General features: G+C 32.3%; 2 protein-coding genes and 3 long non-coding RNA genes across 5 annotated transcripts; 3 read left to right on the top strand and 2 right to left on the bottom strand.

Moving 5' to 3' along the window:
- The first annotated feature begins 19,798 nt into the window (after positions 1–19,798).
- LOC123655197 lies at positions 19,799–23,721 on the top strand. Its single transcript, XR_006743324.1, has 2 exons — positions 19,799–19,948; positions 23,517–23,721. It is a non-coding gene; the product is annotated as an uncharacterized LOC123655197 (long non-coding RNA).
- A 13,734-nt stretch (positions 23,722–37,455) lies between these two features.
- Positions 37,456–46,684, top strand: LOC123655166 (zinc finger MIZ domain-containing protein 1; the record flags this gene model as incomplete). Its single annotated transcript, XM_045591001.1, has 10 exons — positions 37,456–37,508; positions 41,900–42,029; positions 42,169–42,931; positions 43,104–43,236; positions 43,340–43,550; positions 43,638–43,978; positions 44,117–44,264; positions 44,487–44,825; positions 45,800–45,997; positions 46,505–46,684. Coding segments are annotated over 10 exons (2,478 nt in total), but the record flags the coding sequence as incomplete, so codon positions are not given.
- Positions 46,685–54,382: 7,698 nt separating this feature from the next.
- Positions 54,383–55,453, bottom strand: LOC123655341. Its single transcript, XR_006743383.1, has 2 exons — positions 55,217–55,453; positions 54,383–54,650 (listed from the first exon to the last, which is right to left on the bottom strand). It is a non-coding gene; the product is annotated as an uncharacterized LOC123655341 (long non-coding RNA).
- Positions 55,454–63,177: 7,724 nt separating this feature from the next.
- On the top strand, positions 63,178–141,633 carry LOC123655165. Its single transcript, XM_045591000.1, has 10 exons — positions 63,178–63,265; positions 84,053–84,535; positions 98,074–101,942; positions 104,003–104,231; positions 130,518–130,645; positions 134,628–134,822; positions 136,453–136,707; positions 138,885–139,054; positions 140,075–140,283; positions 141,024–141,633. Exons 1-10 carry the CDS (start codon positions 63,250–63,252, stop codon positions 141,155–141,157), a joined length of 5,688 nt encoding a protein of 1,895 aa, XP_045446956.1. The 5' UTR covers positions 63,178–63,249; the 3' UTR covers positions 141,158–141,633.
- Positions 130,926–134,081, bottom strand: LOC123655342. Its single transcript, XR_006743384.1, has 3 exons — positions 134,061–134,081; positions 132,490–132,543; positions 130,926–130,951 (listed from the first exon to the last, which is right to left on the bottom strand). It is a non-coding gene; the product is annotated as an uncharacterized LOC123655342 (long non-coding RNA).
- Positions 141,634–144,179: the final 2,546 nt, after the last annotated feature.

Here is a 144,179-nt window from a genome sequence, read left to right as displayed (position 1 = left end):
AGACAGACAGACAAAAATAGTAAAAAATGTTATTTTGGTATAGTGTATACCATATGCATTTAGTAAAAAGCAGTTATTTTAATATTACATATAGACATTCCAATTTTATTAATTTGTATAGATAGCAGTTTAGTAGGTAGGTACTAGGGTATACATATGTGTGCTATTACCCATTTTGTATGCAGCTCTAGGTTTCAGAGGCACTAACAATTTAGTTAATTTCTGTTGATCTAGTACTGTAATAAATATAACCCTAATGTTAAAATTAAATCTATAATGTTTTTATTAACCAAAAGCCGAAAATTTTTATACGAAGAAAAATATTTACAAAAATCGCACTTTGATTAAAATAACAAGTATTAAAAAATTTAATATAAAATATATCAAAATGTCATCACATGCCTATAATAAACGCGAGGAATGCAAATATTTTCTTAAATTTTATGGTGTCATAAAACTATAAGTATAAGCCTAATTGTAAATAAAAGGCTATAAATCTATTAAATATTTTATTAGGATGTTCAACAATTTTACCATCGATTGACCTTTTAAATTGATCAGGTGTCGATTTGCTTGTACGTATAAAATATAGGAATATGATGCAAATGATGCCTTGTAGCGTTTCTACACAGCGAAATCTAGGCGAGTCGACTGAACAGTCAACACGGCCACGGTTCGCGGCGGTAGTCCAGTTATTTGCAAAACCGCTATTTATAGCAATCCCATAAAAGAGCTAGTATTAGACAAACTTATATTACAAATGTATCATTTGAAATTTTATTTTACCTGAGTTATCATTACCATTATATCCATAATTTTTCAAGTTCGCATGCACGTCTTACATAAATAACGTTTGAATAAACGATTATTATTATACCGTTATTTTTACACCAACGTTCAAATACCTCGCATTTTTAGACTCATTATATAAATATTATTTACACTTTTGTTTAATACTAACTAAACGCATTAGTTAAGTACCATAAAACTATTTATAATTACGGTATATTAAACACCATTATATTACATTACATAATGTTCTCCAAAATAAATAGTTAATTAGATAAGTAACTATGTACCTAAATAGATCTGTATTTACACAGTTTCAATACGACACAGCATATTTCACATGAATCTATTAATAACGTTAATAGATTCGTACAATCATTTAAAACTGGATTTCTTGGAAATTCGATGTAAAAATAACGGAAAATTAGCCAAGTAGGTACGTGAGGGACTATATGAATAGTTCTGTATAACTTTTAAAAAATCGAGAAAATAACTAAAAGAAAAACAACGATGAGACGTTTACTACTAACACACTTGGTAAACACTTGAAATATCTACAATTAATATAATTATTACTGAGCAAAATATACCAGCCTAACCACTAACCTAACAACTAATACTTAGTTATATGTTAAATGGTTACCGTATTTCCTTTCGATACGAAACCCTAAAAACAGTGCTGACATTTAAAAATCGTACACAAATATCATGAAGACAAACGACGTTAATTTTTCAGTCTCATTATAAATATGACATGTGTTCTCTACACTTCCTTTAACATGTAATAAAAAACGACGAAGTTTAAAATATTTAAACATGCAAATTCAAAGATTTATCGTTGAATTATTTAAAACATAATACGTTTATGTATACACGTATATAATCCCAACTTTATAAAAAAAAGCTGCCAACAATTAAGTATAAGAAAATGCGCATCGCTTGTCTTATATCGTTTGTATCATAGAACGTTCCACTACATAGTCTTTAAAATATATTAAAAACTAAATAATATTTTTAAATTATATTATACCTTAATATCAAGTTTAATAATTCATTTCTTTAGCTTGCTTTAACTTTGTTTCACGAAATTACGAATCTATCACATAATAATTAAGTTTAAAAGTTTTTTTTGTTTCATAAGATGCTCGATTTCTAACTACATACATTCTTTTAAACGGAGGGTTTCTGTAAGTATTGACATACGTATTTGTAATTACCGAACAAAATACGCTTTGAACTTTACGAGAAAACTTGTCAATCCAAGGTCGTTGAATATCGACCAACCCGCGCAGGTGTTAATAGACGACGATGACATCTTGCTGTCAGGTGGAGAATTTTCGCCTGGACACGTTTTTATAACAAAACTACTTTTTACACTAATTACAGATATGCATTCTGTCGGCATTCGGCACGTGGTGTGGACATGAGACATAATATACAGGATTAATTTTACAAGTTTCTGTACTTTTATAAGAATATTGTACCATAAAAAAATCTTGCAATAATTGAAACAAAAAAACTTTTTACCGATTTCAGGAATAGGACAAAATATATAATATATTTATCTGTGTTAGGCACATCAACTTTTTACTAGCTGTACCGATTATGATGTTTTTTTTAATCGATAGCTGATGCTTGTCATGTAGTCCCTCTTATAATTGGTCGAAACCTGACGAGTGCTTTTTTAATTATATCTAATAATGTCTATTTAATTGAATATTTAATTGACTACCTAAAATTGAAGTCAATTTTTTATTGTTTGCCCACAAACAGTTATTTATAATCTAGATGGTTTCAACCGCGATGACTTTTACGAGTATACTTATCAGATTGGTCGATATTTATAGCTAAGGCTCCACTCTCGTGAGTCGAAGTGTGATGTTTTATAACTCATTGCCTTTTTGGGCAGGTATGCTCTCTTAGTAAAAATAATTTTCTTACTACCGCAATCACCCTCTTGTTTTTTTAAACACGCATCTGGACTGCTCACTTTCACAGGTTCTAAATATTTATCAGTTACTAAATAAATATGATAACTTATAATTTGTTGAGACAAGTCGATTGCATCTGTAAATGATATACATGCATTTTTATCTAAAAATATATGATGAAGTGATTTATAAAACCTTTAGATAACGCTGTAATATGCACTAATATTGTATGTGAATTCAGTAATATTTATTATGTTATGTTTCTACGTGTATTTTTGAGTGCAATAAAGTATATATACCTATATACTCTTTTATACATGTGTGTGGTGACTATAAAACTTAATAAGGAAAACATCCAATGCATACTGTTTCTTTAATTTGTTTGTTTGTTAGCAAACGAAAAAAACCGACTTCAATTACATCGACAAGTAATACGTAAGTAGACGAAAAAAAATAACTAAACGCACTAGTCGTCACTACGATTTTCGAGGATTCCTCACAATTTCTCTGGGATTCCATCATAAAATCCTAGTTTCCTTATCATGGTACTAACCCTTAGGATATCTCCTTGCCAACAAAAAAATAATTATCAAAATCGGTTTGTAAACGACGAAGTTATCCCCGAACATACATAAAATAAATATATATATATAAACGGTCGAATTGAGTATCCACCTCCTTTTGAAAGCAGTTAATAAAAGAAATAGTCTTTGTCTTTTGACAATTATAGACTGTAACAATATAGTATCTTAAAGCTCTTTTGTTAAAAACTTTAAGCAACTTTTATCTTGGATTATATTTACAATCGTGGGTGATCTTTTAATTTTTTTACTCTTTTTCTATTAATTATAAGATTGTAACGCTAAGTGATACAGATAACAGTATCCTCATCAACGCGTTATATCAAATAATGTTTAAATTAATACTTTATAACATACTTTAAACCTATAAATCAAACGCAGAATATAAGCATTATAATAAACATAATATCAGGCTTATTATAATGCAGTTAAAATGCATATAAAGTCGCATATACAGAATCTACGCGAAACCATTATTTATTCTTTTAATAAAACCGAATTTCATCGAACCTTTATTTAAGCTTTAAAACGCTTAACAAAATACCCCGCGCTTGGCGATCAATCAAAAAACCTTTAGTCCGGGTCAATAGTTAGACAAAGGCTTAGTAAGATTGTAGTAGTCTCCGGTCGGGTCGAGTCAAATACTTTACGGTGAGTTTATTAATTAAAGCAGCCGACCTTGCGAGCGGCACTTGCAAGGAGGTCGGGTGCGTGCGAGCGAGACGACACTCAATTGCGCAGCTCGCTCCTCCTTCTCCGAAGCGATAGAATTAGGACTCGTTACTGACGAAGGATACGTCGTGTTCGATATCCACCGAACACTATGCAAGAACGACATGATTTTTGAGCTATAGAAGAACGTCGATAGGTTACAAAATCTTTGTATTAATTTCAGTGTCACAAAATCATACCATCTGACACGGCGCGTCATCAAGCCGCCATACGATCGACTCTCCTCATTGACCTTCCGTTATCTGCAGATAATCGTTGTTATAAATACTTTTGTAATATTTCCTGAAAAGCTAAAAATTATTTTTCGAATCAATTAATTTCCAAATTTATAATATATTAGTTGTCAAACAAATCTATTTTTTATTAAATCAATTACATGTTACACGCAAGCTTGTTAATTAATGAATACCCTAAATACTTTCTTGCTTGGATACGTAAAATAGGTATATTTTCTGTAATGATATTTTAACTATTACTCATAAATTATAATGTGACCTAATATAAAAAGATACAAATATAAAATAATACATGCAAAACAATTAGTATAACAAGTGTTTTAAAACTATATAAATCAACGCGAAACTAATCAACAAAGAGCTTTAAAAGTAGCTCGGACGCCGAGCAATTATGGATGCTAAGAGGCGAATCTACAGTAAGCCGGTACACAATGACGTATCATACCAACACAAACACGCGTCGAGTAGCGGAGAGAACAATCACAGAAGAGCGCGAGCCGGCCGCCGGGAGATCACTCGAAACCGCACCTTAAGCTCATTGTCAAACCGATTACAATAAACAAACAGGGACAGACGCGGTTGGAATCCTGTCAAACAGGCGAGTTCGAGCGTTGACTTATTATCGGTAGAGCATTTCTGTCGCGCCTATCTTCATTCCAATAACGTCTTAAATCCCACCCAGAACGGTTCATTTTAGCATGTTATTCTATTCGTACAGGTAAGACACGGGCGCCGTCGCTTACTGCCCACGCACACAAACGTAACTCTGCGCTGCCATATATAAAAGATTCATACTGAAACAATTGTTGCGTGGAGGCGAGTTGAGACCTCAGTGAATGTACATAGTCGACTAATCGCTGTAAGTCGATCGCGAAAGTAGGTGACCGCCTGTGATTGACGTTCTTATGAAACCACGGCCGATGATATTTAAACTAGGATGACCAATATTTTCAACTTTAATCATCTATTTAATATATTCATCATGGTTTGTATACTTCATTCATATTAGCTGTCGCCAAAATAAATAGTAAAAACGATAGCAGCGTTTTTTATCTGCTGATAACGTTAGTGACTACGAGAAATCAATATCGGCAATAATAAAAAATAACACATTAGCCCAACAATTGGATGCATTTATGTTACGCGTTTAACAAATTAGTATACTTATCTGCACTGTGACTGCATCAAAGAACTCTTAACTCTTGTTTCATTAATCCGAACTCTACGGAAATCTCTATTCCGAGATAAAGCCGCTCTACTTAACCTCACCACACAGAGACGCGTAAACATGAAACAATACGGTACAATGCAACAACTTTATACTTTCACTGATTGTAGCCATGCATATGATATTGTAAACTTTATTGTGATAGAATTAAGGTTGTAGCGGATTTTATCGGCACTTCTCGTGATCTGGATGCCGTATGTACGGCTACGTATACTCATACAGTCGTAGGCGTGCTACGACGTACAAACACAGAGGAGGGAAGTACGTTCACGTAGGTACGCGCTGACGTTAATGTGTGGGAATCCTAGGGAAATTTATACGCGTTGTTCATTTCGTTCAACATCACACGCCCGACGTAATTCACACATTTGTAACACTTTACAAAACGTTCACTTCTGTGATATTAACATTAATTGTACTAACGTTACCGATGTTATCATACCGACTGTAATTACATTTATTTTATTTAAATATAACTTTATTGTTTTTGAACTGATAAGACATTAATAGAACTGTATATATACATATTGTTTAATTTATTCAATAAATTAGTCTTTGTTTTTAAATTAATTTGGATTTAATTTTAATTTAAGGATAAATATAGAATAAGAAAATAATGACAAGTGAAAAGTTTACTAGGTAAAAGGTTCGAATAACGGTAGTGTATTTTATTATTACCGTATACGCGTTTCAAAGCTCGCCCAGCTAGCAATCCACGCCTAATCGTATCGAATCTTTGAGACACTTTCGAAAGTTTTGGTAATGGACTCTAACTAACTAATTTAAATAAACATAATATTATAATGAGATGATTCGAACACACCGTTCTCGAACTAAACAAACATTATTTCAAACATATAGGTATCCAGCAGTTTATTTCGAATACAAACTGTAACTACACATTAATAAGTAACAAATGTAAATTAACTTTAAATACTTACCTATTTTATTTTATTTATATAAATTTACATTTTTAGATTTTGAAAAGTCAACTCGTACTTCTTATCTTTTGATTTAATTACCACATTACATTGTTATGAACGATAGCGGAAAATTATAATCTAAAATATCTTGAGAGTTAGCTACGGAATCCACTTCTCAAACTCGAGACTTATACTTGACCAGACTTGTATACACATTTGTACTTAGCGAAGCGCGCCCACTCTGATGAATACTCGACCAACCATAATCGTTTTCTAAACTGGATACGGTATATTCCAAAATGCATTTATTGCTTTTACAGATTTATAGACTATAAGCGTTTTGTAAACAAAAGTTGTAATCACTTAAATATAGGGTATTAAATGAAATACAATGTGAGCTAGATATTCCTCGTGGTTCCACCTGCTTTCAAAATCGTATAACTGATTAACATTTATAGTCACTGCTCCGCTCTAGTATTCTCAACGAAACAGTTATAGTTTTAAATATTATTGGAACGAAGTTTCTTACGGCAGGCATGACATTTGGCTGGGCGACCGAACTGAGAAAAATGTGAGACTAAAACCGTAAGAAAAATATATAACGAAAGTGACGTAATATATCAGTCCCACGCCTCTATAATATGACGTTTGTAAAACTAAAATATTACTAGTAAACTTTTTTTAAATTATTTATGTAATTTTATACTGTCGACAAAAATAAATAAAGACACATGTTTTTTTATTTCACTTAATAGTTTGAATTATTATTATTATTGTTATTTTGTTTCATTTATTTTATTTTACGGTATTTGTTATTTTCTAAAATACTAAATTTCCTAAATACTTTTATGTACTTAATGAAAACCAATCACAAAAATTAAAAAAATCAAGAACTAGAAAATATATATAAAATTAAAAATTTTTTTTTCAAATTGTGTTGCTTCTATACTATCCGAAGGAACTTCGTTACTACCTGGTGTCCCATGTTACTTAGTAAACGAGCCATCTAACGCAAAACGGATACTTCAATTCGGTCTAGTAACTTTTAAAGGTAGTAAAACAAAACGAACAAAGTATTACACTTTATTGTATTCGTATATATAATATACATATTATACCTACTCATGCATCGAGTATTTCAAGTGTACAGATAGCGCGTCATGTTTATGTAGTTTATATGCGAAGATAGTTTAAATTAACATCAGTACTAAACAGTCTGTAAATACTAATAAATAGGCGAAGTGATAGTGTAAATCTGTCTATTTGCTACATTTTACGTTTAACTTGCTAAACCAATTCTAGCCTTCTCTCTTATACACAAGAAACGGTATGAAGACAAAAAACGAGTCTGATTTTGACTACACGACTGAAGTAAAACTTTATATTTCACTTACTCATAACTCCCTCTCAACATCTGTTGGCCTCTCCCGATCACACTTTCCGTAACTCTCTCATCAGACATTCACCAGCTTACTCCCCAAGTCAAGCGAGCGTAAAGAAGTTTTACTTCAATAAATATAAAATCTTGTACCTATATGAAATGAAAATAATATGAAACTCTAAAATATTTTTGTAACTCTACGTCATTTCACTTGATGCAGCGCTAAGCGAGATGTTAATAGTAACGTCCAACGGGCGCCGTTTTTATTACAAAATGACACCCACGACTATCTCTATGATATTGTATCGGCGTACCGCAGTTATCGATTGTGGAAAGAAAATATTGTTGCTTTTTTGTCTTAATTTTGCTATTTTTCTTCCTAACTGATGAGACATTTAACGTGAAAACAATTAACAGTAATAACTAATAACCGATCAAGACTGTGAAGGATGTATAGGTAACATTTTTTCAGTTACTTATATGATTTTTGGAAGAAATCTCAAAAAGGTATAATAATATTCTGCGACCGGACACAGGTGTTTGATTTTTAAGAATAAACACTATATAAGCTTATTTACTGTATTTGAATTAAATGACATCGTTACATCATATCTAAGTTATAGAATCTACTATAAAGGGAATAAATGGGATGACTAGCCTATTGGCGCAGATTGTAGTGACCCTGCTTTATGCTCCGAGGGTTGTAGGTTCGATTCCCTACCCCCTGCCCGGGTGTAATATATATATTTATTTATATATGTATTATATATAGGTAGGTATGTTTATCAAAAAAAAATTTAGTTATGCTCTTACCTATAACACAAGCATTAAGTTGCTTACTAAAGTCGGAACAGACCACCGTGTGTATATCTTATAGACATCTACTTATTTATTATTTAAATTGTTTGGATATTTTTACTAAATACGTGTTCCACGAGCATCAATTCCATGTCTTGCTTTACTTTGCTTTCAGTATACATTAGTGATTTCCTTTTTTTTATGAACTTCATTAGTGACATTGTATTTTCTAATGATGCTTCGTTAATATTTAAAAGTGATACGAAAAATAAATATTAAGACGTTAACATGCATTATCATTAGTACAGAACTGGTTTATTCCTTAATAATGATGATTTTTATCGCAAAACGAAACGTTTGGAAACTCTTTTTAACCGACTTCAAAAATTTTGACAATATTTTTTTTTTTTTTGTTGGAAAGGAGATATCCCAAGGGTGGTAAGGAAACCAGGATCTGATGATGGAATGAATCCTAGAGAAATCGACAAGGAACCCTTGAAAACCGTAATGACACTAGTGCGTTTGTAAATTTTTTCGTCAAAATGTATTACTTGTCTAGTAATTGAAGTCGATTTTTTTTTCTTTTGCGAGCAAACGCAATAATTATATATTATATTATTAGTACATATTTATTATATTATAAGTACATTATTAAATTATAGAAGCATATTTTTACGCGACGCAAGCAATACCTGCATCGGGAAAACAATGCAAATATAATGCATTTATCTTAAAACATAACTTTTGTGTAACTAGAAGAAAAGTTTAGTTTCAAGTTTTAAAACAAATAAAATCCCCCACGGTCGCTTAGACCGAATATAAAATCATCATATCAAAAATTTCGATCTAGCGAGTACATCGTACCATAGCTTAATTGGCTAGAGTACCGACACGGTCAGTCGGAGGTGCAGGTTCGATCTCCGCTGGAACGGTCGATTTTTGATATGATATTAAAAAATGTTTAGAATTTCCTGTGTGGGTAACACAAAAATAAAAAATCGTACAAATTAAAAATAGCATGGTGTCGTCTCCTGTCAAAGACTTTCATTTTAATATGAAACTGAAGAGTTACGGGTTTCTGTAAAGAACCACTATAGACGGCGCCACGGTCGCTTAGATCGAATATAAAATCATAATATCAAAACTTTTGATCTAGCGAGTACGTCGTTCCATAGCTTAATTGGCTAGAGCACCGACACGGTAAGTCGGAGATGCAGGTTCGATCCCTGCTGGAACGGTCGATTTTTGATATGATATTAAAAAATGTTTAAATAAAATCTATAAAAGAACTGGAAACTAAGGGTAGCGATTCAAAGGAGAAGTAAATCCTGTTTTCTCGCCACCATTCTAAGTGAGCATGATTTATAAAAAAATATTCATATAACTTTAATATTCATATTGTTAATATATACATGAGAATGATTTATTTGATAACAATAAATTACGTTTCCTCCTAATTTTAAATAATGAAATATCGTGTTGTGATTACGATATTTTATTTATTTTCATAGTATTAGGTCTTATGTCTTTTAGGCAATGCCGTAGATATTACAGCAATAATTTTGTTGTATAATAGTATATTTATAACTCCAAAGATGTAGTCTTAGCATAATTGTGTTTGCTAGCAATCGAAAAAACTGAGTTTAATTACATCGACAAATAATACAACGTAAGTAGACGAAAAAAATTAACAAACGCACTAGTCGCCACTGCGATTTTCGAAGGTTTTCTCGATTTCTCTGGGATACCATAATCAGATCCTGGTTTCCTTGTCATGGTACCACCCTTGATATCTCCTTTCAAACAAAAAATATATCAAAATCGGTTCATAAACGACGAAGTTATCCGAGAACACACACAAAAAAAAATTAACCTCCTCCTTTTTTGAAGTCTGTTTAAAAGATTCTCTTCGAGATGAATTTATGACAGATCTTGTGAATGCGTCACACTATGCCTACTCATTTTGAAAATAGTTATTAAATAAAAGTTCATTACACTGTGTAAGATTATATTTAAGATAAATAGGAAGGCGTGGGAAAAATGTTATATCAATACATTATTTTTCAATACAATGAAAAACATTTCTTTATCCACAACAATTTCAAACCACTTAAATAACTACTAGTAAATGAAGATTCAGGAATATTTTGGTTAATAAGCTTTCATAATTTTAATTAGCAGTGCGTACCAACTCATTCAATTGATAAGCTCCACTTAATACAATCAATAAAAAATACGTGCATTTTACCTTGGTTGGTTACAAAAACTCGCTAGTAAGCACAAATTGCAATAAACTAGTGACAACTCTGTACATTCGTGTGTTTTAATCCAATCACCTTTGTTGATTACACGCTCAAAATTAGTCGAAAACAATTTAATCAATGGCAAACAGCACCAAATCAAAATATCTGTCGAAATCTTTATGTCAATGGGAATATACTCGTACATACCTACTACTACAGTAAGTGGTTGTTTGTTTTTTGTGTGCTCTTTTTTGAACGCCCTTATCTTTAGAACGATTGGTCCTATTTTTCATCTATGGCTCTGTTTATCAAATTCAAATCAAAGTACGAGTAAATGTTTAACTGAGGTAGGGCATAGCAGGAAATTTCCTGCTCAAAATATGGAGCAGCCCGATTGGGTCGACCTTACAGAAGATTACAGCTAAATAATACTGTTCAAGCAGTGTTGTGTTCCTGTTGGTGAATACGGTGACCAGAGCGCCTTGGGAAATTGGGGATAGGGTCGGCAGCGCGCTTGGTATGCTTCTGGCTTTGCAGACGTCTCTAAACTACGGTTATAGCTTGCCACCAGATGAACCGTACGCGTGTTTGGCGACCTAATTTATAATTAAAAAAATTTAAGGCTAACAATCATGTTTCGACGCATAGAAATGGAGTTGTAAAGATAAACGAGGATGAGTAACACAGAACCTTTTTATGCTTTTCTTAATTTTGGATTTTTTTTTTGCATCAAATAGCTTTTTAATGAGTAAATATAAATTTTAATTATCTATCAAGTATCAAATATTGAACCTCGAAGCAGGTAAAATTGTTGGACATCTATCAAATAATCGTAACATCGTCCATCGTTTCGGAGTTCTATACGCCTAAAACTGGATATAACTATAGCGTCCGTGACATAACAGTGACAAATTACTTTATTACTATTGTAAAAAATATAATTACCCGGTAAATTGTGTCGTAACTTAGTTATTTGCTTGCCTTTTACGTCATGTTTTAATGTTCGCATTGTGAAGTGACACGTGATATGTCATACGTTCGCAAATGATACCTACCGCAGTCGCTTAGAGTAACAATAATAATTGTGTTTGCTCGCAAACGAGAAAAAAACCGACTTCAATTACATAGACAAGTAATACAACGTAGATCGACGAAAAAATAGTCAAGCAACTACGCGTTATCAAAGATTACTCAAAAAGTAGTTATCAGATCTCGATAAAATTTATATGTGACCACATGATAAACATCAGCTTTCGATTAAATTAAAAATTGTCAAAATCGGTACACCCAGTAAAAAGTTATTACGGATTTTCGAGAGTTTTCCTCGATTTCTCTGGGATTCCATCATCAGATCCTGGTTTCCTTATCACGGTACCAAACTAGGGATATCTCCTTTCCAACAAAAAAAGAATTATCAAAATCGGTACATCCAATAGAAAGTTATGCGGTATAATACAACGTAGGTCGACGAAAAAAGCGTCAAGTAAAAACGCATTATTAGATATAACTCGAAAAGTAGTTGTTAGATCTCAAATAAATTTAAATGGGACCAATTGGCACACACCACCTTTCGATTAAAACAAAATTTGTCGAAATCGGTCTACCCGGTCAAAAGTTCTGATGTAACATACATAAAAAAAAAAAAAAAAAAAAAAAAAAAAAAAAAAAAAAAATACAGTCGAATTGAGAACCTCCTCCTTTTTTGGAAGTCGGTTAAAAATAGGAAATAGCGATTTTTTGCTATTAACAAATTTTGACTAGATAGTGAGAAGTGTAAACTCGATGAGATAATGTAAACGTGTAAATAGGTAAAATTGTGTTTAAATCTAATTAAATTGTATAAGTAAACTGAGTGTCGTACGATCCAGTGATTCCGGAACCTAATAAGAACTTCCGCCCATAACAAACGTTTTTAGACAGATCATTTAATTTAATGAAATAAATAACTTGTTTATTATTTTACACATTTTAAACACATTTGTTTAATAAATTGTATTACAAAATCTCCGAAAATAATAAGAATTTAAAAATAATCCATATGACACCATAAATTATTATAATTAGACAAATAATCTATAAATAAATTGCAATAACCTGCTGACAAAAACTTCAAATATGTTTTTCCTGTTAAGTAATTATTACTGCTTTTTAAGTTTTCAAGCAAAATTTTATAAGCTTTACAGAACTTACTGATTTTAAATTTTATTTTTTCGAGTATTTATAGAGACAAAAATACTGAAATCAAGTAATACAAAACAAGGACGCTGTGATTAATAGTTAGAATAATAATAAGAAGTAGTTTTGCTACCTCTACAAGGCCTCGCTTTTGTGACATCATACGTCCGCGTCCAAGATTACAATCTCGACGATTTACATTATTGTCATATTGATTAACAGCAGACAAGAATACGTATAACAAATCACACTTTTTACTTGTTAAAAATTAATTGGTCTATACGGAAGAGGATCATTTTACTAACGATTATAAAGGAAACATTGATATCTTATCAGAAGTAAAGTAATTAATAAAATAATGGATTAATCTGTAAATGATATAATTATTTATTCGCTCGTTAATTACAATTCATAAAAAGTAACTCTTTTTCCTGACGTTGATATTTGTCAAGTGTTAATATATATTAAATTATTATAAATATTAAAGAATAGCAATGGCAAATGTTTTTTTTTTCGTATTACTATGCCCAAAATACAAAATACAATAACAAATTCATTGATATATTTTAAAGGATATTTTTGTATTAGCTATTAATTAACCGATTTGTTGTTTTTTCAAAGTTTCTGTCGCCACTTTCTGTCGGCATCAACTCAGGTCGATGGTACTATCTATGACTTTGCTTTATTGCCGGAGTTACATAAGTATGCCAAATTTGAGTTCAATCTGACGACGAATATGAGTGAATGAAAGATAATTTGCAAATGAAACAACCAAGTTACATAATTATAAGAAATGAAAGATAAAATTTTGTTCGTTTGTAGACGCATGGGTACTATTGGACCGATTTATTATTTTGTTTTGGGTTGCTTATTTTTTTATTTATTACTTTGTTGCATACACATTGTAAAACATATTCACATAGTAAAAAAACATAACGGTACAAAAAAAAAACAATAAAAAGTAAAAGATACACTGCTACAGGTAAAGGCGGTCTTGTTGCTTTTAACAATCTCTTCCAGACAACCCCAGGTAAAAGGAGATTATTAATAACAAAGTACGGGATAGTATAAAAGTAGATAGTAGTATATGGATATAATTATAAATAATCTGTATATGTACACATAAGATAATCATACAATAGCGTGTGAATAAATAATTTTGCGTAAACCTTATATAATAATATTCACATATAAAATACAAATAACATACACCTACAGTCCTACATACATACATACATAAATACATATATACATACATATGCAACATAAGTACATATATATATATATACCACATAATAGTATAAGAAAAAGTTTAAAGCGATAGATAATGTTATTATTATTTAAAATCATTGGTTATAATAATATTTAAGGGTAAGAAAAAGAAACATTGGAAAATTCATTCAGATAATTTATCTCGAAATATGGAATATTCCTTTTTGGGAATTTGAAAATTTGCAATTTGACGTCACATTTTCAAGTTTTAGTTTCGAATACGCTTATATTTTTACTACTTATTAAACGTTTAGTTGAATTATCAAGCAGAAGAAAAAATATAATAAATAGATAAATAAAGGCTATCCTATAACAAATAGGAAACCGTTAAAATTTAATTTTAACATAAATTCGGGATAACGTTTGACAATATCGATTACATACAACGCCGGCTGAACAGTTAATCAGGTATGTCAACAATCGATTGTTTCTCGACACCAACACGTGGATATGTGATATGTGTTAACCATGTCTGCTTTTCGACTGCCGTATTGACATACCGCTAAAACTAACTATTGTCTGGCTTCTGTGCCATGTGGGAATATTTTTGTTTTTCATTCGGCTCCATAAAGATTATATCCTACTAACTATCAAAGATCTAACTAAAATAGGAGCAATTACCTGAAGTGTTTACATAGAGATAAGTATTTAACTTAATTTCACAACCAATCAAAACTTTATGCGAGTATAATCGCAAGTAACGTCTATTAACAATTATATTCGTTAAGAAAAAAATATAATCAAATTTGACGAAAATAAACAAAAACAAAAGAAAAACAGAAATGTTCGCGAGAACTTTAGTTACAATTCTTTTATACAATCTTACTGACCTACAAAGGGCACTTTATAAGAAGTCTGTCTATGATACCAGTTTACGCACTCTTTTGTCTACGATAAATAACAAATATTAATTGTACATTATAAAAAAAGTGCTCCTAATTCCTATTGAAATTTTACATTACACACATGTATAATTTGGTATTTCAATCAACATTCTATCCCTGTTATTGTAGAGCCCTTTTTTAATTACTTACATAAACTTAAGTTACTGCTTCAGTTCATTCGCTTACATTTTATTAAAGATATTATGTACCTGTAAAAGACATGTTAGCATTTTAAAAAAAACAATATCTAGTAAATTATAACCACCATTGAGAGCAATAACTGCCCCTAAACAATCAAATAAGTATTTCATATATGCAGCTAAAATGGTCAGTTTCAGGACATTAAACGGTCTCGGTGCAACATTGTTATTAATTACGGATAAGAATTGCAGAATAACGAACGATAAGTGAGCATCGTGGCGGAAAGAGACGGCAAACATACGACCTCGCGACTCATCTGCCATGCTTAATCGGGTCGAGCGTTCAATGTCACATACGTCATCGAGTTGTTAAAGGGAAGAGAGGACGCGGGTCGCGATAACAGTATACATACATCGTCAAAATAATATCAAGTCAAAAATAATAACTTTTATTACATTATGCAGATACAATCCACATAGTCTTTTAGCCAACTAAAACTCACTTAAAGCATTGCTTGTATCGATTTAATGTATGCATACAGTACAGTCGTACTTACTAAAATTACAGAGAGGAAAAATGTTTTGTTCCTTGCCTTCAATAGACATTCCACTAGAACGACATAAACACTTTGTACACAGGTAAATATTACAAAAAAAAAGTAAAAGGGTAATTACTATTTTAATATCTATAAAAACAATCGTTTTTTAATAATATGGTAAAAAAAATATGAGAATTTTTTTAGCTTAGCTTTGCTTCAGCCTGTAACATCCCACAGCTGGGCAACGGCTTCTTTCTCCAGGTAAGAGAAAGATCAGAGCTTAATCCACTACGCTGCTCTATTGGGGGTTAGCGAATATATTCCTTACTATGAGTAACGATCGCTATCAGGCGTATATGATAACAACCGGGACTTTACTTTGGGGAGACCCACATGGACAGACAACGAGACCGGAATTAAAATGTTGTAGAAATACAAATATTTACTCCGAGCGGGAATCGAACCCGTAACCGCTGGTGTGAAGGCACCAACATGGCACGCGCACCACTAGACCAGAACGTCGTCACACCAGAGCGGTACTAATTTTTTTTAAGGTATGTTTATACAAGACAATATAGGTAGGTACCCGACAGTAAAAAAGGTCAGGCTCAACCAGATCATGTATCTGGACCGGATCAGGATAGAATGAGGCATGCCAGATTCGGCAAGCTCTATCAGGTCTGGTCCAGATCAGGATAGCCTGATGTAAAATATAATCAAGTATGGTAAGGCATACTAGATCAGGACCCGGTTCGGTCCAGATCAGGATAGCCTGAAAGAAATTACGCGAACTGAGCCTGAATCGCGCCATTAAGGTTTTTAAGAGCACTTAGTATATATACAGTTACAGGCCAATACAAATGTTTGTCATGTGCGGGGGTCGAACCCACAACCGCCAGCGCAACAGCCATAAACCAGTGCTGTGACCGTTACGCCAACACGTCGTCGACGGGTACATAACAGTACAAAAATTAAAAATACTCGATAACATAAATATAGTTTTAAGAAACCATTCGTTATTAATATATTTATATTGGTCATTGACATGAACGGTCATCGTCGCCGCGTCGTACATAGATTTTAGTACCTCGATATATCGCCAGTCGATATGACATCTCTGCAGAGAGTCCAGGACAGCCCAAGTCTCGACGGAGTCGAAGGCTTTCTCGTAGTCCACAAATGCCATACACAGCGGTTGATTATATTCTTCCGTCTTTTGGATAATCTGCCGAACAGTATGGATGTGGTCCACGGTGCTGTAGCCATTTCGAAACCCAGCCTGCTCTGGTGGTTGGAATTCGTCGAGTTTTCTGGCGAGACGATTCGTAACAACCCTCGAAAACAGCTTATAGACGTGGCTCAGAAGTGAGATCGGTCTGTATTTCTTTAACAGAGACTTATCGCCTCTCTTAAAGAACAGCACCACAACACTCCTGGACCACGCCTCCGGCGTGGTACCTCGGTGGATGACGGCGTTAAATAGTATTGCCAAGGCTTTCAGGACAGGTCGCCCTGCGGCTTTAAGGAGTTCAGTGGTACTCCGTCATCCCCCGGGGCCCTTCCGTTTTTAAGCTGCCCGAGCGCTGCACCAATCTCATCCTCTTCGAAGTCCGGGATACACTCCGAATAATGGCGCAACAATGGTGCCCGTGGATCTTCGGTGTCCCAAGTCGCAGGCTTGCGTGCGCTCGACGAGTACAGCTGTCCATAAAAATTCTCAACCTCTTCTCGGACCTGAGGGCGAGAGCAGACGGTTCTGCCATCTGCTGTTTTAAGCTTCGCAAGAAGGCTTCTCCCCAATGGTCTTTGGAAAACTTTGGTGTAGGCTGGATGAGGATTGCGGAAGACCGGGATGTGTGGCGCGAACTTGGGGAGGCCTATGTCCAGCAGTGGACTGCGATAGGCTGAAGTGATGATGATGTGAGTGATATTTATATTTACAGATGTAGATAATATTATTATCTGCTGTAGGTCTGGTAAATTTGGTGACATTTTAAGTGATTACCTAACAAGTTCGCAGCGACGGTAATAGCATATTTAATTTATATTACCGATATATTTACAAAATCCTCATAACGTATCCGCTTCGAATTTAACCTTTAAGACTCTTTTAAATAATAAACGATAGCAATTACAAGAATATAAAGTGAAATAGCTCGATTTACTTAAGATGTTATCTATATTAATAAAAATAATTTGTCCCATATATAATATGACTATCAAATCAACAAATTCTTAAATGTCTCCAGAAGATAAGTTCCGCAATCAAATATTTTTATAGTTATACCTATTATTATTAAAAAAAACGTACTACAATACAATACTTTTTTATAAAATTGTTTCACTTTTTTTTTCAAAATAATTATATCAAATCACACCCGTCCGTACAAGGTCGGAGCCATTTAAAAATTGGCTTTTATTGTAATACAATAGTAGTTATACCTAAATATTATATAATTATTCTGTATTTGCTTATTTGTATAAGTATTATAATATAATTTTGCGAAATCGTCGAAGTACCTTACTATTCCGCCATTTATGCTTTCTGATTGTAATAATTATTTATTTATTTATTTATTTATTTATTTAAGGTGAATTTACAGTTATGATAATACACAATTATAGTTTATACATATTAGAAAATTAAAGAAACCAATTACAAATTCACACAGATAGACATAAAATAGTAATTAAGGCAGATGTTGAGCTTGCAATAGAAACAACTTATACACATTATATTAGTAAATATTTATGTAACTGTTTGTAAATATTTAAGTAAATATTTATGTACTTATAATAATACTAGGATGGTTTTATTCTAATTCAAAATAGATGTTGGAAAGCTTGCGTCTTGCAGAGATATGACTTACATTGGACAGATTAGATTTAAAAAAAATAACTAGCTTGTATAGCGTAAAATAAAACATCGAAATCTATTATACATTGGACTTAACACAATCAGTCGTTCGTGTTATATTCAAATTTGACACGACATAAATAAACATGACTATGTACTAATCTTAAGCTGAGTTTTGACATTATCAATCATCGTTAACAAATTAAAAGTTGTCTTCGAACCACAAGCACTACACTATGTTTTATAGACATAGATTAATTAATTACTTTGTTGTAACTCGGGAGTAATGAATTTAAATTTTCTAATATCCCGATTAATAAATGACGCGAACGATTTACCATAGGTGTTTTAATAGATGTAATTTTAAAAAGATTGCCATTACTTATTATACTACAGGTGACAGAATAAATAATAAATGTCCAAGGTAATAAAATTATAGAATATGTATTAATAATGGACTTATCTGGAAAACGGGGTTAGCAATGACGAGACACGCGCCAACTTACTTGTCGAATTAGGTATACTCGTATGTTGCACAAGTGTTGTGTCTTAACCGATATAGCATTCCACACATCGTTATATATTAACGCTTCTACACTTCTAGGTTGTATTAAAAACAACGTCGACATAGGAAAGGTAAATTCTTCAATGCTAGCTGTTATAAAGCGAACGCAGCGGAGAGGCCAGTCGATCCTAAGCTGCGACCCCGAAATAATACACGCTATTTGCCAATTCACAACAACAGTCACCGTGTGTAACCGAATATATTATGATCATCATATCAGCTGTTTGACATTTATATTAAATGGGAGTAATAGGACTCGTTTTATTGATTTCAATATAACAAAAAAAAAATACCTGTTACATAAACTAATATACAAATGGAAAATTATAAACATGGTACATTAAAAGCAAAATAAAATTAATTTTTCAGTTCATTTTTAAAACAAACGTATTAGAGTAATTAATGCTAATCTTTTTTTTGCAATAATTACAATATTTATGGCCATCACTACAAGTAGCAATAGCCGAGCGTTCATAAAGATGTTTCATATTTATGATTACTCGATATGATTCTAGAACGATTCAATAATTACCGAAGTGTGAATGTGATACTGCAGTTAGCGAGCGCATAATGTTTGTCCTCGGAAACACGTGACTCTTCGCGCTCGATTATAACAACAATAACAACCAAAGCCGCGTCAGCACTACGAGTACACACGTTAACGGAGCTAGCAGGTGAGATAAAAAAACTCTTATTATATATAACATAGAGACTATAACGTAAATGAAGTTATTATTATAATAGGTACTACTAATACTTATCTGGAAAATTTCAGATTTTCAACATGACTTATTCTATATTATTCCAATGATTGTAAAGTTTATTTTTGATTTCAACGAACAATAGCTGACGTTAATACGTAGCACGTAATTATAAAACTAGCGTTTTTTATCACTAAAACGTTTTGTATACACCTCAACCGGATTTATCAAATTAGTAAATTAAAATCAGACGGAATTTTATAAACCATTACGTATTATTTCGTTTGAAATATTTCATCGATATGAACGATGTTTAACATTTAGGCGGGGTAGACAAACTGGCATTATTGACTATGGCGATACAGGCATAAAAACGTTTCAAGGTAAGTAGTGCAATGGATGCGACGCGGCGGTGCGCGTTCGTATATGGCAAGGTCGGCGGGTGCGCCCGCGCACGCGACATCAGCGCAATCACTTTCACTACGCGTCTTACCAAATGCACGGATATAAACAAGCTGGAACAGGTATGCAAGTGTTGTAAAAACTACACAACTCGTCTTACAGCTCGTGCGAAAGTCGTGGTTATCATATTAGCTAATTACGGTTGAAATACATAAAACGTTATGGAAGTAAGCAACCAAAAAAAAATTCTAGTTTCAATTAAACTCGCGCACGTTAGGTAGGGAAAAATAAACATTAAATAATCTGTCATAGAAAGCAAAATAATAAACGAAATATTATCATTTAAATTAATGTGAACAGATAATAAGTTACGTTCAGAATTCAGTATATATAGATATTTTGTGTTTGTAAATTCATATCACGTCCAAGATATGAAAACTAGAGATAACATTGAATTTTATTTTCGTTTAACTCACATACCCCAGGATTACTACAATTAATTATAAAACTTTTAAGTAACTACATGTGTATGAAATTCTTTTGTACAGACTATAAAATACATGTGGATACAGCACCTAAATAATGACCTTTACTCGTATATTTTCATGAAATCGGCAAACGTGATCGGCATTTCTTTTAAATTTAAAATTGTAATAACTGTAAAGTTAACGATTGTTTAGACAGTATTAAGTAGTAAATATTCCGATAAGTATCCATACGAAAAGTCGTCCAATTTAAGCGCACATAGACTCAAGTTTGCAATTTTACTTCTAAGAAGATCCTTATATAGCGCCGAGTTTTCAGAACATTTCCCCGGAGGTCAATGAAATATTGGAATCCTTGAGATTAACAAAACGAGGTCCAATTCCGGTGTCAGTTGTAGACAAAATAATCCTGCTAAAAAATTTGATGTTCTAATCAGAGCGGAATAATATTTTTAAAATTTTGTTCCCTCTTCTCCCAATACTAACTCCAACAACTCGACTTCATCCAAGGCCAAATAATTCATACTTGTGATGACCTCAAACCCACAAACGGTTTGGTACCTTTAAATGCAACGAGTTATGAGGTTGGTTTGCCGAATAATTTTTTTTTTTGGATTAGAACTTCTTTACGCACGCTTGACTTGGGGAGTAGGCTGGTGAATGCGTGACGAAAGCGTTACGAAGTGTGATCGGGTGAGGCGAACGGAAATTGAGAGGGAAATATAAGTTAGTGATGATAGAAAAAGAGAGTTACGTTTCGTAAGTTTTTCTTCAATGGTGTGGCCTAAAGCACACACGTTTTTTATAGGTTTTTAGACAATGATATTTATTTTTTATATAAATCCTATGGTTTTCGTGAGATACAAACTGCTTGAAGATATTTTAGGAAGTATTACAAATTGTAATATTGTTTCATTGAATCTATACGAAATTGATAAAATAAAATCATTTTTACGCAATTTTATTTTTAATTTATTTAATTAGTGATGTCGCATCCAGTGAGATAATCACACGCAGTCATATCGCTCTTCGCTTCCTCTTCACAGTGCGCTAAATTCATTTCAGTGCGAACTGTATTGTACTTTCGTAACTTGACTAAGCTCACGTAATCACTGTTACAAAGCACAAACAACATAAGATACTCACACCCCGCTTTCTTAAATCTGAATTCAACTAACTATATTAGACATTCTCAACTGTGTATTATTTAACTTCGTTGTAATAATTCCCTATCTTGCGAGACGCTCTTGACTGTGAATATAAAGAAACAAGTATAAGATCACTATTAACGATGGTGTAGTTCATTCAGTCTTTAAGATTTAAAATTTCACATCCAATATATTAAGACTTTATTGACTTTTCTGTATTGTGTAAGTATAACACACAAGGTTAGCGTAAAAAAATCGTCGAGTGGCGTATACGCCGATAAAATAGACGTTACAACTAGCATTTAAAATCAAAAATAATCCAACTTTTAATTTTGGTTACTTCTATTTTTGGATATACATCTAAAAACATAAGTAGGCATTTTTATTTTGTTTAAAAAATATATTAAATAAAATTAAGATTATAGCGGTGCCTTAATTACTTTCCTCCTCCTTCCTTTACTACTTACTTGTATAATGTATTTAGTTTAATACGAAAAAAGTCCTATAACTTAAAAGTAAATACGTGTGATTATTCACACAACAAAATCTTTACAAAAATAATTTTCAAAGAAATCGATCATGTATCAAAAATTCTTCAACTATCTATAGTAGGTACGTCATTGAATTTCTCAAAACCGCTCTTAGTAACTAAAAAGTCAGTGTGTAAGTGTTAGTCAGTTTAAGAAACTACATTTCCTGTCTATACATAAACCATCGTGAGAACGCGTTACGTTGTCAAGGAACAAGAGATTTCAACATTTCAACTGATTCAACTGTTAAATCAGATAATCTCGGCAAATTAATAGTAAATAAATGTTTCAAGGTATGTAATTTGATCTCATTGTTATTAATCTGTGATTTTTTACAACTATATATAACGCAATTTCATAGAATTATCAGCTATCCTTTGACATTTACCGCACATTTACGTATGCAAAGGACACACAATGACTCATATGAACCCAAAAGATTCCAACTAAACAAATGACTTCATACAATCAGAACGAATCACACGCTGAGTTTGTTTTCGGGTATTTAGGAAATGCGCATTTACGAGAATTAGCTAATTATTATTTAATTGTGACATTACAATTTTAGTAGAACTATTAGTGTGAAAAGAATTATTGATTTTGTATTTATTAGTTTAGTTAGTAGTAATTAGTTTAAGGATATTAAATGATGCGTTAAACGTATTAAGACTGATTTACAAATCAAATACGGGTACAAAGAGTATCCCTAATTAATTTTAAGATGTACCTATTTTTCTATCCATTCTGTCTCGTTTTTATAGCTTAAAAAAAATTTTATTTGTTGGTAAATAGTATTACAGCTAACCCTGAATTAAACATGGTTATTGATATTTCATGTAAAGTAATAACTTACATTTTTGACCAAACAAAGTAGAAGGCCTCAAAAGCCAATGGCATTTAATTTTACTGACATAAATTCGATTAAGTTTTTTCGTTTTAATTATTCTGTTTCCGAATAATCTTTTTAACTCTACAGGGACACTCCATCACCTGCATATGTAAAATTAAAGTAACGAGGAAAAAAAACAAACAATGTGTCTAACATTCATAGCCATATAAATAAACTCGCTGCAAATTAGTCGTTAAAAATGCTAAAAACCTCGGATCTCTCAGGGGGTGGGTGAAATCGAATGTTTTCGGGAACGTGTTGTGAATAACAGAAATAAAAATCTCTACCTATTTAAAAGTTTTTCATTTTATCTTAAAATCGTAAAATAATGATTGCAATAACTTATACACTATAACACAAATTACGCTGTAGATTTTTTTCTAGTGAAAGAAGAGAGAGCTGTTAGTAAAATAATTAAATTATAAATATTTTAATAAAAAAAAAAAAATAATTTACATAATCTTTGTTTATTTAAACAGTTTTCTTTTAAATAAATCAAATATTGTCTTCTATAACTATAACACCCTATTTCATATATTCTATTACTATATATGACACTGATTTTTTTTGTGTGAGATGAGGTTACATAGTTTGTGCAGAGATTTCTGATCCGATTTAAGTGATTTTTTTTTTATTTTTTCGATGGGAGATACTTTTCGTTTGGTCCCATGAAAATTATATTTTTTGACCCTGTAGTTTTTATTTTATTACAAATTTTCTTTACTTGGACAATGTAATTTTCACGATTCTATTAATTCGTGTACAATCTTTTTAGAGGTTTTTATTTAAGTTAATTGCGTTTTTTTTTTTTTTTTTTTTATGTCATGTTGTTATGTATGTTATGTTTATGAACTGAGTACCGACACTTGGGTCTCATTTCTTGGATTTTAAGTGCAGTTTTTTTTTATCACCCGCATTCAGCTCCACATCCCTTTTTACAATTACAACACAGCATTTTGATTAAATTTTCTGAAGCAGGTAATTGGTTGGTAGGTTGGTAATAATTTTGGATTTGTATCAGATGTAAGAGGTAACATTTACATTTTTAAATATTGCTGCTGAGTTATGTATGCTGAAGCTGCCGTTCTCATACTACCCTACAAATGTACCGAATTGTTTCAAAGATGTTCGTCTTTATCTACTTAAGTAAACTTTAAAGTTTAAATGAAAATCTTAATGATTTTTAAACAAAATATTATGCTCCAATATTAATTTTCCATAGTTTTTGTTTAAGCAGCGAAAAAATGAATTGCACGACATAATATTGGTAAAAAGTTGCAATTTAAAGTATTAAAACAAAATCCCGTTGATTGTTTCTAAATTCATTTACCCCCGACATATCCTAGGTTAAAACCCTCAGGTGCTCCACTATAAGTACAGCATGTCATCGAGGCCGAGGCGAGGATGAATCAATGATTTGCACTTATAAGTATATGCGCCGGTGCAGTCATCATTCCCTACTCTACAATACTGTGAATACAAAGGACGGCAATAATTAATTAATTCGTCTAATTTATGAGGAATGTGCGATATGCGACGAAGTCGGTTCTCAATGTGACCAGCACAAGCATGATTTTAGTACAGTAAAGAATAAATAGGATATACATAGACAATTTTGTATAAATAGTAAGTAGTGATACACTTTTTATAAGTTCTAGAATGTGTCAACATTATCATCCGCTTTATTCGTTAAGTTATCATTCAGCTGATTTTATTTTTATTTTGTAACAATAAAAACAAACAATATTATATTAAAACAATATCATCGCAAGGTCAAACTCGACAAAAAAAACCGTTGCATCTTATTGTGAACTTATTTTGCTAATTAATAAAAACGTTTAAAATTTGAAAAGAACTGGTGATGTTACATAAAAGGATTGTTATAATATAAATAGGAAAACACGACGTCAATAACAAACTACATGTACGTTATTTAAGTAAGTCGCTGCTGTCCGATGACGGAAGGCAAAGCAAATAACATCATTATCCGGGTACAGTACACGTTACAAATGCCATTCATTCATAGCTATTGTTATAATCGCCTGTTTCGTTCAATGTCGCGCAAACTACTATTTTTAAGCGTTACGTTTGTTATTATTACATGTTTAAAACTTTAAACGTCGATAATGAAAACATTTTAAAATTATCAGAAGTGTGTATATTGGATAAGAATGCCTAATATCTATCGTTAAATTAAATAAATAAATAATTAGTAAGTAGAAAGCATACCTATGTCTAAACACTAATGTCTTTTCGAACGATATATTTTTTTTAATCGAAACATACATGTAAATTCTTTTACAGGGTAAAGTCTAAAGTCTAAACCACTACTATAACCAACCGATGCAAATTTAGACAATAAGCATACTAGCTATGTGATCAGGTTGCAACTCGTGGGAATAGATTCGTAATAATGCATTTATGGACACTAGTACTACGCAGATGACTACTTTAACACTAGACTTCACGATTCAGCCTGTAACATCCCACAGCATCCCACAGGCCTCTTTCTCTACGTAGGAGAAGTATTGGAGCAAAACACTTACAGACGAAAATTTCAACTCAGCAAATGTACTAGTAGTCAAAATTGAGTTAGACTACTTATTATTTTAATAATAATTGTGTTTGATCGCAAACGAAAAAAAACCGACTTCAATTTAATCGACAAGTAATACAACGTAAACAGACGAAAAAAATTAACAAACGCACTAGCCGTCACTACGATTTTCGAGAGTTTCCCTCGATTTCTCCGAGATGCCATCATCAGATCCCGGTTTCCTTATCATGGTACCACACTTGAAATATCTCCTTTCCAACAAAAAAGAATTATCAAAATCGGTTCATAAGCGACGAAGTTATCCCCGAACATACATACGTATACATATATACGGTCGAATTGAGTAACCTCCTCCTTTTTTGAAGTCGGTTAAAAAAAATTCTAATTCAAGCTATTGCCGACTTAATGTATCTACAATAGTAAGAATTATTTTCAAGTGTACATTAGTTACATTAAAAGTGCAGTAAGTAAAAGCAATAATAACTTAAAAATATTTTTGTTTGTATAATAAACTCAGGTTCAGTTGAAATACGTATAAAAAATTTAGTATAATATATATGGTGTATTGCGATACGTGACTGTCTGTTTTGATACAGGACAAAAACGCGCTAAATGTCGCACACTAGCGGCTGACATGCTTTTCAATTCGGACGGGTTGCAACAGAAATCGCGAGCACGGCGCATGCTCTACGCAGAATGGGGCTACCTCACCCACATTCCTGTCTTCCGGAATTTCATTTACATTGACAATCATAATTGTTACTACTAATACACCGATAATATACTTCAGTGTCTAAATCATTAAAAGTATCTTGTTATTTAGTTCGTTGAATATTGCTAAATTGAGCATGTATAAGAATTTGATTACAAAATCAAGTTTGTAGCACATGGCTCCTGTAGTTTAAAATATAACATTCACTTGAAGTATTTAGCAACTAGATTGCAGATAGCTCCGATACAATTTTTGCCGCTAAGGAATAATGCCCTTAAGTCGTATTACAAATAGGTCAGAATACTCCAAATATAATATGATGTCGTTATTGGCAGCTTCATTGGCGCCGCACGTGGGTGCGGTAGATGTGGATCTATGTGATATTTATGGTATGATTTAATTAGTAAGTATTGATTTTTACTATATGCACATTTATATTAAGTGGAAAATACTACGCGTATAGGTGTTCGATTTCCTGCTATTTAAATAATTATTATATTTACTATTAATCTTACCACTGATAAGAAGATCGATCGCAAAAGTCAATTTTAATTTGTAGATAAAAAAAAATTAAAATTAAAACCATAATTTAAAACCGTCTTTATCATTAGTCTTTGATTAAATTTATTCACATTGAAAATTTTATGACAATTACTTATTTTCTACATATACTTAAATAACTAAAAAATTAAAGCCAATATTGATATATAGTACTCTATTCAAGACAAAGACACAAAAATATATACATGTATTTACGCATACCTTAGTGAAGTTAAGAACAAAATAAATGACGGTAAATTAATTTAAAAATACGTAGTCAAATAAAATAGTGTTGATATTTAAGGTACATAGTTTGAGTTTTCGATGCTGGCTGGCGGACAGAGACAAAGAATTGCCAATTATTCCACCTGCCCCCGCCGCACCTGGACCGGCTGCTCTTTTTATTTATTTCAACGACGCTTATATTTTTATTGGAAACCTTCTGACGCTACTCAAATGAACTCTGAATACTACTATACTAATGCACCACAGAATAATTATATAGAGAATATAGGTTAAGATATTACTGTAGAGTATAGACGAATTCATCATAACGTACAATAACAAGCTTAATGGTTATTTTAAAATTGGCAAAGCTTTATCTACATTCGATATTATATTTAATGTATTTCCCTATCATATAATTGTCTCAATTTAACTAGAACAACGCATTTCAATCACCGCTTTCTTAAAATGATACGTTTTCATTATAATTTAATGTAAAAAGTAAACTTTTATAACTACGGCTAATGATCGATTTTATTTTGCTCTTCCAGAACGTCCAGACACAAACAAAAAAATACTATAACATTCAAGCTCGGTTGAGACGACCGACGTATCCTAACTGGTTACATATAAGAACCACGTAAGATTGAATAGTGACTTAGGACATAAGATGGGATTTGTACGAATTTTATGAAATTAAATTTAAGACCTTTTTACATACTTTTGTCATAAAAAGGTGCTTGAACAGATTCATTACTAACAGTAACTACGTAAGAACGGAATAATCTTTTTAAGACAACGAAGCGGAAGTTTTCTCAGTACTGTTTTGTAAGGTCTTGTCACAAAATGTCGCAATGAGTAGAGCACTTGCTCGGTCTTACATAACCATCGAACACAATCATTAATCTCAATTAGACTACAATAGACGTTAAACCGCTAGTTGTACCAAAAAATCCTACAAATATATAAAAAAAAAAATCGACGATCTACGTAAGATTGCCGGTGTAGACTGGATGAGGATTGCCGAAAACCGGGATGTCTGGCGCGAACTTGGGGAGGCCTATGTCCAGCAATGGAATGCAATAGGCTGAGCTGATATATATTTTTTTTTATGGAAGCTTTTGTTCATAAGGGAAGTTGTTTTAGGGAAGATGGTTTATTTTATTGGTGAAACTTAAAAAAAAAATACTTATATCGCTTCATTGTATCTCTCTTAAACCAGTTAGTAAACTGTAAAAAAATAAATGTAGTCATTTCATGGAGTAGCGCTTCACTGTCAGAAAGTGTCAGTATCAAAAATCACCATAATGATCCTAAAATGTAAAAAATAAAGCGAGAAGACGCGGACAAGATGCGTCGACATGGTTCATCGACCTCGTCGATATTTCTCGAAATTCGCTGCGGAATCCACGCTCTTTTCGCTTTTTAATTGTGAGTACTCAGCTCACCGTCAAGGTGATACATTTTCAACGAATAATTAATGCCATTACACACTGAAATCACTATATGAAGTAAAATAAGACTAAGAATGAAAATATAGAAACTATACATAAAGTTTTATAAATATGTAGAGCAGCGGTGAAATCGCACATTACGCTTTAATATTTTCCGGAGAAAAATAAAAAGTTGCGTTTTCCGATACGAAAGCTTAATTTGGAAGTGGTAACAACGAACTTATAAAACTTAACTCTTGTTCAAATATTCTTTACTCCGAATCACATTCTGCTTTTCATTCATATATTTCGGGTTATAAAAATACTATAAATAAATAAATAACGAATAAATTCCTATGGTAAGCAACTTAATGCGTATGCTATATGTAGCAGTTGAGTGATATAACTAAACTTTGGGTATTATTTTAATATACGTATGTGCCTATTTTGGTTCTGTATTTTTTATTTTGAGAATTATAATGATTGAACACTATGATAAATTAAATATTAAAACAATATATATATATATATATATATATATATATATATATATATATATATAAGTGTGTGTGTGTGTGTGTGTGTGTGTAATGTCATAATTATGAGTAGTTTACGTATTCATTTAACATTTTGAAAAGCAAGTTTAAATGAAAACGACTCATTTTTAGCGACTCGCTAGTAAACAGATAACATGACAATTGTTAACTGATGTTAAATATTAGAATTGTGGGTAGAAGACGAATAAATTCATATTTACGCAAAACGTAATCGCTATGGGGTTGTTCTCTCTTTTATGTAAAAATAATAATATTTTTACAACGACTACAGGGTATTTATTATATTATCATATTTAATCAATAGTAAAACACACCCGTAGTCAGTAGTAGGTCATATATGTCACTGTACGGTTGGCAACCCTATTTATATAGACTAAAGAGTGTTTAACTACCCAAGGTGTTGTAGTAGAACACCGTCGATATTTAACATGGATGTTCATCCATGCATCCGCGTCTTGCGGAAGTCCGTAGACGTCTACTCTTGTCATAAAATAGAATCGGTAAAGTACTTTGAAGAAAGAAAATTAACAAAAGAATACGATTTTAAAAATACATTTTAGAGGTGCGACCCTAACTTACAAACACTCGATGATGTTTAGTTGATTATAATTAGCCGCGCTCCCGCGTGATTGTGGTGTAAGTTACAAGATTTATCGATATTCGTTTAGAGTCATAAATTTAACAAAGTATTTACACACTAATTATTAAAAACAATAAAACTTATATAAAAAACTATAAACTATAAACTTTATACACACTACCAAAAGCCCATAACACAAAATAACGTAGACATTATGTCCAAAAAGATTTTTATTAAGTCAACTTCAGATTAAATTAAACTTATAGTAGTACATTTTTTTTTTTTGAAAAACAACATTTAAAGATGTGTGCAATAAGCGGTTCACTTAGACTTAGCTCTGCAGACGGCTGCATGTGAGCGCGTGCCAGAGCGGGCGCGGGTTGCGGCAGATGTGCGCATACGGCGTGTGTACGAGCTCGTACACACCTTTGCATAACACTCCTATTTACCTAGTAATACACTGAGATCACTGGAAAATAATTAATTGTAACTGGTTAATTTAGTAATTTTTTCTTAGTTAAGAATTAAAAAAAAGACAATAAATAAAAGGAACATACAGACGATTACTTTGTCAATTTTAGTAAATAAAATCCTGAATGTACTAGTTAACGCACACAGTTTCGCTCTGATAGACCAAGAGCCTGGGAGGGCCTGACTTTTGTCTTTTCATAAAAGCTGAAAATTTCTCAGCGCGTGCTACTAACACCGGTAGAAGCAATGGCCAATGAAGTTTAACTCATAGTTTGGCAGATACCTGGTACCAAAGGCGTACAAAATTGCTTCGCGCTCGCACCTACGACCAACTAAATGTTTGTCTAGCCCAGGGTTGGAACTATCGAAATTGTCCGGCTACTGAGGAAATATCCTCTACCAAGCTCTCAAGCTACCCAAATAACATATATGAAATTCACTTTTATACTACGATGTAAGTTAATTTACAAAAGGTTAGGGCAATCGTTGACCTGGTTCTAATATTACTTTAAACATCCATCGCTTCTACCTTTGTTGGGAACATGCGCTGAGAAACTTTCAGCTTTTATAAAATGACGAAGGTCTGGCTCTCGCGGGGTCTTGGACTATAATTAAATCTCATACTGGTTGACGATAACTACTCTGCTTCTAAATATATCTTTGTTAACATTAACAATCTATGACCTTCCTCAATAAATATTTTATGTAACGGAAAAAATAATTCCCGTCGATCTTATTTACATTATTTTCTACATAAGGATAAACATAATAAATATGACCTCGAATTGGTTATTACAAAATTATATGCTGATGCTGCTTGATGCATCAGCCTCACCACCCTGCTGTGCGTAGGCTTCTTTCACTTTGTATGTGGATCGTAAAGCTCCAATCCACATACAAAGTGAAATGGAACAGCGTGGTGGATTGCTTAATCCAGCACGCTGCTCCACTGCAGGCTGGCGTAACATTAACATTATATATTAAAGTACAATATCATACGACAAAACAACGTAGAATATATTTCTGACGGAATTTCTACGTAAAAACTATTTATTACACTTTTATAAATGGAGCTTCTGGCACTTTGACTCAGACGCGAGAAATAATAAGGATTTGAAGCTATATTTAGTACATTTGTGCCATGAATAGACGCGCCCACGATACACATACGAGAAGCTATGTAAATCAACGCCCGACTAATGTATTACAAACTCGAATTGGTGATGTCTCGAACGGAAACAGAATAAAAATTCATATATAGAGTACTAGCTGGTACCCGCGACTTCGTCTACGCAGGATTAGTAAGTACTTCGAGTAGCTTATTATTTTTTCAATATCTATCTTACCAAAACTCATCAAAATATATTAATTATCAATTTTTATTGTATTTATGGTTCACTGTTTTTGCGATAATGACTTACTTGACTACTTATGTTCGGGGATAACTCTGTCGTTTATGAACCGATTTTGATAAATTTTTTTTTTGTTGGAAAGGAGATATCTCTAGTTTGGTACCATGATAAGAAAACCAGGATCTGATGAGGGGATCCTAGAGAAATCGAGGGAAACTCTCGAAAATCCGCATCTCTTTTTACTGGGTGTACCGATTTTGATGATTTTTAATTTAATCGAAAGCTGGTGTTTATCATGTGGTCACATTTAAATTTCATCGATTACAAATTTTGGAGTAATCTTTGATAATGCGTATTTACTTGACTATTTTTTCGTCTATCTACGTTGTATTACTTGTCGATATAACTGAAGTCGGTTTTTCTTCGTTTGCCTGCAAACACAATTATCGACTATTCACACTCTATCTTTAAAAATTATAGCCTGTGTTTTTCTAATGTATAAGCTATATTATTGTAAACTTTCATTAAAATCCATTATATATATATTGGGTACCTACTATTTTTGTACTATTATATTAATTAACATTAAAAATAAAGCCTATTGGATTGTTTATATACAAATAATTGCTATCAAATTTAAATCTTAATTATTATTTAAATATGTTTATAATATCATATATAGAGATAAATATAAATGTGCCAGTAAAGGGCAGAAGCGATATGTCGACACATGCCGGCACACCGCAATGCGGCAATGTTACTCCTCCGTACATACATATTACGAGCTGCTCTCCACTCCCTAATACTGTTGCTTTATTTATAAATACAGAAAGTGTTGAAACGCTTGTAACTATTTTGTTATACTTAATGTAAAAATGATCCTATACACTAATTGTTAAAAACATATTTTAAAGATTTAATTAAAGGCTTGTTATTATCTGTTGCAACAATTAAAGCTTATAATGAAAAGGTAAAAAAAATGATTGCAAACAGGCGACATTATTGAAATTGACAATATGTACCAGTATGCTACTTCCTGCTTTTTCCGTAGCTTGTCTTTTTATTGTCAATGGATACGATGAGCGTGTTTCATTCAATGAGCTATAGCGACCGCAGATTATTACGTTCGGATTTGTTCTCGATGCGGTTTAGTTGAAACGTTCGCGAGCGATTGAGTTGAGGTGCTGGACGGATGCGTGCGATTATAATTAGGATTGTATTTCTGATTCCGACGAAGCTCGGTATGGCGGACACCACTGGATTCCATCTGAGTCATTGTGCTCGTTCTGTAGCCTTTATTTTCGTAAAACACTTAACCCTTTCACGCGCATCATTGTTTCACGTCATCTTTACGAGAGTTCGCGCCAATTAAGCTTTAATAATACAGGTTTAGTAATTATTTTCTAGGTTAGGTATTTATCAAAATCATCTTAAACGAGAAATATAATGTTTATTAATATGAACGTAATCATTTACGTATTACTTGAACTGTAAAATCGTATATACGAGTATATCTCCAATATAAACTTAATTCGAATACTTATTCGAATATTATTAACATATTTATGTCTTTTTATACGCTCGTTATTGTCAGGACAAGATATTTTTAAAGAAATTTTTTAAAAAACATGAAAAAATTTACCAATAAGAAGCTTGCCGGGTTGTCTAGTTATCTAAATCAAAATTTACATAAATTTGGTAACATTTAAATGTATTCAAAGAATATTATTTGGAATCAGCCTTTTCAAATTATTATGAGAATCTACCTAAGGTCTGCTGAAGACAATTGTTTTCTTTTGAAGTCTTCTAGTCCGGTGGTCGGAAACAATAAAGCATCATATTGAGCATTACAATACATTAGAAAGATTGTATTTTTTGCTCATAAAACAAACAAAAAAGGGACGTAGGGGGGTACGACGTACCTTTTTTGCTTTTCCTTCATATGATTTTTTATGATATGTACGAGACTTTAATGTTCCTATTTAGAATAGTTTATCCAATGCAACAAAAGCTAGGTATATTGTCGAAATTATTACCGGTTTAAAAATCATTTTCTAGTAATGGAAATTTTTTAATAGTCCAGTTATATCGGTTTACAGGACATCTATGGTTCAAACACGGGTAAGTACAATTAAGTTGCGGCCTCTCCGTATCAGTATTTATTTGCGTTAACTATTAAAAAAAGATCCCTCATTTTGAACAAAATTCTGTAACTCCTTTTTACAGTACAGCCCACGTACACAAGCAGAGCTATTGCGAAAAAATATAAATAATAAGCCGTAATGTGCTGTGATGGAAACGAGCCGGTTACCACGCGCGATTGGCGACATATTTTCCGAACGAAGCGCAGAACAGGTTTGTGCATAAGGGAGGTGCAAGTAACTGCTCGCTAGTGGCGATGCCGACATACCCGCTTGCCACATTACATTATGTGCTACTTACGAGTTACGAACACTCTAATATACTTTAATTACGATAAACTAATAATCCTCTCTTCTTAATCTACTCACAGGTCAAACCTAATTAAAATATATATATTATATTAGAATAGGCTTTAATTTTTAAGCCGTTTCAAACCGTCACTTTATAAAATGTATATTTATTTATTTTTACTTTATTACACAACATAACATGTTGAGCAAAATTATTATTTTATAATTAATCAATTAATTTATTTTAAGCAACCACTGATTCAGCATGTAGATCTACTGAAAATAACCGGAAATTTACTGTTCTTCATTAAGTTTTAAGCGATTTTTATTTTACCATCACGGCTATTTAACATTAAATAACCTGGGAAAATATTTAAAAATAAACAAATGAACGAAAAAAAGTTATTACATTCACGAGTACAAACAGTAATTAAATAAGCCTGCTTAAATTTCAATTGATATTAATCTACAAATAGTTTAGACATAATTATTTTAAAGTACGAGTATATAGGTACGAACATTTACACTTTTTACGACTCGTGCGCATCAGGGCGGGCGTCACAGCCACGTTGCAAAACCACCGCGTTGACGATTATAGCTCGATCGTAAAATAAACACAAGTAGGTATGATTTACACCCGTGCCCATGAGGAAAAAAAATACAATTTTTATATACCTCCTGAGCTCTGACAAATTTCAACAAGAAGAATGTTGTTACCTTTTTAACTTTTTTTAAACCTTTATTCTTTTAGTTAGTTCTTTTAATAAAATATCACACGAATAAAATTAATATTTTCATGGCCATTACGAATAACCATAACTAGAAATTTATTACGTGCCTTTTTATTTGGATAATTTACGACCAGACATAATTTGACGTCATAATATTATCTCTCCTGATAAGATTTCTCCATGAAGTCACTTAACACATTATAATCAATAATACGCTCAAATAAAATAGTTAAATAATGCTGATGTATCAAATGTATGATTTGTTGCTTAAGTTATAGCTACCAGCTATATAAATAGGTAAGTAAATATTTATTTAATTAGTTAATTCAAGATTTAGAATATATATGTATTTATATTATATAATAATGTAGAAAATTAGGAAATAAATCTATGCAGTATTTGTAATAATGTAAACTACAAATTAGTTTTGCTTACAATTCGGATTACGTGCGGGGAAGTGCATCGGAACGCGGACAAATGCGCCTGCGCCTCGCTTTCCTTACTTTCCAGTCAGACTACTGCTGCCGAAAATTAGACATCAATTATCGATTTCGATAAAACGATTCGTATATAGTCATAAATACAAAAGAATTGGAAATATGTAAATAACTAAATAATAAAAATAACAATTTGTACTTTTGTTTTCTTAATGATTATTTATTTACTTAAATGTTAACCTATGTACATGCATTTTGTGGAATTAAATTAATTGTATATAGATTGTCTTACTAATCAATTTATCTTATAATCTACATTAAATAATGTACAACTTTGATGTGCAAGGTCATATCAGGACAAATCACTTGTCCTCAATCGTCAGGCACGGCAGGTAGTGACCAGGGGACTACCTGTTCATTGTTTAGCGTAGCTAATTATTATACCATAATATAACCGCAGACAGGATTTTAACAAATACATACACACTTAAGTTGTTGCTGTGTACAGTTTTAGGAAAAATATAATTATAGTAATGATGTCAAATTATTTATAATTTCTGCAATTAATGTTAACTGCTATTATATTCTATAACTATATTTTATATTTTAACGTTTTGAAATTAACAATGAAATAATAATCATCATCGGCTCGGTAGAAATCTATAACAAATCATCATAACATTAGATGAAAGATCACTTCAACTATCATGCTCGCAGTATCGCGCTCGATTGAGGACCGTTACGTGAAATGAAACATCGAGTACGCGGGGTGGGGTAGGGAGTCGGCTTGATGACGATGGCGCCCGAGCTCGGCCGAGTACCAAATGCCGAGACTTCGACATACGGTGGGGGACGCGGGGGTGCGCCACTTTATCGCGACGAGCTGGCAACGTCGCGCGGGGTGGGAGCGCCCCGCAGCGCAACCTCTCACTCACCGTCGCCGGTTTGCCAGCCAGCAGCCAGTGTTACCTTTGACGGTCGAACGTGTGGTTGTTGGATGTCAGTGACGTTCGCGTCGGCACTCGTGCAACACGTCTATCATGTTTCGTTGAATTTTAAGTCGGGTCGTTGGTGAACGATAACAATTAATGTTAGTATCAAATGCTGGAACATAGTGACAAATACAAACCATATTGGATTTGGATGGCTCTATTGAACTGTGCAGTGACTATTTAATTTTTAAACATACCAAAACAGTGCAGTGGACTACCGAAAGGATTGCAGAGTTTTAAAACTTTGGATTTTTTTACGAAGATAACGGAAGTACTTATAGTGAACATTGGAAGTGCTAATGATTGTCTCAGGAAGTGTATTAAAAATTTTAAAGGTGTGTGATGAAGTTTCGAAAGTTAAAAACACATGTGTCTATAATTTTATTAACTCATTTTTGTACGTTAAAATAGAAAAAAAATATATTGTAGAATATTTTTAAAGCAACTATAAAGATATTTATGCTACGTTGAAAACAGTCGTAGACTTACGCTACGCTACATTAGCCTCAGCTGATCGAAAAAACCTAACGGTCGATTCGTTCATCGATACCATAAACTGCATTCAAAACGTTCGTTACACAAGAAAACAAGTGTAAATTTAGATTCCAAATTGTTTTTTGAACTTTGCAGCTAATAAATATAAAATGGTAATAATATTATAACAATATATAATATTATGGTACTTACGTTCATTAAATAATAAAAAGTCGGTTTGTCTTTTGATGAACCTTTTATCGTTAGATCTCACGACGAATTAGTCTGAAATCTCGTCTAACGTTAACATTAAAATTGAGAACGATCGAGCGCAAGTGACACGAATACACGGCAATAAAAGGAAACTTGTCAAATATTTTGCGCTGACAAGGCTATTGAGCATCACGTTATCTACAGTGAAGTGCGTCGTGTTTCAGGGGGTGCATTGAAGCGACAGGACGGCGAACTCTGGTAATACGGCAGGATACGCGAGAACAAATATAAGCTACTTGGGGGCACACGCTCCCGATACTGAAAAACATCATATTTTCCAAGATAACATAGGCTACAGAGTCAACGCGCCAAGGTGAGTACTGTACACAGAATTTGTAATTTCTCTTTACACTATTAAATTTTCGAGAAGGTACAGGAAACAAAAAACAATGTAACAAAAGTACCTATAATATGGAATAAAATAATATTAATGTGCCTTCAGCATGTCTTTATTTGAATAAAATTATTTATCAATTCTCTCATTTAAACATTTTCGTGTTAATTATTATTCAAATACACTGTATTTACAAGTATAAAAATTTTAAACTGAAACCACGTTCATACTGCATAGAATGTTTTTATCTTATCCGGAATAAGTTTGTTTACATTTGAACAAAACGCTGAAACGTGACTCGCTTAGCTTTGCTTACCTTATCGTAGTTACAAGCAATAAAATCAAAAATGATGTTAAGATAATAGTAGCTGTATGACATCGACTCAAAACTTTAATTAAATTTTTTAAAACATAGTTACCAATTAAACTGCAAATAAACATTTATTATCTGGGAGAACCCCTTTATCATCCGAAGTTTAGTTGTACACAGGAAAAATGTAATGATTTAAAATACGCGATGCACATTGCAGTAATTATGAAAGAAATGAAAATATGCTCTTCCATTCACACGCACAGACGCTTTCGGCATACAACACACACCAATAAACATAGACACACACACTACAATACCTTCACGCACACTAGCTCATACACTCACAGTTAAACGAGATGGAAATGCAAGCGGTGACTGCACTTTAGCTCTTACAATAAACACAAACAAACAACACATTAACACACTAAGCGCATCGAATAATTAAAGACTCATTAAAATATTTTTAATGTACTCATATATCAGAAATGAAACTAAATCTGCACAAATTTAAACCAACATGATGCATATGAGAATTATTTCATTGGATTTTAAAAATGCAAGATCGTTATTATTAGTCTACTTTCACATAATTATGTTAAGTAACTGTTTTCCAAACAACACTGCCAACACGTGTATTGATAGACATTTTTTTTTGTCAAAACATAAAATGTTTCTTTAACAAACTTAATTAATCGTATTGTGATATATGGTTTTAGACATATAAATTATATTTAAGAACAAATGAATATTCTTTACATTTCTCACCTTTTAATTCTTAAGAAAAAGAAGGGTGTTAAGCCAACCGTTTTGTTATGAATATTTTAGTACCTGTCAAACTTTCTATATTTTAGTGACGTAATTATCAAAATTCAAATATAACAAATACGGAAAAAATGAAAACACTAATAGCAGATTTAATTTATATCATATGTAAAAACAAACGTTATCGCAGTATCGTAATAAAGCCCCATATTGACGTGAGCGGGCCCACTTACCCTAAGCGAGCGACTCGGCCTAGCCGACCCTTCCCGCTCATTGTGTCGTATTCACCCTAGAGCGCTTGCCTCCATTTGTAACCCCCGGAATTTGCTCCTTGAAGCATGATTCATTTCGTTCCCAACCCGGGTGTCAATTGACGAGAATAAGATAAAAATCGATGCAATTATTCAAACAAAACAAAATACTTAGCTTAAATAACAATGAGCGATTCAAAAGTAACGGCTAAGTTAATTGATTTTGTTAAGCAAATACTTTCTTTCTTAGATTGTAATAGTGCTAGTATAGAATAAGAACTAAATAATTCTTATCATATTCTTAAACGATTTTAATTATATTTTAAATTTTTATTTTCAAATATACCTAAAATATAAATATACGTTACACTATTTGTTATAACTTGTAAACTTTAATACAATTTTACATGAACAGTGTACGCACAAGCCACAATTCTGAAGTGGCGTTTAAATGGGGGTGACCAACTGTCAGCTAACTTAGGGGCGAAACATGCCATGGCTTCACGCTACCTCGTTTACAATCTATACGAAACTTATTATGATTAATACCTCATTTAACACTGTTAATCATACAAAACAAAGCGTTAACATTATAAATTAAACTTGATAACATCACTTATATATTAAAGCTAAACAATAATTATACCAGTTTTTTCCTAGTTATATTCATTTAATATACGTTCAATACGTTCGTTTTATTTTATGTCGTAAATGTTAGCTACATTCTATTATATATAACAAACGAAGAAAAACCGACTTCAATTATATCGACAAGTAATACAACGTAGGTAGATGAAAAAATAGTTTAGTAAATATGCATTATCAAAGATTACTCCAAAAGTTTTAATCAGATCTCGATGAAATTTTAATGTGACATGATAAATGTCAGATTTCGATTAAATTAAAAAGTCGTCAAAATTGGTACACCCAGTAAAAAGTTATGCGGATTTTCGAGTTTCCGTCGATTTCTCTGGGATTCCATCATCAGATCCTGGTTTCCTTATTATGGTACCAAACTAGGGATATCTCCTTTCCAACAAAAAAAAAATAATTATCAAAATCGGTTCATAAACGACGGAGTTATCCCCGAACATACATAAAAAAAATACATACATACATACATACATACATACATATATATATATATATATATATATATATATATACCGTCTAATTGAGTAACCTCCTCATTTTTTGAAGTCGATTAAAAAATACAAGTTATCCAAACAAAATACTTTTTAGAAATCAAAATTGCACGTGATTATCACTACTGCCAATTAGCTAAGAATTCACCACGTCCGCGCAACAAACTAAAATTAACTGCAGTCTATGTATCAAAATACCTACACGTTACCCGCCCATCTCTCAATAGTATGCCAAACACCTTCCAGCTTCTGAAAATAGCTGCATAGTCATTCATAATGATTTATTTAGGCGTTCTACGGCAAGTGGAAAATAATACAATTGTGGGATTTTCAATCTCCTTTTCTGTAACGACAAATTAAGTTTAAAATATCAAGGTTCTAGACAAAGTGTCGACTTGTCATACCTTCAAAAAGGTATGTTCCGAGAATTGTCTCAATAGAAATACCGCAGTCAACCGCTCGCTTTCAAGACCCCAAATATTTTGAACAGAACGTAAGTGATTATTCGGATGTGGTACCTCTTTAAAAAAAACCAGGATGCAGAACACTCCTGATTTTTTGTCGGTCGCGCTCTGACTTCGGCAAAAAGAAAACGTCTCAGACAAATCTATAAAAAGAAGTTTAGGTCGGCCCGAGTTTACCTAAGAAAAGACCCTTGTAAATCATCTGCAGTGTCGATGTATTGTATAGCGACGCGACGAGTAAAGCGTTGTTGACTTGTGTTTATTGGCTGTCGGCGCTACTAAGTATCGGTTAAGTTATTTATTATTCAATATTCTTAAAGAAGCGTTTATTATGTAAACAAAATTGCTTGTTCAAAATATTAATATCAAATACTAATCTTTGTTTTGAGATATATATTTATTGATAATATATTTAAGAGTAAATTATAGTATCTACATAAGTTTCAAATCCTGCCTTTAAAAAATAAAAGATTTAAAAAATATCGACACACTGAGTCGGAGATGCAGATTCGATGCCCGTTGGAACGGTTGATTTTTGGTATGATATTAAAATGTTTAAAATATATCGTTCTCATATTGTTTATGTGTGAGTTTATATTCATTATAAAAATATCCCGTGACACAATAGTCCACATTGTTGCACTACTACAGAAGTGCAAGTAACAATGAGCCCGTGCGAGTGTTTGTCGGGCATTTGTCGAATGGGAATTTTTAGAAAGGGCTCCACGAAGGCTCGGGAATTCGCCCCAAAAGCAGTTCACATGAACCGTTCTCCCACTCCGGTACCATAGAAAAAATCAAACACATCCCGATTGAAACACAGGGGTAACAACACGTCACTCACTATGCGAACATATTGATTTTTTTCGTTCATTGTTCATTAAATAATAAAATCTCCGCTTGTTTAAAAAAACATCTTACGTCAATAAAATTTGGGTTGAATATTGGTATTGAGCGTATTAATATAATCGATGCGTTAACGCGTGGAATGTAAAATGTAATACTCTGCAAGGCCACTTGCAATGGAATAGAAACTATTCATATCGTAGGTGAAATAAAATTAACTACAATGATTTCACGTTTTAGTGTGCTCTGCGCTTGTAACAATACTACGAAGATTTACACTTTTAAATACTTATTATTAACGAAATAAATATATTTTCTATCGTTTTAATTTATATCTTATCGCTGCTAGTAATTTTATATTGTAAGTATTTTTATAATAATTGTTCGAAAGTTTGCATTGTTGACTACATACTTGTCTAATAGATACAATTATCCAAATTAACAGAAATTGTGAATGTTGATAAGAACGCGTTTTTCTAAGTAAATATGACGGTATAAAGATTTTTGACTTATTAGGATTTAGTTTCCTAAGGTTTTCGTTAATATGTATATATATATAAATTTATATTTATATATTTTTTGTGTACAGCGGCTATGGGTGCGCCGGCGGTCCGGGCGCGATGAGCGGCGGGGGCGAGAACGCGCAGTTTGGCGCCACCGCCGCGATGGTCGCCGCGGCCACGACGGCCGCGATGCAGGACTCGCAGCCCTTCTCGCAAGTACGTGAATGTGTGGATAAATGCCACAAATAAACGAAATATTTTTTAGATTGACATATTAGTCAAATCACTCTCAAGTGGCTCCACATTCTAGGCCAAAAAGGTTTTAAATTGTAAAATTTTCAAATTCTTGTTTCAGATGCAAAACAATATGACTATGGGAAATCCCCAATATAGTGCGATGAATGGCTACGGTCAGCAACGCAGTCACAATCCCGCTATGACGGGGATGGGAATGGGCGGTAATGGCGGCATGAACGGCATGACTGGCATGGGCCAGATGGGAAATGCTATGAATGGCATGAACCCCATGGCTCAAATGGCCAATATGGGAATGCATGCGAACATGATGTCTTCGCAAATGGGACCAGGGCAAATGGGTGGATCAGCCAAGATGGGTCCCGGCTACCAGAGACGACATGCTCCATATCCTTCAGGAACGATGCTCATGGGGTCGAGGAAAACGCAATACATGGGAGCCCAGCCTAGCTTTGGTCCTGGGCCTGGGCAATATCCCACTGGTTATGGTGGTAGGCCCGGTTTTCAGGGTCAATATCCTCCCCAACAGCCTCTCGGTCCAAGTGGAAATTTTAATACGGGAATGAGGAGTAACATGAGGCAGTCGACGCCGCCATATTCAAACCAGGGACAATACTTTAATAGTCCTGTTCCTAATCAATTTCCCCAGCATCAAGGCGGAAATGGACAATACGGTGGTCAATATGGAAGTCAATTTGCCCAAGAAGTGGCCATGAGATCTAATATGAGTTACCAGCACAGTCCAGTGCCTGGAAATCCTACACCTCCTCTTACGCCTGCTAGCAGTATACCACCCTATATCAGTCCAAATGCTGATGTAAAACCTCATTTCAATGAACTTAAACCACCGATCGGCATGCAAAGTAAGCAATGTTTAAATATTTCAGACCTATGAATAATATATAATAATTTGTTATAAAATTTTATTTAAATATAAATAATTTTTTGTTTTCAATTGGTTTGTTTTTTATTACTATAAGAACGGAATTTTGTGATTTATAATTTAAACATGTATTTATTTATTTTTAATTTCAGATGACGAACTCAGGTTAACATTCCCTGTAAGAGATGGTATTATATTACCACCTTTTAGATTAGAACATAACTTAGCTGTTAGCAATCATGTATTCCAATTGAAACCTACTGTTCACTCAACACTTATATGGAGGTAAATTTTCTCTAACATTTTAATATATCGTTATAATTTATTAAAATTATTAGTATGATTTTATTGAAATAATAAAAAAAAACTTCAAACATTTCTGTCTCAGATCTGATCTGGAGTTACAACTAAAATGCTTTCACCACGAAGATCGACAAATGAACACTAACTGGCCTGCAAGCGTGCAAGTTTCTGTGAATGCGACGCCATTAATAATAGATCGAGGCGAAAATAAAACGTCTCATAAGCCACTGTACCTGAAAGAAGTATGCCAACCTGGTCGGAATACGATTCAGATCACCGTATCTGCATGTTGTTGTGTAAGTTAATAACAATAGTACTTAAACAATTCTGTTACCAATACTTTTAAGTAATGCCATAAATACAATTTATTTATTTATTTTCAGTCCCACTTGTTCGTTTTACAATTAGTGCATCGACCTAGCGTACGAAGCGTTTTACAAGGATTACTAAGAAAGCGCTTGCTTACGGCAGACCACTGCATTGCTAAGATTAAAATGAACTTTAATCAAACACCAAATAACACTACGAACGCATCTAACACTACAAGTGACCGAGACAGTGTTGAACAAACAGCATTGAAAGTATCATTGAAATGCCCCATCACATTTAAGAAAATAACGTTACCTGCCCGGGGACACGAATGCAAACATATACAATGTTTTGATTTAGAATCGTACTTACAACTTAATTGCGAGAGAGGGTCATGGCGATGTCCAGTTTGCAAGTAAGTAAATTATAATTTTATTAATACAAATAATTTATTAAAATTAAGCTTTAACGAATCAACAGCTAAAATTTCAATAATCGTGGATCTAGTTTCATATTCAATAAAATTGAATGTAATTTTAAATTATAATTTCAGTAAACCAGCTCAGCTAGAAGGTTTGGAAGTGGATCAGTATATGTGGGGTATCCTAAATACTTTAAACACTTCTGATGTTGATGAAGTAACGATTGATAGTGGAGCAAATTGGAAAGCAACGAAAACAACAGCTAACGCTGGAATCAAGGTAAGCTACTTTTTTTTCACGTAATCTTAAACTAAATGCGATACTATATCATCGATTTTTATTAATAAGTTAGTTAACACAACAAACAAAAAAATAACTGACGAAAAACAGAAACTGGGTTAATAATAGTATAAATATTTTTTTAAATTATATGGACTAATTTCTATTTCTAAAATGTCAATCATATGAATATCAATCTCATATTATACTATTTATTTGCAGCAAGAAGACGATAGCAATGATACAAGTGGCAAGAGAGGTAAAGCAGTGTCTCCTGGCTCTATGAATATGCCAACAATGAACAACTGGGACATGAACCAAGCTCTATCGCCTTATTTACCTCCAGATATGAATACCATTGCAAGTGGTTCTATGATTTCCTCGTATAACCAAGGAGGACAAAATAGAAATTCTGGGTCGAGTAATCAAAACTATGACTTTGGAATGAGTAATGGTCCAGGGAGCAATGAATACGCTGGCAATGGACCTCTTTCTCACTTGAACGAAAGTGTCAATTCTTTGGATCCTCTAAACGCAATGGAGAAAAGTCTCAATGAACAGGTATGTATTGTAGTTTTATTACTTCTATCATATATTACTGAAATAATATTACATTGACACAATTTTTAACCTTTTTAGATGAAATATTGTTTGTATCATTCTTGATTTGTAAGGCAAATTTACAAATTCAAAACTTTTTTTAATTTCAACAAATGTTTATTTGAGGCTCTTGCTCGTGTACAACTTTAAGTTTTTAGATTATAAATGACCAGCTTGTTTTTCGGTAGGATAGTTCGTTTCAAAGGCACTTTAGGCTATTAAAGAATACGCAGTGCAAACGTGTTGCAGTAAACCATTATTTCATCGACTATTGAATCTAAGAAGTGAAGTCTTTTTTTAAATTCAAATGACCGAAATCCACAGTCCTTAAATTGTCTGTGCCTTTTATTGAAAAAGCTTTATTATGCGTATCAAACAGACGATTAGTAACATAAATGACTTCAGATAGATACTTCTGTTGCTAGTAAAGCTAGGAAAGGACATAAGTCGGACATGGTGTTCAACTGTTAAGTGATAATATTTAAAGCATCGCGTGGTAACAATGAGCGTATTTTTATTTATTTAACTAATGTTCCTAACAGGCTATACAATAAAAAAATATCCAATAATTAAAAAAATTCCAAACATTAAATAAATAAATAGACACTGCATGGATAGAACGACTAATAAAAACCTGCGTGCGCTAAACAAGCGTGTGTGTGTGTGTCAAATACATGGTAGTGTGTATTTTTATTGCTTTAATGTATTTTATGCATAATTTAAAAAGTATATTAGCATTCTGCACTCCTTCTCTATATAAACTATAAGTGTGTGAAATTTCATACTCCTCCGTCCGCGTAGTTTTCTTAAAAAGAGGTCAAAGTTTTACACAGTTACAGGTACAAAGGTTTACTTCACGTATTAATATAAACTCGTAGAAAACTATGGGTAAATTAAAATAACTGAATGTATAATTCTTTTACGTGTACCCGCAGATGCCGCACACGCCCCACACGCCGCACACGCCCGGCTCGGCGCACACGCCGGGCGGCGGCTCGCACACGCCCGGCTCCAGCCACACGCCCGGCCCGCCCTCCGTCGACCACCACCCGCTCACCGACGTCGACATACCTGCCGACCTCAACTTCGACCCCGCCGCCGTCATCGATGGTGAGGCCACGGACAATCTCAATGTGAGTATGAAGAATATGATAAACATTTTATTGCTTTTTTTAACCGACCTCCAAAAAAGAGAGGAGGTTCTCAATTCGATTGTATTATTATTATTTTTATTTTAATGTATGTTACCTCAAAACTTCTGACTGGGTGGACTGATTTCGATGATTTTTGTTTTAATCGAAAAGTGGTGCGTGATATGTAATCCTTCGAGTATGTGATCTTTCGAGTTCTATCTAATATTGCGTATTTACTTAACTATTTTTTCGGCTAATTACGTTGTATTACTTGTCGATGTAATTGAAATCGGTTTTTTTTTTCGTTTGCGAGGAAACAGTTATTTTTACTGACGTAGGGCACAGCAGGAAATATGTTCCTCAAAATCTAGAGCAGACCGCCTGGGGAAGAACCTCGACCTTACAGAAGATACACAGCTACATAATACTGCTTAAGTTAAAAATAAAATTTCCTCAAAACAGATCATTTTGTACTTCTTTTATTTATAGGTTATGTTGTCATTTCAGTTGCTTCCGGAAACGAGCGTGGACCCAATGGAACTGTTGTCTTACTTAGACGCACCAGCACTGGGTGAACTGTTAGCGACTCCACCTTCATCGTCATCGTCCGCCGGTTCCCATCCGCCTCGAGCGCCTTCGTCAGACGACCTCCTAGCTCTCTTCGAATAAACTTAATTTCAGATTAAACGCTCCCGTGGTGTTAAATATTGTGATTAACAATACTAGAAAATCTGAAGTAGCAGTACATACATACATATAATCACACCTCTTTCCCGTAGGGGTAGGCAGAGACCACTTCTTTCCACTTGCTACGATCCTTACATACTTCTTTCGCTTCGTCCACTTTCATTATTCCCTTCATACTTGCTCTTCGGTTTAGGGTACTCTTGACCTGGCCTTTTTTCAATACGTCCCTCCAGTCTTGGAACGTTCGCCTAGGTCTACCCCTTTCAATCCTTCCATTCACACTCGCCTTATACACTTTTTTTGTAAATCGTTCTTCACTCATTCTCTCAACATGACTAAACTATCTGAGCATACCTTTCTTAATTTTTGTCACTACATCTTCTTTCGGACCACAACGTTTCCTTATCTCACTATTTCTTATCCTCTCACTCAGTTTATCTCCTATCATACTTCTTGACGCTCTCATCTCAACTGTATTTGTTCTGCTTTCATGTGTCTTCTGTCATACCCAATTTTCACTTCCGTACATGAGTTTCGGAACCAACCACCCACTCATGCACAGCCAAACGAGCTCATAAAGAAGTAGCAGTACTGAAAATTAAAACAAAATTGATAAAATATCAATCGCCACATCAATGTCTTACTCTTCACTGTTCTGTAAAAATATTTGAGTGTTGAAGCATTAACCTTAAATCCGTGTTGACGATTATCAAAGTAAACTAAAATTTTCGAATGGAATCTTTAATCAGATAAGATCAATTGTCACATGCATTAATCATCTCGGGACCGTTTTACAAGAGGGCCACAATCCTCGAATGAAAGCAAATGAGGTGATGAAAGATCTCGTTTAGTCATTCAGCTTCCACGTGTTTGCTGTGACGGAAAAAATCTAGCTCTTTATACAAGTGGAGCCCGATATTGTGATACTAGGTTTTAGTTTCTTCTCCTCAAGTGAAGACGTTGAGTGTCGCAAAACTTTTCTAAATGAACTTTAAGTAGACGAGCGACATTCGACATAGTCACGCGTGTCTTGTTAAAACAACGGCGCAGGAGAAAAATTATTAGATATAATATTCTAGTTAATATTGTATTATGATGAGGCCATGCACTGCGGTGTTGTGCATGTATAGTTCCTCGCACTGCCGCTCGGTGGCGCACCTATTCTAAACTGTAGAATAAAATGTAACACAAATCTAAATTAATTATATTATATTAATTAAACTTCTGATTCGATTTGATAATATTATCGTCGATATTTTTTTTTAGTTGTGTTAATAATCTGTGAATAATTCGTCATGTGTAAATAAAAGAATATATTTTATTCATATTGTTATTTCGGTAACATACAGGACGTCGCACCGCCTGTACATATAAGTTAGAGCATCGCGACGGTCGCGGAGGCATCATGAATCTTATAGTTCCTATTTAATGCGAGCGAACTATAATGTTCAATTGCCGTTTATTGTAAGATATTCATTGACGTTTTCGCATATTCTGCATTTTTAAATGGTAAGGTATAGGATATGTGAGTAAAGTACTACTCGCTTTTTGGGTGATATATTCTAAATGAGTTGTTCCAATCAACTATGTAACAAATAAATTGTTACAAAACTATATTGTAAATGTGAGTGCAAAATTGAACTCTGTTAAATTATTTTGCGTTATGTGAATCGAAGAATGATAGAAATATATTTTCATTTCTATAAAGAGTAATGAACTGTATTATTTGTAAATAAGAAACTAGTTAAGAATATTATATTATCTAGTTATATCTAGAAGAAATGGCAGATACTTATATGATGGCCAGTTTTAGTGTATAGTATTACTAAATTAAAAATCTACACATGGTTTTACATGTACATACAAACTACAAATACCACATACACATATTTGCGTTCAGAGTGCAGATTACTATAAATAGCCTTAAAATATTTGGAAAACAAGAAAATAAAATAAAAAAGTAAAATTTATAACTCCATATTACAGAAGTTAAAAATCTTACTGCTTAATTTCATTTAAACAAAATATACATTAGATAAAGAAAATAACATATTTTAAATTCTTCTGTACTCTGAAACGCTTCTTATAGTTCTCAATCTAAGCTATTAGCAAACCCTCTCAATCTTTGCTCATCTTAATTCTACATTGTCAATATCAACTTTACATGCAACTATAAAAACAAAACTCGTTGAAAGCAATAATCAATAGAAATATATACATAATTATCGCTATGTTATTTAAAATATATATATTATATAGTTTTATTAACTGTTGAATTACTGATAAATCAGGAAATTGTGATGAGCATAGTATTGACAACAACTTGTTTCACATATTTTCAAATGTTTCATATGTGTTATTCTGATGTTCATTTACAAAATTTTAATATCGATAAATTATTTTCCAAACCTAAGTGGAATTAAGTTCCCATTAAAAAAAACACCTAAAAATAAATTATTGATTTCATAAAATCTATTGAACTGCCTAGTAACTATATCAAAACAAATCAAATTATACTTCTGTATCCAATTTGAATGATGCATTAGCAGACTAAATAAAATTATTAAACAGGTTTTATTAAAAATAGCATGAAATTATATATTTGACAAAAATGAGATAGCTGTTGTCATCAATAGAAATAAATGATTAATTTAGGCAGTTCTTTCACACTATTTTGTACAAATACAATCAAACAAAAGTATATAGAGTAACTTATCATTCGAGTATTGACAAATCTACAATAATAACTTACTGATAAAAGATTGTGAACAATTTTAAAATAATCTGTAACTTAGAATTGTATGTATTACTTCTCAATAACTTTTGTAAAAAAAATGGTGATTTGTGCATTTTTACTTCATTGCTATGAATATGGACGCCTCCTTAGAGTTAGTCAACTATTATGAAAAACAATAAAGTAAGTCTTGTATAAAGCCGTGGTCAATTATTCCTCCATCAAAGAAAACTTTCATTACATTAAAAGTCAATGGTACTAGTAAGTCTAGTTGATCACAGCTTTTAACTTTAAAATACATACTTTTAAGGGACCTTCAATTCCAGTTAGCTAGTTCTATTTATAGTAGTGAATATTGCTATTGGATGGATTATCACATAGAGTTTTGCGAGACCAAATCATACTTTTATACAATTTTACCTCTGTAGGGTAAAACATAATTTGTTTATATAAAATAAAAAATATCATAAAAATGTATAGCATATCACAGTACAGAAAGCAAAAATCAACTGTGTAATTCATCCAAAAGAGTTAATTATTACAATATATTTTGTTGAATATTGTAATGAACTGCTGTCAGATAGAGTAGATTTTGTGCTCATACAATTTTAAGAAGCAGCATTTGGAAATAAGTGAAGGAGCAATTCTAATACAAAATGTAACCATGACTTAAAGTTCATGAAAAGCCAAACTGTACTTTAGTAGTAAAACATTAAACTTAAAATGATTATTCTAAATCAGGTTGGTATCCACTGGACTTCATTTTAAAATGTGTAAAATGGGAAAACATAACATTTTTATGTTATTGAAAATAAAAGGAATCTAAAACATTAAGATAGATCTTTTCTTTTTATTACCTAACTTTTATTGAGTTTAATTGTGGAGTTTGTGACACTCTATAATAAAAAGTTTATTTTTTTACGTGTGTAATGTTAATTATTGGTCATTCGCCAATCAGAAAATTTGTATTAACTATTGGGAAGATGGTGTCTCCATCTTTACGCTTTTCCGGTTCTTTAACAAAGAATAATCACAGTAAGAAGGAACAATAAAGTTATTAGAAGCATAAATTTAAATGATAACAGTATTTATTGTGTAACTAGTGTAACTACCCAGCAAACCAGATCATAATAATTGTGTTTGCAGGCAAACGAAGAAAAACCGACTTCAATTATACCAACTAGGGGTACCAAACTAGGGATATCTTCTTTCTAACAAAAAAAGAATTATCAAAATCGGTACATAAAACGACGGAGTTATCCCCGAAATATATATATATATATATATATATATATATATATATATATATATATATATATATATATATATATATATATATATATATATATATACGGTCGAATTGAGTAACCTCCTCCTTTTTTTAAAGTCGGTTAAAAATAGCAACGGATTAATCGTAAATGAATTACCATTCGGAAGATGATGTCACCACTCTTGTACTGTTCCTGTATTAAACGATTAAACAATAAAAACAGTAATATCGAAAGAAAACCCAATATTTTAATAACTGTCATAGTAAAAAAATTAAATGCTAACATACTTTATTTTTTTTGTATACAGTATTACGATACAATATACAACAAACTAAAGAACATTATTTTGAGTCAGTTGATGCCTCATTTGCTTACAAGTAAATGAAGATAAGACGACATTAGAAATATCCTGCTCAAAATATGGAGCAGTCCGACTGGAGTAGTACCTCGAACTTACAGAAAATCACAACTGACAAGCTGACAGCTGGTGACCAGAGCTGGCGGGTAAGGTCGGCAACGCACTTGTGAAGCTTCTAGTGGTGCAGAAGTCTATAAGCTACGGTAATCGTTTACAATCAGGTGAGCCGTACGCTTGTTTGCCGACCAAGTTGTATATAAAAAAGTGTGTGTGTCAGCTCCGACACACGACTAGAATTTACTCCTTCATATCGACTGTTTAAGTGGGCACAAAAAAGGTTTTATTAGTTTAAGAAAAAGATTAATACCATATGAAATGGTAAATAAACGAATCAAATTACGTCATCGATAGATGGCATTATTAGAAAGTCGGGACGTCATATATGCCGGAACAATATTGAGTTCCGATAGATGGCGTTATGAGAAACGGAACGAGGTCATTCGTTCCGTAGATTTTACTCCTCATTTTTTTCATGCCTTATATGAAAATCGATTCTTAAGGAGTAAATTCCAAAAATAAAAAACATTCTACGGATACAGTAATTTTTACTGTCGCCAATAAATAACTGATAATCATAAAGAAATGTAACTATATCGGCACTATAACATTGTGAGCTAACAATGACAGGGAAGATAAAAATTTAATTAAATAAGAAGACAAATTACATTGTTAGATGTGTCAGTCAGTCATTCCAGCCTATTGTAGTCCATTGCTAGACATAGGCCTCCCCAAGTTCACGCCAGACATCCCGATTTTCCGGAATCCTCATGCAACCTACACCGGCAATCTTACGTAGCTCGTCGGTCCAGCGGGCCGGAGGACGTCCTACACTGCGTTTGCCAAGACGCGGTCTCCATTCCAGGACACGTCTGCTCCAACGGCCATCGATTCTGTGACACAGATGACCAGCCCACTGCCACTTCAACTTGCTAATTCTGTGGGCTATGTCGATTACTTTTGTTCTCTCGCCAATAGTCTCATTTCCAATTCTATCTTTGAGATAAACCCCGAGGATAGCCCGTTCCATTGCACATTGAGTGGCTTTAATCTTGTGGACCTGTACCTTCGTCAGTGACCAGGTTTGGGCTCCGTATGTTAACACAGGCAAGACCCATTACTCGAAGACTTTTGTCTTCAAGCATTGCGGAATCTTCGAAGTAATGATTGTTAGATGTGATGATGAGAGAAAGAAGAAAACTTATAAATATTACTTATATGCAAATATGCGCGTTCAATATTGTATGCAGGAAAATTATATTACAACGTAGGAACCTTACCAACTAAAATATGTCTTTGTTTAGCATTATTATATTATGAAATACGCAAGATTGTAAAAATGTTCTTCCGTAGTATGTAGGTAACGCAGCTTGCACGCAGGATTTTCATAGCTTTACACTCAAAGAAATTTGATGTGCTAAACTTTTGTGGCAATATAAATTAATATTTAAAAATGATGTATACTACAGATATTTTATTATACTCAAAATCTTATAGCTAAGTGCTTGACATTGGATTACTTAAAAAAACCCATTTATTATTTTTCCGACATATGACGACGATGTATGTTTATTAACCAATGTCACTTGGAAATGACGTTTAAATGTTGATTTTTAGGGCCGTTATATGTTTTATAGCCACAAAACTCGATGACTTCTAACTGTCTTCTGGCTGTCCTAAATGTCTCTGAAACTATTTACTCATCTTTTTAACCTTTTGTCTAGACGAGGCCATAATATTAATAGCTAATTCATCTGACACTTTTGTTTTGTCAATGATAACGTGATCTCTGTAGAGCATAATGTGGGACCTAGACCGAATACCGAATTATCTAAATGGAGCCCAACTGTTTGGCTGATGAAAATTATAAACCAGGCTTCGAAGACTGGCAGGATTGCTCGTACAACGCGTTTGTGCGCATAGCGCTCCTCATGGAGACGGATGTACCACATCGCGAGAGATCTTCGATGCTCCTGTCGTTTAATGTCTTCGAGCGCACCAACAAAACTTCTCCCGCTTTGTCGGAGGATAAGATTCCTATCCATTTCCTCCAAAATGTCCAACGGCGGAAAGCATGCCAGTAGGGTTGCAGCCTCAAATGTGATATCCCCGGACTATGCGGATAGCCACTCTCCGTTGCAAGTTTTGTAATTTAACTCTTACCAAATAGGTGCCCCATAGAGGACTATCGATCGTACGGCACCGGCGTAAAGGCAGTGAACCTCCTCACGTGGTCCCCCGAGATTGGGTAACAGTATATCAAAGACAAGATGGGGAATAAAAGTAACCACAATAGAACCAAAGTTAATGACATAGTCCGTATAATCAGCAAGTTGAAGTGGCAGAGGGCTGAATGTGCGTATTGTAGGACCAATGGTCGCTAGAGCATCCTATCCTATATATTCCTACTATGCGTCTTGGAATTGAGACCGCGTCTAAGTAAACGTAGTATGAAACGTCTTACGGGCAGTTAGACCGACGATCTGAATCAGACCGGCGGAGGATTAAGATCAAATAGAAAATTTGGTGTGAAATTGGGGAGGCCCATCTCCAACACTATAACTGCAATAGTGTACTGAGTGAAGTGGAGTGAATATACTACTCCAATGGTATTAGAGTAGACTGAGACAATTTTTCATCGGTTGCAGATATACATATGTATTTTTTCCATTGAACTCTATTTTGTTTGTCAGATATTCGCTGTCTGTAAATTCAAAAGTTATAGTATATTAGTTCAGGTGAAACAACGTCTGGGCTGTTTTACGTTCAGTTGATAAAGCCCACAGATTTATAAACAAAAGGCAGATGGAGCGTGTGTAACAAAAAGTATGAAGCCACTTTTTATTCATGTGTGCGTGGCGACTAGAAATGGCACTGTAGGAACACGTGCATCTATGTGTGTATAATGATACCATAAAAAGAAAAAAACTCCCTGTATTTTTTAAAATGTCCTTTTACGACGGTTCTAAAGTTTTATTTGGATACATGAATTTATAACTAAATAAATACTTTAATAATAATAATAATATTAATAAAGGTTTCGTTAAAAATAACGAAAGAAATAGGTAATATGTCAAGATTTATATAACTAGCGATCCGTCCACACTTTGCTTCGGGTATTAATTTTGTTTTTGTTTAATAAGGTTTAAATGGACTTTACAATGTTTACAACTCTAGATAATAAAACTTTAGTGTTTTTCAGTAGTATCATATTTATTTCATTAGACAAATTAAAAAAAACATACATAATTTAAAATATTTATTAATAATAATAATAATAATCATCATCATCATTTATTCACACACACACATACATCGATATACAGACAACTTAAAGACTAGACCAAAAGATTAGATAGTATTACAAATAATTACATTGGAATTTTTTTTATCAACCTACGACATTTTTCGGTAAAGCATAAGCCATCCTCTTTAAAATGTAATGAACACACAACGCAAAATTTTGAAGCCTGCCAATTATTGTCTTGCCTGCTTTGGCGAATAATAGAAACCCATTCCTCGCGTAGAACAACATCTGTCGGCAATCTGCAAAAATCATTAAATAATAAAACTTGACACTGATTACAATATGTATTCTTTAAATATATCTAGCATCTTCCATTAATTCCACTAATATTATAATCTGGCTATTGCCCACAACTTAACAAAATATACCATATATGTAAATAACTTCATCATTATCATATATATGTATATATATATATATATATATATATATATATATATATATATATATATATATATATATATAGGAACTAAATTGATAACCATATACATTTTTATTTAAGCTCCTGCATTAGATATTAATGACCGAATCACAGTAAATGGTAATAACAAATAAAAATACATCTAAATTCGGAATAACTATTTAGGCGTGATATTACGTGTGGAAATCGAATACACGTCCGTACATATAAAAGTCAGTCTCACTAACGCCTAGACCATCAGGTAGTTTCCCCAATTGAAGGGAAAAACATTTCGCCGAACACTGGCAACACAGTTGAATTAATGTCGAGGTTTTGTGTTCCGAGATAACCATATAATTTATTGAGTGAATAAATAATAAAATCAATTAAATTATTTATAATTACCTGTGAAATGAAATTCCATCCTCTTTTTTTTTATTTTTGGGAACAACTTTCACAATGTTTAATAACACAAGACGGCATTTTTTGACACAAAATAATGAATCACTCGAGACGTTTAAACAATACGACGCTATCTTTAGCACTGCTGCGACTTTGTATTCGCTTTTGATTTTGTATTCGCTTTGGTGGCTTCACTCGCATGTTCGGCGCGCTCCATCTGCCTTTTGTTTATTAATCTGAGATAAAGCCTATCAATATGTTACCTGAAAGACCGTAACTGGCTATTTGATTTAAATAAAGAAACAGTAAATAAAAAATAATGGGGGTTACATGAAACTAAATTTAAAAAGCGCATAGTCAATAACGTAGTAAATATTTTTGAAAATTCAAAATTCAAAATAATTTTTGTAACGACTTACAAAAACCATACCTTGTCATTGTCTTAATGACAGTAAACTTAGCGAAATTAAACGTTATGGTACGTATTTAAAATATCTTTTTTTTCATTTAAATAGGTAGTGAATGTACAGAACAGAACAGAACTTTAAATTTATGGCATAGAGAACATTTCAAATACAATTTCATATTTCGTGCAACACGTGCATAAACAAGATGGCAGCAAGTTTTTTCTCACTCACACACATAAAGTAACGTATACCGATATTCTGTCCTTTACGTTTGTAGTAGAGGCTCTAGTGAATAGTGATTGGCCAGTTCATTATACGACGGGCTTTAGGCAGGTATCGTGCTTGTACCTTGTCTTACCGGTTGAACGACACGAAACGATCGAACGAACGTCACTATTTTATTGAATTATTTTAATTTAACGAATAAAAGTAGTCAAAATAGTTAAGCTGAGGTGGACTAGTTCTTTTTATACGGTGTCTTTTAAAATGAGTAAGTTTTAAAGTGCATTGCCTTGTTTTAAAATTGACTGTTTTTGTTCCAATAACATGTTTATTTACTAAGTTTTTGTTGTCTTGGACTTCGTCATCATTTCCCGGTATAGGTATGTATATAATAAGTTATGTTAAGTTTTTTATATATGTTTTAACTATATTCTAAAATAGTTTAAGTAAACGAAATCGTCATACTTTGATAAATTTAGAAATAATTTCAAATGGCACTGGATCAATTTTAGTACCTAAGTATTTTTCTTTTAAGTAACGATCGTGAATAGATATAATTATGATATTCTATACAATTAGGGTCTAGAATAGTTTATTAATAGCCTTGTTTCTCTGGTTACTGATTTGTATTAGTTAGTTAATGTTTTGTGGTGAATTCTCACTAACAATTTCTATTATAGTTTAAAAACATTCAAATAGGCATATTATACGCAGGCATAGGCATATTAAGTATAGGCATGTATTACTAACATAGTCTAAAATGTATGCCAATATTTCATAGTAATTGCAAATTAGGAAATCAGCAGTATTCAAAAATTATCTTATTTAGCGTACAATTCTTTAACCATTCAAAGAATGCGTAGGAACAGATTATGTGACCACAACAATTGCGAAAAAGGCCTACGCCACGCATGCGTTTCTAAAATCAATGTTGTAGAGAAATGATAATAGAGGAAAACAGCTATATAAATAGCATATTTTATTACTTCTATTAGAAGTATGTATAACGAAGCCATTAGGATCTGTTTTACTTGAATTAAAAATGTAACTTCTAATTAAAACTAGTGGTCGCTCAGAGGTCGAAATTCGACCATAATTAAAAATTTAAATTAAAGAAAACCAAAAAATTATAAAAATAAAGAACCTTTTTTTAAACTTTTCAATTTGACTACAGACTGACAATCAATAAATAAATATAATATACGTGTGTGTGTGTCAAATACAGGATAGTGTGTGTTTTGTTTTTTTCTTTATTGATTTCATATATTTTTATGCATAATTTAAAAAAAAAATATTAGCATTCTGCATGCCTTCTCTATATAAACTAAAAGTGTGCGAAATTTCGTACTCCGCCCGCGCAATTTTCGTAAAAAGGGGTACAAAGTTTTTGCTTCACGTATATTAAATACGTGATATATAGATATGAACCTAGGTAAATATATTTTTAAGACATGACAGGATGGAGAGGACCTTTGATATCTTTAAATCTCTGTAATATTATATCTACTAAAGATTTACACCAAACTTCCAACTTATTTATAACTTTAACTTAATTACAATAATTAACCCTTTGTTACATATTTACTTATATTTAACATCAAATTCATAAATGGACGTCCGTTTTTAACCAACTTCAAAAAAAGAAGTTTTCATTTTGATTGATGATACCTCATAACTTTTTACTGGGTAGAACGATTTCTATAAATCTTTTTTAATCGAAAGATGGTGCTTATCATTAAAATGTTATTTAAATTATCATTTAAATGAAATCGAGATCTGACAAGTACTTTTTGGGCTATATCTAATAATGCGTATTTACTTGGGTATTTTTTCGTCGACCGTCGTTGTATTGTATGACCGATTATCATAAAAAAATTCAATGGAAAGCTGGTCCTTGTCATATGGTCCCAATTTAATTTGATTAAGATCTGACGAATACTTTTTAAGTAATCTCTAATAATGCGTATTTACTCGATAATTTTTTCGTCTAACTGCGTTGTATTTACTGGTAGATGTAACATTGAAGTCGGTTTTTATTCGTTTGTGAGCAAACACGAATAAACTAACATCAGGAGGTAGAATAGGCCATAAGAACCTGTTTCACCTTAATTTATAAACTGCAACTTTTAAATTCATATTTGCGAATAGAATTATTTCATAAATATAGTGCAATTCGATAGAGATAAAGAATAATATATCATAAAATTTTATTTGTTGCATTATTGCATACCGCCATCCGTCAAATAGCGTTCTCCACAACCAGTTAAAACAGGCTCTAAAGGGTCCTATTCTACCTCCTACTTTTAAAGTTTATTCGAAACTTATTTTACACACATACAGTGCCTCTGGTATTGGTAATTACTTTTGCAGTCGACTAAAAATATACTCGACTATATTCAAGTTATCGGGTTCCTCTAGCTTTAGGTCGGGCACAGCAAGCTCAATGCTCAAAATCTGGAGCGGCCCGACTGGGGAAGTACCTCGACCTTAGAGAAGATCACAGCTAAATAATACTGCTTTCAAGCAGTGTTGCTTTTCTGTGGTGAGTAATGTGACCAGAGCTCCTGGAAGAGATTGGGGTGTCGTCTATAGACTACGGTAACCGCTACCATCAGAAGAGCGTACGCTTGTTCCTCGACCTATTGTATATATGTATATAATAAACAAAAATGTGTGTGTGCAATTCATACACATCAGAAGTGAAATTTCTGAAAAGTCGCAGGAAGGTACCTATTTGTTCTATCGATGATGATCACGGTCTCGTGAAAATGCTCGTAAGAGCCACTTAAATAGCGTTTTTGAGCTGTAATCTATTCTATCTCACTATCTCCTATAAATTCATGTGATTTCTTCTTTATCGTGACACATCGAATTTAAAATCACGATTCTAAAGAAGTTTCACTTAAAAAAACCTAGTAGTCAAAAAGAAGACTGATAGCTTTTGACATTGACCCGAGTATTTAACCAAAAAACGAGCTTAGATGCATTGTAATGATGGGTAATTTTTCTCCTAAAAGTATCAGATAAACGTGCACTTATTATAGCCACAATATTTTGTTTATGTGACATATGTATGTCTCAGATAAAAAGAATTTAGGTTTATGGTACTTAAATTCAAGAGGATAGTTGGTTTTCGCTGCGTAAGATAAAAATACCTAGTAATGAGAAAAACCTATGTAGGTCAAAATAATGGGCGCCTTGAATAAAAACGTTATCTGATGGTCAAGTTAAGAATGGGATGTAGTTCATCAGTCATCAGTTCAGACTATTGAAGTTAACTGCTGGAAAATGTTGAATGTTTACCTAATAAAAACATCTCTCCTTTCAAAGAGTACGTACTTTTCGAGGTTCGGACGGTAAAAACATTCGAAAGAACAAATATACAAACGCCTAGATCAGAAACAAATATATTGTAGGTACATATAAAAATGTTGGCTCCGAGCAGGAATAAAACTCTGTCTTTTATAATCATCATACTAGAACGTTCTTGTTGTTTGTCATTGAGAATTAAATGCCACATTTAATTTTTTCTTCACGTAGCGTATTAATTAATTATCTGTATATAGCATGCTAATAACATTAAATATCAATTAACTATCCATTACTCTACGACTTAAAGAGCGGAGTTGCTACTCCTAAACATCATAACGTGGCAAATTTATTTTACTTGCTAACAGAGTAACGAAATTCTTGAAGACTTGCTTAACTAGTAAAGTAGTTAAATTAGTGAATTTTTTAAAGTTAATTTTTTTTTTTTTGAAATTTCGAAGTTGAGACACATTTATAGTATTTTCAATATTACGAAGTGAATTCATCTTTCATTTTTTTTTATTGCGTTCAATTGTAGTATAGTTTTATGAATTAACTGTTTTTTTTTTTTTTGTTAATAAACCGTTAGCAGGATCAAGATATGGCTAACGTTTTCCTTAAAGAGGCTCTTGTCACATGTATGGGAAGAACGTTCACCAATATGAATCAGACACTAATGCAATGACTCATACATACACATGTTCAAACATATATTAGAAAAAACTTTGTCAAACACAATGATTCTTTATGATATACCTACTGCTTTTGAGTTAACGAAAACTACTGAAAAGTATTTATAAAAAAGTACTTTTCTTGTTAATAAAATAAATTGGTTTTAGTTACCCGTTTATAAAGTATATACATAATTACATATACAGGTAGAGAGGTTTCTGGTAATAACTTTTTAAAAAGAAGATTTATTCGTTGTATCGCTTTGCTAAACATCTTATATGCCAATATAAAAGAAAGTCACATTAAAATGAATCGTCATTGTTGATGTTGTTTTAAAAATATTTGAATTTTTAAATTTTAATATGCATATATAGAGAATTAATGTTTTAGACATGGAAAACTCAGTTGTTTTTTTTGTGTTAGTATGCGATACCTACTGATTTTAACTCAATTAATATGCAGTCAGTTATAGTAAATATGTAAGAAGCAAAAAGGTTAGTCAATATGCTTCTTGTCTCTTAGAAACATTGGCAGGGCAAAGCTTAAAAGTTTGGTGTGAAGAAACATTAATAGTAAAAAATTTACTAATTTTTTGGAACGCATTTGTAGGTAATTTGTTATATTATCTCACGCCGATCGTATCTACTAAGATTTACCCGACTAGGCTTCGCCACAAAGAAAGTGTAAATTTTTGGGGTAGAAATCTCTGCATCTATTAAATATAGGATACATTTTTGAATTTATTTATTCTATACTAATATTATAAGGCTGAAAAGTTTGTTTGTTTGAATGTGCTAATGTCAGGCACTACTTGTTTGAATTAAAAAATTCTTTTTATCTTGGATAGCCGCTTTACTAAGAAAAGTTATAGCGATTTGTTTCTCAAATCATCGCGGGTGTAACCTCGGTGTTAGCAGGTTATTAAATAGGAAGAGGCAGCTAGTTATTAAATAAAAAGGAAAATTACAAAAAAAAACAATAATTTTCTATCTGAACTAAGTAGAATATACCTATGTAAATTAATATATGACGTAACAATCTCTTCGTTCAGTTCCTAGGTATCACCTATGTATGTTGCCTTGAGCGTTGACTTCTGTGAATGCATTAATTGTTGTCCTTCTCTATACATAGCTGTTTTGTAGAGTATATCCGCTGGATGTCATTTCTAACAGTCGCCATCTTACCATCGAGTTTCCCGTATCAATTTAGAACCGTTATCCGCTGTATCAGTGGGAACGAAGACCTTTATTACTATTGTACCTATAAAACTATGAGAGTAGCTAATATTATAAAAATAAAGAGCTTAATGTTCAGGATTTTGTTATAGATCGCATACGAATGCGGATTCTTAAGTTTAAAAATAATGTTCTAAATATTTTTTGTATTTAAAATAAACTGTGTGGTATCGTATTATACAATATAACTTTTCACAACAAATATGTTTTCTAACATAATTAGTTAAAATTAGAACCTCGAATAACATGATTAGTGCTGTCAAATATACACAAATTTCTTCTTCTTTACAAAATTAAAATGAATAATTTTGTGTGTAACTACATCAACGTGGGGTTAGAAGATAGAATGTCTAAGGCACTCACGTGTTGTGTAAGGGTCTACCTTATTGCAATCACTTTGTATAAGATGTAATTAACATAATCATTATACAGTTCTCATCGAGATCGTGATCACGTATTGAAAGGATGTGCGGTAGAACTAAACATATACAACAACACATAACATTTCAAAAATAATCATTATTGTCTATATCTATATAAATAATAATTGTGTTTGCTCGCAAACGAAAAAAAACCGACTTCAATTACATAGACAAGTAATACAACGTAGATCGACGAAAAAATAGTCAAGCAACTACGCGTTATCAAAGATTACTCAAAAAGTAGTTATCAGATCTCGATAAAATTTATATGTGACCACATGATAAACATCAGCTTTCGATTAAATTAAAAATTATCAAAAACGGTACACCCAGTAAAAAGTTATTACAGATTTTCGAGAGTTTCCCTCGATTTCTCTGGAATCCCATCATCAGATCCTGGTTTCCTTATCACGGTACCAAACTAGGGATATCCCCTTTCCAACAAAAAAAGAATTATCAAAATCGGTACATCCAGTAGAAAGTTATGCGCTATAATACAACGTAGGTCGACGAAAAAAGCGTCAAGTAAAAACGCATTATTAGATATAACTCGAAAAGTAGTTGTTAGATCTCAAATAAATTTAAATGGGACCAATTGGCACACACCACCTTTCGATTAAAATAAAATTTGTTGAAATCGGTCTACCCGGTCAAAAGTTCTGATGTAACATACATAAAAAAATAAAAAAAAAATAAAAAAACAGTCGAATTGAGAACCTCCTCCTTTTTTGGAAGTCGGTTAAAAATGAATGTTGCTAAGCGCATAACTCGAGAATGGCTCGACCATTTCGCCTAATTATTTTTTTTTGTATGTTCCTTACCTGGCCCACGGAAGGTAATTAATACTTTAAAAAAAAATCTATTTAGTTTTGACAGAACGAAGTCTGACCAGGTAGCTAGTTTATGATAAAGCTGTAGATCTGTTACGGTTCATTTCTAAAAAAACTTGGTTTAAAAACACAGACTTCAAAAACTATAAAAACCAAAAAATAAGTTAAAAAAAATTTTTTATTGGAAAATATAAACTCTTTTATATACGTATTATTTATTTTTGTGTCTCTTTTATATAAGTGTTCAATCATGATCTTAACGTTATTTCATCACATCACAAACAATCACCATTATCAATCATCATCATCATCAATCATCAACATCACAAAAAAGACTTAAGGCTTGGACCTGTATAAACCTCGTTAAGATGACAGTGAGTAGGCAGTTAGATATGTTCATCTGCTTGGCAGACTTAGGTGTATAATTATAACTGAATATGATGGAATATTTGAAATTAAAATATCGTGATAAAACGAAACATAGAAGATCAAAGAATTCTGTAGTTACCAATAGGGTACTTTCGGTTGTGAAATATAAATTATAAAATTTAATAAAAATTAAAATTTATGTAGAAATAAACTTAAATATTCTGATTTGGAATCATAAAAGCACATTATTGTTTTATTATATTGAAATTAAAAGTCGTATATTTTAATCAATAACCCAAAACACGACCAGCCATGGTATGACGTCACACGGACAACAACAAAGTTCTGTCAGAGCTATAAACAGCTAGGTACATGTCTATCAACTTTAACTTCAAGGAGTACTTAATACTTGTACTCTTTCGTTAGTGCATTTTATTTGTACCTATTTATTTATTTAAATGCAAAAAGGTTTTGTAAAATCAGACAATACGAATCTGCCAAAAATTGATTCAATGATGGTTGCAAAGTTTTTTGCATGTAACCCAGACTTCTGTTCTGCCGAATTTCGGAATGTTAAAACATCTTTGTAAGTATTACTTGTTATACTATACTGTTTTTTTTTTATGTAGCAAGACCTAATTTGAAATATAGTGATAGAAAGTGTTAGGTTATGTTTTAATCCTTAAGTTACTGCCAAATTAAGACTTAATAGTTTTTTTTAATGCTAATATTTGTACAACTAGATACTACACACCAACGATAGCTATTGTAATTCATTATTTTACACAAAAACACCAAATATTTTTAGCTGTTAACGTTGAACGATAAAGAGTATATCTATAAGACATCTATAAGGTATAAGGTATTGAACTTTTGACGTATTGAACGAGTTCGGTCTTACATACGTCATACACGACTTTTGTTATTAACCATATTACGTCACCAAAATGGTGATAGCGTTTTCGCGGAAATAAAAAAGGTTTAAAATGTAATTTAATTTTATGGCATGAAAGCGCCATTATTTTGCAGAAATGTATTTTTTTTTTGTGGCTTTTTATTAGAAAATCAACATTTTGAAGTACATTTTCAAACATAGTGGAATAACCTATTGTTAAGTTGAGACAGTGTAAAGAGTGTGGTTTACGAGTCAATAATTATTTTACTTGGCCAGTACGATTATGTATGCAACGCAGCGCAAGCAGTATGGGTCCGGACGTTGCCCCCGTCGCCCTCGCTCCCACTGGCCTATCATAACATATATAAATATACATATGAGACTGTATTTTTATTTTTACTTTTAATAGGTTTATGTGGCCTAGTTTTGTATAACTTCAATCGTAGTAAATTTTGTCAAGTACGATTTCCGCTAAATGTTTATTACTGTGTATCAAATATCAAACTGGATTACTGATTGAAAGATTACACAATTTGATTTTAATCTTTTAAATGCGTGTAATGTGCATATGCAGAGTGAAATTCGCGTAACATTGGAATCAGTCGTCAATTTCACTAGCTCTTGATAAAAGCGGACAAGCTGTTTCAAATTACGTGAAAGCAATTGGGACTCTACTGCGAGTTATTATACAATTATAATTGATTTACATATGTACATATTTTTGTCTTATCATTTATATAAGTTAAAAATGTATGAAAATTTATATAATTAATCCTTTATTAATATCAATGTATAGATCTTTTATTGATTCAATATGTTGTTAACAGAGAAGAAGATTAGTTACGTTTTATCGGCAATATATTAATTGCTGTGACAGAACATTATTAGGTATTACAAATTACGCTTAAAATAATAGTACTTTCGTTATTTTCTTTGCACGAATAAATTTTATACGATTTATAGTAAATGTTCTGACCTTTATATTTTACGTGAATTTAGTTCGTGGAAGCTCTACAAATGCAATTCCAAAAGTCTTATAGAATGTCAATACGTAGGAATAAACTGAGATCATTGCATTATTTAAAAGCGATTTAAACCCTGATGATGTAACGTTTTAGTCATAACATATATGTGTAGTTTAAAAAAAGGCTGACCGACACAAATAATAGAACTAAGTTGATTGTAATATCTAAGATTTTATTTTTGTGTTACCCACATTAGGAATTCTAAACATTTTTGAATATCATATCAAAAATTGACCGCTCCAGCGGGGTTCGAACCCGCGTCTCCGACGTACCGTGTCGGCGCTCTAGCCAATTAAGCTATGGAACGATGCACCCGCTCGAGCGAAATTTTCGATATGATAATTTTTAATTTCGGTTTAAGCGAACCGTGGCGCCGTCTATAGTGAGCTCTTTACAGAAACCCGTAACTATTCAAAGTTTCATATTACAATGAAAATCTTTGACAGGAGACGACACCGTGCTATTTTTAATATCTAAGATTTTATTTTTGTGTTACCCACATTACATTACACATTGGAGCGGTCAATTTTTGATATGATATTCAAAAAAATGTTTAGAATTCCTAATGTGGGTAACACAAAAATAAAATCTTAGATATTAAAAATAGCACGGTGTCGTCTCCTGTCAAAGATTTTCATTGTAATATGAAACTTTGAATAGTTACGGGTTTCTGTAAAGAGCTCACTATAGACGGCGCCACGGTTCGCTTAAACCGAAATTAAAAATTATCATATCGAAAATTTCGCTCGAGCGGGTGCATCGTTCCATAGCTTAATTGGCTAGAGCGCCGACACGGTACGTCGGAGACGCGGGTTCGAACCCCGCTGGAGCGGTCAATTTTTGATATGATATTCAAAAATGTTTAGAATTCCTAATGTGGGTAACACAAAAATAAAATCTTAGATATTAAAAATAGCACGGTGTCGTCTCCTGTCAAAGATTTTCATTGTAATATGAAACTTTGAATAGTTACGGGTTTCTGTAAAGAGCTCACTATAGACGGCGCCACGGTTCGCTTAAACCGAAATTAAAAATTATCATATCGAAAATTTCGCTCGAGCGGGTGCATCGTTCCATAGCTTAATTGGCTAGAGCGCCGACACGGTACGTCGGAGACGCGGGTTCGAACCCCGCTGGAGCGGTCAATTTTTGATATGATATTCAAAAATGTTAAGTTGATTGTAATTGGTGACTAAGGTTCTATGTAAACGTTGAATCTGTTATTATGGACTATGTACAAATATACTCTTGGAAAAATAAGCCCTGACAAAATTTTTTAAATTACAACTTAGAATTTAAAAAAATGTCATATTTTCAAAAGTTGCAAGCTCAAAAAGAAGCCTTATCGCATCACCACCTATAATTACCAAAAAGCCACACGCTAAATACCTAATAAACCAAAAAATTTAAATTAATGTATGTACGTAAATTGGTTACTTTGTTTTTTTCTAGTCCAAGGTGCAGTCAGCACTGTAGAGTCTCGTTATGTGGGTCGTTTAAAATATCGCAGATCTATTTAAGCCGTTACTTGATTGAAGAATTCGTTTGCAAAATATTGAGATTCTATGTACTAATCTTTGTTAGTTTAAACTCTCTACACCTTAACGTTATATATATATTAGCAACGTCCAAAAGTCTTTCAATGTTACGGATGTCCATTGCGGTAGTGACCAAATACCTACCGTTAAACAGTGTTGTTGTTGATGTAATTGTGATGTTGATGAAAATGTCATAAACAGGACGTTGTTAAGTACGACAGTCAGTTAGTCAGTCAGTTGTCAGTCAGTGCAGCCTGTTGCAATCCACACCTGGACATAGGCCTCCCCAAGTTCGCACCAGACATCCCGATTTTCCGCAATCCTCATCCAACCACACAATTTAAGTACGTGAGAGGTAAAAAAAAAATGTTAGTAGTATTTAAGTAATTGTTGTTAAAGAAAAACTGCAGCATAGCTATAAATACCGATAATATGTACCGATTTTTATGATTCTTGTTTTAATCGAAAGCTGATACTAGTCTTGTAGTATAATTTAAATTTGATTGACTACTTTTTGAGTAATATATACTTAATATTATAAAGCTGAAGAGTTTGTTTGTTTGTTTGTTTGAACGCGCTAATCTCAGAAACTCCTGGTCCGGTTTCAAAAATTATTTTAGTATTAGATAGCTCATTTATCGAGGAAGGTTATAAGCTATATATCATAACGCCAAGCCCAATAGGAGCGGAGCACCAATGAAGAATGTTTTAAAATCGGGGGTTCTTTTTTTCCTTTTGTAAGCTGCGTGCGCTGCGGAAACAGTTAAAGTTTCGCACAAATCATATTAGACAGAATAAATTGTTCCCCTTTAAAAGTTCTAAAAAAAGTCAGCAACAGCATATGTATATCTTTAAAGGTTGGCTCACTATAACCTTTTTTATACTAACCAAATTTGTTCTAAAATTATTGCATTATTTACGAAGGTGTTTTTATAAACATGATATTAATCCTTATCTAAATAAATACGTTATTCATCACAAGTATTTAATCTAAACTAACATTATAAAGCTGAAGGGTTTGTTTGTCTGTTTGTTTGTTTGAAGACGCTAATCTCAGGAGCTACTGGTTCGAATTGAAAAATTATTTTTGTATCGGATAGTCTATTTAGCCTTTCATCGCTAAATAATAATAAAGGCTTTAGCCTTCCTCGATAAAGAGATGATAATAGCGTTATTTTTTATACAGTCTAAAGGCTATATAACACCACGTTTCGACCAATAGGAGCAAAGATTCAGTGGAAAATGTTGCAAAAACGGGTAAAATTATTCATATTTGAAGGCTTCCGTTGCGTGCGCTGCGTGAACGGTTCAAGTTACTCAAAAAATATATATGAAAGAATTATTCCTCTTTAAAAGACCTAAAAAATGTCCGTGACAGTATATCTATCTTTTAAGATTGAGTCACTACCTTTTTTATAGTAATCAAATTTGGTCGAAATGAATGCATTAATACCAATTATTTGCCAAAGAATTTTATCAACATATTATTAATCCTTATCGAAATAAATGTATTGTTGATTAAGAGTATTTAATTGTAAACAAAATTGTCCTTGACATCACTTAATTTCAATTAACATCTTAGAAGGTAATACAATTTTAAAATAATTTCTGAAATTCATAGATCTTATGTATAAATATTTAATTATGTATAAATATTCCACAGCAGAATACTACTGCTAGATCTAAAAATGTACCTATGCAGTTTTTTGCATTTAGACTCATGGTGATAATAAATGACTTTAACAGCATACATTTCAATGGATTATTCAACCAATATTTTGTTGATATGGCGGGAAAAGTGATATCTGAGAGGCTTGACGTCATCAAAAGAAATAAAAAAAAAAATGTAGAGCAGAAGAGTACATTCATTTAAGCGATGCCGTGGTTAATGGTGGTAATATAGACGCTTCTGATATTGGCCAGCACGTTATATTGCCGTCGTCATTTACAGGATCCCCCAGACACATGAATGAAAAAAGTCAAGATGTTATGATACATAATATGTCAGAAAGTTTGGAAGACCAGATCTCTTTATTACATTCACATGTAACTCCGAATGGCCAGAAATAAAAATTGAGTTATTGCCCGATCAAAATTCTTACGACAGATATGATTAGGTTTCTAGAGTATTTCATTTAAAATTCAAGAAAATGATAGACCTATTTACGAAGAAAATATCTTTGGACCATCGAAAGCCTTCGTTTACAGCGTATAATGATATATCCTGATATCGTTGAAATAGAAAATAAAGATTATCAATGGATGTATCAAAGGGCAATATTGGCGACGAGAAACAGTAGCGTCGATGAAATTAACGACCTAATTTTAACTAAACTTCCAGGAGATATAGTTACCTAAACATCTATTGATAATGTAATGGATCAAGAAGATGCGGTCCATTACCCACGGGAGTTTCTTAATTCTTTGAACCCGAGTGGCCTTCCGCCACATTTCCTCAAGGTAAAAATAGGTGCCCCAATAATTTTACTCAAATTTATGTAACGGGACTCGACTTCAAGTCAAATGTCTGCGCAATCACGTGATCGTAGCAATAGTTTTGACTGATCTAGCAGTTGGTCAAACAGTGCTTATACCTCGCATCCCAATGATTCCAAATGGTTTACCTTTTAATTTTAAAATAATCCCATTTATATTATTAAGTTATCATTTGCCGTAAAAATTAATAAATCACAAGGGCAAACATTTAAATATGTAGGAATAGATTTACGTCATGATTGCTTTTCACACGGCCAACTATACGTCGCGTTGTCAAGATTGGGTTGCGGAAAAAATCAGTATGTTCTTCTGCCACAAGAAAATAAAACTAAAAATGTCATTTACGCAGAAGTACTATTATATTCTTTTAAAAACTTTTTAATTGCAATCACAATGACAGAAATTGACGCGGACGAAGTCGCGGGCAACAGCTAGTCTTTAATAACGCGTATTTACTTGAGAATTTTTTCGTCGTTGTATTACTTGTCGATGTAATTTAAGTCGGTTTTTTTTTTTTTCGTTTGGGAGCAAACATAAGTATGTGCTTACTCTACTAATTTTACTGTTTATCAATAACGTTCATACTATGAAAACATTAAAACTGCCTCCACTTGCACTTAGAATATAACTATCACATGGTTGAATAAAAATACTCAACGTGACAATCATTATCAATATTTTATGAATTTAAATAATCTTACATCAATATATTCTTAAATACAAATCTCCATTTATATTTTCATACTAATGATGTTTAATTTTTTATGAAGTAAATATGTAATTTAGTAACGATATAAAATCAATTTATAGAAGTAATATGTGATATTGATTGTTTTTCAGATTAGAAAAAATTTTCTCGATATTCATCCTATTAAAATTCAAAATCGATAATCAAGATCAGTTATTTGTTTCTCTGTTTGGTCTAGACTAGGTGTACCGTGTAAGTACTGATCACAATGCCGCGGAGTACACGTACAGCTCCGGCCCCGGTTATTGTGGTGAAAATTTTTAAACATTTAAATTCGTATAAAATAAAATAATATTTATAATCTACAATTCTAGTTCGTCTGTAGTTGATGTAGTACATTGTAACCACGATTCGCATCAACGATGAGGGCAGCAACCTCACGTATTGCGGACGACTATAATAAATAATATTCGATACAATGTTTGACCCCGAAAATTATGCTATGGTAATGTAGAACTCTGCTCAGAAAATAGTACGTATTGATTTGGAAAAAATATGTTTGTGTGTTTATTATATGTGTAAGTCAAGTTTAATGAAAGTTCACATATTTTATGTTTTTGCTTTTTGTGAATTATGAATGTTGTACTTTATGTTATGTTACGTTGGCGCAACGGTCACAGCACTGGTTTGTGGCTGTTGCGCTGGCGGTTGCGGGTTCGATCCCCGCACGTGACAAACATTTGTATTGGCCATAGAGATGTTTGTCGTAGTCTAGGTATTTGTGCAGTCCTCGTGAGTCTCCCCATCGTGCCTCGGAGAGCCATTGCCATTGCCAGAGTAGCTTGTATATTAAGACAAACTAAAAAATAGTAACTTAGGCGTCTACCTACAATTCTATTGTCTAATCTTACATTAAGAACCCTAAAGTTATTCCTCGTTGTCTTGCATTACGACGTTAAGTAAAAGCCGAATAACCGACTGTAAAAGAAACAATAATTGAATAGGAACCTTTTATACAAAATCAATAAACAGATCTATAGATAGTCAACTGGTCTGTTCCGTTATTTCTACAAATCGGCACGCATACTAACATATTTTCAATGCACTCAGTCTAGAGTCCACATACAAACGTAGCCCTTCTATATTTATCTCGACAGGTGAATGTTCTGTAATAACATCTAAAACATATGACGTTTTAACACTGGTTTTATATATTGTGCCCGATGTGGGCAGTCGTTAGTAGAGAATTATTTTTTAAGTTATAATATGTAATACAATCAGACATCAGAATTAGAGTTGATATTTAATGGTTTCTTATGAACACAATATGTCTACATATATATTATATATTACATTCTAAATAATTTTGGAGGTACCTAAGAGGTAAGCTAAAGTAACTAAAAATACTTGTTTGTTTCACTCCGAACAATTTTTAAAAAACTACCATCATCCTCTGTATTTATTTGTTTCATTAACACTACAAAAATGTGAGATTTAATAGATCGCCTTTATCAATACATATATATTAATAAATATAACATGTTTCTTGTACAGCATTGGTTCAAAATATCACAGTTAACTATTAACATATCAGGTTATTTATGATTTGTAACCACTAAGTCGTTGTGTCTATAAAAATATTCATAAAAATACCTTCAAATAGGAAAAAATAGATATAGGTAACGTATATACATGTTTATGTGTTTTTATATAACTAATTCGTAGTCTTATATAAAGTTTAAACATTAAATATACAGTCTGACGTGTCATATGATATACGTATAATTGAATAGAAATGAATCTATCTTTTTTTTAATTAATTTTTATGCTAAATTTTTAAAACCGTGTAGCAACCAGATTTGACGTGTACACTGTTAAAGTTACGGATAAACATAGATTATTTATTATCTAGAAGTTCCCACGTGCCGATTTCTTGGATATTACACTAGAAAACGGTACGCGGGTAAAACAAGGGAGCACAGGCAGTATTAAAAAAGATATTTGCATAAATATTCATTGTTTTGGATACGACTTTTTACTTACCCAGTAACAAGGCAGGACAGACTTGATTATTACATTTTAATACTAGATATGGTCAATTATGTTTGCTTGCAAACGATGAAAAACTGATATCGACCATTAATAAAAATAAAAAAAAAAATACAATCGAATTGAGAACCTCCTCTTTTTTGGAAGTCGGTTTAAAAAAATAAAAATTAAGTGTTAATGTCAATGACGCAATTTAGAATGGTTTGTCTCCATATATTAAGGTTTTTAATATTTATAATTGTACCATTAAAAATACTTTAATTTTTAAAAAAAATAGAATATACTTAAACACCAAGGGACTAGAAAGGTATAAAAGAGAAAGCGTATTTACTCATAGCAATAGTTTAGCACGAACTCACGGTCACTTATTTACTTTTAACTTTGTCTTGTCTGATGGTTCAGGTAAAAAATGCAATCACGCAACTTACGTAAACAGAGTCTATTTATTGGTGAAGCAACTATTACAACTAAGAAAATAATTAGTTACCTACATACACCTAATACATGTTACCACAAAAAATTAGCAGTGTTCAGTACCTAATACTTAAAAAAAATATGGTTTTTAGTTACAGAGAAAATGAAACATTTTATTAATATCTACCTCAAGGTGCTCGTTCCCTCTAAAATACGAAAATTAGTTTTTTTTTTTCAGTCAGTCAACTTAACCTATTCCTGCCCACTGGTGGTGATAGGCCTCTCCAAGTTCGCGCCAGACATCTCGTTTTTCCGCAATCCTCATCCAGCCTACACCGGCAATCTTACGTAAATCGACGGTACTGTGGGCTATTTCGGTTACTTTCGTTCTCTCGCGCATAGTCTCATTTCTAATCCTATCTTTGAAAGAAACCCCAAGCATAGCCCTTTCCATTGCACGTTGAGCGACTTTAAACTTGTGGACCAGTCCCTTCGTCAGTGTCCACTTCTCGAAGCCTACCTGTTTTTTTTTTCATTTTAGTTTATTATAAGCTAAGCAGTAATTAGTTTAGTAATAGTGTAAGGCATTAAGTTATTAATCATTATACGAGTAGATATTTTATTTTCGTTTTATTTCGTGCATGTTTGTATTATCTCAATTGTCATGCTACAAAATTATATTTTTATCCGTTCTTTTTTGGCTTTTCTCTCCAATCCAAATGGCTCCAATTCTTGGAGAGACGGAGTTATTCTAGATTAGGGTTACCAACGCCCGGACTTGGCTCGGACCACTGATGAGGTGATGACATTCATCATCATCATCATCATCATGAGTTGATGACATTATACTTTGATTTTCTAATCATCCCTGAATTTTCAAGTTCTTATTAGTAAACAGCCGCATTGACAACATAGGAAATCATTGTTAAAGAACCAGTCTGTTTTGCAACGACGTAAATCTTCAACGCCGCGGAATTCTTGTGTCTTGTAGTATATACTGGATGCCAATCCTTGGAGGAACGGCTAACCAATTAACTTTTTATGCTACTACTTAATGAGAAGAGGGTCTTTTACATATCTGAGAAACGTTTACATGGTACACTCTGTGCAACCTAAATAATTAGTTTTTTAGCGCACTCAATTAGATACGACTCTTAAACTCTTAGGAGTGCAGTAAATGACTAAGTACTTAATTCGACACATCCAACTTTGGTTTCTAATTTTGACCCACCAGTTGGCCTTGTCACCTTGAGGATAATTTAGTATATGACATTTTTATTTATGGATATTTTTTCAGAAGGGCTCATGTTCAATGACAACTGTCTCTTATCCTCTCTTGTTATGGATTTCCCCAGAATACCCCAAAAAACCTCTGTGTACAGTAATCTATACAAATAAATAAAATTGGAGTGTCTGTTTGTAATAACAAAATAACCGCTTTTTACTAAATGAATATGGATGTATACACGGTACATATACCAAAATAACATTTTTTACCATTTTTGTCTGTCTGTCTGTTTGTTCCGGCTAATCTCTGAAACGGCTTGACCGATTTTAACAGGACTTTTACTGGCAGATATCTGATGTAGTAAGGAGTAACTTTTATTTTAGAAATTTATTTATTTTATAACTGCGAACTAAACAATAACTTTTTTGTTAAATTCCACACGGACGAAATCGCTGGCACATGCTAGTGAATAATAAATGTAATAAATGACATATATAGGACATTTGAATATATGTACTAATGTTTTGAAGAGTGAAGATTGGCGTCAGTCTGGCGCAGCGTTTTGTTTTATTTTTTGTTGTTTAGCAGGCACTTATATTGATATATACAGCCAAGACACACAAGTACTTGTATAGATATTGAGAATTAAAGAAGCAAAATTTTAAACACAAAGTATATTTATAACTATCTTTTTTGTTTTTTTTTTTTCATACACACACTACTTCGAATAAACTTAGGTATTTTAAAATTCTAAATTGAAATTGAAATATCTTAGGATAAATACTAATTTATAAATAAAACGGTAAATATATGTTACTATGTTCGCAATGCTCCTTTTTATTAATCGTAATATTAATTCTAAATATAAACTTGAACACATTACAAAACAGTTATAACAACAAAACATTAAAAAAAAGCTATTAAACGGCAAGTTGAACTGAATTCTAACGAATGAATATTTACACTCTCAAGGTCATAATTATAAGTAGGTTCGTTTCGTTGCTTATAATAATTTTTAATTTTAATATGGCCTTGCTGCAAGTATTCGGAGAGAGGCAACGTAATCAAGGTGACAAACTAGAAAACAATGCATGTGGGCAACTACTGTTTCCTTATATGGTTTGGTAAAACTACTTAAGAATTCTATTATTTTAACCACGAAATTTTAATGATTCGATCGTCTTGTTAGCTATTTAATTAATGTCAAAACAACAATAACGACAAGGTACATAACTAATTATTACGCTTAGTTCAATAGATCTGTAAAAATATAAATATAACTTAAAGTATGCTATTGCTTTCAAATTATTTTACGCTTCAGCCTGTAATATCCCACTACTGGGCATAGGCCTCTTTCCCCGTGTAGGAGAAGGATCAGAGCTTAATCCACCACGCTGCTCCAACGCGGCTTGGCGGATATATTTCCTACTATGAGTAACGATCGCTATCAGGTGTAAATGATAACAACCGGGACCGACGGCTCAATCATCAATCATTACAGCCTATACAGTCCACTGCTGGACATAGGCCTCCACAAGTTTACGCCAAAAATAACGTGAACTCATGTGTTTTGCCCATAGTCACCACGTTGGGCAGGCGGGTTAGTGACCGCACTGGCTTTGTCGCACCGAAGACGCTGCTGCCCGTCTTCGGCCTGTGTATTTCAAAGCCAGCAGTTGGATGGTTACCCCGCCATCGGTCGGCTTTTTAAGTTCCAAGGTGGTTGTGGAACCTTGTTATCCCTTATTTGCCTCTTACGACACCCACGGGAAGAGAGAGGGTGGCTAAATTCTTTAGTGCCGTAGCCACACAGCACAGCGGCGTCAATTATTAAAAAATATAAAATTATCTTAAGTTTACTAAAATATTTTAAATTTGACTGAAAATAGGAACGCACAATCTAAGGCATTCAGATAATAATACATTTTATTGTAAACCAAAAACAGAAATGATACATAGCAGAGAAAGAAAGATTTCAACAGTATATTCATTAGGTACAAAGGGCAGCCTTATCGCTAAAAAGTGACTATTATATAATTCCAATACTAATAACGTATGTACATATAATATTTAGTTGCTCTAATTAAATTGCTCATTGTTGCGTGAAGATATGTAAAAGCATGTGATCAATATATAATATCATGTATCAATTATCTTAATCGGTATGATATATTATGTCAAGACAACACGTTTGTTTTTACCTGATCTAAAACAATGTAGTAAATGTTCCATTGATGGACAAACTTTTTCCCTAAATAATTGAAGGATTGTGGCTTTTAATTATTATTTTTTTTGGAACTGTTGTATTTAAATCTTCTAATTCAAATGAAAACATGAAATTGGTTTTATTGGATTAAAAGATTAATATAAAAACTTATATGGATGTATATTATAATAAACTTAATAATTATTACCATCAAAAAGATAAATAATTTTTTTCGTACAATTTGCTATTCTAAAACGCATTCAAATACAGGCTTGGCGTTGTTATATTTGGATGTATTATTAGTAAAAGTGTATACATCTCCATAGATTTCTAGTTCTACTGTATTCTAATGTATAGGAAATAAATTCTAAACAAGACCAATGTGCGTGACGGAAGACGTAATCCAATAAAAACTGAAGATCGTTCTACACCAGTAGTAACCATACTATTACTATTTAGGTACTTTTGTTCGCGATCTTCACACTTCGTTAACCAATTCAATGTCGATACGACGAGTAATAAGTGAATCTTTCGTATCTTGCGTTAAAGGAAAGTGTCGGTAACTGTGAGAAGTATCATATATCTTATATGTATTACATACTAGCTGGCCCGACAGAGGTCCTATCTTGTGAGCTGTCATACGCATGAAAATATATAAATAAACGTTACGTTTTCTGAAATTTTGCAAGTTTCTGCGTAATTTTCTTCTACGAAGTGTTAGATACTTTAAAAAAAATAACTGAATAGGTCGTTCTCTAATGATTACTTATTATTTATGTTGATTATAATTATTAATTATAATACATTATCCCAAACGAAAGCGAAGCCTTATTCTTTGAGAAAGACATAAAAATATTAGACTTAATACTATAAGTATCTTCTACTTACCTTTTCTGTTTATATTTATTATTTAGAAATATATTTAAAATAAAGCATTTTATAATCAATCCAATGTATGCTACAAAAACTTGCACTTCAGAAGTCTCTTATTTAATATATCGTTGATATGTCAAAGGAAGTAGTATAATAGCTTCAAGTTTTTATTTCTTGCAGTACGTAGGTATGTCGTTCACTTGTCCTAGATATTAAGTTCAAGTCACTTCACATAATGTTGGGTAAGAATTTATGCATCCTGTCGTATAGAACAGGTAAAAAATATTGTAATTAAGAAGTTGTCTCATGTAACACTAAATAAGTATATAGTAAATATTGCACAATGTTCGCAGTATGACACGGTTGTTTAAGCACAAAAAGAAGAAAAAAGTGGTATAAGCAATATTGCATAGATTACACGTTGTCATCATTTATATAAAAAAACTTTAAAAGATATAATTTTGTTTTACTGATCTCTATAATACCTGCAGTACAATAATAAAAATATATCTATGTAAATATTTATAGTTTTACCATCTTGACTATACAGATAATTCTTAGACAATTTTTTTTTATGTCACTAGGTCGGCAAACAAGCGTATGGTGGTAAGCGATTACCGTAGCTTATAGACGCCTGCAACACCAGAAGCATCGCAAGCGCGTTGCCGACCCAATCCCCAATCCCCCAGGAGCTCTGGTCACCTTACTCACGAACAGGAACACAATACTGCTTGAAAACAGTATTATTTTGCTGTGATCTTCTGTAAGGTTGAGGTACTACCTCAGTCGGACTGCTCCATATTTTGAGCAGGAAATTCCTGCTGTGCCCTACCTCAGTTAGCTACACAATGCTATTATTGTTATAAGAAGAGATTACACTGAAGAGTTTTTTTAGCTCTGGTACCCATCTCAAACTATTGATTTAAAAATGGAATATTCGATGAGCTTAATGTTGCTCTCGCATACTTTTGTCCTAAAAACAGATGACTGTTCAAAATACAAATTATTTCAGAACAATAATTCAGAACAATAATTTCCAACGCTGTCACGAAATAAGCTGATCATAAATAAGTTCTTGGTATTTGATACGTCAATGAGTACTAGTATACGAGTACAACTCTTATCAACATGTTTCTGCATAACATGAACATAAATTGACTAAAATATTCTGTGATACTTGTGTCCTTTTTAACCGACTTCCAAAAAAGGAGGAGGTTCTCAAGTCGATTGTATTTTTTTATGTGTGTGACTTCAGAACTTTTGACTGGGTGGACCGATTTCGACAAAAAAAATTTTAATCGAAAGGTGGTGTGTGTCATTTGGTCCCATTTAAATTTATATGAGATCTAACAACTACTTTTAGAGTTATATCTAATAATGCGTTTTTACTTGACGCTTTTTTCGTCGACCTACGTTGATTTTGATAATTCTTTTTTTGTTGGAAAGGAGATATCCCTAGTTTGGTACCATGATAAGGAAACCAGGATTTGATGATGGGATCCCAGAGAAATCGAGGGAAACTCTCGAAAATTCGCATAACTTTTTACTGGTTATACTGATTTTGATAATTTTTAATTTAATCAAATGCTGATGTTTATCAAGTGGTCACATATAAATTTTATCGAGATCTGATAACTACTATTTGAGTAATCTGTGATAACGCGTAGTTACTTGACTATTTTTTGGTCGATCTACGTTGCATTTATTAAAACGTACAAAGCTTGACACAGACTACTCTTTAATATTATATTTCATTACAATACCATAGATGGCACTACCTGTTATATAATTTTGTTACCATATAAAATACTACAGTATTACTTGTCGATGTAATTGAAGTCGGTTTTTTCTTTCGTTCGCGAGCAAATACAATTGTATTTGCTCGCGAACGAAAAAAAATTAATGTTATTAAGTATTCGACATTATGGTACTAAACTACCAAGTCACATTTTATGATTTAAATTCATTCGATCGATGTTGTATGATTCATCTGTAATTAAATTTTGTAAACTATTGCGATAATTAATGGTTTTTTAATTAAAACATTTAGATATCGATATCGTCTGTAGATATCGTTTTATAATAGGTTGGTATATTATTTATTAGTTATTCTAATTTATTTGATTTTTGCGATAGAATTTGTTTTGTCATATTAGACATATTGTTAGACAAATAGAATAAAAACACAGGCTCCTTTTTAACACAAAATGCTTTCAGGATCGAAAGTTACACCAATAAAATTGTAAGACGCAACAAGTATAATATAATACTTGAAAGGGTGTTATTACAAAACAGGAAGATCACTCGTAGATAAAACTACGACAAGATATTCGATACAAATGTATGATGTGAAAGTAGATATCATCACTCTGATTCGCTTCGTGCACTAGTTATATAATAAATATTATAGTAACATTATTTAAATTGCGTAAATCCGATTAAAATGAAATAATCGTTCAGTACTTAGTATTTACGACGCGTCTGATACGTAAGACTTTAATGACTGGGCTTAGTTTAGTTTAATTTATTCTCATATTTCTTTCTAATGATTACGCGAATTGTAAACTCATTGTAATGAAACAATTTTTTCGGATCTATTGCGGTCACTTTTCAGCAACCATGGTCACGGAGGATAAGGTACCTCCCATGACGTATTCGAAACGTCAGGCATCTAAATAACTTTATAAACCGCGATAAAATCCGAAAAAGTTGTTTCATTATAATTTATTCTCATTACGTTACTGTTTGACACTTAAAAATTTAAATGACATTTTTCAATCTTATGCTTTTTTTCTAAGTATTTGCTGATATTTGACCTATTTTCCTTATTTTATTACCGACAAGATAACTTTGCATTTCGTGTTTGTTTTAATACCTATAGAAATACATTGAGAAATGTAGTTATTAATAAATAAAACGATGTGAGGGATTTTATATGGACCCCCGGTCGAAACGAAGTTACTTTCGCTTTTTGGTAGACATTTGTTGTATAGAGTTATAGACATAGGTAATTTATATTATTAATATCAAGTTAACAGACTAATTGACAATTTTGTAATAAAATATATTTATTTCTCTATAATGATTTGATGTAAAGAGTAATAGGTATATGTAAAAAGCACAAAGCTATACATGGAATAAATAAATATAGTGTTGGTCGCAAAGAAAAAAAACCGAACTTCGACATGTAATAGGTACAACGTAAGTAGACGAAAAAAATTATCAGACGCACTCGTCGTCGTGATACAATTTTCGAGGGTTTCTCTGGAATTCCATCATTAGGTCCTGGTTGCCTTATCATGGTACCACACTTGGGATATCTCCTATCCAACTAAGAAAGAATTATCAAAATAACATTACATATAAAAATATTTCTCATTATGTGATTCCTATAAAACTAAAGAAGAAAAAAATTGCTAAGTATGTATACAGACAAATTTATGATGGGTGAGTTTGCCAGTCAATTGTGTCATAACAGGACTTCCAAGAACAATGCTTGCAACTTCCAATGAATTACTTGGAAACCAAAGGTTTTACTCTATTGGCAGGTAGTCGGTAAGTTAGTACTAGTGGCACGGAAATATGTATAGGTACTTATTCTTTTATTATTTGCTTTGTAGGTTGTCCATATAGGTAATGCACATAGATGTAAACATATATATAATAGGTAAAATGATCACGAATTTCTTTTTGTATAAATTCTTAATCCGGATTTTTATTGAGTAATAAAGATAATAATTTACCTTTTACGGTAACTGAATCAAAGAATGTACTCTAATTCAATTTTACATACAAAGTGCTTGCTTAACGAGACGCATAGTTTAGTTTGTAATTATTAGATACCTAATATATTCTAGGTTAAGGTCTCATTCGGAATACTTCGCACTTAAATAACTGAACGCTCTTAATAATGCTGGTCTGTAATCACGGCTTCGTAGTAATATATTTTAATTATGTACATAATTTCCGATACAGCAATTAAGAGCCGGGCCAATAATCTACTATTTAGTCATAGCTATCATGTCATATACCTATATATTGTTGCTCCTTGATGAAACACTGTAAAATAGTAGACGATCTAAACGGTTTTCTTCGCTTTTATTTTTAATACTAGTCCGATGTTGACAGTTACTGCTTTTTCCTGTTATTGTTGGCAGTCGAAATAATAATCGACTAAATACGCTTTATTAGGAATAACTCAAAAAGTATTAGCCAGATCTCGGTCAAATATTAATAGGATCACACGACAAACATTAAGTTTTGATTAGAAAGAGTTATTAAAATCGATACACCCGGTAAAAAGTTATGAGGTAACAAAAACCGTCACATTTGTTAAAAATAAATAATCATAAATATTGCACAAAATTGTTATAAAGCTTAATTAAATTGATAGAACATTAAGAGAGAATTATTTTGTAAAAATGAATATTTTTCACGAAGTTAAACAATTTCAAGTAGATCAAACGTTGCCGTCATATTGTTGCCGTCATTTTTACTAATACGATGTTTTGTGATATAAATCTGTTATATTAATATATTGTGTGAACATTTGTGAATGCATTATATTAATTACTTCTATAGGTACTGTGCGGTTTGAACGTGTTAACATTTGTGGTTAGTGCTTTACTATTTTAGCCGTAATTAAATATTTAATAGCTTAAAGATTTCACAATAAAAGTTTCGTAATGAAAAATTTAATACAATTCTAAAATAAACTTATATTCTTCTCGTAAATTTTAACATAGGTTTTAATCAAAACTGATTTTTTTTGTGTCATGTTTCCTCAGGCTAAGACGACATACCGACATACTATATTACAATAAATATAGCTATTATTACATAAAATAAGTGTGATAGAAAGAGTATTCACTAAACAGTTAATAATACTCATTTTTGAGTAATAGAAACTGGGTGTGCCATTTCAAAGAAACAACTCAAACGGACGTGAACTACGAGTTGAAGGTGTTACCTGAGCAGAACTAATAAACATAAGATAAAACTATCTAACAAAGAACCATAGAGCATACGATACCGACGCGCATTGTTTGAGAGCATGGGAAACTCACAACCTGTCTGAATTTTTACGACAACGTCTATTTGTCACACTTGACGCTCTTATTACGTTCTGCAATTTTATTTAATGATTGTTAATAATTTCTTATGTAATTTTGTTGTGCTAGTATTACGAGATCCCGCTGCAAAATCAATACATTAAATGAAATATGACTAGCAAACGAAAAAAAAAACCGACTTCAATTACATCGAGAAGTAATACAACGTAAGTGTAGACGAAAAAAATTAACAAACGCGGTCACTATGATTTTCGAAAGTTCCCCTCAATTTCTCTGGGATGCCATCATCAGATCCTGGTTTCCTTATCATGGTACCACTCTTGGGATATCTCCTTTCCAAAAAAAAAAGAATTATCAATATCGGTTCATAAATGACGAAGTTATCTGCGAACATACATAAAAAAAAAACCAGCCAAGTGCGAGTCAGACTCGCGCACAGAGAATGCCGTACAAAAATTATCAAAAATGTTTTTATTATATTATGGTGTAACTAAAATGTATGTTTTTCGCAATTATCCTTCATATATGCTATAAGACGTTGCTTCTGAGTTCATTTTCATCATTCTAAGTTCACGGGAACTACCTGTAGGCTTTGATTCCCTTGCGAGTGTCGAAAATTTGCATCATAAACGGCTGTATCTTATGATTTCGTTGGCTTAGAAGTTTGATTTTTTAACAACTCCAAGGGACAGTAGACCTGAGAATTTGGTATGAATTTCAGCTTGATACCTCTACGCGCTCTTGAGAAAAATGTTCTTGACAGACAAACGGACAACAAAGTGATCCTATAAGGGTTCCGTTTTTCCTTTTGAGGTACGGAACCGTATACCGGAAGAATATATATATATATATATATGATATATGTGTGTACAGTAGAATTGAGAAACCTCCTCCTTTTTTGAAGTCGGTTAAAAATATATTATCGTGCATCTTATACGTGTGTACATTATACAAACTACATGAAATTTAATCATTAATAGAGATTTGTTATTAAATTAATGATTCGTAACTAAGCAAATCAGATGGCTTCAATTTTTTTATCCGTAGTAGAGTTCGTAAAAATAATATCGACTCACGACTGTACTGTATTCGTCGTAAAATGGTTATTTAACTTTTCTCTTCAGTCTGTTGCAAGACTAATTCAGGTTAACAGATGCTCTCCGGTCGATTCAGGTTAACATGGTTCCGTTAATTGGTCTCTAAATGTGGATTGCCATTAGATTGATAAAACATATTCGCACTAGGGACGGAGAGTAAATAGTTAAATGTTTGTTTTATTTAGTGTGACAAGTAATTATATATATACACCATTTTAATGTTTTTTTGTATACAATATGTTTGTTTCATGTAACAGAAGAATTAAAACAACGCTATTTTATTATTATTATTATTACAATTATAAATGTTTAAAATTCTAAATATATTTAAATGTTCACCTTCTAAGTCTACTTGTACAAAAATAATAATATCTTTTTACTAACAATAGAAAGAAATAAATTTGCGATCGGATGATATAAACATTCCTTATCTCTTTATCTTATCGGTCTCTCCGTATTGTAGTCAGATTTTTATTGTTACTCTTAATATGTATCTTGAGTGGAAGTAATGTAAATTATTTAAAAAAATTAAATATCTTAATATTTGAAAATAGTTGTAACAAAATATGTATTTTGTATCGCTGAAAGTATTATATTGTAAAATAAACAGCAGTTTATGGTGTTACGTCGCGTCTACTGTAAATAATGTAGGTATATAGCCAGTTGATCGCACAGAACCGTTGACTATAGACGTTACCGCGCTACCTTCTCTATCGCGACCTTTGACGGTAATCTTCATACTTGCAATCCCACGTAGCTACAGAATAAAACCAAAGAATGGTGCTGCCAATATTTTTTTTCCATTATAACTCTCGTGCGAGTGTGATTTAAATTTAATAGTATTTTTGCGTAGATACCGACTTAGTGACGTATGTTTGTTTAGTGAAATTGAAGTGATAGGATGCAGTGTAGATAATATTAAATTTCTTCGGTTAGCGGTTGAGGTTCGTTACGAAAGGTACTTATTTTTATTAGTATTGCAGCTTTAATTTCAATGTATTAATGTGTTATGTGAGTAAATGTAAAACTAGGGGAATTCTGTTGAAAAGGTCAGTGAAACGAGTAAACCGGAACACATTATATATGTTGATAAAAATAATAATGTGATATAAAATCTTATAGTCAGGCACAACAAAAAGACTGTTATACGAAATGTCGCAAACTCAAATGTGATTTTTTTTAATATTATTATGTAACAATTGTATGTATAACAATTGTTGTATGTATTTTTTGGCCTAAACATCAGTAATAATTGATTTTTTGTAATTGAACTCTTAAAGGGGAAGATCATATGGTTAAGATGCTATTGAGAGAAAAAAATCTACCACTGCTGATTTAAAATTGAGCATAGCGAACTTTTAGTAAAATAAAATTCAATATTTTTTAATGTTAACCTAAATACACAAAATGTATAGAAATATCAACTGTTGTAGTAAAATATGTTTTGTTGACGTACGCCTATTGTTTTTTTATTTTTAAAGTAATTTTCGTATTTTCTTTACTAGCTCAAAAGCATTTATAGATAATAATAATTGATTCAGAGAATACGTAAAAATAATTGTATCTTAAGTTTTAACTTTGCTGTAATCGCCCAAATCTTCTAAATAATTTGATTTAATATTATAGATGCTACAATATAGGTACTTATTATATTCTTATAATTTTTTTTATCTATTCCCAGAATTTTATTATAACAAAAAATGTACTCGAATAAATCACGCCATTAATAATAGTTATAAATATATTTTTGTGAATTGAACAACTATTTAAATATCATTAATGAAAATTTCAGATCGCGCAAATGCGGCAACAATGCAGGCTCAAAGAGATTCATGTCGACCGAAGCGGAGTATGAAAAGACGAAACTCTAGAAAAAAATCTTTATCACCGTCAGACTTGAAATTTGCTCAAGGGGACACGAAAAGCGAAAACAAATTGAACGGTAAAAGATCATTATCCGAGGGGTCAGTGAAAGTGAGACACAAGAAAAGCAACATACAAAGGACTTTGACCCACCCCATTTCGTGTGCCGAATTCGAAGATGTTTCTATGAATACGGTGTTTAAGATTAAGTGTGAGCCTGGGCCGCCTGAAAGTGACGAATCGAATGTACCACCAACTAGCAGTGACAGGGATACCGAAGACGATGTTAGGGCTGTGACACAACCTGTGCTGCAGAGGCCTCGGTGGGATTCGGGCAGCGAGATGGATTCGTTGGTTTCCATAGCTGTGAGGAAAGCATCGGCACGACGACGCCGAACGCCTGCTAACCTTGGTAAGTATTTCTTTGTATTGAAATATTTGCATTAAACGGCACGCTTAAATAGGTACAGGCAGGTATTGTTAAAGCGATCTATAAAGTATGGAGGTATCGCATTGACGTATCTATTATGTTTAGTTTTTATTTATTTGAAAATATTCGAGTTGTATGAACTGCTTTCAAGCTGCAACCTGACTTACTGGATTGTAAAACTACTGATCTATATGCACTATCTAAGGAAAAGAAAAAAACACTGTAAGCTTATATAAGATGGAAAAAAATGGGACAATAAATAACGCTAATGAACCTCTGTGATATTTATATAATTTTGTTGAATATTTAGATTGATTTACATGTAATTTTTTATTTATGTATTATTTTTGTAATTGCTCGTACCTCAAAAGAAAAAATCGGAACCCTTATAGGATCACTTTGTCGTCCGTCTGTCTGTCAAGACCCTTTTTCTCAGGAACGCTTAAAGGTATCAAGCTGAAATTCATATTAAATATTCGAGTCTACTGTCCCTTAAATCTATGCAAAAATCAATCTTCTAAACCAACGCAATCAAAAGATACAGTCGTGTATGCTGCAAATTTTTCGCACTCGCAAGGGAATCAAAAAAAAATCCTACAAGGTACTTTCCGTGAACTTGAAATTTAGTACGAAACAACGTATTACAGCGCACATAAAGGAAAAATTACGAAAAGTATAAATTTTTAGTTACATCATATAATCAAAATATTTGTAATAATGTTTGTACGGAACCCTCGGTGCACGAGTCCGACTCGCACTTGGCTGGTTTTTTTTTTAATAATGACTATGAAATGAGTCTTAATTGTTTATATATTTAAATTTTAAGAATATTTCATTCGATTTTGCAACGACGTTAAACAGCTAGAACCGGTCCGAGATTTCAATTATCAAAGAAAGATTTCCAATAACTTAGCGTATTGCTTACAATAAGAAATAACAAAATGTTTATTCAAATTAAAATGCTACTTTGAATGTCATACCGAGTCATATAATTTCTGAAATGTAATGACAATATGTAACCTTCACCAACACTGCAGACTGTTATTATTTTTGATTAAGATTAATTCCAGTATCATAAAGCGAAAGACTTTGTTTGTTACAAGTCGCTAATAACGTAATCTTAATTCTTTTTTCAATCAAGTAAGCTCTTCGTAATTAAAAAACCTTTTTATTTTTAAATATCGTATTTTTTTTATATCGTTATATTGGCAACTCTTATACATTCTGTGAAAAAATCAATTGTCTTAGTATTACGGTCAGTCATCTTTGACAACCTTTTAGTAGCTACGACGGACCGCCAAAAACACGTGACTAAACGTGATTCTAAAGTTTTGCTAAAATATGAGTCGTAGTGTGATGTTTCATAGACTACATTACTTCTATATATTTGATTTACGCGGTGAAAAAGAAAGTTTAATTCAATTAAGTAGTTTCAGAGTTTACCAATAAACAACCAAAGTTTTTATTAATAAAATAATGTCTATTGAACTTAACGCTCTGCCTTTTTCTTTTGTTATATAATATTTATAGCAAACACGTGTCGTTTAACATTTAGGTGCAGACATGTGTAAATTGGTCTGATCAAGTAAATATTAATCGTTATTTGCATAAATAGTCGTGACTCGAGCCGATTATATTTGCTACTAGATATATGTAATTTTTGTAATTATTGGTGTTACAATAATTCCATTTAGGTATTTAGTTAGTGATTTTCTTTTTTGGTCACTACGACAAAACTAAATTGTAACTTTTTTTGTTACATTTAAAAATCTCTGTGTATAAATTGATGAATATGTAATCCTTATAATTGCTTTGTGGTAACGGCAGTAAAGAATATAGCCACCCGCTCCCTCTTACCATGGGTGTCGTAAGAAGCGACTAAGGGATAATACAGTTTTACTACATCCTTGGAACTTAAAAAGCAGACCGATAGCGGGATAACCATCCAACTGCTGGCTTTCAAATACACAGGCCGAAGACGGGCAGCAGCGTCTTCCAGTATGCCTTACCATACTAGATTATATTTTACATCAGGCTATCCTTGTCTGGACCAGACCTGGTCCTGATAGACCTTGCCGGACCTGGCATGCCTTATTCTATCCTGATCCGGTCCAGATACATAATCTGGTTGAGCCTGACCTTTTTTCTAGTCGGGAGTAACATCATAATCCGGTCAGGATATCATCAGGATGAGATAAGATTTCCTGATCTGGACCCGATCAGGAAATTTCATCTCATCCTGATCAGGTCCAGACCAATCATCTGCGTTACATGCCTTATCTAGTCCTGATCAGGCATGCCTGGTCCGGTCCTTCTCAGGAAGACGAAAAAATTTCTACTCGGGCTGAAGCACTAACGGAGGGTACAAACAGGATTTATGTCCCTTAAGCAACCAACTAAGGTATTAAAAGTCGTAATGCTTCTCTTTCCGTACAGGTTTCTCTTTCTGTTACAGGGTTTTAATATAATCGAAATGCGAGAAATTTTGTTTTGAACATCGTATTTATTTCGATGTTTGTCTGCTTTGTTTTATTTTTTTGCTTTATCGTGATTAATATGTAGTATTAACTTAAATAATGTATGGATTACAATGACGTCTTTGAATTAAATTAAAAAATAAACAGTCGATCTTTACAATTTTTTGTTGTTAAATTTTACATTGGAACACTTCGTATGAGAATCCGTCTCGCACTTAGCTATTTTTGTTTCTATCAATATTTTAGTTTCTCGCAAAATACACATTAAGTTAACTACACATTTTTTTAATTATCTTTTTCTAAAGGAATAGATTTATATTTTTTTTAATTGATGAGGTTCGTAAATACTGAACAGATTTTATAATTTAAAACTACATTGCCCAAGAAAGCGTAGATATCGCGAGTAATCTGTACTTTACCATATAAATAGGTAGGTGCACTTAACTTCAACACACTGTACTATATAATGTACTTATAGTTTCTGATGGTAATCTTTGGATGGTAGTACCACATGTGAAATTATCCAGAATATTGTATGTAGCTTTTAAAAATTACTAAAATATATTCCAGAATATTTCTGTAAGAAATATTGAATGAATAAGTTTATGTTTCACAGATTTGCTGTGTTCCCAACTTGAAATTTTTCTCGGCGGTAGATATAATTTCTGTAGTTTTTTACCAATCCAATTTTGAAAAATTAGTAGATCTACCGCCTACATTTTTTTTAAAGTTTTCTCGAGACCTTACAATAATAATATTATACACATAATTAATGTTTGGGTAATTGGGTAACAAATATTTCACATCTTTTTAAAAGAAACCCCATGTGAAATGAAAATCATTGATCGTCAATTCCTATAATAAAACCTGAAAAAAAAATTGAAACGCGAATCGTGATAAGTTAAGTATATCCTGACTGAATAGTTTTTAATTTTTAATATTTAATTCATTTATCTCTACCATTTTATAAAGAGGTAAAGTTTCTAACTTTATTTGTTTGTAAGGTGTAACATACTAATTTTATAAAGAGGTAAAGTTACTATAACTTTATTTGTTTGTAGGGTGTAATCTTCGCAAATATTGATCCGATCATGAACATTCTTTCACTAACAGAAAGCTACACTATTCAGGAGTGATATAGGCTAAATTTTATTGTTATTGAACAAAAAATTCATTGAAAAATAAATATATAGGTATAGGTAAATCAAGTCGGAGAAATACGAGCGAGATGATTGGTTACTTTACTATTGTGCTTCACAAAAATAATTAACGTCCAATGAAGTGGGCACGGGTTGGCTAGTTCGTAAATATACTTACTTGAACCTGAAGACAATTTATAGCAATGATAATTGAGATATCTCTAGAGATTCTATTGTATATTATTATTAGAATCAGTAACGTAAAATTTTTAATACAATAACTTTGAGGACATTTTTGTTATTTTTCTATAATAAAAGTAGTTTCTTAGACTTCTTACTTCAAGGTTTGAAATGTTTTTAGTGTAAAAATATAACAATAATTATAAAAAAAATATGTGTTTTTTACTTTTTTTTTACTTTGAAAGAATACTTTGTTTAATAAAACCTTTATATCACTTTGCGGATATAGACTGAAATTTTTCAGATTTGAATATTTGGTATTTTTTTTTTTTGCTAGGATGTATATAGGAGCTAGATACTAAAATTCGGTAAATCTACCAAAAAGTTGTTAGTGTTGGTAACACTGCCGGTTGCTAATAAAACTTATCTGCACGTTGTTATTACTGATAAACTTTATCAACAAGAGGTCAAAAAAGGTAAACAAAACTATCTGTTGGATATTGTTCTATATCAGATCACTTTGTTAACAACTGGAAAAAGAGGCCCTAACTGTTAAATGTTGTTGTATGTTGGTTTTACGTATTACTTATATTCATGTTAATATTCATACTAAAATGTATAATATAAATGTGTTTAATAAAAGATGAAGGTAATGTTCGCGGTGCCATCTATAGACAGAATAATGAAACGGTTGACAACGAGATACTATACAGTGCTTAAGGTGTGTAGTAGATGGCGCTAGTACATAGTAAAACTATATAATTATTTAGAATATAATTATTAAGAAGTTAATTTATCTGTATTTTTTTTCTGTATACATAAAAACAAATTCCTGAATGTGTTGCTAAGTGCTAAACTGGCAAACCACCATTCTCGCCTGGAGGACCACATCTAGCTGCATTTTTTAAAGTTTTCTAATACTTTTTAAAAGGTGCTTATAATGAGTTAAAGTTTAAGAAAATAGTGCAGAAAATTTTAAGAAAATTACAAAAAAAAATTAAATAAAAAAACATTATTATTAACTTTTGACCGAACGAAGTCTGTTCGGGCAGCTAGTAAAATAATAAAAATAGAATACTGAAAAATACAATATTTACCAAAAATATTTGTCTTAAACATTACAATTGTAAAATAACAACTACGTATTAAACCATCTAACAAACTACGAAGTATTGCTTTATGTAGTATCAAAACTAACGTAATAAAAACTTCTTGCACATGTAACGCTATAGTGAATACGCTAGTTAATTTATTATAACACGTCAGAACGAGAGGCTGTATTTTTTTTCTTAAAAACGGATACGTAACTTGTAATTAATAGCTTCGTGTATATTAGCAGTTTAGTAGGTACGTTTTATTAAATTTCGTGCCATTGACATTGATTTCTAGCCAAGTGCGCCGACAATGTTTTTATTCACTTTTTTAATTAAATTACATAGATTTTTTATTTAAGGAAATATGTAACAATGGGCTTAAAAGTTTTAACTTTATTTTATATTTAAAATTCTCGTGTCGCGGTGTTTGTAGTTAAACTCCTCCGAAACGGCTTGACCGGTTGTCATGAAATTTTGTTTGCATATCGGGTAGGTCTGAGAATCGAACATCTATTTTTCATACCTCTAAATTATAAGGGCGGGGGGATTAAGGGGGCTTATAACATATATGGCGAAACAACGTTTGCGGGGTCAGCTAGTGCTTTTATAACTTTAATATTTTATTCTTATTTTATCAATGAAATGCATAATTTAACACGTTTCACATGTTAAACACAAAATATTTATATTACAGTATACCACCACACTAATCCATGATGAATATTTTAGTCTAATGATTGCATATCGTTCTCCGTACTGTGAACATATTTAAATATTGTAACCTCTAATCCACCGAACAATTTCCTTCATGTCTTCTCCATCCTACATGACATTGGCGAAATCAACCGTGCTATCTTGGCACTAGGGAAAGCCATTAATTCTAAATTCAATTTATCTAAATTATTTTTGGTTGTCAGTGGTTCCAAAATGTTTAGGAATTTACTTTGTCACTCCCGTAGGACTATTCATAATTTACCTAGTAATGCCTAAATCTTGGGTACCGGGAATATAATCGGGAGTTATTTATCCTAATGGTTATTAATTTATAAATTACAAAGTACAAAAAAACTACATAGTTCAAAAATCCATACAGATTCATCGAATATAATTACGTATAACGATAGTGCTATATTTTTTATATTTATAAAATAAGCGTTCTCGGAACAATAAGTTGTTTTTTTAGGTAAGACTGCTTGACGCACGCTGAACTTGGGGAGTAAGCTGGTGAATGTGCGAAGAGAGCGTTACGAAAAGTGTGGTTGGGCGAAGCGAACGGAGCAAGAGAAAGAGGAGCGAGCACACATTATCTTTCTCTCATAGCTAGTTACGTTTCGTATACCTAAGATACAGGGCAAACCCATTGTGCAGACCTATTGCTAAATAAGTTTTACTTTAGTCGTGTGGTCTAAAGCACTCTCGTATTTTTTGTTTTGTTTATGAATTAACATAATAAGATATAAGTCCAAAAATATAAGTCTCCACGTATTTCCTTACTATCACTACTAGGACATTATTAGATTATTATTTACCTTTTTTAAATTATGTTGCAATAAAGTAACAAAGAAAACAAAGATAAACAATTCTAAGAAGTCAGCGTCTTACCAAGTAAATTCCCGACGTTACATTTGGCTAGACTGACTAGGCAAACCAATACTAATAACATTATTTTATTTAAAAAAAAATTATACTGCCAGTTAAGAAATTGTAATAATATTTGTCTCTACATTGTATTGTCTATGTGGGTTTCCCCATCGTATCTTAACTAGAGCACGCAAAGCTATCGGTCCCTATTGTTATCAACACACGTTACGTACGTTACTCATAGTAGCGAATATATCCGCCAACACGCAGTACAGCAGCGTGGTGGCTTCGACCCTTCTCGTACACGGAGAAATCAGCATATTCCTAGCAGTAAAATGTTACTACAGGCTGAATCATCGTATATTCTCATATTTAATATTTTTAGTGAGTCCCTATTATGAAATTTATGATAAAAGTAAACTGTGATATTTTACTAACAGACTAAACGTCTCTCGTGATTTAATAAGCGTTGACACATTTACAATTACTAGTAGTCTCCCAGAGGTCGAAATTCGACCATAATTAAAAATTTAAATTAAAGAAAACCAAAAAATAATGAAAACAAAGGACCATTTTTTAAATTTTCAATATGACTACAGACTGACAATCAACAAAAAAGTATAATAAGCGTGTGTGCCAAATACATGGTAGTGTGTGTAAAGTTTTCTTCAGTGATTTAATGTACTTTTTATGCAGAATTTAAAAAAAATATGAGCATTCTGCACTTCTTTTTTATATAAGTGACGAAATTTCATACTTCTCTGTCCGCGTAAGTTTCGTCAAAAGGGGTACAAAGTTTTTACTTCACGTATTAATATATAGATTAAAAACAGTGTACATATCTAGTAACATATGCTCTTATTAGATCTTAATAACAGAACGTTTTTTTTTATTTTGACAGAAAAAACCAGCTAATTTGGTCATGTTCATGTAAACGATTATAATCAAACAAACAATTCTATCCTTTTTATATCTATGGCTATAAGTATGTACATTACATAAATATTATTACGGTCTGTGCCCGTGGTCTATGGAGAGGAAGTGCCGGCTTCCTGTGGGTTGTATGTGTGTGGGTTGCCCTTGTGGAGTGGGCCAATGCTACATGATGTGAACGGCAACTTAGAATCGTTTTTTAATTAGAAATAGACGCTGTTTATATATTGTTCAAAATGGTATTAAATTAGATTTAATAAAATATATCATTTAAACATGTTTGTACATATTAGAAGATTGTGAAACACGTATTAAATTATTCATGCAATTAATAAAAAACTTAGTTTTAATAAAATATATACAATGTTAAATTATTAATATAGCCATATTAATATAGATAAATAGTTATAAATAATACTAATATTGATAGATAATAATTCTTTTAATAAAAACGTAACAAACCTATTTTATTTCTTAATAAAAATAATAAATGATGTTTTATAAAGCTAAAAAAGTACACATGACTTTAAATTTACTACATTTTAGTTATATTTAACTGCATTAGTGGTAAATGTCAATATCCGTGCGAAAAATTCACAAAACAATTTCAATTCAACAAAAGCAATAATTAATTTTTTAGTTATTGATGCCGGTAGAGCAAGCAATTATCTATAAAATGATAATAATTTATGTGGAGTGATTGTGAGGTTTTTTATTTAAAAATGGAGGCAAACATCTTAACCTTAGTGTATTAATAATATATATATGATTTAATTATTTAAATTCTCGGTCCTAAATCAAGGAACATTGCTGGCGTTGATGTCTTTTACTTGTTCTAGATACCTCGCCTAAGAAACGAAATGAGCAGACGTTAAAATGTTATTTAAACATTATAACAAATAACTTTTATAAATATACTGAATAAAATTGTATTATAATAACGATAATTGTTTTAAATAAAAAAAGCTAACCTTCAGTTTTATCACAGTTAACGTTCATTTCATAAGAAAAAAACGTTTGTTTAAAATTATTATTAATGATCTTTAACTTTAAAATAATTTAATTTACCGCAGTTTTTACGGTGTAACCGTGTATAAATTGGTAATTATTAACGTTATATATACTATATTTTTTATTCGCAAAGACAAATTATTTACGAACAAAATTATTCCTTAACACGAGGTTACAATATGAGCGAAGAAAAAATTAATAATGCAATTCTTTCACTGTTACGATGTACATTACGAGTTTAAAGTGCCTTTTGTATTTTATACTCGCGTTACAGTTATACATATGTACGTGGGCGGTCATCTTGTACTTTACTTACACAGGCAAAAGAACCATATTTTATTTTGAAGTTTAATCTGTACTAAAGTCGCAGGCTGTTTGGTCTAGGTCACCATTGCAAGTTCATTGTTCCGCTTGTGCTAAGAATTCGGAGAAGTCTTAAACGCCTACCTGTTTGTATTTTTTTTTGCATTAAAGTTTGGCCCTCAATAGAGGTAAAGCTTTTTTGTGGAGCCATCAAAGGTCACTTACGACTTTTTACCATTAAGTACTATTTGTTGTTGGCGTTGAGACGCCAGTGAGTCACGATAATAGTCAGTCGAAAAATCGATAGATTTTATATCGATAATTGTTTTAAGATTTATATTATTTTTAGACGTATTGTATTTTTGCAATAAATAATAAAACTGTTTCCCTAATAGGAGTGTACCTTTGCTTGGAAGGATCAAAGGTAGAGTTGGCAATACGTTCACAATGCTCCTTTTTTTGCGACGACTGTCCATAGGTTGCGGTTTCCGCTTGACATTAGGCGGACCATAAGCTTATTTGCCATCGTACTCTTACAAAACATCGTAATCTTATAAAACACATGAGTTCGCGTCATTTTTGAGGTTACAATACTTTAAATTTGAAGAAGAAAAAAAAGAATAACCCTAACCTATCTAACTTCAAAATTACACCGTCTATCCGTCTCCGTATCCGTATCCGTCCGGGGTAGGGCAGACCAAGACCACGTGGACAGTGGGATGCTCCGATTCGGTTTTGGGTATCTTTCGAATTTCTATACCTATATTCTAGCACGCATTGTTACTAATTTTATTAGAATATTTTGTCTGACGCGTTATTTTGTTTAAGTGTCTATTTGTCAGTCGTTAAAGGTCAATTCGTATCGTATGTTGATCTTGCAGTAGAGGTCGTTTCTACGTACATTTGTTCGAAAATAACGTGTGAAAGTCGTGGAACGGGGCATGAGTGCATTTCCCGCAGCACCGGTGTTAAGGTAGAGTCAGAAATAACAAAAATTTAACCTCCCATAAATTAGAGGCCGGTTATGTACATTATGGCCCAGCAATGAACTATAAAAATGTTTACAAATAAAACAAAATAAGCTGATATCGATATTGAATTAGTCGTACGACCTCAACACTAGTCGCGGTGAGCGCAGCAGTCGGCCGGCTCCCTGCGCACATCCGCTTGCGCGCTCAGACCCGCGCTCGTTCGAAGCCCTACGCATACAGGCCAAAACAATACACGTTCAAAACTTTACAAAAAAAAAACTCTTTTCAACTAAATATGCTTCATTTTTAAATTAAGTCTCCATGTGTTTATCCAATTGTGTGTTACATTGTTATAAAAAGTACGCTAGTGTGTGTAGTGACCGTTATACCAAACATCGTTAAATAATAATTCTTTTATAATTTTAATGTGCAGTATAGTTACGTTTGTAGTGTATTTTTTATGAATAAATACAAAGAGGTTACATATGTGTATTTTAAAAACATCTTATAAACAGTAAGTAAATGTTTTACTATTAAACAAAGTAATTGGATAGAGCCGAAATAAATGAGTCAGCGTAATGTAATTCTATCTAATGTAGTCGCTTTTGTAAGTAAATTAGTAACGAAACCCTTCACGTTCTCTTTAAATGGATTATACAGGTCCCAGTAAAAGTAGTGTATGTAAACCAATATCGGATAACCACACGTCGTCCTATTTTATAAGTTTTCTAACTTGTTGTGTCTGTAATGTCTTTACTTAGTTAAATTTGAATACTTTTACTGTTAATATTTATACAAACAATATCCTATGTATTGTATATGTTACAGAAATTATTTAAGTATTTTATAAGAGATTGTTGTGTAATGTCATATAGTATTTCCTACATTTGACTTATTTTAAAAAACAAACAACGGAAAAAAGGCAGAAATTTAGATATTTTAAACATGAGTGACTTGTTACTTTTTTATAGATAAGAAATGTAAATGGTAAAATATTTTGTAAAAAGAAAACAAATTAAACTATTAGGGTTAACATTTTGTCATATTATTGATAAACGAATTTACTTAATCCTTGTATTAAATAAAATAGACTCAACCACGTCCAACAAATCAAAATCAATTCGGCATGGGCTGAGGATGACGTAAGGTAGAGCCAACATCACGGTTTTTGTTACCATGGCTTAGTTCTTGATTGTACAGATGAAGATGACCTAGAAAAAACTTCTTTATCTGTCAGTTCGTTTGAGTTAATCATGAGTTAATGGACTGATCGTGACTATTTCAAAATTAGCAAAATGTAGTCTGTAATTTATGATTTTAAAAGAAATCTATAATTGTAATCTCTCTGTTACTGCAATTACTTTTTGTTTGTAAAAATTTGATTCAATGTTATGATTTGTTCAATTTCATGTAACGTTAGATAACCCGCTCGGTTTTAAACGAATTTTAATACTTATAATTTTTTAACGTCTACAATTTTTCCATGTAAAGACTTTATAAAATAAATTAATATAATTTTTAAAACATAACCAATTTGTTTAAAGATTAGAACTTTTTGTTATGTTGAACATTTTGTTATGTCATATTAATATAGATAAAAATTTAATTTTACTATAAATATATAGAACTATTAAATTAGGTTATAAAAACAATGTTTAGAAAGCATGCATGTGCATGTTGCACATAACAATGGAATGGTGTGTAATTCAATCTCATTAGAACAGAACTATCGAATCCAACGAACTGCATCTTGAAATAAAACGCAAAGGTAAATAAAATGTAAAAATATACTCATTAGTTCTTTTATTGTTTTGGTGTAATTGCACGCTTTATAGCTAATCAATGCTGTTTATATATTATACGAGATCGCTAAACTTAAAGCTACGGCTACAAAAACAATAAGTTAAAAATAAATATAATAACTAACGTTCTTTTCTCAGAGGTAACACAAAAATGTAATATATACTATTTTAAGTACTATAAACCTTAAGTACGTATTTCGAAAACGAATTGATAAAAGAAAACAAATAAGCACTAATAACATAAAAAGATGAACGAATTTAACTTATCTTTGGCCAGTGATTTAATGGTGACATTTGAATCTATTAATTTTATTACAAAATAGACTTGATAGATAACCAATCGAGTTCTATATAAAGAAAGGACAAGCTAAATCTGCGTCCTGGCCTCGCTGCCTCCTCTCAGCCCACACGCAAAAGCCTTGGGCAAGCGCCAACGTCCAAAACATTACTTTCATTGTTTAGTTTATACCCTTTGATATATGTTACGGCTTGGAATGATTAGCTTTATATATATTATTCTAAAATTGTAATGACTTATTTACTAAATAAAGGCTTATTACTAGCAATAAACAATCTTAAATTAAAAGATTCTTATTCATACTGTAAACATTGCATTCGATTAAATATTAAAGAGTTTTTTTAAACTCTTGTTAGTACTATGTAATTAAATACGGACTAACCTCCTGACATATTTGTAACAAATTAATACGTCAGTGACTCTACTTAAAAATTATGTCACGAGTAAATTACATGTTACGAATATTTAGTATTTGCATACTAATTTAACATGTATTGTTCTGTTATTAATATCTAAAATGGATTAAGTTATACGAAAACTCTTGACGTAATTAAAATCGATTGATATATTCTTGTCACAGTCCCTGAATATAAATCGGGTTAGTTATACGGGATTGATTAATGAAACACGTGTATCTGATTTATGAAACATAGAATATTGTCATAGTATTTTAACTGTTGTTGATTACTGTCGTTTGCTTTGTTTTGTTAATTCGTATATTGTGTCTTATTAGATTTACAAAATAGCAAAGATACTTCGTCATGATATCGGTTCGTGTAGTACTTTACTTTCAACTCACGACGCCGCGCGGGCCACCCATCCGTGGAGCTTTCTACAGAAAGGTATTTTACATTGTAGCTGCGTGTCCTATTATATGAGAATAACATCAGATACATAGATCTGTACGAAAACATTTAAAAGACAGCGAAACAAAAAAAGATAAACAAAGTAAAGTTGCGCTAATTTTACCATCATATGCCAATAAACGTTACACAAACGTTTAACAAATATTTTGTAAATTATAGATGTTAAGGTATAGGTACTGAAAACTTTACAGTTTTTGTTACTTATAGTTTGAAATTGTAATATCTTTCTCATTTTGTGTTCGTCTTGTAATTTACATTAGTAGTAAGCCGTAATAGATTCGCACACGTGATGCCTTACGCTACGAAGAGAAATGTGTCAGATGTGTTTATTTGCTAATGATTTTTCTGCAGGAACAGTTTATAAAAGTTTTAACTACCTAACTACATTTCATATTTTGAAAATTAATTTTCATTGTATATTATGTAGTTGTAATAAATAAAAATACTTAGTGATAATAATTCTTTATAGAGCTTTAGTATAAAGTATTTTATAAAATTACAAAGTAATTTTATTTTGTATTATTTTATAGTATATTCTTCTTAAAAAATTGATTTTCTCGCCAATTTTCCTTAGCTTAATACGAATTTTAATCTATTCTAGCTCCATATTACATAGCTTGTAAAGTAAGTATTTAAAAGTGCTTTTCAAGCCTACTTACAAGTATTTTGATTTGTTATTCGGACCTACAACGAAATTTTTACCGTGTATGTCGTTTATCATTGTGTTCTCGATATTGTGACACGTGTAAGCGCTATGGCCACGGTGCACCCATACTTTACCTGTTGACAGGTGTAAATAATATTAACGACCATGACACTTCAAAAGTTATATTTTTTTAGTTAAATGTAGTTTTTTAATTTACAGATTGGGGCGTCAATAACGAACAAGGCGAAATAAGTGAGCCAGAGGCCGGTCGCATGCGTCCCGAAGATTACCGCCTCGTATTCCTTAGTTCAGATTCGTCGTGCCGCGAAGACACGGAAGATACAGCCTCGACCGCATCCTCCGCTGCGCCGCCTGCGCCCGACGACTGCGATTGGGATTACTTCGAGCCGGGCGCATCGGCGGCGCAGTCACTGCCACCACCACCGCCATCCACAAAACATACTACACAAGCCTGTCCGCGCGCTTGTTCTTGCGGAGCTGAACCTCGTATAGTTGCTGTCCCTGTGCCAGTACCGGTACCGGTTCCCGCAGCGCTTTGGCCAGCCCTTCTTGCGTTCCCCACACAGACGCCTCCCGTGCCTCATTGGAATACCTATCCCGGTTTCTCACCTCTCGATGCAGCGGCTTTCGCCCGCCTTACGACGGCCGCTGCCGTCGCAGTCACCGCTGCCGCCACTGCGTCCATTTTACCGCAAAATAGACTCGAAATGACCGTCGAAAGAACCGATAAAGCGATACAGTCCGAACAACAAATACCTGCTACTGATAACGATAAGAGCGATAAAATTATTGAACGCGCAGACGAACATGAAACGTCAAACGGTATAAAGGTTATTGCTGAGGACTCGATATCAATTTTGTCAGAAAGTGTGGACACAATGCCAGATCACCTCGATGCGGAGAAGGCTTTTCCATCTTCGAATGAATCTGCGAATTCGAGTGATTCTGACACAGGAGTTGCACGAAGGAGCTATGACCTTAGAAGTGGCGCCCCCGAAGAGCCAGCGACGTCCGATGAAGACTCTGATGACTCGGGGGGTGGAGGGGGGCAATTTTCACGGGTGTTTGTTGTTAATCCAGCGGATTCGTCATCGGATATGGAGGATAATGCCGACAGCAGTGGAATTGATTGTGACGATTCTTATGACAAAAAATCCGATAGCTTAGAAATAATAGCTGTGGATATGCCTTTACAAAATAATGTAAACATTGAAGCAAGTTCACACGAAAATATACCGGAAAGTAATGATAATAATATAGTCGTTTTAGGGTCAGTTAATTTTTCGGAAAGTTATCCTTTAATTTCTTTTCACAATAATCGTGAAGAAACACGTGAAAGTGATTGTAAAAAATCGAACTTTATTAAATTTTGTGACGAAAACATGCTTCAGAGTGAAGTTTGCGAAAAATTTAATAGTTTTAATACAGTGAGTGACGACTACACTAATAGCTTGGACTATCAGAGTAATTTAGACAACAGCCCCACCAGCGGCATATCAGAAAATATTGAGTGCGATTCGTTAGATAATTCTTTTAATTCTGACTGTAATATAAAAGTTTCTGTCGACTGTCCTTCTATCGATTATAAAGAAATAAATGTTTCACATGAAATACAAAAATCACGAAAATTATCACCCTCACCGGAACTAAAACAAGTAGAAACGAGTTTGTCAACATTACCGTCACAGAGCGTTGAAAAAATAGACTTGTTTAAAGGTATTGAACGCACGCTCAGTGAGTTATTGAAGAAAGAATTAATGGAGGACCAAGGGGAGGAGAAAATGCACGGTTCGCGGCCGGTTTACTCTGAGACGGAGGGGAGCGCGGGCGCACCTGTAGCGACAACAGTTTGCCGCTCGCGCACGGCCGAAGCGGACGGGTCCGCGCGTTTCACGAGCCGCGTTATGATAACGCACGATCGTGTCTCCGTTGTCACGTCAGACACGACACGGCTCATGCGTGACATTATAGTGCATCACACAAACTCACAAAACGGACCGGAACCGAGCGCTAGTGAACAACAAAACGATACAAACGAACGATTATCCGACGACGAATCGGCACAACCTTCAGGTGGAGTGACTGTTGTTAGTAATGCCGACACTCTCTCGGCGGTTGTGTGCCTCGAAGAGGGGCTCGCAGATGACGACTCGTGGGTCGAGGACGTTAGCCACGACGATGCCACTTCACCTTCAGACTCAGATTCGGGAGATGAAGCGACATTGCCCACTCGTGGAGACGACTTCGCTTACTGTAGGCGTTCCTTAGATTTTACTTTACATACGATAGTTGAAGAAAGTTGCGAAGAAAGTGAAGCCGAGAATACAACTAAAAAACCGCGTCCAATCTCAGCCACTGAACTGGAAAAATATTTTTTCTTCGGTCTAGGGGATGGGAGAAATGTTCGGGATGAAGAGGATCAAGTGTCAGAAACGTCGAGTATATGTAGTGAGGGTGATGAATCAATAGTTGATACGGAACAACCAAAACGAAGTAGCGATAGTGATGACCTCGTGTCCTCACGTTTAGAAAACTATTTTTTGTCAGGTTTTATGGGCTTCAATCAAGAAAGACGTGATTCTGACGGATCCGGTAGTGTCGGAAGTGATAGTGAAGGTAAACAAAGTCCTGAACAAAGACGAAAACGATTGGTTCGAGCTCGAGGAACACCTCGTTCACATTCTTCTTCTTTAGATAACTTGTTAACTGGTGATGAGCCTTCTCAAGATAATCAGGAGATATCGGATGGCTCTAGCACTGAAACAGAAGACCGACATGAATCCCTTGAAAGGCTTGACATGCAAGGTGAAGCAAAGCGAAAAAAGAGCAAAAAGCCCCGTGGTTCACCCGCCGATGAAAGGCGTCAATCAGTTGAGTTCCCCGAGGAAACACGTGACGACACAAGATCTGTATCAGAAGGGGAAGATGGTAGAACGTCACCCCGTGTTGAATTCCCACCTTTGGGGTCTGAACTTTCAGAGTCCAAAAAGCAAACGAGTAGAGATAGTGGTTTCGTAGGAAGTTGTGATGATTTATTGAGAAATGGTGACTCGAGTTCGGAGTTTACTCGATCTCATGAGCCTAAAACAGAGTTGGAAGAAATAATAGAAGAAGTTAGACCAGAAGTCGATGAACGCGTTGAACGACCACCCTCTTCTCGACCCCCTCCAAGTCCATTAACACGAAAAGATAGCTTTAATAATTGGTCATCTGATGAGGAAACAAATCTGATGATGACAAAAATGCGACAATTTTTCAAACAAATGATTAACTCCGCAAATGTAAAAACATCAACTCCCGCTCCATCGAATCCAGAAAGCCCTCGCCCGCCGAAACCACCACAACTACTTTATTTCGAAAGTGAGTTAACTCGTCTAATGAAAACAGTTCCCGGAATTCGAGATGAGGAAGTTCGCGAAATTGTAGAATATTTATCCAGCGAGGACACATGGAGTGACTCGTACGACTCTTCCGACTACGCTGGTTCGGATCTAGAAGGTACAGCAGCGAACCGGTCAGCTTTAAGGAAGCAAATATCCGATAGTTGTCGAGAAATAATCGATGAATTCGATCGTGGTAACAGTGAAGCTGGATCTTTAGAGCGAGACGCTGTCGGTGCTTATCAAAGGTTGGCTGCTACATTAGGTCGAGCAGGAGATGGATCTCCGCCACTATTTGGAAAGGTAATGCGTCATATTGGAGGAAGATTAGTTGCTTTAATGCACGAAGTGTCGGGAGGTGCGTCTCCAAGCACAGATGACGATAGTGCTTCAGAGCCGGGGGCTTTAGCTCGTAGTAGATCTCATGACATTCTCGAGGCTACGGCTAGTAGAGGAAGTGTTGCGAGTGATTGTGAAAGGTTTTCGTGGCGTGGTAGTTTTGAATCAGCGTTGCTCGCTGCTGACTCTCGGGGGACGCTGGGCGGTGGGGGATGTGAAGCGAGGCGATCTCCAGGAGTGGCTGACTTGGCAACTCAAAAATCACACTCCAGAAGTTGTGGCGCTATCAGTGGCAGTGAAGATCGATTGTGGAGAGGGAGGAGACGAGCGTCAGCTCCTGATGCAGAGGTAATATATTCGCATTGATATAAAAATGTTATAAATTTTATTAAAAATGTGATGTAAATCTGTGTGTGTTTTATGAGATATTGCCTATTGTAGTAAACGTTGAGTAGATAGACACTATTTTAATTTATTAATCTCTAATTAATTGTTTATAGACAATATTATTTAAGGTCAGATATTTTTACGTAACATTAAAAAGAAGCTAATAAAATTGATTAAAATCAAAGTTTTAAGAAGAAAGAAAGTTAATGTTAAGTCAAGTTAGTGTTGCTTATGTAACTTAAATACTCTCTGTATTATTTCGGAATTTTTAGAAAGAAAATTATTGCCACCTAGAAATTGGGTAGCTTTTTTATTTTATTGCTAGGCTACGTTATAAAAGTTTCAAGTTTAAATTATCTACTAATTAAAAATAAAATGTCAATGTCTCTTATCATTGTGATAAAATAAAATTCTTAGGGGACATATGTAGTATTAGTATGTAGTATATATATAAAATAAACGTACAAATTGTTATCACTCTACTTTTCACGCTTATTCTACTGTCAAAACAATTTCAATGAACATGTTTTTATATTTATTTATCTATTAAGAATCAATTGTGTTATGTAATTGTTTGTCAGAAGCGTACAACACAATTATATGCACGAATTTTACCAAGAATTTCTAATTCATTACCATAATTACTCGTAACGTAAGTAATTAACGTTGTAAGCTATTTGATTCGTGTGATAATGGTGGAAAATTGGATTCATTTTCATAATCGAATAGAAAAAAGTAAAACTGCATGCGAAATGCTTATGCAAAAAAAATGTTTTAGCACCTAAAATAGTTGTGTTTGACTGACTTCAATTACATCGACAAGTACTACAAAATAGGTAGACGAAAAATTAGTCAAGTAAATACGGGTTATTAAAGATCACTCAAAAAGTAGTAATCGGATCTCGATCATATTTAAACCACCCAGTAAAAAGTAATGCGGTATAATACAACGTAGGTCGACGAAATAATACAAGCATATGCATTAGAAATAACTTTAAAAGTACTTGTTAGATGTCAATTAAATTTAAATGGGACTACATGACACGCAACCTTTCGATAAAAAAAAAGAATCATCGAAATAGGTCCACCCAGTAAAAAGTTCTGAGGTTAACATACATAAAAATATGTAGTCGAATTGAAAACGTCCACCTTTTTTAGAACTCGGTTGAAAATTCAACAAAAATATCAAAAAACGATATAATAAAAGAAGAAGATATGTTGTTACATAAAACAAATGATCTAAAATTTTGAAATTTCTCTAGTTTGAAAGTATAATTTCTTATGAATGAAGTCATATAATATTTAAAGAAAACAATTTGTATAAACTTTTACTTATACTTAATGATATACAAATAAGCCATTTCATTAAAATACTTTCAGACGTAATTTATAAAAACAAATTGAGATAAAATGTCTCATAAAATAATAATTCTAGGCTAAGTCATTTTTTATTTATTTAGTTTGATTTTTAATTTTAAATTTTGTTCTAAGCCGTGATAAGACGGTATTTCCATGATTTTTTAAAATGTATATTACCTCAAAGCTTTTTACTAGATGGACCGATTTCGATAATTGTCATGTGGTCCCATTTAAATTTAATTGAGATCTGATAAGTACTTTTCAAGTTATATCTAATAATGCGTAGTTACTTGACCATTTTTTCGTCTACCTACTTTTTTTTAGGTACTCGTCAATGTAATATAAGTCTGTTTTTTTTCGTTTGTGAGCAAATACAATAAAATTATTTAGATATTTATTTATTCATTGGAGAAAATTAAAGAAAGATATATTACATATGCATTAAATTTTGATACAAAGTAAAGAAGCTAACCCATTATTTATATAATTATTACGTAAGATATACATTGCGGAACATCGAAGGTTTAGAAGTTAAATATAAAAGTAATACACTTTTCAACTGTAATTTTTATTTATTATATTGCATTATAATATAACTTAGAATCAAATTGTGAGACCCATTTATTTTTCATAATGTAACACTTATCTTTACTTTATCATAGTCTGAGGAAGAACAACGCGCCGGATCGCTTCCTCGACTACCATCTATCACTGGCACGAACACATTACCCGCGGGGCCGGTGAAGTCGGCTCGGTATAGAGCTCCTGGCTTTAGGACTGCTACAAGAGCGGCCTCAGCGCCAGGACTCCACGTCCCGAGAAGACGACGTGCTCCTCCAACGCCGCAACCGACGACGCCTTCTGCGCCCGCCTCAGCACCTAGTTTACAGGGTAAGTACTTATTTTACTATACTAACCGTGTCGAGCGGTTTTGTCCGCTTTATCACCGATGGAAATGTCGCCATGTTATTATAATTGATCTGTCTTGATTCAGGTTAATAGTGAAATTATGTTTCATCACAAACATTGATCTCTATTTAAACGTGATAATATCTGTAAGCAAGGATATAATTTATCAATCTCATTTGAAGATTTCTATGATAAAATAGTATCATAATTATTAAAATGATTAGTACCTACAAACATATATATGGTGAGAGAATCTTGTTGGTAAATAGTTTTAAGCGCTCCACTTATTACTGTTACAAAAAATAATATGTTATTGTTGACGTTTATATATAAAGAATAAACACTGCAGTTTTGGCTAAACTGAGAAAATTGAGATTAAATTGACATTCTATTGTTTTCATTTGTTTCTATTACGTAAATTTGGAACGGCTGAACAAATAGCTATTAAAGTACCCACAAGCGTATACATATAGTCTCTTGTGAAATTGTGAAAAGGCTAACATTTGTTTATTTATATTTGTCACAAACCATACTTGACTATTTTATTCGTCTTGTACGTAATTTGTTTGTATTGACGTATTAAAGTGCTGTCTGTGTATTGAATGCGCGAGTATTTAAATATTGCATTACCTATTTTAAATAAATTAAAAATTAACTGTATGGCAGCACAATTTGAGCGATAAATCGAATGAATGAATGAACAATTAGCGATTTAAGAAAATAACTTATTTTACTTTACAATGAACTGTAATGTTTTTCACATCGTAGGTATGTAATTGACTTAATTTCGTTCTTTCCATGTTGGTAAAATCAAGTTAGCTTACAGAATTAGGTTTACACAAACTTGAAAGTGTAATACACGGTGTATTTTACTTTCGTTGCGGTTGTATGACATACAATATAATAAAAATTACAACCAGTATAAATATTATATTATAGATGGAATTTATCTAAATTGAAAAAAAAACTTGCTATATTATTTTCCTATTTTTTTTACGTGTAAAAAAAATTATTACTTATATAAATGGAAGAATTTATGGGGAATCAAATTTTATTTACAACAATTATCAAAATATATATACCTACTCGTATATCAATATTTACATTGTAAGCGAAATCGCGTTTATAGTACCTACTGCATTTTCATAAAACGTATACATTTTAGTGATCTTGATATTTAGTCTGCATTGATAACAAAATCGATTTTATCTATATATAATATTTTTTTTGTTATCGAGTATATTAATTAAATATCTTACAACAAGTATTATTTCTTAAATTACTTGATAACATCATACGTAGTATTAGTATCGTTTAACGATTTTTTGTTTAACTTTAGACCGTAAATGCAAATTACAGATTAACGTTAGTTTTTTTTTTATTTATTTAACTCTGGGTCTCTGAACTTTTAAATCACAATGCTCTCCACGCGCCAATTAACGGTCTAAGATTGTAGTTACATTTCTTTAGGGAAATTCCACTTTAGACGTTTACAAAATTACTGCAAAATGATGACTTAATTTTGTCTTAATATTAATTTTTAATAGGGCAAGAAAAGTCATGTGTAGTCAAAAATGTGTCTTGTGTAATATTTGTTAAAAACTGACATTAAAATATTTCTCGCGTAATGCAGTAAATCTATTGTTATGACATTTTATACAAACGAACAATTTACGTCTAGCTGAAAATATAATGATAGTTCTACTTATATTGCGTGTTACAATGTCTCGAATATTTGCAAATTTAAAAGAAAGTAAAATAATGAAATGTATTTAATTCAGCAAGCTGCATGTTCCCAAATCGTCACGCCATTTTGATCAACTTGACCAGGTTAAAAAGTAGACCTAACTGTTGTATAACTATTTTCTTGTTCGTGACTACATTGCTTTGTAAACATAACGACCCTAAGTATTTTCTGATGATATTAACAAACTTTTGTCGGTTTATAAACTAATACATATTTTTTTAATGTATAAGCCTGTGAAAGCGAGTTGAATTTGTCTCGAGGAATCGGTTTATGTAAAAGCCAAAAATTCTTAGCATCAAAAATTATGACGTTGACTTACCGATAAGACCAAAGTATGTTAAGCAACTTTTCATTACTCGTAAAGTACCACGAATAGATCATAACGTAACACCTTTCAAAAAGCGGTACAGGTTTGGTGATAACGTTTCCGGTTTATCAGATGTAACCGTTCTTGTTCAGCTTCATACGCAATACGGTTCGGCATCTGGATTTATATCTGGTCGCCGTATTAGGCTGACCTTACGGTATTTAAGTAAGTCGAAAGTATTACTCAACGTTCACTTGATTTGACCCGGATCCGAATAGTATTGTTTCTGTTCAGTTTCGCAAATGTTAGCTGTTTAGACGTTTGTTTGATTATTCACGTTACGAACGAAACACATCGAACATATAATAAACATTTACGAACCGTAGGTATATTCTGTAATGAAATAAATCATAACCAGTAAGGCGCTTCGTTTTAAACGATACTCTAAATTTTAATGTAAATTAATTCATAATGTATACCTATTTTTTTTTCTTGTAAAGGTACTTAAACTTATAGATGTATTCCATAAAAGAACTTTGTTCTATCGTTACAACAATAAATATACAGCCTCAGTAGCCTCAACCTAGACAGCTAAGGTTTTATTATTACTGGCAGAAATTACATGGCGGTGCTTAAGTATAAATACTAGTTAGAATTAATATTGTAGTAGCAAATATAGGTATTAAAACTTAAAACAAGTGATATGTGCTAAATCTAAGGTAGATTTGTTGCACATAATTTGTAAAGAGAATCGTTGAGGTAAAAAGTATGGTTTACACTAAGCCAAGAAAGCTTATTATAAGATAAAGTATTTTGCTAGAATAGTTAACCATTTTTTTTCTATAATACTTTATAATGTTTTCCTTTTCACTCATATATTACGAACTGCCATATCTAGTGACCATTGTTAAAAGTATATGATACTATGATTAGAATATTAATTATTTATTGTGTGACACCATATTTGCTTAAACGCATAAATGTGAAACAGGCCATAAAAAACTAAGATAATAAATTCAGCTGTTTATACTTAATACTAGTTCTGTTTTACATAAAAATTGATATGTATATTTATAACGAAATATCGAATAGTTAGTTATTTAAAATATTTTTTGCTATCATTTATCTTATTACGTTTTTAGTTTTCGTTTTATAATACCTAATAACTTAAAGAGTTAGGTGGGTTTCAAAGACTCCTAATCCATTTTTACATATTTTTTTTCATATACCCAATGAATTATTTTAAATAAACAATTTATTATATAAAAGATAAATATTTCATAAAAAAAGTACTTTGTGAAATTTTTATTATAAAAAATCTGCCGTTGGGACCCCATCTCCTGTGACCCTTCCAAAAAAAGTTCACTTGGCTTATTCTGGATAACTCATGACAGTTCACCTGAAATAGAAATAAAAAACTATAATTTTCTGTTATAGCTCGGGCTTGAACGGTGTAACATTAATAAATAAATTAAAATTCGCATTTTTGAGGGAGTTGTGAACTAAAAATTCCATTTTTCAGTAAAATTTTTACGCTGTATGACCCTGAAAAAATATTTAAAATAGAGAAAAAATCCTTCGTTTAACTAGTAGTAAATATTATATAAAAGAAGTGTGGAAAATTGAAAAAGATTGGTTCATAACTTTTAGAGAAATAGTGACTACCACTTTCAGAAATAGGGTTTCCAGGTAAAAGCGATTAAAGTTTTACATTCTTATAACACGTGAAATATACATTTTTTTTTAACTTACATAGAGTCGTCGATTTCAGCACCATATAATAAATAGCCTGCTGCAGCGGCAATATCTAGGCCATCCTTTTGTCTGTGTCGAACTCTTGCTTCTCGAGTCCCAGCTTTTTTTCTGCTTTAACTATGCGATTCTCATCCTCTCTTCGAGGATACTCATTGCTCTTTGGGAGAATATTCTAGACATTGTCTTATTAAATAAGCAACAAAAAATGATTTTTGACAATTTGAAACCAGGTGGGCTTAACCCCTTGAGATTCACAAACATAAATAATATTAGATAGATGTCATCCATGTATTTATTTATATTATCTTAAATTGTTAACCACGTTAAACGAGTAGTTTTTGTACGTTTTTTTAATGAAAATCCACGCTAAGACAAAAATGCAACATTACAAGATCTAGGTGTTAGCTAATTTCACGCCTTAACGGATACTTTTTGTACTATCCATTTACAATTTCGTTTTACAAGAATTTTATATATTATATTATATTATTTAATTAGATACGAAAGATTCAATATATGCTGTTTTTTTCTCTGTTTTGATATTTATATTGAACTGATCTTAATCAGCCTTTTGATGTACCATTTCAGGGTAAAAAATATTAATGTTTAGTTACATAAACTCAAATCACTTTTATTGGTGCTGTCTTGCACGGTTCTAGAAGGTAATCAAATAAAACTTAAGTTGTAACTCAGTTAACACCCGTCAGTACCGAATGTTATCGTATACAGTTTTAAGTTTGAGTAATTCGAACTTGATTTGTTCCCTTTCTCAAAATAAAACTGAGGTTTAATTAAATATATTTAGATAAAAGACTGATTTTCTTAAAGAATAGGAAAATGATGTTTATAAACAATAATATACAACATTTTATTCCTAATTAAAAAAAAAAAAACGTAGCTACTTATTTCTTGTTAGTCACATTATTAGTTCAGATAAAATTTTCTGTAAAATGACACGAGAAAAGCATTTGTTATAATTATAAAAATAAGCAAATACTCACATTTATAACTTAACATTTTCAGTTCTTATCAAAATAATCGATTACTTATTCGTTTATTACTATAACATATAACAGAAAGTTAATAGTTAAAAAAATAGGTAAAAAAACTTTTTAAGTTAAACGGTTTTATGTTAAACATACATTGCAATGTTTAAGATAAATGTACTAAAAACCAAAAAATAATAAAATAGATACAGTCGTGGGAATTATAAACATATGCATAGACTAGACTAAAATAAAACCGTGGGGCACGTCAATTGTCTACAATCGTTGATTAAAATGTTTGTTTTGTAATGTTACACTATAATTAGGCAGTTGTTCAACCGACAACGATGGACGTGTGATAAGTAGGGCTAGAATGTGGAAACAAGCTAGCAAGCTCGATTATAAGCGAGTTTTAGGGTTTCATAGTGGTGAGCGAGTAGTACTTTTATCATATGTTTTGTCGATTAAAGACAAACTACGAGCAGTGAAACGATTCCTTGCCAGCCAGCAGTGTGAATTTCCAACGATAAACTAGTTGAAACATCTCTTTTATTTACATGGAGTGTATAACTATTGGAATTTCCATGAGCAAGAAAATAGTAAGTAATTTCCTCACCGTCTGCGGGCCAACTGCCTATTTTAACGACGAATTAAACGATTCTTCTATCGCACATTAAGTCGATAATTTGTAGACAATTGACGTGCCCCACGGTTTTATTTTAGTCTAGTCTATGCATATGTTTATAATTCCCACGACTGTATCTATTTTATTATTTTTTGGTTTTTAGTACATTTATCTTAAACATTGCAATGTATGTTTAACATAAAACCGTTTAACTTAAAAAGTTTTTTTACCTATTTTTATTTTCTAGTTTTTAGTTTTTATTTCGCATTCTGTTTAATTCATTTAGTGCTTCATTATTGCAAGGCCCATCTTAAATATTGAGGTTGTATAGTGCACTGTATTCTTCTTGTCGAGCCCTTTTATTTGATACCCATATTGGTGGGATTGATAAAAATTGTTATCAGACATTTGGTAGCGGCGGCCAGCTTAGATTTCAATTTTGCATAGTAAATTGTATTCTACTTGTTGAGACCTTTCATTTGATACCCATGTTGATGGGATTGATAAAACCTAAGTTATCCGCCATTTTGTAGAGGCCGCCATCTTGGATTTTAATTTTATATAGTACATTGATTATACTGGTTGAGCACTTTCATTTGATACCCATATTGATGGGATCGATAAAACCTACGTTATCCGCCATTTTGTAGCGGCCGCCATCTTGTATTTCAATTTTTTATAGTATATTGTATTCTGCTTGTTGAGCCCTTTCATTTGATACCCATATTGATGGGATTGATAAAACCTACGTTATCCGCCATTTTGTAGCGGCCGCCATCTTGGATTTCAATTTTTTATAGTATATTGTATTCTGCTTGTTGAGCCCTTTCATTTGACACCCATATTGATGGGATTAATAAAACATAAATTATCCGCCATTTTGTAGCGGCGGCCATCTTGAATTTATAATGATAATGAATAAACATAATTGTATTGTCACCAAAATCCAAAGTGTATACAAAATTTCAGATTAATCGGTTGACAGGAAGAGGGTGAAATTTGAATTACTAAATTTGACCCAAGAATAAATAATAAATAATAAATAAAACAAACGGGGTGAGCTAAATAAAACCGTTTAAAAAGTAGGTAGTCTATAAAATATCTATTGATTCATACTTCATAGCCGTTTAGAAAAAAACTCGGAAAGCATTGTTAATGAACACAACAATTTTTATGGTGTGTGTGTACATGTAACCAATGACGAGTAGTTACTATATTGACGTGTTATTAATGCTTTCACTCTACTCTTTCTCACAACCGCCCGAGATTCAACACGACTGTAATTATTACGAAATTACCAATAATTATATTACGAAATAATTACAAATATATAGTAGGTACTTAGTACCTATCAACACGCGGATCACGGGATCATGTCATTGTACCTACTTACTCGTACGTTTTATACTTGATGTCGAAGTCCTTCAAGTGTTTCACACGTTTTTATTATAGGCGTGTCAATGTTTTTTGATGAGATTTGATGGTTAAATGAAATCCTTGAGCTGATGATTTATAAACAAAATGATACCTATTCGTTTTAAACAATTAGTTACAAATCTTTTTTTATATAAAGACGTATTATTTATTGGATTTTGTTCACAATAAAATTATTTATTTAAAATGTTTTAATTGAGTAGATATAACATTTGATTTTTTTTAACAAACGAAACATTTAAATTTTTCGTTGAATTAGTATTAATCATAGTTTTTAAAATCTTTGTTGATATTTACAATATTTTATAAATGTACAATAAAATAGACTGATAAGAAATAATTTATTTCTTAGAAATTATATTTTTATAACTCGCTATTATATTATAGTAAGTGTGTATGCAAGTCTTGTGAGAAAATCTTTGCATAACATACCTAATACATTCTTACTAAGATCTAAATACAAACGAATTTCCATAGAACAAGAATACTATAAAAGAAAGCCACTTCTTATACATTAAAAAATTTGAAAGTTAATATGTTGCAAGTTATTAGCATAAGTAGGTACTGATAAGTACCTACTTACATTAAATTACACTGACGTTAAAATATTATTGCTATTACTTATTATCGACATATTGTGTGTGGAATCATATTGAGTAAGTTAGTATCAACACGTTTCATACATGTAATGTTATTACTAAATTTTAGTCTATAAAGACAAAAGACTTAAAAAGGCAAAAGTGTGGAATTTATTAAGTCATACGACCACGACGTCATTTGAGCATTAATAAGTTTTTTAATGTTTTATGAAAATACTGGGTTGTAAATACAGTAATAATGGAAAAATATTTTGTTAAAAGTTATGAAATAAACAGACGCGTAAAATTTATATTTTAAGCTTCAGTGCCACAAAATGTGTGGCCAAATTTAAAAATATATATAAACTAGAATTCCGCTGTCCGGTCGTTAATATAACAGTTTACACATTTTGTGCGAATGGCGATTATTATGGCGATGATTATTATTATAGACTGGTATATATATAATTATAATTATAATTAGATGGTGCAATCAGAGGTATAGAAAATATGTCATGACTGCTCAACTAAGGCTTATGTTTCGATGAAGAAACTATGCAAATAGAGTGTATGGTAAGCAATCTTATCACGCTCTGAATGTCACACCTATAATTTCATTCAATAGCGACATTACTTGAGAAACCCTATTGAGCCGGTATCGATATCACCTACTCTTACACAATATCGTTTGGTTATTTGCTTCAATTTTAACCTAAACAAAATTGTCTTGTTTCAAGGCTACATAATTGTGTATACATTTTTAATGTATTTATTTATAGTTTATATACGAGGAAGGCACGGATGTCAGAAACTTAGATCTAACCGAGGTCAACTGGTTCTAAGTGACGCAACTCCTCGGGTTTACTACATTTTAAACAATAACGTACCTTCTATATTTTATAACCTAATACCAAAATTATGTATATACATAGGTACATTAATTTTAGCGATACATTTTTATTTATATAGATTTGTTTCGAACGATTTAGGGATCAGTTTACTGGTCTATAATAATAACACCATACATAACTTAACCTGACACTTGAAACGCAAATATTTATAATGTATTGCTTCATATATATTTCTCTTTAAACAGATGGATTGTTAAGGACGCGATATTAAAATATATATTTGTATTACAAAATTATTATTAGCTTTGCATAACAGACGACTGAATAAATTCTCATCTCATCATAATTCTATTGTTGAACACAAATACCGCACTCAAACGGTCATATCTTTACTCGTACTCAAGTAGTCACTATTAAATGTTACACGTCAAACCACGATAACCAGGATGGCTTATCTACAAAACAAATTATCTAAGTTCTAATAGAAAATAGGAAATCGTGATTTTGTTTAGGGCAACACTTTTCAAAATGTATTAAAAATTTCGTCCTCATAATTGATAGTTCTGTGAGATTTTAGTAATGAGAAGAAGCTCACTATTATTCTAAATCTTCAACTATCTACGTACAAAGTTTCATCACAAATCACCCAAACATACATCTATTCCTCACAAACTTTCGCATTTATAATATTTAAAGGTAGCGAGAGAGAGAGACAAAGAGAGAAAGAAGGATAGTAATATTACATACAGACGAGGTCAAGTAATAAACGCTTCTATCAACAGATAATGATGAGCTTTTCTATGTGGATTTTTATGATACTTAATATTATTTTAATTACTATGTCTGGTCATAACATAGGCTATAAAACATCCGACTATAGCAAACAAGCGGAACAGTAACCGTTAACATAATTACGTGTCAGTTAATTTACATTGATACAATAATGCCGGAGTTATTATTTTAATGAATAAGCATTGTCATAACTTAGGCTGTAAAATGTTCGACAATCGCTTCTAGAAGCGGAACTTGTTTGCTAATGTCAGAGTTTGTAAGTCCAATTTTATTATTTTGTTTCCGTAAGATTGACTATTTATCTAGGAAGGTTTATAATAGGCTTTAAACATACAAGTAATAATACTGTAATGCTTAAAATATGTAATATGCTATAGTTTATATTATAGAGCCAGTAATAAACTTTATACCGCTACTTGTTTTTAACAAAATAATAATAGTATTACTTGTGCTCAAAGCATATTTCATTTAAACGAAGCTCTGAAATGTTCGGCCAGTCTCCCTCATACAGTGTCTTCATATCTCACTTCCTTATATATTAGTATGAAATATTTACTTAATGTTCCCTGGATCCGTTGACTCGTTCCATCGTTCATTGACCCTACCTGAGAGTTAAACCAGATAAAGTATGCCACTTATTATGATTGTAATTAAAAATAAAATATCATTCAAAATTACCAACCGTGAACAGAACCATAATATTTTAATATTGTAATAAAACGAATAAGCCAAAGCCATAATAAAATATAGTGAATCTTTCGTCTAATTTGTGTGCTAAAAATACTGTAAGATGTAAAATATACTTTTTATTGTAATAATAATCTATTGACTACAAAAGATGTGTACCTACTAACAAAAGATGTGTACCTGTTATATTTTTTTCCGAATTTTTTTGTAGGCGTTATAATACGAATATAGGTTATCATAATAAATATTCACAAAACAAATCGGTAGCTTGAATATTATTATTATTCCGTTCGTTGATATGATTTAAAATGAGTACTTGGAGGTAAAAGGAAAATAATTACTAATAATTTCATTTGAAGAAAAAGTAGTACAACATAACGTTTCTTTTATTTATGATTATGGGTAACTTTTTATATTTTTAATTTGTCATTTATGAAAAATAATATGCTTTTATTTACTCTTATCATTTGATGAAATTGAATAAAAATGTGATAAGTTACTAAAGTAAACGTCATAACCTTTATTACTCATTGTTTTATTAATCAAGTTTAATGAAAAACAGTAATTAAATGATAAATTTCTTATGATTAATAAAAAAATCATTACGATAATAGAGATTCCCGCTCAACCACTTTCTAGCGTCATCATGGGAAAAGCATTCGAATGTTCACCCGTGTTTACTACGTCTAGATGAGAACTTTCTCTGTCCACGGCGATAATTTACAGATAGCCGATAAAACAAACAGTAACTGATGATAACTAAAGTATTTTACTGTTTCATTGTTAACTACACACTTAAAAGTTTATATTTTTATTATATTTAATGATCACCAGACTATTAGTAACTCTAACACCGGAAACACTAAAACAGTACGGTTTGTGTGTTAAAATATACTTTCCTTTATATGACATACAATTTACACGTTTTTTTTAATTATGTGATATATCCACAGGCTTATTATGCCCGTGCTTTTGTTATTCCATATATTATTATTATTATTTTTTAACATGCATCGGTACTTCACCGCAACTTTAGAATCCAGAAGCCTTATTCTACACGTTTACTAAGTCATGTTTTTGGTGTGCTAGTTTTAAGGTTCTGTATGTCATAATGATAATAATCGGAATTTCTGCGGGTCGTACGATGGAAATTTGGTAAACTGTTTCTCGCAACCGTTTTTTGTAAACATTCGTATTTTTTTTTTGTGATCTTTCAAGCTTGACAAAACTTGAAGTAAAGCATTATTTCTTATAATACAGATTTAATTTTTTAAAACCTTAGCCAAAATAGTTTTACTAGTTTATATCGTATTGCACTTGTATACTACAAAAAATATAAGACTGTACAGTGCTATTAAGTGTATGGGAAGCTTATAGTACTTTATTTTTAACCGACTAAAAAACGGAGGAGGTTCTCATTTCGACTGTGCTTTTTACCACATAACTTTTTATTTATTTATTTATTTATTTATTTATTTATTTATATACAAGGGATGGTACACAGCACAGAAAAAATTATAAAACAAACAAGGATTAAATATAATTAAAAAGGCCAATAACGACCATCCATCGGTTTAAAATTTAAATTAACAAACGTGAAAAACAAAAAAAAAAAAAAAAGGAAACACAAAACCATTAACACGGTGAAAAAAAAAAGAAAAAAGAAAAAGAAAAAAAAAAAAAAAAAAAAAAAAATTATTTCTATATTTAACCTATAAGTACCCATGGGAAGTATAAATTAAAAACAATTTACTCTATTGGAAGGAAATATAATATTGATAATAATAATAGTGAAGATTATGTAAATATTTATGAAATATATGTAAATTATATATATTTTAGTTGTTGTTTTGATTATTTTTTTTAAAGAACTGTTGTTTTATTTTATTTTGAAAAATATTTTTTGAACCTTTGAAAATATCTACGTCTTGAAATTTCAAATTGTATGAGTTAGGTAATCTTGTAAGTATAGAATTCTGTACATAGTTGGTGGAGCACTTCGGGACATAAAATAAGGCAGTGTGTCTTGTGCGTCGTGAAGGGTTGTTTAGTATAATGCGTTCAGCAAGCTCCGGGCAGTTGATGCGGCCACGAAATATATCATACAATAGCCCCATGTCTAATACCTCCCTGCGTTCCGTTAACGTCAGAAGGTTATAAGCTCGGCAGATATCTACGTATTCATCACTTATATCGGCTTTTTTACACTTAAATTTAAGGTAATGAACAAATTTCTTTTGTACACTTTCAATGCGTTTTATATAAACATCATACCTTGGAGACCATATAGGAGCTGCGTATTCTAAGATGCTTCTAACGTATGCATAATAAACTATTTTGAAGCTAAGAGGATCTTTAAAGGGACTACAGGTTCGTATGACAAAACCAAGATTTCTTAGTGCTTTGGATCTAATTAAATCAATATGAGAAGACATTAACATTTTGCTATCAAAATATACACCTAAATCACGGACTAAATTTGTTCTGCCAATTTCAACACCATTAAAATTATATTTAAAAAGAATGGGGTTATTTTTACGAGTAAAACTAATACATTGACATTTCTGAATACTAACATTTATATTGTTCTTTGTATAGTAATCAAATAGGTTGTTAAGATCATGTTGTAACCGCTTACAATCATCAACCGTGCGTACGCTCATGTATACTTTTTTGTCGTCAGCATAGAGTAAGTGTTTTGAGTTTACAAGAACCGTACTTATGTCATAAATATATGCGCTATAGAAAAGAGGGCCGAGATGAGATCCCTGGGGTATTCCAGAGGGTACATGGATGTAGTCGGACCTATAACCTCCAAGAACAACAGTCTGCGTACGGTTTGTGAGATATGATCGCACCCAACGTAACAAATCACCATGAATTCCGAGACCGTGTAGCTTTTCAAGAAGGATGTCATGGTCTACACGGTCGAAAGCTTTCTCAAAATCCGTATAGACCACGTCAACCTGTCCACCCTTCTCCATTGCCTTTAAAACAAAATCAGAAAATATAGCTAAATTAGATAAGGTTGACCTACCGCGTATGAATCCGTGTTGTGTATGTGGGATGCCCTTAGCAATAATTGAGTAGATATCTTCATACACTACTTTTTCAAACAACTTAGCGATAGTATTGAGAATGGATATTGGACGATAGTTAGAAATTAATGATTTTGAACCTTTTTTATGGACGGGAACAATTTGGGCTTTTTTCCAGGCATCAGGAAAAATTCCTTGTTGTAGTGACCTGTCAAACAATATTGCAATAGGATAGCAGAGGCTGTCAGCACAAGAAACGAAAAACAATGGTGGGATACCGTCACATCCTGCACCTTTACTTGTGTCTATAGTACGTAAAATTTTCAAAACATTATGTTTGTTAACATTAATTTTGGACAAACAGTCACTACTAGAGTTAGTAAAGGTTGTAGGCGTTGTAGGGTTTGCTCCCTGAGGTCTTAAAAAAACACTTTCAAAAAACATGTTAAATGCGTTACATATATCATCGCCCTTGGTATAGTCAATATTGTTATGTGTGAATTTAGAAGGATAGTTTGCAGATCCCATTTTGTTTTTAACATATTTCCAAAAGTATTTAGGTGATTTTTTAATGAGTTTTTCAGAAGAGCTAGTGAAAAAATCGAAACAGGCTTTTTGAACTCGGTGCTGCCTTTCTCTTAGTAAACTAAACTCATCATAGTCTCTGGGGTTACCGTACTTTTTCCATCGCTTATGAAGTTTATTTTTTTCTTTAATAATTTTTATTAGGGCACGGCTATACCATGAAGGATATGATTTTTTATAAGAAACTTTTATGGGTACTAATAAAGAAATACATGATTGAATGATGTTATAAAATATTGTTACAGCGTCATTTACCGAATCGCAAGATAACAAATGTTTCCAATCGAATTTTTTGAGGTAATTGTTAATATCATCATAATTACATTTGTAGAAATTGGGAGTTTGTACTTTATTCTCAAGTAAAGGGGATACGTTTAAATCTAAAACATCTATATTTAATGCTGGATGATATTTATCCTCAACAATGATTGGTCTTGATACTATATGCGATACGGAGCACGGAGTGTTGCTAAAGCATAAATCTAATATTTTACTAAATTCATTCTTAACTAAATTATATTGTTTTAATCCTAGGAAGTACATTAGATCTACAAATGAATTAGCACTATCAGATACGACTTTAGAGCCCGAGTAAAGGTTTAAATATTCATTATAGTTGGTCCAGGATAAACAAGGTAGGTTAAAATCGCCTAGCAATAGTAAGTTATCAAAAGGAAACCTATCAATTATGTGTTGTATACTTTTTTCCAATTCTACATAACGAATATTAAAGTCGTTCAAATCAGGTGGCAAATAAACCAGAATAATACGTAGTGTGTGGCGTGAGTTTATAACATTTGCTGGTATAGATATACACAGTGACTCAGTGGCAGGGGTGCCCTGCCACTCTAAACACGGTACTGGATCCAGATCCCGTCGCACACATAGCATAACACCACCTCCTCTACTTTTGTTTGTTGCTAAGCTTTCTCGATCTGAACGAAATATTACATACCTACCGTCACACAACTCCGAGTCTAAAATATCACTCTGCAACCATGTTTCTGTGAATGATAAAATGTCATAATCATTCATTAGTATATTATTATATAAATGTAAACATTTGGTTCGTAGGCCACGAACATTTTGATAGTAGATATTTAGATTCGTATTACTTAAAAAACTATTATAATTAGCCATCATCATATGTAAGAAATATTCCAATTATTAAACAAGTGTACATATAAATGTACACGCAGTCAAACATACAGTATATGTATAATAATAGCATATAATATTTTAGAAAACTTGATATTGTCTGAATAATTATAATATTTGTATAAAAGTTTAGCAGAGAGATGTAGTTAACTGTGTAAGCATATATAAAATAATATATATTTTTATATATAAAATAATTATTTAATAATAAATAGTGTTTAAATACATATGAGATATAATAGATATATAATTTAGTACTTCCCTTGGGTATCATAACTTTATGTTCTAAATTAAATATAGTAAAAATAATCACTTTATCTTTTCTAAGTCTTTTGTGCTTGTGATATTTAAAAAAGGTGATGTGTCGTTTTTTCTTACAAAAATTTTTCCGTTACGGATCCAGACGTGTTGGAAGGCGGCAATTGCTGCAGCTTCACGAGTTTTCTTAAGAAGCGTTTTGTTGAACTGAGTTAAATGCTCGTTTATATAAATTTTTTTGGACTCTATGGATTTCATAAGTCCTAGTTCAGCAGTGGTGAGTCCTTTTTTTCTGCGAATAGCAGATATGATTTTATCTTTCAGTAGCTGATCACTCATTTTGGCAACAATATTTTTAGGCAATTTCGTGTTTGTAATTCTTTGCGGTACTCGGTATATGCTTATGATATTTTGTTTAGATGCTTGAACATCTAAGGCCGTACATATTGATAAAAATATCTGAGTAAGGTCTTCATTTTTCTTCTCGGGAAATCCGGATATTTCTATATTACACATGCGGTCACGCTGCTGTTGAATATTTAAATCTCGTTCAACATTTAAAAGACGGTATTTGTATGTTTCAACTTCTTTTTCGATTTTTTTAATTTCAATAATATCTTTAGACATAGCTTGTGTTTTAATTTTGAGATCATCGAATGATTTTGTGTGAAAGTCTAATGATTTAGAAAGGTCAGCGAGGTCATTTCTAAATTGAATTTGTTGTTGCGATAAAATTTCAATATTTTTTGTTACTGTACTTACTTGAGTTTTAATTTCTGTAATTTCGGATCTTATATTGTGCATAAACTCATCATTAGACTGCTTTATATTTTCAAGATATGACATTATCTCTTTCCTAAATTCGTTAAAGTCCGCCCTCTGAACATGGTCTGTTTCTTGTTGTTTACGCTTCCGTTTAGTGATTCGGGAATCTGAGGTTGTAGAATCGTAATCCGTGTAGTCAGGATGCGAGCCGGCGAGTGTGGGACCCGAGTATTTTTTAGATGGTATGACGCTCATAGTTAGTCGTATATACTAATTATGTATTATACTTTTTACGTTTACTTTTTTTACTGGGTGTACCAATTTTTAATGATTCTTTTTTATTCGAAGTCTGATGCTTGTTATGTGATTCCATTTAAACTTCACCGAGATATTACGAGTACCTTAATTTTTGAGTTATCTCTATTAATGCGTATTATTTGACTATTTTTTAGTCGAACTAAGTTGGACGACAAGCAAAATTACAATATATTGCTTGTCGATATATAATTCAAGTCGATTATTTTTTGTTTGCAAGTAAACACAATTATTGGCACACTAAATAAATCTAACTCTTAAAACATATAACATATCTAAATTTTGAGTTCCTTTACCTATGATAAACATAATTAAAAAGCACATCCGCTTTTATTAACTTTTAGTCAATTTAGTGGTTTCGCAATATATATGTTCAATTTGTATAGAATTATTATCTTTATATATATAAGGACTAAAGTATACTAAGTTCTGTGAGATTAGGAAACAATGTTTTCAAAGTTGTCGATCAACATATCTATGGATTCAATGTCAACGACAGTTGATTTATTTATTATACGAGTATGTAGTTAGGTATTACTGATTAAGTGGATATATATTGCAAGTATTAAAATAATTTCATAATAACATAAAACTATTTAAGCAAAAATTTATAAAAGGTCTTACATCTATTAGGACATTTGAAAATAAGAATTAACTGTTTGTAAAAAAAAAATGTTGTTTCACAACGACAAGATATAATAATGTAACAAAATCCTTATCTCGGCATCTTATTATATTTCAGTATTTACGTAAAGTATTAAATAAATAAATGTCAAACTACTTAACTAATTAGTGTGGAACTGTGTTATATTTTATTACTTAGTCATAACTTAGACCATATAAAACCTTTTTCTAATGATTGACTTAAGTGGAATAGTAACCAGCGTGGTCGTCTTTGTGTTTTCCATAACAAAAAAAAAAAATACTGGAAAAAAGAAACTAAAATCAATTTATATTTATAAAGTAGCTGTGTTCGCGACTTCGTTCGCGTGGAATTTTCCAAAAAAAGTTATTGTTCAGTTCGCAGAGTTATAAAATAAATAAATTCCTAAAATAAAACTAGCCTTAGTTACTCCTTACTACACCAACAATCTGCCAATGAAAGTCCCGTCAAAATCGGTCCAGCTGGCTCAGAGATTAGCCGGAACAAACAGACAGACAGACAGACAATATGTACCGTGTATACATCCATACGCATTTAGTAAAAAGCGGTTATTTTAATATTACAAACAGACACTCCAATTTTATTTATTTTTATAGAATAGATGACTATATATTTATTTCCCCTAAAGATGACAATAGCATAGAATATATGAAGATAAAATAAATAAAATCCGATCAAGACATAATATTGTTATTCTACAAGTATTAAATGCTTTGAGGTTATACTACATTACTGTGACATCGTTTCCTTTGTAAAAACAGTGTTATTAAATCCTAATTATTTAGTCGGTCACATTTTAACAGCACTGCGATTACTCAACGCGGTTGATCAATATGCGCGGGCGCCACTTGAGTGTACTGCCTGTAATGGGAGCAAGTATTTGCTATATTTAGCCATTCATATTGGCAACTACATATTTATATAAGGTTTTACCTCCTATAGTAGCCGTTTTAATTTCTCTTTTATCTTTTTCTTTGTAACCTACTACACTAACTGCCGAACTGTACTGTTTTACGTACCTATTTCAATACTCGTAATTATGTAGTAGAAATATATAGCATGTATTTTGGTGTTGATATGAAAATAATTTAAATGAACGTAAATAGTTTTATCGCAGTTGATAATAGCTTACCTCATCGCACTAATGAAAAGCTATTGTTAAAATGATAAATTAAACTAAAATAACATCATCTTTTTGATCAATAATTAATTATTTATATACATTCGTAAACGAACATATTTTAATACTAGCTGCTGCCCGCGACGTCGTCTGCGTGAACGCTATACAGCACCAAAAATACCTACGATTATACCTTTTAAAATAACATTCATTTACCCGTTTCTTCTTTACATTTCATAATTATGTTTATCGGCTTAGTTACTTATATTGCGTGATTTTTATAGTGTGAAGCTAGCTCTCATAGCATGGTTATTAACACAATAACAACAATATTCAAATATGCGTCGTTAGATTACATGTTGTTACAGAATGCGTTGAGGAAATAAAGGTTCACTGCTCGTTCCCGGTAGGTGATAGCATGATAATATGTAGCCTATATGTTGACCCGACTTCTTAATAATATTCGTGCCAAATTTGAAGTAAATACATGCGGTACTTTTTGAGTTTATCCCGGACATACATACAGACAAACAAACAAACAGACAAAAATGCTTTAAACTCTTTTTTTGGCTTCGGTATCGATTGTAGATCACACCCCCAAGTATTCTTTTAAAAAATATTCAATGTACAATTTTGACTTTCCTACCATTTTTAACCGACTTCCAAAAAAGGAGGAGGTTCTCAATTCGACTGTATTTTTTTTTTATGAATGTTACATCAGAACTTTTGACCATGTGGAACGATATCGACATTTTTTTTTTTAAATCGAAAGGTGGTGTGTGTCTATTGGTCCCATTTAAATTTATTTGAGATCTAACAACTACTTTTCGAGTTATACCTATCTAATAATGCGTTTTTACTTGACGCTTTTTTCGTCGACCTACGTTGTATTATACCGCATAACTTTCTACTGGATGTACCGATTTTGGTAATTCTTTTTTTGTTGGAAAGAAGATATCCCTAGTTTTAGTACCATGATAAGGAAACCAGGATCTGATGATGGAATCCCAGAGAAATCGTGGGAAACTCTTGAAAATCCGCAATAACTTTTTACCGGGTGTACCGATTTTAATAATTTTTAATTTAATCGAAAGCTGATGTTTGCCATGTGGTCACATATAAATTTTATTGAGATCTGATAACTACTTTTTGAATAATCTTTGATAACGCGTAGTTACTTGACTATTTTTTCGTCGATCTACGTTGTTATTATTCGTCAATGTAATTGAAATCGGTTTTTTTTTCGTTTGCGAGCAAACACAATTATATTATATGTATAGATTATCTACTCGCAATTTAGTATAACTTTTATTTTTGTGAAGAATTTTTGTTCAAAAATGATAATTTGCTTTGCTTCAGCCTTAAATATCCCACTTCTGGACATATGCCTCTTTCCCGATGCAGGAGAAGGAGCAGAGCTTAATCCACCACGCTGGTTTAATGGGGATATATTCCCTAATCTGAGTGACGATCGCTATCAGGTGTGCATGATACAACCGGCCTTAACATGCCCTCCGCACCAGACCACGACAAACATCATCTGTATGGCCAATACAAATGTTTGTCATGTGCCTGGGGATGGAACCCAAAACCGCCAGCGCAACAGCCACAAACCAGTGCTGTGACCGTTGCAGTTTGTACCAACGCGGCGTGAAAAAGTATAATTGTCTATAATTAATATTATAACATCATTTACCTGATATCAAATGATATTATGAAATGATACGATTAAGAGAATTCATTTTGCAATACTGTAAAATAAAGAAAAGTGAATATTATTGTTTTAGTAATAAACATTAAATTGTTGTTTTTACGTCATCTATAGAAATGAATAAAATTGGAGTGTCTGTTTGTAATATTAAAAATAACGCTTTTTACTAAATGCTTATTGATGTATATACACGGTACATATACCAAAATAACATATTTTACAATTTTTGTCTGTCTGTCTGTCTGTCTCTCTGTTTGTTCCGGCTAATCTCTGAATCGGCTGGACCGATTTTGACGGGACTTTCACTTACAGATAGCTGATGTAGTAAGCAAAAACTATTACTTTTATTTTAGACATTTATTTATTTTATAACTACGAAATAAACAACATTTTTTATGTTAAATTCCACGCGGACGAGGTCGCAGGCACAGCTAGATCATTAAATAAAACTCATTTATTCGTGCTTGTATATGATTTCGATTTCTGCGAGAGACAGAGCTAGAGGTCAACACCTCTAATATAGTGTTAACAAAAGAAAAAATAACATAGCCGATATTGTTCTTGTTTTATGCTATTTGTGTTTGTTGTCACCACGTATGCAGTGCAGCTCATAATAATTGAAGCAGCAATTAGTCTTAAAACAATCTACTAATTTAATCTCTCTAAGTTGTATAATATTTTGATTTTATGCTTTATTAGCGACCTTGATACGAACATAAATAACGTACTATTAATATGGAATAGAAAACAACTCGTTTCAAAATATGTTAGATACTACAGCATAACATTAATTTATACACCTAGCACATAAAATCCATCTTTATGGCATCGTTACTTTTTAAGTTAGAACATAGTATTGCAATATTATTACGATAGAAATGTGTTAATTCAAAAATAAATATTAAGTCATCGATCGGTGTATGTATTTATTTACTGCCCACTCGCATCTTTTTACACATACCTACGTATTCCACTAATATTGAAATAATTTTTTCATGTAAAGAACATATTAAAAAAAAAAAAAAAAAAAAAAAATAATATATATATATATACACCATAACAGACATAACTATATATATATATATATATATATATATATATAGTTATGTCTGTTATGGATATGTCATTAAAATATTTCCGTGCTTGTCTAGTTTTGATAAAAAAAAATTTAATTAAATTCAATCGTCGTCAATACAACATTTTCGTCAAATAGAATAAATTATATTAGTTAGTTTTAGTTGTTTATTTAAGTAATAAATTAATATGTAATAAGGAACTTGAAATATTTTTTATTCATAACTAGAACTAACTCGATTACATAAGTTTTTATTTTACTTTAAACGTGTATTTCACAAACCTGCATGGTACCTGTTTGAAACTATGACAACTATTTGATCTGTTGGCTCATGGAATTTTTTTAGCTTCTTAACGTCTATATTTTTATTTTATTTATATAAACTATATATTATACCGGGTTTCACTTATATTAGTCATAGATTGATGTTTTTTAGCCTGGTCTGATTTTATAATACAAGCTATTTATAAAGGCTGAAAGTAAAAGTTTCGTTTATGTATTTTTTTTACGTAATTATAACGCGATAAGCCGTGAATACTCTCCTTATCTGTCAGAGAGAGCGGCGGTGTTACGATTATACTACGATGTGACACTGGCATTCTTTTTTTCGGCCACCGTGGATATTTAAACAATGCCACCTTATGACCACTATTTTCATTCGTTACTTTTAATAAAAGTATATTCAAAATTGATCTCTTACGTCTTAGAACTAAAGTTTCTTTTTCGGTGAATTTACAACTCATAACAAATACGTGACAATTATGTTAATTACAGAAAGTAGTTAGAAATTTTTGATGCTTGTACTATAATAGTAATAGGTGTAGTGTTTTATAGTAAATTTGTAAGCCTGTACTCCTTACTATAAGAGCTTGTTCCTAACATTGGTTTATTTATCTGTCTTTCAGATAAATAGAAGCTTCAATAAAAAAAACATAAACGAGATTTTTTTTTTCATTATAAAACCAAAAAGTTTTATTTTTGTATTAAAGAAAAATAATAAAATAAATATTATAAAAAAGCCAAACTCACGAACAGTTTTTAGATTGTCATGGGCTATATAATATAGTAAGTAGGTAGTTTGTTTTCGTTCAGTTCTTGAATGTCCGTCTTTAATGTGTTTAATAATTTGTTATTTTATTATTATTATTGAAAGTTAGATCTACGATAAATTTAGGAATTTAGTATACTTCTCCGTACAATATAAACTAATAAAAACTATTACATAATAGTTTAGAGGTCAAACTTAAATGATATAATTTGTATGACCCATGTTCAGTGATTCACCTAATATAAACCTATTTGTCTTGTATTTCATGTACGTTTTCATAGTTTGATCACTACTAAATTTGATTTTTATTTAAAAAAACATTTTTTATTTTTTTTTAATGTACATGTGTATCTAGTCTTTAGGTTGATTAAAAAAAAAAATTGAGGGTAAATAATTGTTCAACAATTTTATCAATAATAAAATATCAGCGTTTTTTTGTGGATAGTAATAACTCTATAATCACTAGAATTTTCGAGAAAATTATGTAGTATTGAGAATCTATATTAATTTAATACACTTCATATTATTAATGACTTCTCGTATGTCGCTACTTCGAGGTTAATACCTACGTTATTCTCGATAGACGTAAACTTAAAATGGTTTTAAATAAACATACTATTAAACGAGCAATTCTTGTATATATATATATAATCTGAATCTCGGAAACGGCTCCAACGATTTTCATGAAATTTAGTATGCAGGGAATTTTGGGGGAGATAAATAAATCTAGCTAGGATTCATTTTTAGAAAATGTCGTTTTATCCCTGTTTTTAGGCAATGAAAAAATGGCTACAATATCGTCAGAATAAGAAGGTAAATTTCGCATCTGTCAATAAAGTTGTAGTAGCTCAGGGGAAATCGGCCGATCGCGCTCGGCCGAAAAGTTCATGGTTCGAATCCTCAACTTTTCCAGATCCGATTATCGTTTTTTTTTTTTTCTTTTTTTTTCTAAAAAAATAAAATCGAAAAATATTATTCATATTTTATCAATATGTAATTCGTATTTAAATATGATTTTCAAAAAACACGATTTATTAAAAATACCGAGCTAAGCTCGGTCACCCAGGTCCTAAACATAAAATATAAAATGACCTTGGTAATTATTAATATTTTTTTTATTTTACTTAATACGTCACGGTCTTTTCGAAAATTTAATATTTAAATAATAATCATAATCAATTGTATTCTATATATGAATTATTATATTTATTATTAGTATAGGATTTTTTCAAATGTTGCACAACGTTATGTATTATATAATAATAAGTATCATGAATATTTACGTCGTTTAAAATACATTATAATATTTTTATACATGAGCGTCCGGTCCTTAGCTATTTAAAGCCTTGATGTCTCGGTGAAGGTTTAGTCTCTCATGATCGCACAGTTAATAAGGTTGTTTAATTTGATTATAGTTGATTAATTGATTAATTATGAGTGATCAAAATATTAGTACAAATAAATCGAAGAATAAAAGAAAAAATAGTGCAAAAGATGCGGACGTGACCTGTTGGAATTGTTTTACCTCGGAAAATTATGATAACGATTTGGAACCTATGACTTTACCGAAGATACGTCAGGTAAATAGGGAAAAATTGAAAGTGTACTCTTTTTTAGCATCTGAGCTAAGTAAACCCAAAACAGTGTCATTAAAACAGAAAGTAAGTGAACATTATTCAGTGGGTAAAAAAATTGACGAAACACTATCAAAGAAACAAGCGAATATTCGAGAACATTCTAGACATATGGAAGAAAATTGTGAAAAGGATGAATCAGAAAAAAGTTCCATACTCGAAAAAAATAAATCAGAAATTGAAAGTGTTGATAAAACTGAACCTAATTTCGTTAATGAAGAAATAAAAGATAATTCAGTGCCTTATGATGCCACTGACGAAAGTTCTTCGCTTAACTTGGCAAGGAAAGACTCTTTGACTAAAGTTATATTGGAACCACCTAGCAATTTTAGCAATGCACTACAGTGTCCTAAAACACAAACAAAAAGTTATCAAGTAAATATTCGTAACATTTCAGAAAAAAATTGCTCTGATATTCTTCCGATTCGTACAAATTCCGAAAATCTTGTAAATGATCTACAAAGTAAAAACTCAATAGTGAATAAGGATAGTAAAGTCGAAAATAAAAGTACTTTATTAGAAAAAGAAAAAAATGTTGCTGAAACATTTCAACCATTTAAAAGTGATAAGACAAGTAAGCGATCAAATATTCCAATTAGATCCCCTAAATTATTACCTAAGACTGAAAAAAATGCATCTATTGTGACTAATATCCCTGTATTGCAAAAGCAAAGTAGTCCCAAATATTCGCCAGTTAAAATTTTTGGAGATAAAGCTAAAGACCAATTATTTAGGGAAACCAGTAACACACTTGAAAAAAAATTACCAGGGGAAGAAATAACCTCAACTTTTTTAAGCAATAGTAAAGAAAAAAATAAAAGCTTAAATGAAGTTTTTGTTAAACAAAATAAAGATAAAAGTACAATTAATATCTTAAAATCTGAAACGTCTTTAACAGGTAATAAATCATCTGAAGTACACCCTAATGATCAAAATGACAATATTAAAATCGTACATAGAGTTCAAATTAAAACATCTACTCCAAAAGATAAAGCAAATCAAACAAGCCTTTTCCTTCGCGAAACCAGCATGCCATTAATGGAAACGAAGGAAGAGTGTGATATGAAAAAAGTAAGTTTTGATAAAACAGATAATTGCAGTTCTAATTGCTCTGAATCAGGATATGCAGGCTCATCTTCAACAGTTCAAGATTTTTGTGTCAATGAAAATGTTATTAAAAGTCAAGCTCTCGATATTAAAAATAAGGAAACGGCTCTGAATAATCAAAATATTTCTGGAGTAAAAAGCATAAACTCTTCCCTTCCTTTCCTGGATTCTCATAATAAAAAACAATTACTGACGTCCACTACCTCTTTAGTTGAAAACCAGCAAGCAAAATCTAAGCGATGGAGTACACTCCCTGCGGGCGCCAGATCAGTCAGTTTTGAAGGTATTATTATAAATAATAAATCAAATTTGTGTCAAGTGAAGGTCCTGTGACCCGTTATTAATATTTATATATCGTATTTATGAAATGTAGTTGAAGTTACAGTTTTTTAGTTTTTAAGTTTTATTAATTAGTTTAGTTTTTTTTAAGTTTTTTTATCTGCAGAGATACGATTATCTTTTTTCTACATTGCACGTTTTTTTTAGTTTCAGTTATGAGATAACGAAATTAATATTTTATTCCTTAGCTTATTTATTTTCCATATCGTAACTACTATTTTATTTCTTAGTTGTTGCAATGTGGTGCTTGTAAGAATAATATGTAACTAGAAAACTATAACTTGTAAATAACTTAAAATTTTGCCAATAGACTTTCTTTAAAACAATACTGTAAGTTCCAATTTAACGTACCGTATTTGATTCTATTAATAGGTACTTTTAATTAACGTTATTATGGCAATATTAGCTCAGTGTAGTGTATTTAGCGAGACGTGTGTAGTGCGCAACGGGAAACAATCGCAGCACGCAGGATGCGATAAAAGTAGGATTTATGTATATATTTATAATAAATTGCGGGAACGATTTCATTTAGTTACGGTCGCGTTTGGAGTGAATTCGTAAACATGGCGGCTCATAGTTTTACACCTCAATCACGTTATCGGTCTATTGAAACCAGTAATATCAGTTCCAATAATCAACAACATGAAACTAATGAATATCAATCAGTGAACATTTATTCTGTAAATTCTAGTGACAGTAAAAGTGGACAAAAGTCATCAAGTTATCGTGAAGTATTTTATCGTTTTTGCTTTTGTTGCAAAAAATCTTCTGACGATGTTTATGTTTCACCTTTGGATGATCCAAATTCATCTTTAGTAGGCCATGTTGGTCATAGTTACACATTAAATACAGAATCAGAAGTTCCAAAACAATGCACAAATCCAGTAATTACCGTCTCTGACACAGATGGTACTTATAAAGTAACGGACAACGATTCAATAAAATCGACCACCTTGCTTTTACTATCAAAGGAGCAGGAGGCCAGTGCCATTAGCCTTAACAAAATTAACGTTATAAAATACAACTCGAACAAAACAAAAATGTTAAACGATTCAGGAAATAATAGTGAAAGCAGTACTCTCAAAAAGGGTGAGAAAATGTCAATCATTCGTGAAATTATGAATTGTCGGGATTCGTTCTTAAAATCTCTGGAGTGGTACGAAAATTCTCTTACAAGGGGGAAAAAATATCGTTACATTAAAAATGACGATTGGCTTGAAATAGAAAATGACGGTATTCAGGAATCTGTTCGATTTCTTGTAGCACGCATGCTTGCAAGATGCACCAGAGATTGTATACAAAATTGATCAATTGACTTGCTATATATCTGCTGTATCTGATTTCGTTTCCACTTATACACATCATATACCCCATTTGTTCACTTTACACCACTACTGTGAATGCGAATTCTATAATCAAAAAACACTTACCTATTTCGAATTATTGTTTGTTTAAATCTGTCTCCATAATTTGAGTACCTAATAAAGATCTGTAAAATTGACTATTGTGTATAAGCAACCTTTTTTAATGTGTTCAGCTTTTCAGATGTCAAACTTAAAAAGTATAATTTAATTGTTGAATCCTCGAATCATTCTTTAGCTAAACGTTATAGCATTTTCTTACTACAGCAAGGTATTTAATGAAGTCGAATTACATAATCATTGGTAACGTTAATAAATTTTTTTTCAGATGAAATATACATATCAGAAGGACTGTCCTCTGGACACGCCACACTCCCGAGGCGCTCCAACTCACCGCTTCCACATGATCGCGATATGGACAGAGATAGATTTCCCATTAATAGGAGTGGTCTACAGGTAAATTTAGTTTATTTTAATAAGTTACAAGTATCTACTGTTACTTAAAATCTTTTATTGAATTTCTTTATCTGTGTAATAATACATCATTTGAATATAAAACTATAATAGAGGTAATACTTAAAAAATGTATCATTAATTAGTGATAGCCAAAAAACGATCCTTTTAAATTTATGATAATTTTTATTCTATCGGACTAGCTGTACCCTTCGATTTCGCTCGCGTTAATTTGACGAAAAAAATATCCTTTCTCTATCTTCTAGTGAAAGTCCCCACAGAATCGGTTCAGCCGTCCCGAAGATTAGCCTGGACAAACAGACAGACAGACAAAAATTTTTAAATAGTTTTTTTAGTATCGTGTAAATACTTAAAACTTGAAAAAAAAACAGTTATTTTGAAATCAACGATAGACAGTTTAATTTTGAAGTAAAACTTCTTTACGCACGCTTGAGGAGTAAGCTGCTGAATGCATGACGAGAAAGTTACAAAAAGTGAGATCGGGCGAGGCGAACGGAAGTTGAGAGGGAGATATAAGTTAGATGGAGCTACTAAAGAAGTTTTACTTCAGTCGTGTGATCTAAAGCACACTCGTTTTTATTTATATGTATGTCTAGTTGTATTGATAGCAAATTTTGTTAAATTTATGTATCTTACAAATTTGTATGAGACATTTGTAAACACTCGACCGAAGTTCATACTGTACTTGGAATTTACGAAACAGACTGGAAAGATGGATAGCCGAATGTTTTATTAGCGCTTTAAAGTTAGTTTGTATAACTGTAAAGTTAGAAACAAGTATTGTTTCGGAGGCCGCGTTTGCAATTGTTTTGTTTCCAGCACATTGTCATGACTCTTACGACATGGCCTGCGAACAACTGGGCTTACAAAAAAAGTATTTAACAAAAGTTTTATTGTAATAATATCATAATAGACGAATTTGCTTTATAAATTATATTCTACTAAATAGTTATTGCCTTATTGGTTAAATTTGTCTTAGTAAGTATCTACTTTCCGTATGTAGCTCATTAATTAATTGTTTTTACTTTTAAATATCAAGGCAAACAGGAACAATTTTATTTCGCCAGATATATAAATTAAACAATTAAGATAAATACAGATGTAGGTGGTTTTACGAATGTTGAAGGTTTTTCATTTTTTGTACTATTGTACGTACTTCACAATTTCGAACTAAGGTCTTAACTATGGCATTCGATGTTTTATTTAGTTTAAAATTTTATTTTTTTAATAAACGATATTCTCTTTCAACTTAATTTTTGTTCTCTAACATTAAAAAAGCCTTTATTTTGTGAATGTTTTAAATATATCAATGGTAACGCGTTATTATAAAATTTGTTGCTCTCTTGTATATTAAATAATCTTACTATGTAGGATGATATTGTTACACAATGTCGTGTGTGGTATGTTGACCCACTTACATATTGGCGTCTCTTTTAAGTAGTAACTTATATTCATTATCAATGAGTTACAAATAAATTAGAAGTGATTTTCGCTCAATCTGCGTAAAGAGGAGATAGATGAACGATGATTCATAACTTTTTAACGATCGTTATTATAATACTGAATTCGTGAATTTAAACCAGCGGTAGTGCCTACTGTTGATAGCATACTGTTATCGTGTAAGCAAAACCAAGGGTAAAAACGAGGGCACAACAACGTTATCGCCTAATTATCACATCAGGGAAAACGTTGTTTTTAAACATCTTTTCAACAACAAAACTAAATATGTTTCGATCAATATACTGTTTAATATTATTTTATTGCACAACTCCTAATAACTTTTCTTTACCTCAATCATTCTTAAGTCTAAATTAGAACATTATTACCTTATGTTTTTTGACGGTTACCAAAGGACATCGCCAACCACGCAATCGTTCCATCTAAAACCAGTTACCCGTAGATTAATTTATTTATTCTCTTTAAGTCAGTTAAGATGGCGACAAATCCATTTGATTAGAATAAACAGAAAAAATATGTATTCAAATGGCTGAGAATGTCGTTACAATAAAATAATAAAATTGGTATAAAATCCTCCTGTCGAACGAATATTTTAAAATAATAATTCCTAATATTTTATGATAATAATATATTTTGTATTTTATTTTTTAATAATAAAATTTTAAGATGCTACGCACGTTGAAATATTTTGCTTAATTTAACATATAATATGTCATTATATCCCATAGATCAAGTAAAAAAAGGTAGATAACGCACCTAGAACAGAAAACTGAAGCCACTTTTTTAAAGATGTGTGAGTGAGTGAAGTGTTGACACCTTTTAAAAAAAGTCCCTAAAATTTTTATTAAACAATTAATTTAATATAGGTAAAATGGGTATGTGAAAATAAAAACCTGTTTATAGTTTTAAATAAATTTACTAAAAATAAAACAAAAAATCGGTAGAATAATAAAAAAATATATTCGTAAGATAATCGTATGAATGGACACTTCCTATCCCCTCTGTTTATCTCTTTTCAGTTTGCAGTCGGTTTTTTTTTAACTATTTTTCTTAAACCTAGAATCCTTTATGTTGTATAAGTTTTTTAAATTTTTGTCGCTTAGAACTCAGAGTCATCGTCATTGTTTGCATTTTACTAATATGATGTAGTCTTATGTTCAAATATTTTTCAATCACTAATCGTATTAAATTGACTTTATGCGCATGGCCAGCATAATCGTGGTCATTTTCTGTCTTACAGCCGCTACCCATTCACCTCTTATTAAAATATTCGTTGGAAACCTAAAACCATGAAATTTGATAGTAAAATATGGGTATAGTTTACTCAAAAATTGTAAAAAGTTAAAACATAAAACAAACGAGTTAATAATTCATAAACATATTTTGATTTTTTTATTTTCAATTTATGTAACATAAAATAACACGAGAAAAAAAAACAATAACTATGTCTACTTTTTACTTAATTATTTTTCTGATTGCGTACAATTTACTTACCCACATTTTGGGGTATTGAAAAAAAGAACTACTGGCAACACTCCCGTGGTACGTCATTTCGTGACATTGAAATTATAAGTTCCGAATAACCTCAATATTATTTTGGAATAACAATAAATTTAAAGTTTTATATGTACTTACGTGTGAAACGATATTCCTTCAGATTTTTTGTTTACTTTGGTATTGTTTTTGCACCATTTAATCACACAAGACGGAATTTTATAAGCAAAGTTACTGTATGAAGCCTCGTGACATACTAACGAAAATGAGCGTAGTTTGATGCATATGTGTGCGTGAGCGCGTGTATTTACTTGAAGGAGCCGAGTTTTGTGGCTTCACTAACAACAAAGGCCGCGCATTATCTACTTTTTTTTACTATATCTATGTTATATCCTTAAAAGATTTAGTAATAGGTAATTAATTGCGTATATTATCAATTTAATACCTCAAGCAACCGCTTGAAAAGACAAGATAATTTTAAGATTACATATAAAAGAGTATAATTTGCATATTAAGTAGTGTTTTCATCGTTAAAGTTTTATTCTAGTGTACTTACAATTTATTTAAAGGTATAAAAGGAATAGTTTTTCATACAAGGTAAAGTCAAACAGGAGATTTTCATAGACACGTTACATTTTTTAACGTCTTACTACATTTATATTAGTATATAAATAAATAGCACACAATTTACGCTATGTATTCATTTTCCAACGTACGCAAACACGAGTGTTGTCATTGTTACACGTATCATGTGTCAGGAGATAATAAGCGTAAACAAAAACAATTCAGTCTCGTTAGCACACGCTTGCGACACAATGTACAAAGCCTCGATAATCTATTTTTTATTACATTTTTAATTTGTGTGAATAATCCTTTAAGCAATCCGTAAATGTCAAAACTAATTTAATTATTGTTGGCGTAACAATCTTAACTGCTGCATTTATTTTACAACAATTCTTTGATGGTATATTTTTTCATTAAATTTATTAATTATTATTATTTTTATTTTAAGGCTCGATCGGAATCTATGGCTTCAGTTTATTCTGGAGCGGGTGAGGGCCTGCGGGGGAACGTGACCGTGAAAGGAGAAGTTCAGTTTTCATTGCTGTACAACTATCGACTAGGAGCTCTTGAAGTGGGCGTCAAACGATGCCGAGATTTAGCCCCTATCGACGTAAAGCGCAACCGTTCGGATCCTTACGTCAAGGTACGTTTCACTCATATTTTAAACTACATACTTTATAGGTAACTACATGCTTAAAATTTTACCATAATAGAATGCAAACAGTTCAGAAATTTTTCGACTCACGTATAATTTTAATTCGCTTAGTGGCAGTGGCGTAGCTTTGTTTTTTGCCGCCCGGGGCCCACCGAAAATATGCCGCACCTACCAATTAATTTTTTTTTACTAAATTAATTTAACACATTGCAACCACAATTTTCATTATTTTTATTATCCGACTTAAATAAAGGAGGAGGTTTTCAACTTTACTGTATTTTTATGTATGTTACAATAATGGGGATGTGATTTTGAATTATTTATATCAATTGAAAAAAAGATGGGAAATTGCCAGCCACATTCGTGTGCCGCCCGGGGCCATGGACTTCCGGCACCACTCACGTTACCCCACTGATGAGAACCATGACCATAAAATGTTTGCGTTATGTAAATATTTTCTCGAGCGATCTAATTTACGCGACGCTTTTCCCATGTAGGTATATAGCAGCAACATTTAGGCATTGATTAAATATTAAACATTGAAAACTACCTATATTGTCAAGAAATGTCAAGAATATCTATTACATTGTGTATTATAATATTTTTACAATTCGATAATTCGAGACTCTTCGGTTCATTTAGAACGACAGGTTCTGTCGTTGTTACGTAACAATATATTTTTACATATAAATATTTCTATTTTGTGTATAAAAAATAGTAACGATGTTTTATTTAACCTTGGCGCACGGTGTTGTGTGTACATATCAAGAGGTCAACTAGACTGTATTTAGTGACTTCTTTACGGTTAAACGCGTTTGCGCTTAGTATGCCTTTCGCAATCGCATTTTTAGTCTTTAATTCATAGTTGTATTCTATTTTCTTATATCAATGCAAATATATTTCTTATATAATAAAAATAATGACAAAACTGATATACATCTGTCGTTGTGGGATATCCTGAGAAACAAAAATTTTATATGTACACACCACATGAAACACCATTGGAACTGCTGGTTCGAATTGATAAATTCTTTTTGTGTTGAATAGTCTATTCACCGAGGAAGGCCAGGGGTGTTAAACACAATTTTGCAGAGTGCCATATATTAAACAGAGTGCCATATATTAAATTTAGATTGTGTAAGCTGGCCAGATTAAAATAAAAAAAATTCTGAGTTATTATTACATTTTATTTATTTAATTACATAGTACATAATGTATTTCTTTCTGTGACACATTGCGATCGCGGACCGTATCTTTGACATTTCTGCTATAGGCTCTATAACATCACGCTACGACCAATAGGAGCTGAGTATTCATAAGAAAATAATGTTACGAAAAGGGGGAAAATATGCTTTTTTGCTTATTTTGCTTCCCTTCTTCGTTTGGAGGCATAAAATTAATAATATTATTGTTAATACCATAACTAATAAATAGGCTTATCACACGGTCTCGTGATTAGTATAAGAAACACTTCGCTTTGTAGGTTTTTTTTTAGATGACGCGTTGAGGTAACTGTCTTAAACACTGGGTGTTTTGCACAACTGAAGGCCGTTGAGTATGAAGCGTTATTATATCTAATTATTACGTAGGTACTCATTTTCAAACCCACTGTTCACAGGTTTACTTGTTACCCGACAAGTCGAAGACTGGCAAGAGGAAGACAAAGGTTAAGAAGAATACGCTGAACCCAGTATTCGAAGAGACGCTGAGCTTCGCGCAGCCGCTCGCCTCGCTGTCCACGCGGACACTGTGGCTGAGCGTGTGGCACGCGGACATGTTCGGCCGGAACGACTTTCTTGGCGAGGTGACGCTGCCGCTGGCCGACGTCGTGTTCGACGACCCCGAGCCCATGTGGTACAAGCTGCACGAGAGGGTACGTACAGACTAGCAATGTTTTACGAATGGTATGCCACATCAGGATATCCTGCTCAAAGTCTGGAGCACCCTGACTGTGGCAGTACCTCAATCTTACAGAAGATCAATGCCAAATAACACTGCTCTCAAAGCAGTTCTTGTGGTGAGTAAGGTAGCCAGGGCTTTTGATGGAAGGTAGGGTCGGGGACACGCTTGCAATCAGGCTTGCTCAGGTGAGCCGTACGCTTGTTTTCTGACCTGCAGGCCTAGCATGCGCGCCACGACAAAATTTTGTCTACCCCTTTTCTCGTATTATCTCTCTTTGTCTACAGTAGCTAACATGCGTGCACGTGATACTCTTCTCGTTACGTCAATAGAAGAGATAATCATTAAATTTTAGTGATCTGTGATATTTATCTCTACGGAAGCTAACATGACATCGTAATTTTGTCGAATTTTGTCGTTTTAGGAAGAGAAACTTCTCGTTTTCAATATTATCGACGAGAAAGACGATAAATAAAAAATAAATAAAACCGGGTGCCTATTTTTTGTATACCATGGCGTTTCCCTATTATAATTATATAATTTCGGTATACGAAGAGCGGGAAATGCGAAAAGTCGAGTGAAGTGTGCCATATAATGACACAAAAAACGTATTTGCGCCCTGTTGCTTCTTATTCTAAATAATAATAATACCTTATTTCAGACCAAAGTATAAGTCCATATTGGGTTAGTACAACAAGACAAGACAACATTCAGAATAAAAAACAAAACAAAATTATATTAAAAAAATCAATAAGTAAAAATAAAATTAAATAGAATAAAAGTAAAATCAATAATCAAAAAAAAATTCAAAAATTCAAAAAATTTTAAAAATTAAAAAAAAAAAAAAAAAAACAATGCGTGATAGAATTACAATTATCTAATGTGCGACAAGATATAAAGCACAACACGAGCATATTGTTTTACAAATATAATTAAATTCATTTACTTACGCCGTTTTATTTTCCATATTAGATTTTTTAAATTAGATATACACTTTTTATCTTAGCCAAAAGGCCGAGAACATTGTTAAATAAAACATGTGTCACTCGTTTGAAATTATACAAACGTTGGCTCATCCCGGTTTGGCACGATTGGTCAATAACCTTGTAAAATCAACTTTACGACATAAGAAATAAGAATGATATTCAGTTGTGATTATGGTTGATAATGTTTCTCTACTCGACAAGGCGAAGTCTTCGGAAGAGAATTTTGTCTCTCGTAGTGCGCATGTTAGGGTAATCGAGAAAATACTCGATGTAGACATTATCTCTCTCTCTCGTCAAGAGATATCTCGTTGTATGCATGCTAGGCCGGCTGGTTTATTAAAAAAAACGAATTGTTTCTCAACTGCTGTAATCCATGACAGAGGCTAAGTAATGGCAATACTTTAAAAGTTTGTACCCAGCTGCTATAAAAATTAGTAACGAATACTGATTTAGTATTGTATGGAATATGGCATGTTCAACCTAAACGACTTTCTAGACAATTATTTCTTTAATAAGGCTAAGCCATCTCCTATATTGCCTGAATGTGACAAATATGTACTTCTAGAACCATCCGATGTTTCTGTAAAGCTTAATGATGGGCGACAAAAAATAAAATCGACTTTTTTCGGTGGTGCCCTACTTTAAAGCAATAAGAGTGTCTCTCAAAGTTTACGTAAAAGATTTTAGTTATTATATATATTATTTTCTTTCCAAATTTTACCATTTTTAATTTTTTTTTTTTGTTTTTTTAGGCCACCCATTCCATAAATTCATTAATTTTTTTAGCATCTTTAGACCGTATTCTCGGCTTGCGCCGTCTCTCGCAGAATTTCGCCCTGAGCCATATGGCCCTTCTGGCCATTAGAGAAATACGTCCGTTCTCTGTGTTGTAATAATTATGTCATTCATCATCATCATTTCAGCCTATCACAGTCCATTGCTGGACATAGGCCTCCACAAGTTCACGCCAAAAATGGTGTGAACTCATTGTGTGTCGGCCGTAGCCACCACGCTGGGCAGGCGGATTGGTGACCGCAGGGCTAGCTTTGTCGCACCGAAGACGCTGCTGCCCGTCTACGGCCTGTGTATTTTATTGCCAGTAGTTGGATGGTTATCCCGCCATCGGCCATTATTTCATTATTAAGGACAATATTTGTTTTTCTAGACGGAGCAATTCGATGAGCACCAAGGCTCGCGAGGTGACATTATAATCGGTCTCAAGTTCGAGATACAAGACGTCGCTCGCGGTAAAGGAACTCTACACGTACTAGTTAAGGAAGCTAAGAATCTCGTTGCTACAAAACCTAACGGTTTAGCTGATGTCTTTTGTAAAAGGTAAGTTGACGTTCTCGTAAAAAAAAATTAAGTATTAAATTTCGTAATATATATATATATATATATATATATATATATATATATATATTACGAAAGTATATATATATGTTTTTTAATCTTCTGCGCTAAAACATTTTTATTTTCGATGAAAATTGTATATCAAAAATTCGAAGTCCGATTCAACGTCGTAGTAAATAAAATCGAAACTGTTTTAAGAGATATGCTGTAACTACGAGACTGAGATATTTAGATAAACTGGCCGTGTCGTCATTAATATTTAAACTCTAGTAAATTTGAAACTGTATGAAATATTTTCTTATAAGACCATAGCAACTCTAAAACATTGGATTTTGTTATCCTAAACTAATGTGTCAACGTAACATAACGTATTTGTATCTATGGATATAATACAAAATATATATGTATATATATGTATATGTTAAACGAAATAAGTAGCTAAAACGATACTGAATAAAATTCGCAAAGTATAACAATATATATACTAGCGACCCGCCACGGCTTCGCACGGTTGCAACAAGTATCAGTCTTCCTCTGCTATATTGTGCGTGTATTAAACATATAAACCTTCCTCTGGAATCATTCTACTTACTAAAGAAAAACCATCAAAATCTGTTGCGTAGTTTTAAAAATGTTTGTTCGACTTTGTTTAATACTGTGATATTTGTTTAAAACTGAGGTAGGGCACAGCAGGAATTCCTGCTCAAAATATGGAGCAGCCCGACTGGGGTAGTACCTCGACATTACAGAAGATCACAGCTAAATAATATTGTTTTCAAGCAGTATTGTGTTCCTGTTGGTGAGTAAGGTGACCAGAGCTCCTGGGGGGATTGGGGATTGGGTCGGCAACGCGCTTGCGATGCTTCTGGTGTTGCAGGTGTCTATAAGCTACGGTAATCGCTTACCATCAGGTGAGCCGTACGCTTGTTTGCCGACCTAGTGACATAAAAAAAAAATGCAACGTAACGATATAGTTGTGTATATAAATGAACCACGCCCCAGCTACCTGCTGCCGGAGCGCGGGCGGCTCGCCAAGCAGAAGACGGCGGTGAGCCGGCGCACGCTGAGCCCGCGCTGGGAGCACACGTTCACGTACCGCGGCGTGGCGCTGCGCGAGCTGGCGGCGCGCGCGCTGGAGCTCAGCCTGTGGGACCGCGACCGCCTCGCCTCCAACGACTTCATGGGCGCCGTGCGCCTGTCGCTCGGCACCGGTGCGTCCACTCTCCCTTCACACACTCTCATTCAGGGCACAATCCTCCTGTCTAATCCTAGTCCTCGCACTGTTGAGTCATTACAACCTATACAGTCCACTGCTGGACATAGGCCTCCACAAGTTTACGCCAAAAATAACGTGAACTCATGTGTTTTGCCCATAGTCACCACGCTGGGCAGGCGGGTTGGTGACCGCAGCTTTGTCGCACCGAAGACGCTGCTGCCCGTCTTCGGCCTGTGTATTTCAAAGCCAGCAGTTGGATGGTTATCCCGCCATCGGTCGGCTTCTTAAGTTCCAAGGTGGTTGTGGTGGTGTTATCCCTTAGTCGCCTCCTACGACACCCACGGGAAGAGAGGGGGTGGCTAAATTCTTTAGTGCCGTAGCCACACAGCACAGTCCTTGTCTTAGTTGATCACATTTACGAAACCGCTTCGTCGCATATTTTGCAACTTTGCACCAATAACTTATTAAATTAAAACATTCAATTCGCTAACAAATCAATATAAGCTTGAATTTGTGAAGTTTAAGTTATTCGATCAGGGATATGTAGTTAATATTTCATGTTTTAATACTAACAATTAGACGTATTTTGATACTCCCCACCCCTTTGTCACAAAATGTCACGCTTCGTCGGTCTTCCCCACTCCCTTTAACGATTTTATAGAACAAAAATTATTAAGCAACTGCGTTTTGTTATCGTACTTAATATTTATTTTACACTTTTTTTATGTTTTTTAGGTACATACATGGGGGCAAATGTCAATTGGATGGACAGCGTCGGGAAGGAAGTAGCTCTCTGGCAAACTATGATGCAACGTCCCAACTTCTGGGTCGAAGGGTCACTGCCCTTAAGACCTCAGCTTAATAATTAGATACTTACATATTAAAACATTTACAATTAAACTGTACATTTTTTGTGAACACCGATTCTAATTAAAATAGATTATGTTTATTTCATAATCGTACATAGAACGATTTTGGCCCATCACATAAATATTAAGTAAACTTACAAACTGATTATTGGGAAAACTTTGTTTAAAATATTTATAAGGATTTAGTTTTATAATATTAGGGAGGTGACATATATCAAGTTTAAACTTGCATTTTTACATTTAAATAAATATCTCAGTGGGTATTATTATTGATAAATACTCTTTTTATTTAGAAGTAAGTGCTAAGAATAATTTCTGTATCTGATCTGTAAGAACATGTGCCAATCATGTCGTATTGTAGGTATTCAGTATATAAGTGTGTAAAATGATTGAATAATAACGTTTTATTATGAAACTGATAGATCTTTCATGTACACAAAAGATTTTATTCGATAATAAAAACTCTTTTCTACTTACTTTTTATTGATTCTTATTTACATTTAGATAGAATGTAAATTATTTTTAAGAATATTATAATGACAATAGTATCCATCTTTGAACTGCCTACTAGGTACGTAAGATATTTAAGTTCGCATTTATAAGTAGAATTATAATGTACAAATTAAAGTTTTCATGAGTACATAAGCTTCTGCTCATGCATATTGTGATTTATAAACTATGGTAAAATATTAGTATAAAGATGTTATATATAAAAATAATGAGGTAGATAAATTTGTTTTTTGAGTTAAATATTAATATTGTATAACATCGAATTTTTCAGAATACGTCCATAGAATTATAGCTAATAATTATAAATAACATTACTAAGCTACTTAAACTTTAATTTAAGTATAGTACATTATTTTGTAATAAATATTTTTATAGAGGTATGATGTAATTGAAAAATAAAATCGAAACTGATTAAATAAATCATTTTAAGTATATATTTATAATTTTTTATTTTCCTTTGTCCAATAGTGTTCTTTCACAACGAAATTAGAATATATATAAAAGTTAAGTCGAGAGAGAATTTCATTGCTCCATATTCAGCCTGATGCCCATTCTTTGAGATAAAACGACCTTCTGCCAACATACAATGGTCCCGCCTCACTCGATCCACTTGTTTCTAAAACGCCTGTTTAAATAGTCTCTGACAATCCTGGCATAGTGGTATGGTGCGCCGTCATTTTGAAAAAACATGTCTCGCCTCGTCTCTAAATCAATATCTTCAAGCAGGGGCTCCAGATTATTTCTTAAAAAATTTAAATATTCATCACCATTTAATCGGTCAGGTAACTGAAATGGGCCAATTAATTGTTTGTTGACAATTCCAGACCACAGATTTACGCTAAATTGTTCTTGGAAATTTCCCTGTCACGCAAGATGAGGATTATCGAAAGCCCAGGAATGGTAATTATGAGTGTTGAAAATCCCAGTTCGCTTAAAATGTGATTCGTCAGTCCATAAAATTGATTTAAAAAAGTTTTCATTGGCTGCTTGACGGAGCAACATTTCTTGGCAAAATCTAACTCGTCTGGGGAAATCTTCCGGTTTTAACTGTTGCACCCTTTAAATGTGATATGGGTGATAGCCCTCACTCTGAAGTATGCGGTGTGTCACAGATTTTGATATTCGAGTGTGGAGTTCAATGGTTCTGATGCTTACACTGGGATCTCTTTCTATTTCTTCAATAATTTCTTCTACCAATTCCGGGTTAATTCCCTTATTAGTGGCAGACGTCCTGGGATTGTTCCTGGTACTCTGCCTTGTCCAAATCGAAATGCAATCAAAGTCCGGTGTGAAAGCAATTTTTATCGCGTTCATGGTTCTCTATGCTCCATGATCGCGTTGATGAGTAACTGTCAGAGAAGAGGAATTGCTATCGCACTGTAAGCGCAGGGGGCAAGCAGACGACTAGCAGAGCAGTGTGACGTATTCAATTGTTTGTCATTATCATAAGTCACAGATTGCCTCTATCTCACTCTAACACTAGCTCATTATGTCATTAACTCGTTCAAGTTGTAACTTTCCCGACATCTGGCGCGGCTATCATACCCGATAACATAGATGAAGTAAAAAAGTCGTACTCATTGTAAACACGACCAATAGTATTACAATGTTTTAAACTTAAGTTTTCAAATATCAGACGTCGTATTTGAACCAAAATTTGAGAGTGATGCCATAAAGCTAACTTATTGATTTTTTTTCTGGTAGAAACTAGATAAACTAAGAAAGTTTTTAAAATTCTTTTAAATAAATTATTTCGTGGCTATTATTTTTTTTTAATCTTCGAAGTTATCATTTGTTTTGCACTTTTCTTTTTTTAAATATGTCTTTTACGTTTAAACACATGGTTTTGCTTTTAGAGTTTATTTGTGTACGTATCAGTTAGGACCGAAGGTTTAGCTAAATTACAAAAAAAAAAATTAGGCATTTATCTCAATTATTTACAAAGTTATGATCAAAAATAGCGCTAAGGTCGAAAAACATTGAAAAAGTAGAAAAAAAAAATCATATCTCCTAAACTATAAAGAATCGGATCATATACATAGGGGTGATTCGGAATCCCCAAGGGATGTTCTAGCTCTGGACTACCGCTTGACAGTCTTTGCTGGGACATTCTGTATATCATCTGTATATATATATATTAATGAAAGGTCTAATGTAAAGATAAAGATCAGACCATTACAGTGATGCTACAGTAGATGCCATAACTTTAGCTTTAACCATGAAATAACACATCATTCCTTAGTGATAAATAATTGACGTAGATGTACATAGTTGTAAACTTTTAATTTTACTTAACATTTTTCTAATTGTATAGTTATGATGAGTTATTAATACACCGTACTTGAGAAATTATAAACTTAAAATTACTTCCAAAATAAAAACAAGCGTATGCCTTTTATTTAAATTATATCTCACCTGGGTATGGCAGTTTGTAAAAATAAAAATAAAAAAATTATATCCCATATAACTAAATATTTTTATAAATGTTTAACTTTCTTTTAAAGCTCCCGCT

The sequence above is a fragment of the Melitaea cinxia genome, chromosome 7 (genome assembly GCF_905220565.1).
Source record: "Melitaea cinxia chromosome 7, ilMelCinx1.1, whole genome shotgun sequence".
Lineage (NCBI taxonomy): Eukaryota > Metazoa > Arthropoda > Insecta > Lepidoptera > Nymphalidae > Melitaea > Melitaea cinxia.
The sequence above is the reverse complement of the archived record's forward strand: the minus strand, read 5'-3'. Positions and strand labels throughout refer to the sequence as shown.

Bases quoted from the DNA above. Each gene is read 5' to 3' on its own strand.
- LOC123655165 (XM_045591000.1), top strand. The intron at 136,708-138,884 runs GTACGTACAGAC...TTGTTTTTCTAG, and splicing joins GGTACAAGCTGCACGAGAGG to ACGGAGCAATTCGATGAGCA. The intron at 140,284-141,023 runs GTGCGTCCACTC...TATGTTTTTTAG, and splicing joins GCGCCTGTCGCTCGGCACCG to GTACATACATGGGGGCAAAT.